At 40.9% G+C, this 144,179-nt stretch overlaps 1 protein-coding gene and 1 long non-coding RNA gene across 3 annotated transcripts; one reads left to right on the forward strand and one right to left on the reverse strand.

Moving 5' to 3' along the window:
* Window positions 1-11,981: 11,981 nt before the first annotated feature.
* On the reverse strand, window positions 11,982-62,234 carry LOC311528341. Its single transcript, XR_014713577.1, has 3 exons — window positions 61,928-62,234; window positions 14,991-15,183; window positions 11,982-12,454 (listed from the first exon to the last, which is right to left on the reverse strand). It is a non-coding gene; the product is annotated as an uncharacterized lncRNA (long non-coding RNA).
* On the forward strand, window positions 58,401-97,703 carry TANK (TRAF family member associated NFKB activator). Of its 2 annotated transcripts, none has more exons than XM_084643251.1 (9): window positions 58,401-58,528; window positions 71,176-71,322; window positions 74,657-74,765; window positions 75,956-76,086; window positions 84,191-84,370; window positions 85,802-85,878; window positions 88,359-88,477; window positions 90,779-91,359; window positions 96,096-97,703. In XM_084643251.1, exons 2-9 carry the CDS (start codon window positions 71,224-71,226, stop codon window positions 96,288-96,290), a joined length of 1,491 nt encoding a protein of 496 aa, XP_084499377.1. In that variant the 5' UTR covers window positions 58,401-58,528; window positions 71,176-71,223; the 3' UTR covers window positions 96,291-97,703. The 2 variants fall into 2 exon arrangements, with proteins under 2 accessions (XP_084499377.1, XP_084499376.1); XM_084643250.1 differs by lacking the exon at window positions 58,401-58,528 and adding an exon at window positions 61,780-61,912.
* The last annotated feature ends 46,476 nt before the right edge of the window (window positions 97,704-144,179 follow it).

Below are 144,179 nucleotides of genomic sequence, written 5' to 3' on the forward strand. Positions count from 1 at the left end.
CAGCCTGTTCAGGAACCAGCTCCTCCAGTGGTGAAATTGCCTGTAGAGCATGAATTCTCCCCTGGCTGTTTCTTGCCACTTTAAGTCCACTTTGTGTTGTAATCCGTTGTAATCTGCACAATCAGGGCCATTGTAAATAAACACCTGTTCTTACCCATTTTACCAACACCATCTTGTGTTATTAACACTAGAGAGGGTTTTAACATCCACTTTTACTTTTTACTCTTTATGGTAACTGTTGAACTTTTCTGTTGGTTTCAGGTTTTAGAAGAGTTTGATTTTGCAAAACCAAATCACTGGGGCAAATCTGACTTGACAGCATTCCCAGGAACCAGTGGTTTAGTCGTGTCTTTTTGTTTGTTTTAAAACAAGTTGTCCCTGTTAACCCTGGCTAGCAAAATCAGGTTAAAATAGTATTTAACTTGAAGCAATTCTTTAGTGAAATAAAGGTACGTGATCAGATTCTTGCTACATGTAGCAGTATTGTTATGCTGGACTGTATTGGTAGCTGCCAGCAAGCATGTCTTTCATCCATAGGCAATCACAGCTTTCACTGATGTTGATGGGCATGCTAGCTACTCATGGGTCTGGCTAAATGGAACAAACAATTAAGCTCCTTTATGGAGTAATATACCTGAAGCAACAAAAGCCACCACACAAATTCCTTGTCTCATGGAAGGTCCAAACTAGAACTAACTCATGTAGAATAAAAAGGATTTCCCTGGGAACCAATTGCCAAGGCAGGGGCTGGGACACTGACACACAATTATAATCCAGTCAAACAGAAAGCAGCCAAAAGAGCCAGGAGAAAGCCAAAGAAGCACGGGTAGCATGGCCTGGAGCGCAAACCGACACAGCATGAGAGAGAGCACTTCTTTTGGACAGAGTTCTTGTCTGGAAAAGCAGATTTGGAATTAGGAGATGGTTTCTTTCCTGATATTGTTTGTTTCTCTTCAGAGAAACCAGACTTTGTGTACATTATAAATAAACATTATTGCACCACAGAAATACTTGACTATCATCAATTTTTCCTTCTCCCAGCCAGGCCCCAAAAATTGTCTAACTGCTCAGGCTAAAAGGGGCAACCGTACTTTTAACTACTAAATATGTGCTGAGCAAGATTAGAGGACACAGTGACTAAAATGTTGGTAGCCACTGGTAGGGCTCAAAACACTGATAATAACAATGGACATGTTTCTGGCAACAGCCAATAGTGTAGACAGCCAATAAGTGTATCAGATCAAACTCTTTGTCCTTTATCCCTCCATTAGCACTCATCAACATTTGACACTTATCCAGCTGTATTTCAACGGCTTGATCCAAACCAATAGGAGTCATCCCATAGACTTCTGTGAGCTATAGCTCAGGCCCCAAGTACCTAATTCCCATTGTATCTATTGAATAGCTTCATTAGAACAGTCTAAACTTTGTTATTTTCCATTCTCATCCCTTTTTTTAAATGAAACAAACTAATTTCTTCAGCAAGTCTGCCTTCTCCCTCTTCCATATGTTCCTGCCTACATAAATACCTTTAGCCTCTTTATTAATTCTTTGATAAATGTGCTCACATCTTCTCTGTGCCTTATTTGCAACATTCAAGCTGATTTTTAGCAGTTTTTGCTCTTGCCTTATGCTGGGTAGGGCAAATTCAGACCCACTGGAAGCATGTACAACTACCCTGGCCTCAGTGCAGCTGCACTGCTTACCTGGATCTAAGCTTGACCCTCTGTTTCTCTAGCCCTGCAGTTCCCACTCTCTGTGTGGCTCTCCTTCCACCAAGACTTGAATAAGAAAATGTACTGCAAAGCAGTGGTATTCCTGAGACTTAACATTTGGGGTGGCAGATGGGGTGGTAAAGAAACTGTTTGTGGGGGTGGGGTATGGCCCCTATCACTCCACACCCACAGCATATATTTTTAGCATTAAAGATAATGTGGAAATTTGGTGCATTTTAGAGATATATTATATCAATATATTATCCCCTTAAGTATAGTGCTTTATCAAAAGAATCATAGGATTACAGGACTGAAAGGGACCTCAAGTGGTCATCTAGTCCAGTCCCCTGCAGTCATGGCAGGACTAAGTATTGTCTAGACCATGCCTGACAGGTGTTTGTCTAACCTGCTCTTAAAAATCTCCAATGATGGAGATTCCACAACCTCCCTAGGGCAATTTATTCCAGTGCTTAATTACCCTGACAGTTAGGAAGTTTTTCCTAATGTCAAACTTAGACCGCCCTTGCTGCAATATAAGTCCATTGCTTCTTGTCCTATCCTCAGAGATTAAGAACAACCATTTTTCTCCCTCCTCCTTGTAACAATTTTTTATGTACTTGAAAACTGTTATGTCCCTTTCTAGTCTTCTCTTTTCCAGACTAAATAAACCCAATTTTCTCAATCTTCCCTGGAAGGTCATGTTTTCTAGATCTTTAACAATTTTTGTTGCTCTTCTCTGGACTTTCTCCAATTTCTCCACATCTTTCCTGAAATGTGGTGCCCAGAACTGCACACAATACTCCAGTTGAGGCCTAATCAGCGCAGAGTAGAGAGGAAGAATTACTTCTCGTGTCTTGCTTACAACACTCCTGCTAATACATCCCAGAATGATTTTCGCTTTTTTCACAACAGTGTTACACTGTTGATGCATATTTAGCTTGTGGTCCACTATGACCCCCAGATCCCTTTCCGCAGTACTCCTTCCTAGGCAGTCATTTCCCATTTTGTATGTGTGCAACTGATTGTTCCTTCCTAAGTGGAGTACTTTGCATTTGTCCTATTGAATTTCATTCTATTTACTTCAGACTATTTCTCCAGTTTGTCCAGATCTTTCTGAATTATAATCCTATCCTCCAAAGCACTTGCAACCCCTCCCAGCTTGGTATCATCTGCAAACTTTATAAGTGTACTCTCTATGCTATTATCTAATGTGATGATGAAGATATTGAACAGAACCGATCCCCGCAGGACTCCACTCATTATGCCCTTCCAGCATGACTGTGAACCACTGATAACTACTCTCTGGGAACAGTTTTCCAACTAGTTTTGCACTCACCTTATAGTAGCTCCATTTAGGTTGTATTTCCCTAGTTTGTTTATGAGAAGGTCATGTGAGACTATCAAAAGCCTTACTAAAGTCAAGATATACCATATTTACTGCTTCCCCCCATCCACAAGGCTTGTTACCCTGTCAAAGAAAGCTATCAGGTTGTTTTGCTATCATTTGTTCTTGACAAATCCATGATGACTGTTACTTATCGCCTTATTATCTTCTAGATGTTTAGAAATTGATTGCTTTATTATTTGCTCTATTATCTTTCCGGATACAGAAGTTAAGCTATATCAGTAATGATAAACTCATCAAGCCCCTGCCATGGTAGGGTTAGCTGCAGAGGCATTTGGGCATAGCTATGCTGCAAAGAATATTTCTTTTGGGTTCACAATTTAATACAGCATGGGCCCTTTAATACACATATACAATGCCCATTACATCAGTGGGTTTCCATGCACCTCTGTGAGGGCAGAATTGGGCCCAGGGAACTTAGTGCTTCTTCTTAGCGTGTGTGCAATGTGTCTTAGGTGGCACATGACCAGGATTCATCATCAAATTTGGTCCACTGGATGGATCATTAACTTCCCCAGCTCAAGTAATGCTAATCCGTGCCCCCCACCTTAGTGCTCATGTGATATGATACAGACGAAGTGAAGCTTGTCAGAATTAGAATAATAGAATCAAGGAATCATAGACTATCAGGGTTGGAAGGGACCTCAGGAGGTCATCTAGTCCAACCCCCTGCTCAAAGCAGGACCAATCCCCAACTAAATCATCCCAGCCAGGGCTTTGTCAAGCCTGATCTTAAAAACCTCAAAGGAGGGAGATTCCACCACCTCCCTAGGTAACGCATTCCAGTGCTTCACCACCCTCCCAGTGAAAAGGTTTTTTCTAATATCCAACCTAAACCTCCCCCACTGCAACTTGAGACCATTACTCCTTGTTCTGTCATCTGCTACCACTGAGAACAGTCTAGATCCATCCTCTTTGGAACCCCCTTTCAGGTAGTTGAAAGCAGCTATCAAATCCCCCCTCATTCTTCTCTTTTGCAGACTAAACAATCCCAGTTCCCTCAGCCTCGCCTCATAAGTCATGTGTTCCAGTCCCCTAATAATTTTTGTTGCCCTCCGCTGGACATTTTCCAATTTTTTCACATCCGTCTTGTAGTGTGGGGCCGAAAACTGGACACAGTACTCCAGATGAGGCCTCACCAATGTTGAATAGAGGGGAACAATCACGTCCCTCGATCTGCTGGCAATGCACCTACTTATACGTCCCAAAATGCCATTGGCCTTCTTGGCAACAAGGGCACACTGTTGACTCATATCCAGCTTCTCGTCCACTGTAACCCCTAGGTCCTTTTCTGCAGAACTGCTTCTTAGCCAGCTGGTCCCCAGCCTGTAGCGGTGCATGGGATTCTTCCGTCCTAAGGTGCAGGACTCTGTACTTGTCCTTGTTGAACCTCATCGGATTTCTTTTGGCCCAATCCTCTAATTTGTCTAGGGCCCTCTGTATCCTATTCCTACCCTCCAGCATTTCTACCTCTCCTCCCAGTTTAGTGTCACCTGCAAACTTGCTGAGGGTGCAATCCACACCATCCTCCAGATCATTAATGAAGATATTGAACAAAACTGGCCCCAGGACTGCCCCTTGGGGCGCTCCGCTTGAAAGTGGCTGCCAACTAGACACGAAGCCATTGATCACTACCTGCTGAGCCCGACGATCTAGCCAGCTTTCTATCCACCTTATATCCATTCATCCAGCCCATACTTCTTTAACTTGCTGGCAAGAATACTGTGGGAGACGGTGTCAAAAGCTTGGTTAAAGTCAAGGAATAACACGTCCACTGCTTTCCCCTCATCCACAGATCCAGTTATCTCGTCATAAAAGGCAATTAGATTAGTCAGGCATGACTTGCCCTTGGTGAATCCATGCTGACTGTTCCTGATGACTTTCCTTTCCTCTAAGTGCTTCAGAATTGATTCCTTGAAGACCTGCTCCATGATTTTTCCAGGGACTGAGGTGAGGCTGAGTGGCCTGTAGTTCCCAGGATCTTCCTCCTTCCCCTTTTTAAAGATGGGCACTACATTAGTCAATGCTTACATTAAATACTGACTATGGGGCTGATTTTTTTAAAAAAAAGTTACATTTCTAAATGGAAAAATAACTAAACGATGCCCAGATTCTGCCCTCATTATTCACATTGGACCCAGGTCTCCATAGTTTGCATTTTGTGTGGTCATTCACAGAAGTTGGTGTGTGTGCAAAATACTACCATTCTGATTTGGTCGTGTTTTATCCCGAGTTTTTACTCTTTCTACACTAGCATATATGATAACACAAGGTACAAAGTAATGGAGACCAGCACCATTGTGTAGTTCCTTACCCTGCAGACAGTCTCTCTGAAATCAATGGGACTGCTTGCGCAGCAAGGTACTTCTCAATATGTGGAAAAGCAACAGAATCTGACTCTAAGTTAATAGCACTTTGAACAATACAAGGTTCTAGTTGCATGGAAAATCAGAATCCTGCTGCAGATGTGTTCATATCTACAACCCAATCCTACACCCTCTGAAGTCACTGATGAAATTCCCATATGGCTTCAGTGGATGGCAACATCGAGTATCTAGTGGTCTTTGTCAGACAACTTTTAGAAGAGCAGAAATGCTCAAATATTTCTATGGCTAACTAACTTAAGCCCTATTATAATCAGTTTCTTTTTTCATTTATAAATACTACCCTTTTAACTAGTGCTTAATTTGTAATGAAAGAGGTGCCAGGGCTCAAGTACTTTGTTTACTTTTATAACTGACATGGCAAGCCAGAGGTGCCAGGACTATGAATGGCTAGAGGTGCCAGGGCTCAGACTTGGTAAGCCCTGGCACAAATCAAGCACTGCCTTTAACTTTTTCTTCATGTAAGAGGAATAATCCCCTCCCTTACAAAAAGAAAAATCTTTGGAAACTAGAAGAGCTGCCCAATAACCAGCTTAATATTTCCATCTCTTTTACTTTTGGGAGGGAAAAATACTGAGGGGGAAAAAAAAAACATGTGAGATGTTTATTGTTACATTGTGTTGCATTGTACACTAGGTATCTGTTCGCTTAGTCACCAGTGAGTCAATGAGTTTATGCAGGTTATACCCTTAACAAAAATCTGTGTGGCTAATGTTTGTGTAAAGTGGGCATTTCTTATTTACCTGTTAGACCTACCAGATTTCTAATGCACAGAATGTCTTTGTTTGCACTGCTGCATGCAGTATACCCACAAGATGGATAGCCAGACATTCAGAGAGATTTTGAATGGCTAATGCACTTATGCACAAACACTTTTCATATATTAAGTAGCTATTTACTTTATTCTTGCCCCTATTGGGCTTTTTGGTGACTTATAAAAACTGAGATGAGCTTTGCTAGATTGTGCAAAATAAAATTCCTTTTGTTTTCATTCAAGATGGACAGCAGCAGTAAAGATACCCTGACATACACACACAAGGAAAACAGATTTGTTTTGACAGACTATTATACTACAGAAATATTTATGAATGTAAGCTGCAGCAAAGTGCATCAGTCTTAGAGAATGCAAACCCTGTATACCATGTTCACTAATTTAACAGCAAGACAGGGAGAACTGAACAAAGCCTACTTCATTTTTGCTTAAATAAATAGACTTAATAGTCTAGCAATTTACCATTGAAAAGACTTCTTAAATGTCATATTTTTCACAAAATAGGAATATTTCTTGCATACACTGTTAAGTGACCACCCTTTATTTTGCAATCAAAGATCAGAGCTGGCAGAACTGAAGTGGTTTGGCAGCTGCAGAGATGAAACTGAACTGAACAAACAGTTTCTTAAGTGATGCTTGGATAGAAGAATTTGGAAACTGTTCAGCTTTTTTTTGAATTCATTTAAATGTGTGAATCCTGCTTGTTAGACTCTTGGGAGTAATTTTTATATATGGCACTGTATTTTATGATGATGTTGGGAATGCAATAGAAGAAAAGTATTAAGAGAAATTTATTGTAGCGAAAGGTACAGCTTTATTTACATTGCTAATGTAGTCAAGAGGTTTCGTTGCAATTTACATAGATGACATTAATAATTCTTTATTTTTGTTGCCCACATCTAATAACTGAGTCCTGTTTTATAAAGTGGAATCTTCCTATAGACTACGGCTAACATATATCCACAGTATGTATTCAGTGAAGGCATTAAGGATTAGTGGAGAAACACTTGCTTTGGAAGTTTTAGGGAAGTGTTATCCATCAAGGTTCAGAAATGACAGCCTCATCAACGAATTTCTGTAGAGCCAACATCTCCAAATCATTTTGCTTGTCAAATACAGAGTCATTTCATATTACTTTCTGCAATGGGAAGTGCCTTCATAGTTTTCAGTCACAACAGCATCTCTTTCGGGACAAGCTTCTCCATTGTTGCACACTTGCAGAGTTGTTCTTCAGTGCTTTGGTTCCATCAGCTTCCACTCTTCAAGGTATGAAAATTCTTAATTTATCAGAAATTGATGAGACAGACGTTCCTCGTTGTCTAAACTATCTTCTCTGCTGGAGAATCCAAGGAAGAAAAGATGACAACTCGTGCAAAGAGTAGCTTCCTTTATCTAAGCAACAGCTTCTCATTCAGCATGAGGTCTTCATAGCTAATGAGGATTTTGGTTGTACTGGCATTTGGTCACACTAAACAGGGCAGCCAACTGGCTCTAGCTTCAATGTTTTGATGCTTCAGTGAGTTTTATCTTTTCACTAGATTCAGTACTTTCTATACAATGCAATGAGGACTCCACAGATGCGCTGCATTATTTTTCAGCAGCAGTGATATGGATTTTTGATAGGCACTTTAGTGCATTGGGGTTATGGGAATGGGTTTGGTTTGAAGGAACAGATTATGTACATTCAGTTATCCCAAAGGTATTGGTTATTACTCTGAGGTTAACATGCAGGAAATAATGGAAATTATTGGAAAATACTGGGTCTGAACCTACATTACTTGCTCACAGAAATCAACAGATTTTGGATGTGCGAGATATGTAGATGTGGTCCAGCAGAAGTACTTGTACAAGTGTTTTATGATCTACAGTGATAACTCTACAATGTTGATCCCTCACTGCTGCTGAATGCTGAGCTAACCCTGGACAATTTATTTGCCATCCTTTGTGTCCTTCCTCATTACAACTCATCTTGAAGCACATACCTGTCCTCTGCCACCAGCAAGTCCTATAATTTGTTGTTTGAATTACCGTAATGCACAGAAAACTCACTATCCAAGAGTTTTCTCTTTGTCTAGGCACTTATGGTCTACATTGGCAACATCTCTAATATATTTCAGGGTTTATCCTCACAACATCCTTGTTATATTGTATCATCACCTCCATTTTACAGAAGGGAAACTGAGGCACAGATTAACTGACTTGCCCAAGGTGACAGAATCAGGGATTGAATCCCAGATCTGCATCTGACTTTAACAACTTAACCATAAGACCATCCTTCCATCCCATGACAGGCATTTTGTCAGAGCATAGACTTCAGATAAAATTTTTAAATGCATATAGGTGACTTAGGTCCCTAGATACCAGTGATTTTCACTAAGCACTATGGAAGAGTCGAATTACTGCTTGAGCACCCCCTTGTGACTTGGCACATCATTGCAGGTTCTCTTCTCTCTGTCAGTGGTCACTCCAGGCCTGTGGTAGTCTGCCTCTCCTTGTGACTCAGCCCTCTGGCAAAGTCACATTGTAGTCTGACCCCTTCCAGGGTAACAAGAAGTCCAACAAACAACAGTCTAATGTCCTTACAAAAGGTTTTTGGCCCCAACTCTGGGCCAGTCCAGGGACCCTATGACCAGCAGCCAAGGTCTGTTCCTTCAGACTCCTTGTAGTTGCCTCCCTGGACTTCTTCCTGTCACAGTCTGTCAGCAGGCCTCTTCCAAAGAAATTCATCCTTCTTTCAGCGCTGGCTGGCTCTCAAGTCTCTCCTCTAGAATCCCCCAATAAAGCCTCAAACAAAAAGTACTACTTAACCCACCTTCTGCCCTCCACAGGCTTAATCTTTCATCCCAGCCATATATCTCTACATAGGAGAGGATCACAGGGCCAACTCTCCCCCTGGGATTCCTCCTTGACCCTCCTCATCTCACTAATCCCAGAGAATGATTACAAAGTTTCTCCTTGCAGCCTCTTTCTAATCTGTGCTTCTCTTCTTTATGGTCACCATTCAGCTCCTTCCCCATCTCACCTTCATCTTTAATTAAGCCTGAACCATCCTCCAGGTGCAGCTAAATGGGGTTAATTGGCCTCTCAGGCCCAAATCCACCCTTTCAGAGCCAAAATGTCATTTATACCCCGTCACAAGCACTTAAAAATTGTATGGCTTCAGAACTGGACACTAGTTTGGGGCGGGAGGGGTTAGCCTGCTGTGTGCCCCACAGTTCAACAGAGTTTCTGCCCTTTCCAGGATTGAACACTGCAAATCCTAAAATATTGTTTGATGGTGGTTGAACAAATCGTAAGGCATTGGCTAGTGCAGTAGTAATATTAATTTCCATTTAAAGGGGAAAAGGAATGTTGAAAAGCCCAGGCTACCTACATGTATTTTAAACTGGGATGGGTAAACCCATTTTGCCTAATCTCAAACCCACTCTGACACTTATTGAACGTGATCAGGTTTGTGTTTTGCTTAGAAGGGGCCTGTGGAAGAAAGAGGAACAGAGAAAGAAGAAAGCCAAATAAATATACTGTGTGCAGGCGTTGACCTGTATCAGCCAGGCTTCTTGGTTTTCTTCTGGACCCAAGACACAGTGGTCTTTTCTTAGTTTGTAAACATGTTTTTCAAAAGAATCTGCCTAGTAATAGGGGACATGGTTTAAATGGAAAACGGAATCCATAAACTAGTTTTGTGAACCCCTAAATATAGTTTGAGAGCTTTGCAAGCCTCTGAGTTTACTATCCCCAGTTTTAAGCGCGATGATGACTAAAAGGGTAACATTGTCCATTGACTTGTTTTTGCTAAAATTCTAAACACCAACAGGCCAAAATGTTATTGCTGCCTTCTGCTGGTGCTGAATTATAATAATAAAGAATTCTCTCTTTTCTAAAGCCACCGGGAAAAAAAATAGCTATATAAGGTTGGCCTCATCTGCTACTTTGCCAAGGAAGTGTTGGCTTTTTGTTCTCGCTTTTCCTCTCTTCAAATGAAATAAAATTATAAAGAAAATATACATTTTATTTTTCCACAAGTTAATTAGTTATTTACCTTCTTCAGATTTCTCCATTGCCTTGTATGTGTTGAAGGAAGGCAACATATTACTAGCAGGGACTGCTGGAAGCTACTTTAAATCTGCCTGCAGCTAAAATTTTTTATTAATGTAAATACTACTATTCTGTGTAATTTTTATAAACCTGGCTCTGCAAAAACTCTTGCTGCCACTGACTTGGATAAAGAATTATAGAAGAAATTATTTATTATGAGAGAATAATATATGTCATTGAGGACAGAATTGTAGACAATAATTAAAAGTGGTGATCTTTTTTCCATTGCGTATTCATGCAAGAATGATGAACATTTGCGTTTATGGAATGCTTGAGTTCTGACGTTACAGCTGCATGAAATCTGATGAAACGTCTCTTTCTCTTATTTTCTTACTTCCCTCATGAGGGCCCAAGTGTCAGTTGGTATTAATTTCAAGTTGTATAACTGGAGAGACTGCTTTTCTTTTGTAACAGGACTAGCGTGTGTTCTTTCTTAAGTTTGTTTACTATTCCAGTACTGTTCCCAAAGTAAAAGGTTATTATATTGTAAAACTGCAGATATGTGGTGTAACCGAACACCCCCAAAATATAATGTGCATCTCATTTCTTATTTAATGTAAACACAGAATCAGTGGTACACTTATAAAGAAGCAAAACACTGCAATATTTATAAACCTATAATTAAGTAGATTACAAATATACTTACAAAACAAGGTTAGCTTCTTACAGAGATAACATAGAGACAAATGAATTGGTGAAGTGGCATTTTAAATTTCTGAAACTGGGGTCAGTGTGACCGTCTATTTGCTTTCTTTGAGCTGTATGCCTTTTGCTTAATGCAGTAATGAATCATTAGACAGACACTTTCATTCTTGTCAGCTAAACACAAAACTTCAGGCAGTTTTTCAGTTTCACAAAGTCTTGCTGGCTGTGGTTTTGTTTTGCAAAATTGACACCAAGGTGGAATGTTTCAGGTTGTGGTTCCTAAGATCTGATGTGGGGAAATTTAAGTAGATGATAGTAGTTTAGGGCAATGATGATTAAGTAAAGGTAAGAGGGGGGGAAGCTGAGTTTGTTTTTGATCTTTCCAACTCTTGTAGTCCAGGTTTCTGCAAAATTAGACTCAGTAGTTATGAGCAGGGATCTATTTGATCTGAATCCTCACAGTTCAAGAGCTGGATGGGTGGGATTCAACTAAATAAACGGCCCATTTTGACTGCTAACAAAGACGAATTCCACACTTTTAATTTTAATAAGAACTGTTTATACATCCCAGGGATGGATGTGTCCATAAAAAGACAACAGCATTTTTCAAAACAATTCATTTGGGAAACAGTCACATGACCTTTTTACTGCCTTTAAGATAGCAATAAAACTAGCTCAGCCAGTTAGCCCTAATGAGGGAGAAAGAGAAAACATCATCCTCTTCCCTTTACTCCATCTAATTATAATCTGTGTCAACTGACTCCAAGATCAGCTGAATCCTAATTGACCTCATATATTGTACAGTGAAAGATAGTCAGAATTGCCAAACCAAATGGAAAAATAAACAAACTGTAATTAGTACTTAAACTCCTAATTTTCCATTTCATATTTCCCTGCTATTATTCATAATTGCAATATCTTCTTTAAAAGTTGTTTTTAAGGCTGAATTTTTAGAAGTTGGGCACCATGTAATGAATCTCTTGAAATACATAAGCGGCAAAGAGTCCTGTGGCACCTTATAGACTAACTGACGTGCAGGTGAATGTCAGACCTGTTCATGATGAAAACAGCACCTCCTTTATCAGCCTCTTTGATTATAATGTTTGGTCTACAACCCATCCTGGACAACGATCCCTCACTTTCACAGACCTTGGGAGGCAGGCCAGTCCTCGCCCACAAACAACCCGCCAACCTGAAGCATATTCTCACCAGCAATTACACACCGCACGATAGTAACTCTAACTCAGGAATCAATCCATGCAACAAACCTTGATGCCAATTCTGCCCACATATCTACACCAGCGACACCATCACAGGACCTAACCAGATCAGCCACGCCATCACCGGTTCATTCACCTGCACATTCACCAATGTAATATATGCCATCATGTGCCAGCAATGCCCCTCTGCTATGTACATCGGCCAAACTGGACAGTCCCTACGTAAAAGGATAAATGGACACAAATCAGATATTAGGAATGGTTATATAAAAAAACCTGTAGGAGAACACTTCAATATCCCTTAAGCACACAATAGCAGATTTATAGGTAGCCATCCTGCAGCAAAAAAACTTCAGGACCAGACTTCAAAGAGAAACTGCTGAGCTTCAGTTCATTTGCAAATTTGACACCATCAGCTCAGGATTAAACAAAGACTGTGAATGGCTAGCCAACTGCAAAAGCAGTTTCTCCTCCCTTGGTGTTCACACCTCAACTGCTAGAAGAGGGCCTCATTCTCCCTGATTGAGCTAACCTCGTTATCCCTAGCCTGATTCTTGCTTGCATATTTATACCTGCCTCTGGAAATTTCCACAACACGCATCCAGCGAAGTGGGTATTCACCCATGAAAGCTAATGCTCCAATATGTCTGTTAGTCTATAAGGTGCCACAGGACTCTTTGCCGCTTTTACAGATCCAGACTAACACGGCTACCCCTCTGATACTTGAAATATATATTATTTATTTCTGGAGGCAAGCAGTAAGTACCATAGAGACTTTCAATAGGAAATAAAATAGTGATGAATATTAAGTACATCATTCAAAGTTCCTTCCAGGGCTGCAGAATTCACTCTGTTTTGAAAGTGACACTTTCTTTCCTGTCCAGCTTATTTTAAACCAAAATTTCAAAGACTCCCTGAAAGACTTTGCTTAATTTTAGGAATGTGACTACATTGACTACAATGTGACTACGTGTATGCTTAAAGTCTTGTGTGTGGGTTTGGCAGTATTTGCAGGATCGGGGACTAAATTTGCACTTACAGTTTTACAGGCACAATCAGTTTGTGTGTTGCAATAATAGAATTTTAATTCACACACAGGATTTGCCCACAAAGAGAAGTTAGCTAGATCTGTTCATACCTGAATGGCACACACAAATTCTGTTTGCATAACCAAACCAAAGTGATGTTCCTTTGAAATCTTGCTGTATATTTACAGGTTTCAGAATAGCAGCCGTGTTAGTCTGTATTCGCAAAAAGAAAAGGAGTACTAGTGGCACCTTAGAGACTAATCAATTTATTTGAGCATAAGCTTTCGTGAGCTACAGCTCACTTCATCCGATGCATTCAGTGGAAAATACAGTGAGGAAATTTATATACACATAGAACGTGAAAAAATGAGTGTTATCATACACACTGTAAGGAGAGTGATCACTTAAGATGAGCTATTACCAATAGGAGAGCGGGGGGGGGAGAAAACCTTTTGTAGTGATAATCAAGGTGGGCCATTTCCAGCAGTTAACAGGAACCTCCAAGGAGCTTTGGGGGTTTGGGGGGGGGGGAATAAACATGGGGAAATAGTTTTTACTTTGTGTAATGAAATATATATATATATATTTTTGAAATCCCTAATCCTGGCTTCAAAGATTTTATTAGAATAACTGAATCCCTGTATTAATCTCACCCTGTATATTCTGACACTTATACAAGTAGTGTTAAAATCCCCTTTATTTTTGATATTCTTTTATGTGAACAAGAGAGTCATTAACTCCCCAATCCCAGAAAATGGTGCTTTTGCTCTGTTGCTTGTGTGGAGTATCCCAGTATAGGGAGCAGTTTCCTGCATTGCAAGATCCATTCAGAGCCTTCGCATTCACAAGTGAAATATTACATCTGTGGGAATTATCACCTATAACAGTGCTAACTTTTGACGCAGATGCTTTTTGTTTATAGCCCCAAATCTGAAAAGAGAGGCTCTTGCTGGTATTGTACATTAATTTACTAACCTTAGCAGTCTGAGGAGTAGGTTGCTGCAACTGTATAGGGTTTGCTGTCATAAACAATGACAAAAATATCTCTTGGATTCTGACTGTGACAACCCACTCCCCTTAGTCATAGCCCATGCCACTCAGTATCTCCTAATATTGCAACAGTGATTCCTAACTTCTGGTTATAAGAACTCCTCCAATAGTCTCATTTGCTGTATACTTCACAAACTATCTTAAGCTGTGCTACTGTGCTGACCTCTCCCCTCCCAGAGGTAACTGCCTTTCAGTAGTGCCTGGTGTGGTTCATGCATGTGCTTATTTTTAGATTTGTTCTTGTGGAAGTGCCCATCAAATGTACTGGACAGAGTACTAACATTTAAAAGATACTGCTTAATAGAGGGGGACAAAGAATAATATCCCATCAGCCATAGCAAACTCTCCCCAACTCACTCTCTACCCACTTGGAGAAGAGATCTGAGACACAGATCATCAGGGAGAATTCTGTCCATAGTTTGTATAAACCCTCTGTATACTTTACTGTGAAGTTGGTATATACATGTAAGATATTATTATCATTATTTAAAGTGATATTTATATAAAGAGACAATCCCGGCAATATTTCCAAAGCAGCTGCTTTATTGCCAAAGGGGAGTTGGAGAGCATAAACTCAGTGGGTGAAATAGGAACTTCAGTGGAACCAGGAATTTCACCTAGTGTCTTGCCTGAAATTTATCATTACAAACCGACAACTGACCCTGACATACTGTACCTTATTAGTGCAAAATATGCTCCTGCAGCAGTGATATTTACAGCTTTCTGGTTGCTCAGTTGTGCATGTTATGAACAGCATAAATGCCATTTTGGAGGAAATTGCAGGTACATAACGTAGCTGTGAGGATGATCCATGAAGCCTGCACTGCTGTAGCATGTTCTCTGCTCACTATTCTCCAGGACTTGGAAGTCTGCAGAGAGCGAGGATTCTGTTATTATTTAAGGAGAAAAATAGGGGGAAAAAATCATCATCGTAAGCTAACACCACCACAGTGTTTCCCAGTGTGATTCTTATCATCTGTGTATGTCATCACATGGTCCATATATTTGTTCCTAGCTCTGCCATTGACTTGCAGCATGACCTTGGTCAAGTCATTTATTTTTCTGTATCACAATTCCCCACCTTAATGTAAAGTGAAGATAATATTGCTTATGTAACTTTGAAACAGCTTTGAGATACATAGATTAAAAACACTAAGTGCTAAGTAGTATTATTTTAGTCTATGAAGATATAGGGTTATGAAACTGTCCTTACATGTTTTTCTTACAGTGCTGAGCATACTGTTCGTGTTTAGCAAGTAAATAACAATAGAAAGAAAGAAAAAGGACTGTGAAAAATGTTAGTTTTTTCCCTCCAAAATAAATAAATAGTTTTCAACAGTTTTGTAACTGAACAGGTTTTTTGAATGTTCATGTACAAAGATTGATCATTTTCTCTGTTGGACCAAGGGATTTAAGGGACAAGAAACATCTAGGAAGTGAAAACCCACATTAAATTTCAACAATTTGTTCTTCATGTACTAGGTTAGAGCAACTGGATCCCTTAGTTAAGATATGTCAGATTAAACTATATATAAAATAGCATTATAGATAGAATGTATCTAGTCATTTCTAAATAAATACTGGCAAATACGAGAGCAAAATCTGGGGATGGATACCTGCATTAGAGTCACTGAACAATTAACTAGGAATTTCATCTTTTATTTGACTAGAAAAACAGTCCATAAATCAAATCGCAAATTTTGCTATAGAACAATTCAAGTAAAAGCCTCAGTTATATTATCCCTTCTATACTTTTTCAAAGTAATATGGCTTATTCTTTAGGGGGATTATTTTTTTACCTTATTGTATACAAACTTATTTGAAACAGCATGAGCTGTCTTGTCAGGTACTAGATATCATACATCGCATGAGATTCTGTAATACAGAGATACCATTTCCAAACAATTAGGTATTTTGATTTTAGTCTAAAATCTTTTACAAATCAATATATTTTCCTTTTTAAAATAATTCTTCTGATGTGTTTCATGACAATGCAATAAGCACAATTGGAAATGAAGAAAAGTGGCACCTTGTTGTTCAATATGAGAGAGAATCAAAGCAAATATTTTTTCTGGCTTATATGATCCTTTAGTTCTTTAATGCAGAGTACAATTCCCAGGTAAAATCAGGTAAATCCAAGCTTTTAAACACTCACTGACAGCTTGGATGAATTTCTACATTCTTTTAGTAAGACTGTTCTTTTCAACAGGACATATAATAAAGGGATGACTATAAGGATTAAATACTAATGTGAGAAAGAAATGAATCTTAAGTTAACAACCACAAAGAATGACTATGGGTATGTGAAGCATTTGTTTTCAAGACATTATGATGTTTTAAGCACATACCTAGTACTTTCTACACATGCTGAGTAACCAGGCTAATTAAAAAAGCCCATATAGCTCTTGTTAAAATCTGTTCGAATTTTTGGAGCACCTGTTATAACAGAATGCCCACAGACTTGATAGTTTAGCGCCAAGACACCTGCTACCTTATGTCTCACAGTATGTTCAGTTTTATACTGATAGTAAAAGAAAAAAATCCACTTTTGGACATTTAACAATCTCATAAATGATAAGAAATAAGTCTGAAAATTTAGTGATTTAACCCTTCCAGCGTCACTTCTTATTGCTATACCTATAGTTTTCTGTGAGCAGGCAGAATATACAGACAATGTATAACCCTGGGACCATTTCGTTTCTTTGTTGCTGAAGCCATTATATCCAGTATTTACAATGCTGAGCAGGAGGCATAAACCACCCTGCATTTTATTCCAGAGATTTTACAACTGTAGCTAGTATAGTCAGTGGATATTTCATGCATAAGTGTAGTTTATCTGAAGAAAGGAATGGGCATTATATTTCTAGCTAGTTTCTACTTTGTATCCTTGATCTATTCCCATTTTTTGCTACAAAGCTATAAAAAGAAATAAAGCAACATGAGACAATTATCCTTTCTCCCTCCGCCCCTCAAAAAACTCCCCACGTTGTTCAACAAATTCTGTGATTTTGCAGCATACAGAGAAATGTCTCAGTGAATGTTTTTATTAATAGATGTGTATAAGTACTGTTCTCTTTGGAAGGAAGTAAACACCAGGAAGAGAATGAATTATTAAAGATGTTACTAGAGAGTATAAGCAGGTGTAATTAAAGGACAGAAAAATATTTAAGCTGAATATTATGAATAACTCACTGACAATGGCCCCAATCCTTCAATCACTTATGCATATAGATAAATTTACACATTTGGACCCATTGTGGACTAGGACCACTGGACTAGGACCACTGAGGGCTATTATAGATTCCCAGGGTGCAATCCGGTATATTACAGTAAATGGGAATTTTGCCATTGATTTAAATGAGGTCAGGATTTCCCCCTTAGATTTTAAGGCCAGAAAGGGCCATTATGATCATCTCCCCCAATCTCTTGCATAACACAGGCCATATACTGTAGTTCAACAGGGAGCAATCTTTTAGAAAGACATCTGATCCTGATATAGATTTCAAGTGATGGAAAATCCACCATATCCCTTAGTAAAATAATCTCCAATTAGCAGCAATGTACACGAGTGCTTTTTTCCCCCATCAGCATCTGGCCAAGAGGTTGAGACCTCTCCCCCTGATGTAAATCTCTTTGACAGACATCCATGGCTTTGCCATCTCTAGACTGGATTAAAGCAGTGCAATCTACAAGGGGCTTTTCTTAAAAAACAGTTTGCAACTTCAGCAAGGAGACTATATAACAACCTGAAAAATAAGAGCACTTTACATTAGTGGTCCATAAACTGTATTGGCATCCAATTTGTTCCTGAGTACAAGTAATGTTGTTGCTTTTACGCTTTATGATTTGGGTGTAATTTTGTGTCATACTATGCTTGCTCGGTTCAGATGAAGTGACTAAAAATGACAGACCCCTAGATTTGTTCATCTGGAATTGTAAACAGGGTATTCATAGCAGCTCTGAAATTCACTTCTCATGCTGCCAAAAGCCCAGATGTGATGGTTTTCAGGATAAGTTACTAAGCCCGTCTAGTTATCCAGACTTTAAATGTCCAGGTGTGGTTGAGTGGAGACACCTTCAGGTCCATCTTCAAACTTAGTGAAGTGGGGTTTGCTTGGTATTGGAGTTTGATTTATTTTTGAAAAGCGGTTCAATTATAAATGTATTCACGTACCTATAATTTAGTGATAGGTACACTCTAGAAATGGAACTGTAAGCCTTTTGAGGCAGCGACTGCATGTTCCTATGTGAGTGGATGGCGCCTAGCACATTTTAGGTGGTAGAGCACCTCTGCTGATCCACTGTGTTAGCTGATGTTAGGACCATGCAGAAAAATGCTACCTCACTGTGGGAAGGTCTGTGTACTCTGTTACTGTTACACATTTATATTGCTATACAAATACATAGTGAATGACAGTCCCTGCCTCAAAGAGCATACAATCTAAAAAGGCATGAGAGGTGAATGAGAAAAAAAACGTGGGTTGGGACGGGGAGCAGGGAAGACAAAGTATAAATATAGGATGTACACAATTTTTAGGATGTACACAATTAGTTGGGAGCAGGTGATTTAGCTCATTCGGACAGTAAAATAAATACACTGTGAGAATGAATATGAAAATAATAATCTAGGTGTTGGGGAGGGTTAAACAAAGATTTAAATTTTCTAAACATTTATTTGTATTTAAATTTTTTCTCATGAACAGACTTTATGTACTAGAAACTTTGGTGTTTAACACTTCTCATCTCCAAGTACAACTGTTGAAAATTTAACCTAGGAAAACTAATTGGTATCAGACACTAAAATTTCTTGCAAGTTATGGGAAGTGTTAGTTGTGGGAATAACATTTTTTCCATACTCTGCATATTGATTTGCCTTTGAGATAAAAAGCATCAAGAAAGCAGGTGATAAGCCTTTGTTAATGCCTCTGTGATGAAATGCTGCAGCTACAGGCTACTGTTGATAAACAGGTTTTGAATTAATTAGTTCTGCATAATTATCTGAGCTATCAAGTCTCTAAAGCCGAATGAGACTGGTTTTCATACTAGTTATACACCTCTTGACAGCCATGAAAAATGTTTTTTATTTTCAAAAAGATCATCACTTAAAAAAAACCTAGCTTTTACTAGAATAACAAAATATTATTCTACTGTAATGGTAGAAGAAATATTAATGACAATTACTCTTGTTGAATTACAGAGATGTAGCAGAACACTTTTGAGATTGCTGGTCAAATGGCTGGTAAAGGAAGAGATGGGCACTAGACTTGAATATATGTGGTAAAGTCCCTCTGCCTTTTGGGCTATGAATCCTTAGTGAGGAGGGGGCACATAGACCTCAAAAGGCATTGGAACCAGGGGAGGAGGCTGGAAAAGCTCTGCATGGATGTTTGTACCTGTTGAGTGCCATATCGTATAGCAATTAAATGTGAATATAATGCTTGTGAGTTGCTGCATGCATTAAGTTCATTTATAATATCCATACTCTATGTTATAAGGTAATATTTAAGTGTTTTATTCTGTAACTATAAAGGTGTTTGCTATGAAACTGGAAACCTCCACAGTCAGGGGAGAAGAATTACCGAGTCTGAAATATCAGTTTACCACAAGAGATGTCATCTCCTGCCCAACAAAACAAGGCCTCTAAACATCAGACAAGCTATTGCAGAACATCAGTGGATTGTTCCCTCTACAGCCATGAAGAGGAGATATGTACAAACACTCATCCCTTCAGCTTGAGCTCTGGGGAAAAGGAATAAAAATCCCTGTCAAGAAGAAATTGCTCTCACTATACTGCTTGCAATTTGGAGAGGGCGATATTTCTAAACATAAGCAAGGGATCCCTGAACAGCTTACCTTAAAGGTCATAAAGTATAGAGCTTGCACGTTACAGTAGCTTTTATTACTTTTTGGAACCTAACACCGCAACTCATTTGCATGTGTATGTTTACCAGCTTTAACCTTGTAAATAACTTCTTTCTTTTTCATAATTAATAAACCTTTAGTTAATTTAACAAACAATTGGCAACAAGTGTTTCACTGGTGAGAGATCTCAGGTACACTTGACTTGGGGTAAGTGACTGGTCCTTTGGGTGTGGGAGTGACCAGAATATTGTTGCGTTTTTTTGGTATAAGGGACCATCTATCACAAAGGCAGGCTTGTCTGGGTGGCAAGATAGACTGGAGTGCCCAAGAAGAGTGTCTGTGACTCCATGTTAAGGTTGGTATAGTGCTTCAGGAATTCACACTTGATCCTTGGTTGGTGAAATCTAATTATAGAACATACAACCAGTTTGAGGTTTGTGCCCTGGTTTATAACAGTCTGCGCTGAGGTTGGCATTCATGATCATGAGCCACTCTAGACAGTTTGACATAGGCATTTTTATATCATAAAAACAGCCACACTATCTAGCTCAGTACTTGTCTTCTGACAGTAGCCAATGAACAGAGGGAATGAACAGAACAGGTTATCATCAAGTGATCCATCCCCTGTCACCCGTTCCCAGCGTCAGGCAAATAAAGGCTGGGACACCATCCCTGCCCATCCTGGCTAATAACCATTGATGGACCCCTATCGTCCAGAAACTTATCTAGTTTTTTTTTTTAAACCGTGTTATAATCTTGGCCTTCACAACATCCTCTGGCAAAGAGTTCCACGGGTTGACTGTGTTGTGTGTGAAGAAATGTTTCCTTTTGTTTGTTTTAAACCTGTTTGTTATAAGCTTAGGAGCCCCAGCCCTGGACCAGGACCCCATTGTGCTAGATGCTGTACAAATGCTGAACGAAAAGACAGTACCTAAGAACATAAGAATGGCCACACTGGGTCAGACCAAAGGTCCAGCCAGCCCAGTATCCTGCCTACCGACAGTGGCCAATGCCAGATGCCCCAGAGGGAGTAAACCTAACAGGTAATAATCAAGTGATCTCTCTCCTGCCATCCATCTCCACCCTCTGACAAACAGAGGCTAGGGACACCATTCCTTAACCATCCTGGCTAATAGTCATTAATGGACTTAACCTCCATGAATTTATCCGGTTCTCTTTTAAACCCTGTTATAGTCCTAGCCTTCACAACCTGCTCCAAAGAACTTACAATATGAGTAGAAGAGAAGAGACAACAGGTAGATAGACAGACAGAGTGACATGGGCCTACAAGGAAACATTGAGACATGAGATTCTGGCATATATATAAACATGGAAAAGATTTTAAAATATTTTGGTTTTTTAATATATTTCTTTAACTTTGAAGCTAAAAGTATTCCACTAATGATTTAGGATCTTAAACGGATTTGTATTGTATTATAAGTCTGAACAGCATTTCAGTCCACCTTTACCTTGATACTCCAGCAAAGTAGCTCATCCTACTAACCCAGTCACCATGGAATTTTGTAGGGAATGAGCAATTTTAATAACCAGAAAAGAGAAAAAAACTTATATTAAATATTAGTCCACTTTGAATTTCTCCAATGGCTTAACAATTCACATGGCATTAATATTTGATGACCAGGACCTGATCCTGAAATTTACTGTATGTGGGTATAAAGCAGCACCTGCACAGAATCTCCTTGAAGTCAATGGTGCTCTGCTTACATAGAGTACTAATGCACATACTATAAATTGCAGGTTTAGAGCCAACCTGGTTCCCTAAGAAACTTGGATAGGGTGGATGCTCTGTCTTCATAAATCCCAACTGCTTAAGCATCAACAACTAATAAAGTCTGGTGTGTCCCAGCTCTATGTTAAAGTGATTGGCTTGGCTTTCAGTGATCAGTCTGGATGGACCAGTTTAGCCATAACAGTCTACTCTTTGAATAATGCATCTATAAATGCTTTTAAAGATCAGGAATAACAAAATAGGTCTTTCTTCTTTAAGATGTGCACTACCTAATAAATAAAGAAATAAAATAAAATAAAAACAGACTAACATAAGTTTCTCCATATCAGATTAGACCATTGGCCCATTACCCTTCCTCATTAAAGTTTCAAAAGAAAGTGAAAAACACTATGTAACATAGCCAGTGTGTAATATTGTGTATATTTGGGGGAGTGAGTGCAATGCTTCCTGACCTCTACAGTTTTTGAACCCTGAAGTATGAGATTTGTTTAAATTGAATATTACTGTTACAGCAAGCTTGCATAGCTACAAATGTTATTAGGGCTCATCAAAATAACCTGTTCTTTTTCAAATCCAGCCATAGTATTTTCCATTATCAATAAACATTATCTTCAAACCTAGATTTATATATTTAAAATTATTTTATATTACACACAGAGAAACTATGTTAAAAGGACATTATTAAGGCTGTAAAGTCAAACACTCAGAAGTTAGAAAATGTCAGAATTAAGGTTGCCCGTGCAACCTTGCCTCTGTCACTTGAGTGAATGGAGTAACTAATAGCAATAATATGTTGTAATCCTCTATGTGGATCAGAATCAGGGAGGAATGGGACACTTGGTCAATGGGTTCACAGATATTTGCTGACAGCAGAGGAATGGTGACACTCAGGAATCTGGGTTCCATTCAAAGCTCTGGAGAAGCATGTGCTCTAATGCGTATGGATTGATCTGCCCATTTCCCACAAGTCTGATTGCTTTCGCCCCATCCCCTCCAACCTGTCTCTCTCCCAGTCCCAATCTGGTCTCTTTCCCACCCCTGGCTCCTTGTCTCAGTTTCATTATCTATGCATAGCTCCTCTTCCCAATCCCAGCCTAGCCCATTCTAGCTCCTTGCCCAGCCAGTCTCAATTCCTCAGGCTTCTCATCCTAGTCCCAGTCTTCATCTCTCTCCCAGCTCCGCATCTGATCTTTCTGCCCCTTGTTCCCTCCACACTGGTTCCTAGTCCCAGTCTTTTTGTCAAGACACAGCCCCAGCCTCCTCCTCCTCCTCTAACTCTTCATCCAATCTCAGCATCTGCCCCAGCCAACTAGCTCCCACTTGCTCTGCTTCCCTCACCAGTTCCAGTGCCCCCCTTACTTCCAATCATAGTCTTCTCACCAAACAGTTCCAGCCTAACTTTCCCCCTGTACCAATCCCAGCCTATACCCCTCTAGCTCTTGGCCAGCCAGTTCCAAACTCCCAGTCTCACCAGACTTCTAGTGAGAGTCTACTCCTTTGCTTCTCCTCCAACCAAACTTTTGTGCCCTGTGCAGTCAAACCAGGAAGCTTCCTCCTTTATACTGCCTGGGTACCAGCAGGAGGGGTTATTGACAGCACAGGTGAAACAGGATCCCTGCTCTCCCTTCCAGTACCCAGCTCTACGCTGGCCTGGAGAAGCCATTAAAGTCCAGATCCCTTGTAGCCATGGCCTGGAAATGCTTAGTTGCTCTGTGGGGATGACACAGTTCAGTCACACATAGGAGCTGTGAATGGCTTGAATATGCTTAATGAGTACATAAGAATGAGAATCTTCAGCGATTTAAACTGCTAAAAATCAAAGAAATCTGAGCATGTGCAAGTGGTTTCTTTCCAGACTTACAATGTGGCCAACTTTGCATGGGTTTTCACAGGGATGGCTAAAGATACATCCCTGACACAAAGACCACTCCCTGGCCCATTTCAGGTGCCTGCTCCAAAGCATGGGGACACTAGAGCATTTCAAACAAAAGGTCAGCAGAATTTTTTAACATACGCAAAATGATATTTCCCCCTAGCCTTGGTCTCAGAAATGGTTGAACCTTTTTGGCTAAGATTAACAAAAACAAACAAGGAGACAGCACAGACAATTTCAGAAAGTTCAAAGCAATTAAAACAGTTTTATAATGGGAAGTAGTGGTCAGCCTTAATAATAGGAGGCAGTACCAATCCCACCTATAATAGATTTTTATAAGAATGGAATTAAACATGTGCACTGAAAATGAGTCAGACGCTCATAGCATCCTGTTGATGTGACGGGCCAGCTCTTCTATAAATCCAGGCTACAAAAATGTGCTTGATAAAGAAGCCTAATGTTTTTGGAAAAGATAAGCATTCTAGTTCAGTCGGACCTCACACAAACAGATCTCCCAATACTGTTAATGAGAGCTGTGACTGTAAAGACAGGGTGTGTAAGTAGGAGGGCATGGTCCTCAGAAAAATACCACACTTAGAAATACTGGCTGTTAAAACCTACCATATTTCTAATGGTTTCTTTTATTCAACTTCCTCAGTGAGTTTAGTCAAGCAACAGAGCCCTGAAGCAGTGCTCTATTTGAAAATAAGCCAACAAACTTGGCCCAGTTTTCCTCCTGAACTGACTATTCACAGTTTTCGCTTTCAAGACCTCCTGACCCCACCCTCTATTTTTTCAAGCAACTTTCAGCTTTTTATCTCTTCTGAGTGGGAACAAATGAGGTCTCATATGGTCTGATTTGCCTGGTCAATCAGCAGAATAGTTCTGTACTTCAGTGCAGCTGTTGATACTACTTAATCAGCGGGGGCAGGATATTGCATACTTGAGAGGTTTTACTCTTCTAGAATCTACATTCTGTCAAAGGGACTTCATTGTATAATCAATGACAGTCAGAAATATTCCATTAATGCAGAACTTATATGAGACATAAATGAAAACAATTTAACACCAGGTACAACACTGCACATATTTTTATATAATCATCCAGTTCAAATTTTCTAAAATGTAATTTGTTGCATGTGACATAGGCAAATTAGCATTTATAACAGCAAAAGGTAGATCATTGTTAGAAGGAAGGATGAGTTAGTTGAACATTTGATTAATTAAATGGTTCTTTTTACTCCCATGGAAAAATATACATCATCCTTTGAAATAAAATTCACTCCATCTTCACAAAGTTTGGGTCACAGTTTTAGAAGTGTTATTAGCTTGAAATGGCTAATATTTTGTCATGCTTTTTGAGGTGCCTAAAACAATTGTACTGTAATTATAATGTGACTTGAGAAGAAGGTCTTTAGAAAAATTATTCATTTGTCAGAATGAGTAGATATTTCATACACAAATCCTTGCCCCTTCCGAACATATTCCTTCTGTATGTTAGTATGTGAATATTAAAGCCTCTCAGAATTGATCTGGCCAGTACAGGTACTTCATTAGGTGAAACATTAGAATTAGTACTAGTTAAATTCCTAAATCCAAATCCTTGCACAGTGAGATGAGAATGGTTGTAATTAAGGGCCAGAACCTGCATCATTCTGTAGTGTGTATTGGCAATTGCCTGCTTGCACAGCACTTCCAGTGTAGAGGCAGACTATGCAGGATGACAATGGCTTCTCCATGTGACACATCGAGTTGCACAGCACCTGGGTACCTCCCTTCACACTGTCTGTGAATCAGAACCAATAAAGTGGTTATATGGAGCATTTTAGAAGTGGAAAGGGTGCATCGTAGCAATGCTTCAAACACAAAAGGTTCATTACAGTCATATAGACTATATTTGAAAATAGCTTAATTGCAAATATGCTATGTAGTTACATCTAATGGAGTAGACAGCATTTGGAATAGGGCTGTCAATTAATCGCAGTTAACTCACATGATTAACTCAAACAAATTAACCATGATTAAAAAAATTAATCACGATTAATCACAGTTTTAATCGCACTGTTAAACAATAGAATAACAATTGAAACTTATTAAATATTTTGGATGTTTTTCTACATTTTCAAATATATTTGTATTCTGTGTTGTAATTGAAATCAAGTGTACAGTGCTCACTTTATATTATTTTTACTACAAATATTTGCACTGTAAAAATGATAAACAAAAGAAATAGTATTTTTCAGTTCACCTCATACAAGTACCGTAATACAATCTCTTTATTGTGAAGGCACAACTTACAAATGTAGATTTTTTTTGTTACATAACTGCACTCAAAAACCAAACAATGTAAATCTTTAGAGCCTACAAGTCCACTCAGTCCTACTTCTTTCAGTCAATTGCTAAGACAAACAAGTTTGTTTATATTTACAGGAAATAATGCTGCCTGCTTCCTGTTTACAGTGTCACCTGACAGTGAGAACAGACATTCACATGGCTCTTTTGTAGCCAGCATTTCAAGGTATTTATGTGCCAGATAAGCTAGACATCCGTAGGCCCCTTCATGCTTTGGCTACCATTCCAGAGGACATGCTTCCATGCTGATGATGCTCGTTAAAAAGATAATGTGTTAATTAAACTTGTGACTGAACTCCTTGGGGGAGAATTGTATGTCTCCTACTCTGTGTTTTACCAGCATTCTGCCATTTATTTCATATTATAGCAGTCTCGGATGATGACCCAGCATGTTGTTCATTTTAAGAACACTTTCACTGCAGATCTGACAAAACGCAAAGAAGGCAGAAATGTGAGATTTCTAAAGATAGTTACAGGTGTGGAGCGTGCTTTCAGAACTCTTAAAAGAGCAACATTCCGATGCGGAAACTACAGAACCCGAACGATCAAAAAAGAAACTCAACCTTCTGCTGCTGGCATCTGACTCATGATGATGAAAACGAACATGTGTTGGTCTGCTCTGCTTTGGATTGTTAATGAGCAGAACCCATCATCAGCATGGACGCATGTCCTCTGGAATGGTGGTTGAAGCATGAAGGGACATATGAATCTTAGCTCATCTGGCACATAAATATCTTACGATGCCGGTTACAACAGTGCCATATGAACGCCTGTTCTCACTTTCAGGTGACATTGTAAACAAGAAGTGGGCAGCATTATCTCCTGCAAATGTAAACAAACTTACTTGTCTGAGTGATTGGCTGAACAAGGAGGAGGACTGAGTGGACTTGTAGACTCTAAAGTATTGCATTGTCTTATTTTTGAATGCAGGTTTTTTTTGTACATAATTCTACATTTGTAAGTTCAACTTTCATGATAAAGAGATTGCACTTCAGTACTTGTATTAAGTGAATTGAAAATACTATTTCTTTTATATTTACAGCTCAAATATTTGTAATAAAAATATAAAGTGAGCACTGTACACTTTGTATTCTGCATTGTAATTGAAATCAATCTATTTGAAAATGTGGCAAACAACCAAAAATATTTACATAAGTGGTATTCTATTATTGTTTAACAGCATGATTAATCGCAATTAATCTTTCAATCGTGCAATTAATCATGATTAATTTTTTTAATTGCTTGAGTGCCCTAATTTGGAACTGAAGCATTATAGCATATGAACATGTTGCTAAATCTGTGGCTCAGAAGATCCCAGTTTGTGTCAAAGTCAAGGGCATCTGCACCATGTGTTGGGTCTTATAGTTTAAAAAGGTATCATAAGGGGTTCGCCAATGTTCTCTTTGAAGGGGACACTGGATCTGCTTGTACTGGCCCTGGAGCCTCTTCTCACTGGCCCTCTTCCCCCAGAAAACTTAGACCCAATGCTTGAGGCCCTACCTTCACTAGAAGCTGCTCTGGCTATAGGTTTTGAAGCCTCTCTGAACTAGTCCAGTCACAGGGGATTTTTCATATTGTGCATGGAAAAGGAGTTGTAATTTTCCGTGGACCAGTCTGGCTTACCAGTCTGGGGACTGAGCCCTCTCCATTCAGAAAGCCTGATTGTAGATTTCCCCTTCTGAAAAAGTCAATCACCCTCCCTTTGTAGCTATCTTCAAGGCTTACTGCAAAGCCTTTGTAGTTGGGTCAGATCATTTCCTGTTCTGTTCTACATCTTCCTTTTAGGGCTGTTTTCTCCTTTTTTGTCTGCCTGCCTTTGAGAGTAGCTACATCTCTCTGTTTCATTTGTCCTAGATCCATTTAAGTAGATGATTTTTGCTTTTAACTTTGATACAGAAACCAGAAAAATGTTAATGGGTGCTATATAAATAAGTCTGCTGTTCACTGAGGAATTATGATAGTTATTTATTACTTAAGTCGTGCCACAGATGCACATGTACATTACAATACAGATAACAATAGTTACCCTGCCCTGAAAGATTATCCATCTAAATTAAGTTGAGAACAAAAGGAGAAAGATGATAGCATAAGGAAGGATAGGAGAAGGGGGAGGACAATATGATTATATGGCCATTTGCATAGCTAATTCTAGTGTCTAGATAATGGAGATTTTTCTCTTTAAAAATATTTTTCCATTTATCAGTGGCCCATGGGCCAACCCATCACCTTATACTGAATTGAAGCTCCCATCCCCAAATCCTTTGTGGTTGATTACAGAAATTTCCAACAAAAGCCTACTCTAGTATCCAAGCCAAGTTGCTTTTGTGTCCAGAAAAGAGAGAGTTGTTGAGAGAGCACAATAACAACACTGCCATTTTCACTTTGAAATGCATTGAAAGCATCTGAAACTTTTATGTTACCTCGCTAATGAGTGAAATTCATCCCAGTATGGAGGGGTGGCATGAGGCCGGTGATGCCACTTAAGTCCTACTTAATATTTCCTTGCAAGAGCTTAGTACAGAGGCCTTTGGTTAGCCCTTGGCACAGTGGTAAATTTCACCCTATAAATGAGTTCCACTGAGGTTAAACTACACATATAGGACCTGATTCTCATTTAATACACTACTGTATTCGGGCCAGCGGGGAATTTAAGCCACCTGCATGTTTCCCAGATCTGCTCGAACTTACACTTGGCTTTCCATGGACCACTGAACACTAGCCACCCCGATGAAATCCTCCTCCACCCCTCCCCGCCCCCCACCTCAGACCCTAAACTGGAGGCTGGCATCAGGGCCAGCATAGAGCCAGGCTGTACACTGACCACAGAGGCCCTCCACACAGGTGACGTTCTCAGGGGGCTGTCTATGCCCACTTTGAAGACCTTTTATGCCGTCAAAACAGCGTAAAGTGGCCTTAGCATAACTGAGAACCAGGTCTACTGTGAATGCAAGGTGTAATCCAATTCTCATGATGAAACTCACAGAGGAAATTCAGGTTACGGGCATGTCACATAGAATTTGTTAAAATATCAGCGCTTTCAGAACTGCCACTGTATTTCCACAAGCGTGTGTGGATGAAATTGCAACTTAGTTCAGAGCGCCAGCTACATGGAAAGGGTTTTTCAGGGTATGTTTACAAGTAAGCATGCCATATGCTATACTAAAGAAAAACATGCTAATTACTGAGTAAAGACACAGAACTGCTTCAGATCCACTGAACAAATGAGCTGTCTACTTTCTGTGCTATGGGAATAACTCTTCTTGGTCCAGAAACTAAAATCTCTTCAGATGCTTAAGCTCTAAACTCAAAAACAAACAAAGCAATAAATTAGGTTTTAAATAACTAACAATAAGGACAAGATCAGTAGATATCCCTGATAACTGAGTTCTATAGTTCTACAATGTTCTATATTTTTTAATTTGCTATTTATTAATGCCAAAGAATGTACTTGGTGCTGTACACAGCACAAAATAAAATAGTTCCTGCTCCCCAAAGAGTTTAGAATCTAATCAAAATAGGCAACAAATAATGTCCTACTAACTGGAACAGTAGGAAGTTCAGAGGCAGAACAAGATCGCGCTAAGCATCAGGGGGTTGAATCCTGAAGTCCTCAGTTAGGCAAAACTCACCTTGAAATCAGTGGGAGTTTTACCTATGTAAGGATTATAGACTCAGGCAGGGCCTTAGTCTTGCTGTTATGTTTGATTACTATTATTTCTATTGTGGGAGCATACATATGCCCCAGTCAGTTCCAGAGCTCATTGTGTCACATGCTGTATAAACACATAGGAAGACATGGTCACTGCAATTAACTTGAAATTTGCTATGAGAAAAGAGAAGGACAAGGATGTGTTTCTATAGGTTAGCTGTTTTACAACTTCATGGTTCCAAAGCTCTTGAATATTTTTTAAAGCAAATTATATAGATCACCTATCCCCAGCTGATGCTCAGCCTCACACTTATTGGTTGGTTGCTGGCTTGTAACCAACACAGAAGTGGGTTTTGAGGAAGGAATTTGAGGAGGAAGGAAAGACTTTAATGGATTAGTTTTCTCCTCTCTTCAGATAGCTGTTCAGTCACCCAATAGTCCCCCCACCCACTCAATTCCTATCTGATGCTTCTCTTTGGTAATTTATACAACTCACTTGCTGGTTGGAAAAGATTTTCAGCCTTTCACTCTCTTACATTTCCTAAACACCTAGGGAAACCCTGGCTCATTGAGGATTTCTTATTCAAGCATGTAGGTTACACATACCATAACAGGATTTCAGTGCTTGTGTGTATAAGGGCTGCAGAATCAGGCCTCCATTTTGGGGTGGTCATAACTTCCCTTGAAAATGTATTTCTGTTTCTGGCATTGTCTGTACAACCGACTTCTTGGGAAGGAAATATATAGAATTAGTTGACTGATGTTTTATGTAATTTTCTTTTTTTTTTTTTGCTTCAACTGTTATGTCTTAAGTATTATGACGAGATATTTAGTAGTTATGATTGTTCTCTGGGTACTGCATCTTTCCATTTCTAAATGTCTGTGGTGGAGTGCCAGGATAGCTGCCATTGGGTAGGAGAAAGTTAATGCAGCATGTTACAGAGGAGATGTGTGCTGGGGCTCTCTGAGAGATACTTTTGTTCTGTGTTTTACTTTAGATTTGTTATTTCTCTGAAAGTCATTCAGGCTGAAAGTTTATGGTTGCTGCCAGAAGTGTTTCTTTCCATCAATCATCATAGTAGCTCTCTTAACTGTTTATTACACAATCAGTTTAATAACCAGTCTGCTCCTCTTCTGCCACCAGAGTTTTTAGGCCTTCAGTTTTTTACCTTCCCCATTCCCCCATCCACTCTAGAAAATATGCTTTAAAATGTTATACTGATAATATTTTCTCTAACACCTCTCATCCTGGCTCCAAAAGCACTTTAGAAGCTATGTATATTCAGTACCCCTGGAAAGCAACTACTTCCAAAAAGGAGGACAATAACCTACTGCAGTACAGCATGAGAGCCATGGGAGCAGAAACCCTACCCTTACAAAAAGGGTAGAAACAGCATTTAAAAGAACAGTTCCACCTACCTTCTTGCCACTGTCCTAAGTTATGTTGATTTTATGTTGGAAGCCCAATGATGACATCATAATGAATCTGTCACTGCTGATAGACACCAATTTACAGTGACTCAGTTTTGTATTACCTTGCTAGATAACATAGGGCCACGCCATCCCGTGCCCAGGTTATTTCCATGTAGGAAATTCCATCTGCAGTGGTGGAATTTCTGATGCAGTCTTTCATTCAGGTTCAGGGGCTTCCCCTTCTTCCTGGGGAAGTGGCCGGAGGTTTCTCTCCCACAAATCAGCAGATTCTGGACGATTCATGACGCTAAAACCATCTGCATTGGTTACTCATCCCTCCACGTCCCTTTGTAGTCAGGGGCTCGTCTCCTGGTTGCCAAAGAAAGCTTTACAGTAAAGAGGAGGGACAGAGATTATGGTAGAATAAGCATTAACTTCCTCACAAAAGTCTGTAGGCTTGGAGGAGGCAATACTGTAGGCAAGTGGGGGAGGCAATACTGCTGAGAGTAACTGTTCCCTCTGGCTCTGTCCCAGCCCCTCCAAAACTGTAGAACCTGAACCCCACTGAACACACATGGATGGGCTCCAAGAAGTCTTCGGTACAATGCGATAGAAATAACACTCCCCTCCCCATACCTGACCATTCCTCACTCTTCTGGACAGATTCACCTATTTTTCATCATTTCTGCCTGCAGAGACAATATGTACCTGAGTGCTGGAGCTGTCCTTTTTAGTCCCTGATCCAATTTACTCCCTGACCCACAGAAGATTTGAAGTGAGGCTGATAATTCCCTGCAAATTCTGTTACTGCAGAACTGTGCAGGACATATCCATAAGAAATGCATGAGTTGTGGGAGTGGGTTTTAGCAGGAGAAAAATATTTCCATTTGTTTTGAAGAGGGAAGGGAAAAGAACATTTTGATGTAAGTTTTGTAAATGTGTTAAATGATAAATTACTAATCGAGGCCATGAGATCATTAAAAAACATTCTGAACTGCATGAATATAGAAAAGTAGGTGGGGGGGGCGAAGGGGGAAATTAGTTGCTACTGCCATCTGGCAAGTAAAATAAAGAGGTCAAGGACATCTGTGGACTGTAAAGATGTAAATGAACAAATCAAATAAGCAGACACTGCTATTTCAAAAGCTACTGTATTTCACTGACAAGTTACAGAAAAAAGTGTTATTGATTGTTGTATTATTGATCATTTCTTATAATTGTAAGCAAGACTAACAGGGAACCATCTAACATTCTGAAATTTAACAGTCTCTAAACAGGGAACATAACTAAGGATTTGAAATCTGATATTACATATTAGCTTCATGGTACTAAATATCACAGAGGTGAGCAGCTTCATGTCTGTAATAAATTTTATCCAGATTTCTGCAGTCTCGGGAGAATACGAATACTTTGGGAGAACTAATATTGTTCATTCTATAAGATACATATGTTCTGGAAAGAATAACAGGCTTCTAAACTACTTCTTGGTTGGTCATCAGTGGAAAGAGTCACAGGGAGGAACTACGTTAACAAGAACTAACAGAAAAGTGACTGGAAACGTGTTGATTAATGGCCTTTGGAGCCCTTGTATAAATAATTACTGTAACTTTCACTCCCCTATTCCTCCCACTCTGCAAGGGCACCCAGCTTTCCTATCCATCTACTGACCACAATCACTATTGGGGAGCGTTTATATGGGAGTTGCCTCAGATGATTGCTATGGGTCAGGTATTGTGTTCAGCTGCCTCTCACAAGAGATCTTCTCCTCTTCAGGGATGCACTGAAGGGATTTTACCTCAAAACAATCTAAGACTCAGATGGTCTCAAAACAATATTTGTTAAGGAGAGAGAAAAACCTGGATTAAAAAGAAAGGGATATTCATAGCATGCCTAGTATGAAATTCTGCAAAAGCTATTCTAGACAGGTCCCCTTCATGCCATTACATGAGAACAAGCAATATGTTACAGCCGAGTAGAGCATGTATTCTTTATTCCCTACCACTCTCTTTGTCAGGCAGCATCTCTCTCTCTCTCTCTCTCCACATACACACCAGTCTCTTCTGGTGTCTTAGATCATCTTCCACTCTTAGGAGTCTGGTCCCCTTCCACTGCAGTTACAGACGATGATCCTTTTGATGCTCAAGATGTTAGCCTGTATTCCTAGTCCCAGCATGTGAGCTAAAGTATTTATATACATGCCCTTTCTGAGGGAATAGGAAGTTTCTTATGAAAATCCACTGTATATTTTTAAGTTACTCCCTATTTTAATTAATCAATCTTTGGATGAAGACATTTGGGTTCCTGTTTTTCTTTCTGTTACACACACTGATTTCTCCAAATGTTCCTTTGAAGGTGTATCCACACAACCACTGACTCTCAGCCCACAGTTGTATTCATCTACCTTCCAGGTAACTGGCGCTGAAAAAGGTCCTTTTGAGATGCTAATTAAACATCCGTTCAGATGTTTACTGGCATGGACCCAAGGTTTTAATCTTGAAAATAACTCATTGTCTGCCTGATATTTGATTTGATGTTTGATATCTTTCCTTACCCGTGTTTCTACTCTGTATCAGACATGAATTATTGACAAATAAAGTCAGTCTGTCACATTTACTAAATTCAGATCTGCAACCACTGCCTCTAAAAACCCCCAGTGCTTTCAGTCTTATGACCAATAAAAATAAATCGCCCATTAATCATTTAGATCAGAGTTTCCCAAACTGTGATCTGTCGTGAGCAGGTTGGTCACGTGGTGCTGCTTCTCTTTATTTCCAGCTGTCAAATCCACATGAGAAGCTAGCTAAAATAAATTCATCACTTCTCTAATATTTCTTTTTCACGTGAAAGACTGCTGTCATTACTGCCAGGATGTACAATCAGAAACAGGAGGAGATTTATATGAGCTGAACAACTGCTAATGAGTGTGGTGGTCTCTACTAAGATGTGACCTAGACTAAACCCCCTGATTCAGATCATGCAAATGTAGTTGTAAATCATCTCCTGCTGATATTATAGTATATGCCCCCCCCAACCCTCGCCAAAAATCCAATTCACTGAAACTGAGGAAAAAATATACAAAATTTAGAAAGTTACAAGCAGAATATGGCAAATGCCAGGCGAGGTGTGAGAGAATGCCATATGTTGTGTGTTCCACACGCTTTTCTCTGCTAGCTTTTTATTACAGGAATATACATGTATGTATTGCTCACAGCTTTTTAAATGTTAGATCTTTTCTCCAATAGGACTCTCGCAGGAGTACGAATGACTCCCTTGAATAAAGCTCACAGGATACAGCCCTTTAGTACATCTGGCCCTCTTCATATCTTCATTAATGCCACCACCCATGTCTTTTTTCAATTACTAGTCTCGCTAAAAGAGTACATTGCAGCAACATCCGAGGTGATATAATGAATACTCATTAAACAGTCCTTCTTACAACCTGTTTGGAAAGGTATTCTCTGATACTGAAGAAAGTAAGAAGAAAAGCCTCTCGAACATCTAAATCAAATTTTATATGCTCACATTCCTGTTATGCCTGCTATCCAAGGATTTCAAATTGTTTCTCAAACACTAATGTTTGCAATAACTTTGAGATAAGTTTTACTATCCTCATTTAACACAGGAGGAGTCTGTGGGTGGGCAGGGACACTGGAACAATTTTTATAGTGAGGGCGCAGAAAGCCATTGGAAAAACTGTAAACCCTATCTATGATGGAAGCCATACATTCATTGATATTTGTACTCCAAGCCAGGGGTGCTGATGCACTCACAGCATCCCTACTCCCAGCAATCCTAAAAGTGAGGAACAACAAGGGTTGACTGCATAAGGGATTTTTCCCCCCAGAAACTCCCAACCTTGCTATCAGCTGTCCTGGTGTGAGGACACACCTCTTTTAACTTTGGCAGCTGTTTTCACCATCCTGCCGATTAGACTTGTTCTGACCGAGTTTCACTGACACAATGCTGAAAATAGCTGCCAAAGCAAGGCTGCACTCATCCTCCCAATATTGCTAACGATGATGCAGCTCAACTGGTGAGAGCAATGATGGGAGTTTATGGTAAAAACTCCCTAGTTTAGACAAGGCTGGAAGGGCAATAGCAAAGCTGGGAATAGAAGTGAAATTTCCTGAGTTCCTATTTTGAGGCTGAACCGTAGAAAATCCTTCCTCCCTCTCAACTCTATCCAGACAATATTTAAAACAATTATTTATTAAATGCATCACATTACAGAATATTTGGCAGCAGCAAGAAAAGCAAAGCAAAGCAAACACTGGGATACATAGCAGGATATAGTACAAAGCGGAGATTATTAGGACCATGTCTGAAGAGGGAATCCAGAAGGATTGTAACTGTGCAGTTTGGCCTTGCATTACAAAAATACTAAGATTAGGAAAAGATACAGAGGGGAAGAAAAAAGGATGAGACAGTGTTTGTGTTAATTATGGGGAGAAGTGAGGAAAAATTGAGTTTTAATGCACTATAAAAGATCAGGATATTGTTATATTGGAAGGTGTTAGTGGCTGCCATCAGGAGTGTATTTGATCTATGGGAAATCACAGACCTTAGAGCAGATGGGCATGCTAGCCACCCTTCATTCAGGCTAAAAGGAAGAAGCAATTAAGTTCCTTTATGGAGTAAAATAGCTGGAGAGAAAGAGAGCCACCACCCAAGGCACTCGTCTGTATGCAGAGCCAAGAGGTTTCCCTGGTGACTAATTGTAAATGCAGGAGCTAGGGCAGCATTTTCTCAAATGTGGCCACCGTGGCCCATGTGGCCACCAGGGGCTTTTCTTGCAGCCACAGTCTCCTGGGTGGTGATTTGGGGGGCAAAGCAGTGGCCCCTCCCCCAGGACCACCACCAGGAGTTGGGCCCTACCCTCCTCTGGAGACACAAATGCTGGAGGAGCAGGCAGTCACTGAATTCCCCACCTTCCCAGAGGCAGTGGGAATCAGGCTTCAGTCCTGGGATGGCGGGCAGCAGGTCTCCATCCTCCAGGTGCAGGGCACTGGACTCTGTCCCCTGGGCTAACCTCCCCGCCATCATCCCTGGCCCCCACTGCCTCACTACCCACCTCCCCATCCAGGGCTTAATTTGTCCCCAGGCTTGCTAGGGATGAATAAATCTGCTGTGAAAAGTGATATTTGTATGTTTGTTAATATCACTTTTCAAACTTAGTAGTTAGTTGGGAGGCTGTGAAAAGTGATATCAACATACAAGTATCACTTTTCACAGCAGCAGACTTACTAACTAGCAAATCTAAAAAAAAAAAAAAATCAACCAAAAACCTCAGAAGATACAATAACAAAAAAAGACAAGAACGTGTAAAGCACCTTATCTTTGTTTCTATTCTGTCTAGGTCCAGTAAAGAATAAAGACAACTGTACATTATTTTTATTACTGAGTCAGCAATAAACCCTACATAAATGAATTACAATGATTTGGACATGTGTATGTGAATATTTATTGTTTTTCCTAAAGTTAATAAGTATTTTATGAAAAATTGTCAGAGTGGCCACAAGCAAGAGTTGGTGGCTGCACTCTGAGGTCACTGAAAAATTTGTTGTGAGAACCCCTGGGCTAGGGCATTGGCTGATTGGAACTATGTGTGTCAGAGGCAGAAAGTCAGAACATAAGAACGGCTATACTGGGTCAGACCAAAGGTTCATCTAGCCCAATATCCTGTCTTCTGACAGTGGCCAATCCAGCTGCCCCAAGGGAATGAACAGAACAGGCAATCATCAAGTGATCCAGCCCCTGTCGCCTATTCCCAGCGCCTGGTAAACAGAGGCTAGGGACACCATCTCTGCCCATCCTGGCTAATAGACCTCGATGCAGTCAGGGAAGCAGTCATAAGTGGGACCCTGTGAGGTAGCAGAGATAGAGCTCTGTGGGGCACAGGACTGACTAGAAAGGCAGCTTGGAAATTCTGAGCAAGGAAACTGCCTGCTGTTGTTTGTTCTTACTGTGTTCAGGGAAACAGAAGTTTGTGCACATTCTTTGTAAATAAACAGAATTGCACAACAAAATACCTGACTCAGATCAATTTCTCCTCCTAACAGTACAACCAGGCAAGGCTCCAACGAGCAACAATATTATTGATATGTGTGTCATTCTGAGGGGTATCAGGACGGTAGAAATCACAAATGTACTTGAGAGGAAATCAAGCTAAAAATAAAAATATGGATGGCCTCACTTGGAAGTATGACTCCCATCTCAACTGCCCCAGGCTGCTTTGGGGCTGCAGGAGGACCACACAAAGAACTGCCATAAAAAGAAGAACCAAACTGAAGCTCCCGCTTCTATTTCACTTACTATCTGTGACTGGCTAGGTGAGGGGAAGAAGGACCCAGGAAAAGGTGATAGGGAAGCAGAGTGCCATTGCTACATGGAAGGGAAAGGAACTAATTGTCAGTTACTTTGAACTCTAGTATCCTCTAACGCCTTCACTCCTGCTTCCACCGTGGCCCCTTATGGAGCCAGCCATGGAAGCAACACATCTGAGAACACACATGCTCTCTCTCCCCACAGTGAAACAGCTATGGGGCAGGGCCACTCACCTAGGCATGCTCGTCAGCTCCACTAAGCCATTAGAAAAGTTAAGTGGAGCTTTCAAAGGGAACAGCCACTAAGGAAAGAAGAGAAGAGTGGCGGTGGAGGAGATGGAAGCCAATGGAAAAAAGAGAGACAGGATGGTGGCAGGTGTAATAGGAAGCAGCCACCAAGGGAAGGGGCGAGTTTTGGTGGTGGTAAAAGAGGAGGAGGCAGAGGAAGAGGTAGCTGTCAGGGAAAAGGGGCTATGTTTGTGGGTTTTGTCGGAGTGAGGAGAGGAGCATGAGAAATGAGTCACAAAAGCTTTTTAGGGGAACACCACTTTGAATTTGTGCCTGGGACTTATTCACATTTGCTCTGTCCTGGGGCAGGCCAAACTGTCTCTGGCAAATACAACATGCCTGGGACCAAGTGGTAAAGGGATTGTTGTGAACCCTGTGACCAAAGACTGAAGATTGTGTGGACCTAGAGAGAGAGCTGTAGCTTATGGGAGGATCCAATCAAGGGATGAAGGAGTGGTTTTGGTTCTGTTGGACTTTCCTTATCACAGAGGGAAAGCAAAAACAATGAGGTGTACTTGTGGCACCTTAGAGACTAACAAATTTATTTGGGCATAAGCTTTTGTTGGCTAAAACCTATTTCATCAGATGCATGGAGTGGAAAATACAGTAGGAAGATATATATAACAGTACATGAAAAGATGGGAGTTCCCTTACCAAGTGGGGGGTCGAGACAAGTCAATTAAAGTGGGCTATTATCAACAGGACGAAAAATCACTTCTGTATTGGTAATAAGGGTGGCTCATTTCGAACAGTTGACAAGAAGGTGTGAGTAACAGTAGCGGGAAATTAGAATGGGGAAATTAGTTTTTAGTTCTTGTAGTGACCCATCCACTCCCAGTCTTTATTCAGGCCTAATTTGATGGTGTCCAGTTTGCAAATTAATTCCAGTTCTGCAGTTTCTTGTTGGAGTCTGTTTTTGAAGTTTTTTTGCTGAAGAATTGCCACTTTTAAGTCTGTTATTGAGTGACTAGGGAGGTTAAAGTGTTCTCTGACTGGTTTTTGAATGTTATAATTCTTGACGTCTGATTTGTGTCCATTTATTCTTTTGCGTAGCGACTGTTCGGTTTGATCAATGTACGTGGCAGAGGGGCATTGCTGGCACATGATGGCATATATCACATTGGTAGATGTGCAGGTGAATGAGCCCCTGATGATGTGGCTGATGTGATTAGGCCCTATGATGTTGTCCCCTGAATAGATATGTGGACACAGTTGGCAACGGCTTTGTTGCAGGGATAGGTTCCTGGGTTAGTGGTTCTGTTGGGTGGTGTGTGGTTGTTGGTGAGTATTTGCTTCAGGTTGGGGGGCTGTCTGTAAGCAAGGACTAGCCTGTCTCCCAAGGTCTGTGAGAGTGAGGGATTGTCCTTCAGGATATGTTGTAGATCCTTGATGATGTGCTGGAGAGGTTTTAGTTGGGGACTGAAGGTGACGGTTAGTGGCATTCTGTTACTTTCTTTGTTGGGCCTGTCCTATAGTAGGTGACCTCTGGGTACCCTTCTGGCTCTGTCAATCTGTTTCTTCACTTCAGAAGGTGGGTACTGTAGTTTTAACACTTCATAGAAACTCTGAAAGGCACAGGGAGGCTGCCAACTGGTGGGGAAAATGAGGCAAAGCTATACCATGACCATGAGGAGTAAGTGGTGCCTTTGTCAAAGTGCTCAAATTTGTAAATTTTTATCACAGCTTTTCAAGTCATATGCAAATAATGCACATGCATTAAACTCCATGACTTTTTACCTACCTTGACAAAACACTGAGTAAACAATATCAATACATTTTAATTTCAAAAACTCAAGTTTAGAGTTGTGTGAATAATTTTTTTTTTTTTTGGTTAAGTGGCTGAACCAAAAAAAACCCAACCAAATAAAAAAAAAATGGGGGAGGGAAGGGCGAAATTGAATATGACCTGAACTGAAAGTTTCATTTAGTTTTCAGGTTATTTTTAACCTTTTTTTTTTTTGTAAAGAATCAATAAAATTCAAAATGAAAGCTTGTTTCAGATCAAAACCTTTCATTTTCAAAAAAAGTTGAAATGAAACATTTCAATTTTTTCAGATTTTTTTTCCCCGTTTTTTTTATTGGCACAATTTGACAAAATTGGCCTAAATTTGCTAATTGTTTTGGTTGACCTGTTCTGTTAAAAAAAAAGTTTTGCACAAAAAATTTTGCTTGGCTCCACTCAAGTTATATCAAACCTGATGCTTAGCTAACAGTCCTTAATCTGTGGTCATAGGCAATGAGTGATTTGTTGAGAAGACTTGGCTGGTCATATGGGGCTAACTCTTTTCCTTTTTTCCAGATGCTAAATCACTTTTTTTTTAAAAAAAATGAATATACATGAATATTAAACATCCATGTAAGCAAGTAGTTGCCACAGGGATGTTATGTGATTGTGAATGGGAAGGGTGGTACTTTACATGAGTGTGAATGGAGGGGGAGGTATCCATGAAACAATTGCTGTATTAAGATGGGATCTAAGCTATGAAAGCTGAAAATGCTTGCACTAGCCTTCTGTATATCATATATATGGCTTAACTAGGGTGACCAGATTTCCCGATTTTATAGGGACAGTCTCGATTTTTGGGTCTTTTTCTTATATAGGCTCCTATTACCTCCCACCCCCGTCCCGATTTTTCACATTTGGTGTCTGGTCACCCTAGGCTTAACAACAAATAGGTCTTTAAATAATCCTGAGTTTGTTCTGCTCACCTGTAAGTCCATATATGATCAAAACTCAGTTATACAGTTCTGCAATCCTTCAGGCTATTTTGGAGAATTATCAGGGAACTACAGCCTAAACCTGAAATTTTATGAGCAATCAGGGAACACCATCTGTAATGTTCTGCTCAAAGTGTACCATTAAAAAAAATGCTGAGAAGGAAGTTCTCTATTCTGACTTCCAGTATTCAAAAATATACAGTAAACGCAGATGCCAAAATATGTATTTAATGAATCATGCAATTTTATTGCCCACATATAAAAAAGGAATATGAAATTGAAGGATATGAGAAGCCAGCATTTTGAACAGATGTCCTAAAATATCTTTTGTATTTGACAGCACTTCAAATCTTCCCAGTGCTTTTTTTACTCTCCAGTAACTTATTTTTCTTCTTTGTATTATTTAAGCTATTACCATCTGAGATATGCTAACTAGCAAATATACACATTCTCATCTTCTCAAGTGTTAACAATAGAAAAGGAAACGTTAATAATGGGGAGGGGTTGGTACGTGCAGCATGGATGGTCTTGAAAAGCTAAAGTAAGAATCTCATTTAATTAAAAAAAATGTTGAAGTCAGTTCTTGTTTTCTCATCCTCAGCCAAGTCATCTTCATTTTGCCTAATGCCAAACTCACACAAATGCCAAAAAGGAGCAGTGGGGAAAGAGAAAAAAAAAAGTCTGATGAAAGAAACAAGTCCACTAATGTGTGTGTATATATGGTCTCCACTCTGCCAACCTGGTGTTTTGAGGATGTTCTTGTATCACAAGCATGTAGCTAGAAAAATGTTAGTTTTTAATTTGGTTGCCTTTGAAAAGACATGGGTTTAAATAACAAGAACAACAAGCCCCATTTAATACATTCTCTGATGGCTAAGTGGATTTATGAATAAGGGTCCCAAAGGCAAATTAACTGAAGGACCCAATGTGATATTTGGGGAGGGGATGAGCTGGCGTGGTTGAATAGGCAGATGGGAATATGTGGGATGGGGAAATAGAATCCTGAGGTTTCTCGAGAGGTAAGTAGGACTAGCGCAGATTAGAACCACTGCTGTCCTCCCTTCTACTCCTCCTATCTGTCATAGAGATTGCTTTACCAGTCTTCCCTCTTCACTTTCCAAAGACCAGTGTCTTTAGCTATGTTTCTTATACACTATGATAAAACCTGTATTTTCCACCTGAATTACTTTTAATTTTAAAAAAGGAGTACTTGTGGCACCTTAGAGACTAACCAATTTATTTGAGCATAAGCTTTCGTGAGCTACAGATAAAGTGAGCTGTAGCTCATAAAAGTTTATGCTCAAATAACTTGGTTAATGAGCTACAGCTCACTTTATCTGTAGCTCACGAAAGCTTATGCTCAAATAAATTGGTTAGTCTCTAAGGTGCCACAAGTACTCCTTTTTCTGAGAATACAGACTAACACGGCTGCTACTCTGAAACCTTTTAATTTTAAATTAAGGAAAACAAGAAAGAACAAAAGTAAAGTCTGCACAAGCAGCAGCTGACATGAACTACCACAGAGCACGCCCCTCACCCCCACTGAACCAGGGCCTAGCAAAACTCCTTCCATTTAAAGCTGTACTACACAGAAAATTAGATTAATCCTGTCACAGTTTCAGGGTATCTGCACTTTCATTCCCCCTCCATGGTTCAAGGGTGCACTGTTAAAGATTTCTGGCACACAGCTAACACCTCTGTTAGGTAAAGACCTCACTCCTCTCCCTAACCAGGGGTTTTAAGGCCGGAAAGCCCCCTTATTGTGATATACCCAGCAAGCCAGACTGCCTAAACAGGCCAGTGCTTATGCTATTTTTTCTCTCTGAAGGCTATGACCAGTGTATTGCCTGCAGTTACAAGTCACCACACAGCTCCTCCTAAGCAAGCACATTTATTCTTCAGTTAGAAGCATTACAGAAAGCAAAAAAGTTCCTATGCACATGCTAAAAGTTTACCAGAGGTCACCCACAAATCTTGTATGGCCCTAGTAGGTCAAACCTTTCCAAACTTCAGCCAGGGTTGGGGCCTCCCCTTGGACAGAAGGTCCTGTCAATATCCTGGATCAGAAAGAAGGGCCTGAGTCAGTTTAAACTCAGGCTATTTAACCAATCCTTTCTTTGTCTGGCCTCTGGAGAATCCAGTTTGAACTAGTCTATGTGAGCTTCCCCAGGAAGTGGTACCTCTTGCAAGTGAAGGGGATTACAACTTGGCTGATTTGACTTCATCAGCACCCACTGCTTTTAGTTTCTGGAGGAGCAGTGGTAACCCTTCCCCATGGAGTAGAACACAATCTTTCATAAACCATTCATTTAAAACAATGGATCCAAGGTCAATAACTGTTGCACATCCATCTACTTAAGTCTTCAAGTGACATAAGTACATGCATCACGCTTCAGGATGATCTCATTGTGCATCTGTGCTTCCCTCTCCTCAGGAATGTCTCCCACGCCCTATGCCTGAACCTATTGTCCTCCCTTCCTTCTGGACACCTCCTTAACTGCATAAATCCCCCTTCTCTCTGTCTGTGACCATAGGCAGTGGGTATAAGATGCCAGGATGCAGCAGCACCTCCATCTGGAGGTATGCCAGCCCACTGCCTTTGGGGTGCCGCCACCAAAAGGGTGCCCAGGCCATAGCCCCACCCGCACTCCATCCCAAAGCCTTGCTCCCACTTTTGCCCTGTGGCCCCCCCCTGCACTGCTCCTCTTTCTGTCCCCACTCCACCTATTCCCCTGAGGTCTTGCCCTTGCTCCACCTCTTTCCCCCAGGATCACCCCACCCGCCATTCGTGCCTCTCCGCCCGTTCCCCTGAGCCCCCCCACCACCGTCTGCCGATGAGTGGCCGGGGGGCGGGAGGGAGGGCGGGCTCAGGGAAAGTGGTGAAGAGGCATGAGCGGTGGCAGGGGAGGGCCTTGGGGGAGGGGACCAAGTGGGGGCAAGGCCTTGGGCAGAGAAGGGGGCGGGGCTGTGGTCCAGGCACTGGTGGTCCCTCCCACTTCTAGGGAGCTTCCGGCACTCACGCCTAGCCTCCCCAATGCAGGAGTCACACGCCGCCCGGGACTATGACTGCCTCACATTTCCCTACTGAAATGTTGGTGCAGGTAAAAGAGAAATCTTCTCCCCTTCTCACCTGAAGTATTGTGAGAGGTTTTGCTATACTGCCAGCCTGTTGTGCATAGTGCTGATGAGGTGTTTATAAAGTACACATCCAACTGGGATACATATCTTACACAAGGCAGCATGAGGAGACAGGTTTGCTGGGGAGGGAGAGACTAGGGATGGGAGGTGTTGGAGATCAGAGGCTGGTGATGGGAACTCTGGTGAGTGGGAGGCAAAGACTGAGGAAGAACAGGTGAGTGGGAAAGAGATGGTAGGTCTGAGCAAAGGCAGCTGAGACTGGGGACTTTGGGGAAGAATGCAGATACAAAGACAGAGGGAACTGGAAAGACAGTATAGGATTCTGGGAGAAGCAGCGCACACAGGAAAGACAATTTAACCTGAAAGACAGAAACAGAGAATGTCTGGGTGAAAGGAGGGAAGATTTGCTTCTGGGAGCCTCATGAAGTGACCCTCAACTTTCTGGGCAAAAATCACTCAACTACATATCATCACGCCTGAGAAATTTCATGTACTACAGTTGGTTTGGAAAAGATAGGAGGAGGGGTCAAAACTGGACTTACTTCATCCATAACAGTGGTGGTATCTTGGCTCTCTCCGTAAGTAACCTTTTTTATTATACTGAACACCCCTCAATATTTTGTTAACCAGTGTTTTCCTTTCCGCAACGCTGAGGATGGTGCTCTCATTTCTTTTATATTAAAGGGGCCATGTGATTTATTATCACTGTTTATGCTCATTATTCCTATGAGCCACTGAGATACTGCCTAAGGCAATTTACTGTATGTATGTTACAACCTGTAAATAGGGATTTGATACATGCACCTGTTTAGACATTGAGTGAACCCAGCAAAGTTGTGCTTAATGAGTCTTATGTTGTTCTGTCAGAAGAAGTTACTTATTATTAATGAGATGTGCCATGTTATTCAAAATGCCCAAATAAGAGTATATTTTCCAGGCATGCATGCCCTAGGCCACCAGTCTGACAAAGATTTGAAGAGGCAACATGCTATCCAAAGTGACAGTGATGAACAGAGACTAGCTACATGCATTGATCTATTCACACTATTGCTCCCATGTACTAAAATATTGGTCATGCTGTACTCATGTATCAGGAATGGATCTGGTTCTAAGTCTGAAAGAACAGTCACAATGTTATGTAAGCGAGATTGCTGCAGGACACTGCCGAATGAAGCCCCACAGATCTCAACCTATGGATTTAAGTGCTGGCTTCTCTGTAAGGCCACAATGCTAGAAGCAAAGTTTTGCTCTTTTACCACTATGCTACAGCTCCCCAAGTGGCACCTGGCACTTCTGACTCCTCCAGTGGGGGTTAAAGTGAAGAAGGTGAGTTAATGCTGAACCTGTCATGACATTTTGCATGTAGATTGTCTGTTCCCTAGTTCCAATTCCTTTTCTGCTAGGCTATGTTTTTGAATTAACACAGAATTCTGTTCACACATTATTGACACAGAGGACTCCCCAGAAGCTACATAGCAAGGGAGGGAGCATAGCGGCCTTTGCTCTCTACATATCTCCCAATGCCATAGCCTAAATCTGTCTGTTAAAGAGAGTGAGTGGTATCTTATTCAGGCAGTTGGTCTCAGGGCTTCAATGAGATTGCATGGGGAGCGAAGTAACACTCCTTACAAGTAAATGTGGCAGAATCGGCCTTTTTGTGATTAACAGGAATTTGCTCCCTTCTACTCCACACAACTTGTTTACTTCAGTGTGCTTATTTTGATATTAGAGCATTTACATAGTCTTAAAATAGTTTGTACCACTATACCTGTACATATTTATACACTTAGCAATGTTTCATTATATTGTATTTTATTTTAAAGTTCTTCCTTATAAAAGAGTCCTATAGAATTTAGGAGAACTACATCTCTGCTATAAAATACTACAGGACAGCTAAAAAATATTCTTGACGAATGGAAATGATCTCTATTCATTTCTATAAATCTCTAGAGTAATTTCTCATTGAATCTATTCTTATTTATTAAATGTGACTTTCTCAATCAAGTTGTCTGACTGCTTAAAAACCAGTGGAATATGTCTCCATATGATTGCTATATTATGATCATATTATTATAAAATTAATAAAGAATTAATTTTACATTTAAAAAGACATCATTATGGTAGTATGTGACTGTCTTAAGTTTTCTTTCTTCACCATATCAATAAATAAAGTTAAGGCATTCAGTGATCTGAAATGGTTGTCATTCCACTTGGTGTAAGTGTTAGACAGAAGCAAAATAATGACATTTTTGTAATACAACTGATACATTCAACATAAGGCTTACAATTTAATAGCCAATATTTTGTCTTTAAGTAGCTTTATAATGGTAAAAACATGCTTAAGGCTCAAGAAAGGGAAATATAATGATGCTGTAACTACCTTAGTATTCCCCAGACACAAGAAGGAGCTCTTTTTTGGAATGCAAGGAGAGAAAGCAGTCTGGTGTTGCTGGGCAGAGGATAAATACTAGAGAGAAAAGGAGTGAGGAACAGGTTGTGCCTGTTTGTTGCTTCTTTTTCTTGTTCCCAAATAAATGACTGTTAATTGAGAAGGAGTGTGGCTACATATTTTATGATACTTTGGGTACATGCTCTGAAGTCTCATGAGGACTGTTTTAAATTCAAGCTAATGTTAAACTATACTTAATTAGTGTTGTTGTAGTTAATTTCACTTTTTCCTGTTAAAGAAGAATGTTACAGTTTTGCTGTTTTAAAATGTTAAAATATATGATGGAGGTGAAGAAATGATTTGGTAGCTGACTGACTTCCCGGCAGGAGAGAATCTAACAGGATGGCATTTTACTAATTAAGAAGAGTGATGGACTAGCCAGATGGGAAGAATACATACTGGAATTTAAAAAACAAAACAAAAAAACAATGTAGAAAAATCCTGTCAAGGATGGTGAAGAGCATGTAGCCACTTGAGAGACACTGGTAAAAAAAGGCAATTTGCTAGAATAAAAGAAACCTATGGATGCTGGATAGTAACCAAATAAAACTGCTGGTGTCACATGGTAAATAAGAGAAACCATAGACCAGTGGTGTGAAAACAGAATTGAGAGCTAGAAACTCCTGTGCTCCAATTCCAGCTCTACCAAGACTTGCAGTGGGGCCTTTGGCAAATTACTTAGCCTCTCTGTGCTTCAATTTCCTATTTGTAAAGTGGGAATACTTACCTTGGTCAGGTATTCTGAGAATGAACTAATGTCTGTGAAGTGCTATATAAGTGCTACAAATTATTATTAATCGGTACTTAGATCAGGGGTCTGCAACCTTTCAGAAGTGGTGTGCCAAATCTTCATTTATTCACTCTAATTTAAGGTTTTGCGTGCCAGTAATAAGAATCCATGTGATTCACACTGAGCTGAGCCCCTTCTTGGCCCTGTCTGCACCCCTCAATGCCTCAGGCTGGGGCCAGAGGGCCACAGCTGGGGCGGCTGCAGAGCCCTGGGTTGAGGACAGGAGCAGAGCCCCGAGCCAGCAGTCGGGACCCCAGGCCGTCAGCAGAGCCCCCCGGACCGGTGGCCGGGACCCGCAGCTGGCAGCAGGTTGAGCGGGGCCAGCAGACGGAACCACAGGCCAGCAGCGGAGCCTCCCGGACCGGTGGCTGGGACCTGGGCCCAGCAGCGGGCTGAGGGGGCCGGCGAACGGAACCCCGGCTGGCAGTGGGCCAGTGGCTAGTACCCCAGGCCAGCAGCGGAGCCCCTGGGACCGGTGGCTGTGACCCGGGGCTGGCAGCAGGTTGAGCAGGGCCGGTGGTCAGAACCCTGGCCGGCAGCAGAGCCCCAGGGACTGGTGGCCAGGACCTGGGCAGTGTGAGTGCCACTGAAAATCAGCTCGCGTGCCGCCTTTGGCATGGTTGCCATAGGCTGCCTACCCCTGACTTAGATGATAGTACCTCTTTTATGACTGACTGTAGCAGACTAGTGTTGGTAGCAGGCAACAATCAGGCAAATTGTTTCCTTTCCTGAAAAGTGTCTAGTCATTGATTGCAACTAACCATTGGTCTGTTCCTTATAATGCTGATATGCTACAGAAGCTTTGTCAGTGTGGCTCCACTGCAAGGTGTGTGTGTGAAATGGGAGCAGACCTGAAACCCAGAGTTTCCATGCAGATAGTCCCACCCTCCCACTGATCCTGCAGGATGTGTGTAGGTTCTAGGGGATCTACCAGATCTTACAAGCAAGGCCCACAGCCATGTGTGTAAATTCCTGGCTTCCAATGGAAAGAATGAGAATTTCTCAATGAGAGGAACCAACTGGTGGTTTCCTCCTCTTTAGTCTCTTCTTTGGATTTTTCTACAGTAGGATATGATCAGGCACAAAGTCATGACTTGCTACTCTCCTCTCGTCCTATCCCACAGCACCTTTCACCTCATAGTCATCCTGTGCTTTCTACTAGGCATCATCACTCTACTTCCTTACTGCTATTCTTTCGGTCTTTCCTGCCATTATCCCTACTCTGATATATCGCTTTCATCTAGGCGCCTATGACCTGCTCTTCCACCTGCTACATAGACTGCAATTCAGTAAGTCTCTGTTGCTGGGCTCTACCTCTACAGCTCTGCCTGCACTTCTCAGACCAACTGACTTGATGGAGATGGAGTTTATAACTGCTGTGTATGTAGAGAGCTATTGGGAAGTGTGCAGCAATACTGGCAAACCAGAGTAAACTGGACTGTATTTTCTAATGGTCTCAGCATGTTATCACTAGAATAAATGTAAGAGAGCATGTCAGTCAGCACATATAATACTGCTCACACATTGAATGAGCTATAGCTGTGGACACAACTAAAGGGAATCAGCAGTTAATATGGCCACAGCCCCATTAAATAGCTCTATCATGACAGATCTGTGATGCAAGTCAAAATGCTCTTACATCTCTTGCTTACAGAGAGCCAACAATAAATGGGTACAATACTGAAGGAACAGGTGTGTTTTCACTTGGAGAAAGCAGCAAGGGATATGAAAATTATTTAGCAGCTGGTGAATAAGAAGATTGAAGTTGTGCCAGACGAAGCATGTGCATGTTTTTTGTGCTTGTTCCCCCCACCCCAACTAATTATGCAAAATCTCTAATTCCATTGATCATATTGTTCTCTTCCTTCTTCATCTAAAGAATAAATACAAGTTGTATGACAACTCTTTCAGGAAGTTAAAATTTTTTATCAATTACTTGTTGTGTGAATAAGAGCTGGGAAACCAGCCTGATGAATAATTTTGCCATTCTTTTTAACACTTGCGAGTACAGCTATGGAAAGACAGTGGCTTTGGTTTGCAAGGGGGTTAGTCTGTATTGTTTCATCTGGCTTAGTTCTTACAGAAGTTTGGATTCAAATGAACACAAAATGTCAAAGCAAAATCACCAACTAGCGTATAGCTTCAAACACAATCGATAATTGTCTGTACCTCGGGGGAGGAAGAAGATCGGCCCCAAATTCATCCCATATTTGTTCAAAATTCAGCTTCTTTCACCTGAAACTTCTTTTGAAAGTACATGGACCTCAGCAAACATTAAGGCAAACCTGGCAACGGTACAGGCTTTTGCTGAAAACAAGTGAATTTCACCTGGCTGTGAGCTTTGTTACAGAAGTTTCATGAAGCTCTGCATGTGTGTCTAGGTAAGCTTAATTAATCAATACTTTGCCCCTCTACAGTGTCTTTTATCTGAGCATCTCATTTCACTTTACAGCTAAGCCTTCTCAATATTCACTGAGGTTGGTAAATATTACCTCCATTTTACAGATAGATGAAATTGAGGCATGAAAAAGTAAAGGCCCAGATTCCCAAAAAGTACTTAGGCACCTAAACCCCAGACTTAGGCACTTAAGCTCCAGTTCTAAGCCCACTGTGATCCACAAAACTCCTGCTTGGCTGTGGTCTACCGCTGTAGGTGCCTCTAATTTTTCCACCATAAAAGTTCCCTACGTGCCTAAGTTTCTACCTCTGTGGTGATGAGCACTGCAGCTTCACTCTAGGCTCCCAGACACAATCTGTCACTCTAGGGGATGTTCACTGGGGATGAGAATGAGGGAACCCCCATGTCAGACTATCCTACAGCTCAGTGATTAAAGCACCTTCCTGAGAGGTAGGGTTTGCACAGAGGTCTCCTTTCTCTTCCTGAGGCAGTGGGGGAAATTGAACCTGGGTCTCCCACCTCCTAGGTAATTGTGCTAGCCACTAGGTTAATAGCTGTAAGGTGGCTACCTCCTCCTCCAGCCATTTTGTGTGGAGTGAGGCGGGTGCCTAACTCATTCTCACAAGAAACGACTTCGGCACCTAAGCCACCTGACTGTACGAGAGGTGATTCCCAGCTGTAGACTGCAAGCAGAGATAGATGCCTCCCTGCATACCGGGCTTAGGTGCCTAACTCCATGACAGGGTCAGGGCTTAGGATGCACCCTTCTTGTTGGCATCTCCCAGTGGCTATATTAGGTGGCTGCCTGTCTAGTGTGCTTGCTTTTTGGGTCCCTTTCTTAGGTACCTGTCTTGCCACATTTGTTGTATAGGGAACCCAGGTGCCATACTCAGGGTTTGTGAATCCCATTATTGTCCCAGTGATTTTCTAAGCTCATAAAAGTTAGGCACTGTAATGCTCAGCATTGCAAGACTTATGTCTCTTTGTGCATCCAGGCCAAAGTGACTTGCCCAAGCTTGCACAGCGTGTGTATGGAAGAGTCAAGAACAGAGCTCAGTTCTCCCAACTTCCAGTTCGTGCTTGAGCCACAAAGCCACTTTTCCTATTCTAAAAACAGTAAGAATTTTAAAACAGGAAGATGGAGCAATTAGATCAGCAAGGAACAATAATAAAAACACTTGGATGGTGTGGAGGTGTCATTCAGATCATCCTTCCCTTATAAGTAATGGCACATGGAAAAGTGCAATGAACGATGTGGCAAAGAGGTGAAATTTGTAAGATATATCCTAGGTTACTGCTGCAGTTTTACATGGGTTGCAAGATTAGCTTAATTTTACTCATTTTAAACTGACCTGTTGTCCCATTATCATGACAGAACTGTCATGATTATGGAACACAATAATGGGACATGACATGATTATTGTACTGCGGAGAGTACAATAATTAGGAACACAGGACAGGATTAGACATGTTTTGTTTATGACTAGCTAACTTCCCAAATAATTGCTCCCCCTTGTGGCACCCCTTTATGTTATCATTCACCTCTAACGTACATCATTAGTGCTACAATCTAGACTTAACTTCATCTGGTAGATGAGGGGGAAGAGATGAAGTGAACTAACTAATAGTTAATTAAAAACCCACATGATTTGTCATTAAACCTGGCCTTCTACTCAGATTTGGCTCCCATTCAGGAAAGTCAGTGCTGTCAATTGGCCTTGTGTTGACATAGGATTTGAGTTCAGAAGATTCCTTTTGACTTTTGTAGCCACTGGTTGTAAACTGATATTACATGTGCCTCAATAATGTCTGAAATTACTGGCATGAGCAATAGTACTGTCCGAATGATGTTCCCATGTCTCTGTGTTTCCCTGTTAAATGTCGAGCACTGAACAGTCTTAGATATGTTGGGCCTGATTCCCAGCTACTCCACTCCTTTGTCTGAGGTAGGGAAGGGAGGCCTAAGGTAGCTTTAAGTGACCTTTATTCTCCCTATATTCTGGGGCCTTGCAGGGCCTTACCTAGTTCTCTGGATAATTTAGAGCAGCCTCAGGCCTGCTGTAATTCACTCTGCTTCTAATGGTCCTGGGAAGCAGAGAATAGCTATACTGCAGTCTACTCTAGCAACACCCCAAATCCATTGCCTATGCCAGTGATGACAGAAGAGGGTTGATGTAGAGCTCTAATAATTAGTTTTACAGAGGGGGGCTATTTCCATCCATGTTACCCTGTCAGAATAGTATAAAAGGGCCTTAATATTCATGAACTGGCCCATTGACTTGTTTGGTAACATTGAATTGAAAGTGTTTTAAATAAATGCTAAAATAAGAATATAAAGGCTTTATAGCAGTTACAGCCAAGACAGAACATGTTTTCGCTTTTTGAATTCGGTATACAAAGGAATCTGTCCATACAATTAGCAATTTGTCAGTTATAGAGTTTTCCCTGTATTAATTAAAATGTAGCCAAAGGGTCTGTCACACATATGTAACTCCATTGGCTGTTGCATGTATTCAGCATACAGGCCAAATTCTGATCTTACTGCCGACAGTATCGATAGATACTGGGGTAAATTCTGCTCACCCTCCTTGGGCTAAGGGACCCCTGGATGCAGTTGAGACAGTATGGTTTCCCTGCATAGGGGCTGGGGGCAGGATTTCTGGAACCCATCAATTTTCTGGGAGCCATGAGGTGTTTTCTATTGGGCCTTCCTATGCTCTAATGAGAAGGGAGGAGACGCTAGAGTTAGCAGGCTGAGGTCAGGAGGAACTATGCAGATTACTGCAATTGTCATAAATATAAAGGGAAGGGTAAACCCCTTTGAAATCCCTCCTGGCCAGGGGAAAGCTCCTCTCACCTGTAAAGGGTTAAGAAGCTAAAGGTAACCTCGCTGGCACCTGACCAAAATGACCAATGAGGAGACAAGATACTTTCAAAAGCTGGGAGGAGGGAGAGAAACAAAGGGTCTGGGTCTGTCTGTATGCTGCGCTTGCCAGGGACAGAACAGGAATGGAGTCTTAGAACTTTTAGTAAGTAATCTAGCTAGGTATGTGTTAGATTATGATTTCTTTAAATGGCTGAGAAAAGAATTGTGCTGAATAGAATAACTATTTCTGTCTGTGTATCTTTTTTGTAACTTAAGGTTTTGCCTAGAGGGGTTCTCTATGTTTTTGAATCTAATTACCCTGTAAGATATATACCATCCTGATTTTACAGGGGGAATTTCTTTATTTCTATTTACTTCTATTTTTTTATTAAAAGTCTTCTTGTAAAACACTGAATGCTTTTTCATTGTTCTCAGATCCAAGGGTTTGGGTTTGTGGTCACCTATGCAAATTGGTGAGGCTTTTTATCCAACATTTCCCAGGAAAGGGGGGGTGCAAGTGTTGGGAGGATTGTTCATTGTTCTTAAGATCCAAGGGTCTGGGTCTGTAGTCACCTAGACAAATTGGTGAGGCTTTTTACCAAACCTTGTCCAGGAAGTGGGGTGCAAGGTTTTGGGAAGTATTTTGGGGGGAAGGACGCGTCCAAACAGCTCTTCCCCAGTAACCAGTATTAGTTTGGTGGTGGTAGCGGCCAGTCTAAGGATAACGGGGGTAATATTTTGTACCTTGGGGAAGTTTTGACCTAAGCTGGTAAAGATAAGCTTAGGAGGTTTTTCATGCAGGTCCCCACATCTGTACCCTAGAGTTCAGAGTGGGGGAGGAACCTTGACAGCAATCAATGGGAAGAATTTCTTCCCTTGCAGACCCTACAGCTGAAAAAGTGAGTCTACTGCAGCTGACAAACATTCAGTAAGAGGGAGCCATTGCTTCTCCTGCCTACAGAGGGAGGCTGTGTGAGAGCCACTCACCCAAATCAGCTGGAGTCAGAGAAAGTCCATAGCACTAAAAAGCCTAGTACTGTACTACAATATTCAGAAAGAAAGTTCGAGTGCCCTTAAAATGGGACAACTGAGTGAAATTAAATGAAAATCATAAAAGTGGCAAAAGTACTTTGTAGGGGAACTTCCCCTCTCCTTAGACTCCTTAGAGAAGATAATAAGAACTAAAGCCAAACACTTGAGTCTTAAAAAAGGTTGTATAAGAGACGAACCATATACAGAGGCCAATTGCTTTTATAAATACTATCATCAGCTAAGGAGCCATGAAAGTTATTTTCACCAATACAAGCCTTACAGAGGACAGCTGAGGATGGATATCACCAGTCCTTCGAGAACAATCCTGAAAAGCCCTATGCTGTGACTCAAGTTTCCAGACCCCTACATTTTCAAAGTAGTACAGATTTCTTTTTGACCATCTGCCAACATAAACAATTGCCAGTAAGCTTGATGGCTTGGTTGCAGTCAAATAATACAGAAAAAAAAGCAGTAAGCACTCAGATTCTAAAGAAATAGATTTTTCATGTTAAGGCAGTTTTAAAAAGGACAGAGGAAATGAATGATTCAAAAGAAGAGATACTAGCACTCAGTATGTAGAGAAGTAGCATTATCTGACTTTCAGATATCACTATAAATGTTTAGTCTAATTAGCCCCAGGAAAGTATATCCAAACCAATGAAATCAGGAAGAATATATACTAGGGTTGTCAAACGATTAAAACAATTAATCGCACAATTAAAAAATTAATGGTGACTAATCATGCGATGAATCACACTGTTAAACGATAATAGAATACCATTTATTTAAATATTTTTGGATGTTTTCTGCATTTTCAAGTATCTTGATTTCAATTACAACACAGAATACGAAGTGTACAGTGCTCACTTTATTTTTGATTACAAATATTTGCACTGTAAAAAACAAAAGAAATAGTATTTTCAACTCACCTAATATAAGTACTGCAGTGCAATCTCTTTATCATGAAAATTGAACTTACAAATGTCGAATTATGTACAAAAAATAATTCAATGTATTCAAAAATAAAACAGTGTAAAACTTTAGCGCCTACAAGTCCACTCAGTCCTCCTTCTTGTTCAGCCAATCACTCAGACAAAAAAGTTTGTTTAAATATGCAGGAGATAATGCTGCCCGCTTCTTGTTTACAATGTCACCTGAAAGTGAGAACAGGCGTTCGCATGGCACTATTGTAACCGGCATTGTAAGATACTTAGCCAGTTGCACTAAAGATTCATATGTCCCTTCATGCTTCAACCACCATTCCAGAGGATATGCATCCATGCTGCTGATGGGTTCTGCTCGATAACGATCCAAAGCAGAGCGGACCGATGCATGTTCGTTTTCATTATCTGAGTCAGATGCCACCAGCAGAAGGTTGATTTTCTTTTTTGGTGGTTCGGGTTCTGTAGTTTCCGCATCTCAGTTTTGCTCTTTTAGGACTTCTGAAAGCATGCTTCACACCTTGTCCCGCTCAGATTTTGGATGGCACTACAGATTCTTAAACCTTGGGTGGAGAGCGGTAACTATTTTTAGAAATCTCACATTGGTACCTTCTTTGCATTTTGTCAAATCTGCCGTGACAGTATTTGTAAATCAAACAACATGTGCTGGGTCATCATCCAAGACTGCTATATCATCAAATATATGGCAGAATGCGGGTAAAACAGAGCAGGGGACATACAATTATCCCCCAAGGCGTTCAGTCACAAATTTAATTAATGCACTATTTTTTTAACAAACATCATCAGCATGGAAGCATGTTCTCCGGAATGATGGCTAAAGCATGAAGGGGCATACGAATGTTTAACATATCTGGCATGTACATACCTTGCAACCTCAGCTACAAAAGTGCCATGCTCTCACTTTCAGGTGATATTCTAAATAAAAAGCAGGCAACAGTATCTCCCGTAAATGTAAACAAACTTGTCTGTCTTAGCGTCTGGCTGAACAAAGAAGTAGGACTGAGTGGACTTGTAGGCTCTAAAGTTTTACTTTGTTCTGTTTTTGAGTGCAGTCATGTAACAAAAAAAAATCTACATTTGTAAGTTACACTTTCATGATAGAGATTGCACGATAGTACTTGTATGAGTTGAATTGAAAAATACTATTTCTTTTATCATTTTTACAGTACAAATATTTGAAATAAAAATAATATAAAGTGAGCACTGTACACTTTGTATTCTGTGTTGTAATAGAAATCAATATATTTGAAAATGGAGAAAAACATCCTAAAATGTTTAATAAATTTCAATTGGTATTCTATTGTTTAACAGTGCAATTAATTGCAATTAATTTTTTTAATTGCTGTTAATTTTTTTTACTTAATTGCATGAGTTAACCACGATTAATCAACAGCCCTAGTATGTACAAATATTTTCAGCTGATTTTTCTCTTGGCATGCTCTAACAAAGAATGTTTAGAGAAAGGGGAGACAGTATTTGTTTTTTCTTTTTAAATTCTCCTCTGAATCAAATGGCTGAAGGGTTTTTTTGTTTGTTTTTTGTTGTTGTTTTTTTAAAGTTTTCCCAAATAATTTAGCTTTGGGAAGAAAACAACCCTGGAAAACGACAGCATTTTTCATACAGTCACAAGCATATGAAAAAACATGGGTGACAATGGAAAATGGTTTGGATTCCTAACTGAAGCAATTTAAAGTGCTACTAGGATGATATTCACCTCCTGGCAGCAGGCCACTCCAAAGCCTTTGCACCAGGTAAATTCCATTTAATCTGCTGTGTTTGGTTTTATCAGTCAAGGAATGGAAATAAAACTCCTGCCCCTTCACTATTGCAATGCCTTTTCCTCAAGGCTTGATTATTATCCACCAAACAATCACAAAAGCAAATCAAGTGAAAAACACAAGACAATAATTTCCCCAGAGACCTCCCCCTTTCCCTTTGATTCACCCTAGTAGCCAGGTATCCAGCTGAAATTTGGTAATCCTTTACAGACTGCAGTATCTTTACCTTCTCACACCCAATTGTGAAGTTTTAAATGGTAAATAGGCCTTGTGCAGGCCCTTTGCATGGGGTGAATTTCACCCCCACAATTGATTTATTGTAACCCACTTTTTTAGCCTCGTCTACACTATTGAATGTACCTGTTGTTGACAATGGGTTCTGAAGCGTGACATAAACATGAAGAGTCATCCTTCAAGCAGTAATTAGAGAACTTCCTGACTGAGAAGTTCCTACATTTATTAAACTCTCCTATGCTGCTAGCAGGTAAGTCACATTGCTGTTTCTCTGTGGGTTCTTGCATTGTCACTTTTGCTAGCAAGAGATCTAAGTCTAACTGAAGCTGTGCTGATAAATTGGTGTCTCTTATGCCAACAGGAGCCAACAAAATGTGCAGCTGAGTCAGTGCTGACCATAGTGTAATGAAGTGAGCTGTAGATCACGAAAGCTTATGCTCTAATAAATTGGTTAGCCTCTAAGGTGCCACAAGTACTCCTTTTCTTAAAGGACAAACTGTTCAGCATTATTTCAGAAACCATGGTTACAACCTTCCAATCTCCCTCCATTAATTGGGCAGAAAGTTTGTTTTTCTAAACTCATGGATATCCTAAGGAGTTGAGACTGCATTGCTACCTGCTCCTCCAGCATCATATAGGATGCTTCCACAGGAGGTTATCATATGTAGGGAAATTCCTGGAAGTCTGCATCAGTGTGACATCACTAAGAGTACCCTGCAACAGAAGGGTGTGCTGCTGCTCCTCGAGGTGGGAAGAAGGGGAATTTTTCCCAGACAGATGCTCTCCTCCATATTCTAATAGCAAAACTCAGTTTGTAAATTTCACTATACATTTTTTTGGTGGGGGAAAAGAATTTTCACTAGAGATAAAATTCACCCAAGCCCAAGGTCTGTAGCACTTAAGTCCCTTTAAAGCAGTGGTTCCCTAACTTTAACAACCCGTGAACCCCTTTCATTAAAATGTCAAGTCTCGCAAACCCCCTCCTAAAAATGAATATTTCTGGGGATTTTCTCCTTTACCTGAGTATAAATTATAAAAGCAGTGATTTTGGAAATATAAAATTTGTTTTTATAACATGCTTATTACACACTATTTATTATTAATTATTATTTATCATTACCGTATTTTTATTACATTATGAAAACGGTAACACTCTTCCAAGATCTCACTTTTGTAGCTTGTATCACTTTGAATAAGCCTGTTATAAGACAAGGCTCCTATGTTTCATCAAAGAGTATCAGATGTGAAACAGCATGAAGGTATTTAAGAAGCCAACTCAAAGAGTTCCTCCTACACAAGCATTCAGGTCTTGAGCAGTCCAGGCAAACAACACACGTTACAACAAAGCTTAAACTTGTTCTTCATAATAATTTTAAAAACAATACTAGCTGCCTGTTTAATTTTAAAAACAGCGAAAAATATCCACCTCCCTCTCCATTTCTTGTAAGGAGTCTTGAAGTTTAAATCTCTTCACGGTGATAGATATGCTTGCTTTGATCTGCTTAGCCCTTGGAAGTCCAGGGGCTCCGGGCTGCTGGCCCCGTGATGCCCGGGGTCCCTAAGGACAGCTCTGTCCACCATTAGGGAATATTTTCCCGAGAACCCCCTGTAACATTTCACAAACCCCCAGAGGTTCACAACCCCAGTTTGGGAACTACTGCTTTAGAGCTTAAATGAGACTTAAGTGGTGCCTAGGTTTTGCTCAGGCTCTCTGCAGAGTGATGAATTACACCCTGTACTTACGTACCATATACATCTAATCTCTATATATTTTATCAAGGTATATACAAAGTTGTCGCTTTTTACTATCAGCATTGTCAGTGACACAGACTTCATGTGAATTTTGGGACCAAGGTTTAGCAACATATTAGATATTTTCCCCCCATCAAGACAAAAAAAACTAGTTGCAAATGGAATAGTTACATTAGCTCTGAAGAAGCAGCCATTTAAATTAATAGGGCCTGATTCTGCAACCCTTACTCACACAGAGTAGCATTTACTCATGTGAGTGGTACCATGAAAATAATTGGAACTACGCAGAGTAAGGACTGCAGGATCAGGCCCATAGCTGGTTTACAGATTGTCTTCTGCTAAAAGGCTCTGTTGCGGGCAATATCTCATAATGATTGGTTGTTTGCAGCTGCATATAAGGAAGTTCTTAAGTGGGGGATTTCTCAGTGGAAGTTCCCAGCTATTGTCAGTCATAATCAATATAGGAGACTGACTGAGCTGCATTTCAAAATCCTGTTGATAAAGCTTCCAGACTACATAAAAATTGCCTATCTTGTTATTGAAGAAAGTGACCGGAGAAAAATATTCTTAAAGAGATTACTTACAAGGTAATCAAAAACTTTAGCTGCTATAGCTTATAGGCAAAAGACTGCATGCAGTCAAACTGAAATAATTAAACAATGTCAGATTATGATTTTCTCCTATCTTTATTGTCTTACTGTATTGCTATCGTAAGGTTGCAAGGGGAGATGTAAATACTGTAATTGTACTCATATTTGCCTTATTATTATGGATTACACCAAGGTTGTTTTTTTTTTAAACTGCATTTAAAGATAACTGTTGTTTAGCTAGTCTCTGGAACTCAAGCCTTCTGTGCATTTGTGTCTGCTATGAAAATATTCCATGCAAAACCAAAACCAAATTTATGTTACATATAGCTAAAGTTTACAGATTACTACTTTCTCAGAAAAAAAGTTAGTCTCCTCTATCTTATAACAGTTCTACAGATTCATTTAAATTGCTCCACAACTCTTTCTCTTTCTCCAACCCAGAGGTGATACTTTCCATCTGCACCAACGTACTGTAGATCCTCTCTTTAATTCTGACATGTTAATTCTGTGACCAAACTTTAGATTTGGTCTCCTCTCTTAGTCTGATAATTACCCTTCTGTGAATATCCAGAGTAACGCCAACTTCTCAATTCATACAATGCCAAAAGCTGTGTCTGCGCCTCACAATGTACTATGCTTTCCCTATAAAAGTTAATAGTCCTGGGGAAAAACATTAAACATCTGACGTGGGCCACCTAGTGTTTGAAAATGTGGATACATAAAGAAGCTTGGAGAAACATTTTAACCTTTCAGCTTCTGAAAGTTGATTTGTAGAGGCCAATTCATATATGAGCAATAAAACCTCATGAAGGATCATCCTTAAACTAATAGTTAAATTTAATCCTCCTGAAGCTATATTGCATTGCAAACATATGTGTAGTAAGTTCTACCCCACAATTTATTGCTACTTGATTTACAATGGCAGTAGCCTGACTGATGTTATCTACAATAATATATTTTGTATGTTGACCCCAGAGTGAAGTATTTGTATCTTTTGTTAAACTGTCCTTTATGGCAGGGGTGTCAAACACCCAGCCTGAGGCCAGCTGCAGCCCACTTGAAGTAGTTATGTGGCCTGTCTGACCTATTCAGTTTGTGCAGAATGTGAGCCACAAAGAACAACTTCCAAACATAGACCAAGTATAACAAATAAGACTGCAGGCAGCCTGGAACAACACTTCAGAAATGTGAACTCCTCCACCCACAGCATGTACCACCTTATATATCAAATCATACTTGGGGAAAGAGAAAAATGATGCTAAATATGGATCAAGGAGGAAAGACTAGCTTTCCTTGTGGCGTATCACAAAATATTACTGACAAGGTGCTAAATAGAAGAATAATGTACATGTATTTGGTGTCCCTCGCCTCTGTTTGCTAGAAGCTGGGAATGGGCAACAGGGGATGGATGATTACCTGTTCTGTTCATTCCCTGTGGGGCACCTGGCATTGCCCACTGTCAGAAGATCGGATACTGTGCTAGATGGACCTTTGGTCTGACCCAGTATGGCCGTTCTTATGAATTGAAAAAAATTCTAAATGGTTGTCACTTTTTGCTCTGGCAGCTTTAATAAATTAACATGAAACTTGTACTGAGTGTATTAGAGTTTGAGCAGAGAACTTCTGTTTCTTGTAAAACCAACAGCACATACCCTGAGGAAGCTGTTCATCTGGTATACATTGTCATAGTTCCACTGACATCTATAGTGCTATGACAATTTACACCAGCTGAATACATACTGGATTATCTTCACTGTTGTCAGATAACATTATTTGATTTATGACACACTTAGCCTGTTTTTAATGTGGCTTAAATTGTACTAAATTTAGCACAGCTTGAATTGAATACAGCAGCTCCAGAGTTCTGTTATGTCAGCTACTTATTGGGGTCATTTTCATGAGCAGACAAATTGGAGCTGAAGAACAGAATGCTGAAGTACAGACATAGGTGGCAGGACTGAATCGGTACAAAAAAAATCTTGTGTTTTTACTTTTACAAACAAAAAACCATAAAAAGCTTGATATACCCCCCCACCCCCAAATTAAATTGCTTGAGAATTTGAGCCTTCTATGTCTGGTGATGGTTAAAGCTCCGATGGAGGAAATTGAGGGCCTACTTCCCCCTTTCTTGTAGATGTCCAGGGGTCTGTAACGGGAGAGAACCTTTAGCAAGCTTTAGGCGGCTTGTGAGGGCCTCACCTGAGGAGGGCTCAAAGACTAATTAGGTTCCTTGTTGCTGTCTTCATAGCCATAGTAGAACTAAATGGGCCAAAACAGAGTTGTCAGCCTCTTATCAGTAAAAATTGTTTTATCATGGACCAACTAACCTTGTGGGAGACTGAGGGTAGGCCTCCATGAGCCTCCCAAGGCTCAGAGGGGCAGGGGATGGTGTGGGTCAGAGTGGCCCTTGATTCACTTCCTAAGGTCACTGGGTAGCTTCCCAAGAGGAATACGTATGGGACCCAATGACTTTCCTGAGGCTTACCGGGGTGGGGGGGGGAAGGGTATCCTCCCCTCCTGCTGACATCAGGAAGGCCAGAGGAAGGAGATTGGGGGATGACCCAGATCTTCTCCCAGGTCTAGTCTCCTTCCCTCCCCCGAGGTCCTAAAAGAGATCTACAGGAGCTGGAGAGAGCAGTATATGGGACAGAGGCAATTCAAGGTTATAATGAGAACTTAGTTGCAACCTTGGCTCTGGAGTGATTACTGTTCATCCATAATTAACATGTGCATGAAATGAATGATTGGCTTATTTTCTAATGTTATTTTCAAAAAGCGACAGTGCAGTGCAACTTAGAGAAACAGAATTATTTGCCTAAATTAATTGTGTGGAAAAGTTTTTAGTGTCATCCTGAACCAATACACAGGATCAAAAGATGCTTTCAAATCCTTGGATGAAAGGTGCTCTCTGGAACTGTAATGTATTATAATCTCCATTGGGCATGAAAGTGCAGCCACTTTGGTAGGGAGTAGGGGGTAACAAACAGGCAGAAAATTGGCACATAATACTACACAAAAGTGAATGGAGGAGAGATGGCCAAAGGCACTGAAACAGTCTTTCTCCTGTTCTTAAGGAAAGTGCTACTGGGGATCTTGTAACGTCCACGTTGCAGTACAAAGTGTGCGTTTGCTACAGTTACTAACATTTAAAGTTATGTCTGGTTTAACCACCCAGCAGCTGGTAACCCCTGACCTGGGGGGAAAGGGCAGAGCTGTGATGCTCGCCCGTACGCTGTCACATGGGCTGGGGCCGGTGTGGGACACCACAGGAAGTAAATGCTGGTTCCTGGGTTAAAGAGAGTGAGGCTGGCGAAGAGCAGTCTGCTCCTGCACAGCTCCAGGGAGAGGTGCCGCCGCCGCCGCCTGAGCCCCGAGGAGTTCGTAAGTTTAACTCACTTTTCAGCCGTTGTCTTTGCCCTGCTGGGCAGAGCGGCCGGGGCCTGAGCGGCCTGAGCGGCCTTCGCGTCGCAGCTGCGGCTCGGCTCTGAGCGGGCCAGCCGCACGCCCCCGAAGCCGCTCGGCGAGCTGCTCCGCAGCCGCTCGCTCCTCTTCGTTTCATTCTCGCATTTACAGCCGGCTTGCGTCTCCTTCAGCCCTTCGCCCGCTCGCCCTCCCCCCCCGGTTTGGGGGCAACTCGTGCCCCTCTCCCCCTCTGCTCTGAAGCTCGCACGCAGGTAACCAGGGCAGCCTGCCGGGGGGAGCTCTGCAGTCGCCCTGCAGATCCTGACAGAAAGACGGAAGTGAAGCGCCTGCCTGGGGAGGAGGAAAGGGGGGATGGGGACTCGAGGTGCTCGTGAGTTCCGCCAGGGCCCTGTTTTGGGTTTGCCGGGGCAGGGAGACGTGCGGGCTGCTTGGCTTGTCTGGGGCGGGCGAGGGAGGAGTTGTTCTGTAGGGGCTGACAGGCGGGGGCTGTGTTCAGAAGCGGCTGCAGAGGTCCCAGGGCGGGGAGGGTTTGTTCACTGCTCTGTGAGCCAGTCATGGGACAAAACGATCCCCTCCTCCCCCCGCTCCGGTAGCTTCCACAGGTGGCTTATTCTGCAGGGGCTGAGCACAGGTGGCTGGGACAGGGGGAATGAATGGGAGATTTTTCAGATCATGAGGGGAAAATTCTGTTGCAAGAAATATGGGGGGAGGGAATTTCATCACACGACTCTTTTTCTGGACCTGAACTGGGGGCCTGCCTTGTGATGTCTTTGCTCAATTAATTTTTTTAAAGGAACCTACCATAACATTAATCAACAGTAACAATAATCTGTATTTATAAGACCTAAGAACAGAGGTCCTCAGCATTGTTCACAGCAAGGCAAAGTCAGGGCACTAGAGGCTTTGGGTATGATTCCGCTCTCGCTAGCAGTGGTGTAAAATCAGGCATTTTGGAGAAAAGAGCCCATCTACAGTGACAACCCCTCAACTTTTTTTGAATGATGACTTCAGCTGCTTCACCAGTTCTCAGTGGTGGTCTGGTTGTGGCAAAGTAATTTTAAAAAAATATTCCCATGGAAGAAAACTACATAGAAAAGTAGATGAAATGTAGAGAAGTGTTTGTTGCTGGAACGGCACCAATATTCTGATGTGAACTTTTTAGCATTAAGGGGGTGTGTATACATTCAATTTGATAAATTTGTTTTTAAACATTTTAAGAAGGCTTTTGAGAAGTTGCTGGCAAGGACACTCATGGTGTACATCTTCATTATCAGTATGCTAGAATATGAAGTAATACATATATAAATAGTAACAAATTAAGTTGTTGTTTCTACTTCTTTATAATATGCTGAATGGCTGTCAGTGTAGTGGTACTATGAATGGAACAGCATAGCACAGCATTAAGGAACATGCTGCTTTCAACAACCGAAATCAGTTGGAGTCTCATGTGTGCAGATGGCCATAGGCTCTTGTATCTTTTGTTTCCTCTCTCATAATGTCTGGTGTTGTGCCTGTCACCGTGGTATCTGAGCACTTTCCAGTGTTTTGTTAAAACTATAACTTACTAGTCCTGGTACATGTAGCCATTTCTTATTGTAATATATTTTGCATGATATTGTACCATCCTGTAGCAGAGCAGTGTCATCAGACCTACACAATCATGTTTATGTAATTAAACAGGAAATACTTACCGAGGCCCAACTGGGACTCCATGTAGGTGCAGCAGTTCACTGGCGAAGATTGGGCCTTATGGATGTCACATAGACCTTAACTCCCCCCTCTTCAGCATATGCATTTCAATAAATATTTAATTACATGATCACAGAGTTTGTACAGGGATGTAAAAGTGCTACTTAACACTGTTAGATGATACTGTTTGGCAAATGCAATACAACAGATGCATATGGTGTATGTAGCATTTTGTATTGCTCCCTCTGTGCTGTGATTATATTATAATTAAGGGAGGGGGCATAAACTCAAAGTTTGGAGGATCAGACAAGTATCCAGAACTGTGCATGCTTGCTCTAAATCTTTGAGGGCCCTGTTTATGACTTGTCCTCCTTGTGTCATCTCCTCTGACACCTCCCATTAACACTATTTGGGGGGAAGATTGATAGTAAAAGTGGTCAGTTTCAACAAATTGGCATTTTTTCAACAAAAAAATTGTCAAATTCCAGACCAATATCCTGACTCAAGCTTTTTGAAATGCATCAATGTTGTCAAAATGTCTTGTTTTGACACTTTCAGAATTAAAGTTTCCAGTTTTCCAGTTCAAAACAGCTCTTTATTTAAGAAATAAATTTAAGTCTGTTAGACTGAAAGGCTTTTTTTAAGGAAAATGAGAGTGATGTTTTGTTAAGATTCAGGATGAGAAATCTTCTCTCAAAAATATGGATTGGACACAAACTGTTTCCTGCCTAGCTCTACTTGATAGCCTTTCCCTTCATGCTTTGAGACCAGAATGAGTCTTCAAGGGAGATTTCTCAGTCCTCCCCCAGTAGCAGGTATCAGTGTTTGTAGAGTGATGCCTCAAAAGGCCAAGATTTCTGAGGTGATTTTTTTTCTAGGGTTCATTAAGTGCTGTCTAGTCTTCTGACTTGAGTGATTAGTTAAATATTAAACAGTACATAAGGAGACTAATCTCAGCTGGTGTAAATCACTGTAGTTGTCTTGACTTCAATGGTGTTACATTGGTTTACACCGGTGGCTGACCTGGCCCCCTACCTTCAATACTTTGTCCTGAATGGTAAGTCTCAATACTTAACATCTCTAGTCATTGTGTTACTGCCTCAGAGAATTAGATGAACTATGCTGCGCAAGAGACTAGGCTAAAGGTATTTTGGAAACAATCAATCTAAAGGATCTTCATTTTTGTACAGAATGTGAGTCATCTAAAGCTAAAAACCATATCTTCCTGTACTTAGATTTCTTCTGTTCACAATTCTTTCAAACTCCATTAAAACCAGTTGTCTATTATTATTATTTTTTAGTACAAGACATAACTCACAACAGTTTGCCTAACAACCTGTTGGGTGACTTGAGGGAAGTTACAAAAAGGTATAAAAACAGTTTCATTGTCCTGTGCCAGCCTTTCAGGAACATAAGAGCACACTTTCAGTAATTCTGATTTTTAACAATGCTTTTCCTTTTTGACTTCCTGTAAGTGATGCAGCTAATTGCCTGCCCATCTATAGACTACAGTGAAAACTATTCCATTTAGAGGAAGACTGCTAATCTTTGGGAAGGGGAAGAAATAGTGTACATTACACAAGATGCCTTGGGGCAGTATGCATTGCCCTTATGTTGCATTGGTGGAGGACAATGATGCCCATCATAGCCCACAATCACTGCTAGCTACTTGTATTATTATAATCTTACATCCACATGATGCCTTTTATTCCTAAATATCCGCAAGTACTTCAGAACCTAGTATATAGAAATAGCTTCACCGGCTACAAAAGTGCAGTCACTTCTGAGTGCTGTTGAACTGGATGAATTTCAACCCAGAAGTACTCCACAACAGTGAGAGAAGTGTTACATTATTCAACTTCATGTACAGTGGGAAGTTTATGTAGGCAGAATGTAATTGTACACACACACAGAGCACGGTCACTGCTGTTGTCACCCTTCATTCTTGAGAAAGATACTTGTGAGATTTAATGATCAGATACTGTTTTTCTTCCAATACCTTTTACAGACACAATAATCTAATCTATATTTTATATCTAGAGAACAAGAGTGAGGTCCCAGCAAGGGAGCACCCAGTGAGTCTCTCCTCTTTGGTATGCATCTGATCACAAAATAGATACAGCCTCTACAGCAGAGAAGAGATCTTCTCTCCATTTAAAAGAACAGTTCAAATAAAACCAATTAGAACAGATACAAGATACATAACCAACAGTTAAGGTTTCTGGTTCACACTTCAGCTGAAAGATGACCCTTGAAGCAGTTTGAGGGCTTATCTACACACACACATTGTACTGCTTTCACTGTACCAGTTATACACCCCCCCCCAATATGGACACAACTATATCGGTGTAAAAGTATTTTATTCCCCATATGGGAAGGGGAAAGAGCTATACTAGTATAAGGAACCTTTATACTTGTATCCCTATGTCAACAGGAGGGATTGCACTGAGAACTATTTCAGTAAACGATCACACCCCTGAATTAAGAAATTAGATCAATACAAAAATTGTGTAACATCTGACTACTATGCTGGGGGAATGGTTAATTTACTGACTCAGAGGCAGTAGTGCCACCTTCTGAATTACCAACACCATTTCCTGCAGCACCTGGGTTTTTCCTATCTTCTATGTAAGTACTGACCTACCTTGACCTTATTTAGCTATGGTAGCTGAAGCAACCACAACCGTAGGTGATATTGTAACTTGAAGAGAGAGCTACCATAAATGCTATGTAATGTGTATTTCCTTTCTCTGATACAAAACACAATGTGTGTGTTTGTACCTGTTAGCATATTTGTAATGAAATGTTATTTATATTCAGTGTTGGAGTGACTCTCAGAGCTGATAGGACACAAATATAACAGTCTTAAAAATACTGAGCCAAGTTCTTTGGCTGGTGTAAAACACTGTGGTTCTTTAACTTAATGGAGCTATGCCAGTTTACACCAGCTGAGGACTTAGCCAATATGGCCAGAATTTTCAGAAGGGCTCAACACCCACAATTGTGACAGTCTTAAAGCATTCAAAACCCAGCACCTCTTATTAAGAACAAGGAGAGCAGCTGATTGCTTTTGAAAGTTTGCCTACTTTATTTAGTTGTCTAACTGGGAGCGGAGATTTTTTTTTTGTGTGCGCTGAGCCCTGTTGGAAAATTTGGTCCCACATCTACTTGTACTTAATTCCTTTCCTGATAAGACTACTAGCATTCCCCCATAAAGGACTGCAGCACTAATTAAACTGTCCACTTTGTTGCTGGTTGCTCACCAAGGAATAATCACAGAATTGTGATTCTACTTATCACAGTCGCATGCATCCATGCATGTTCTATCCTCCCTTTTCAGGTCTTTTATATATTCTTGTGTATATAAACACAGGAATATAGATGGCCAAAGCATATGTCACCTTTTCAGCCTGCTAACTTGTACAGTTCTAAACTAGTATCCCATTCAATTTATATAAATGTACTGTTTTCTTTCCATGGTAGCATAGCTTAGATGGTCATATGTTACTAAAAATTCCCATACTGATGTCTTCCTCTTGTCATCTTACTAGTTTCACATCTGTAAAGCCAGACTGTTTTCTATTCTTCTATTAGGAAGATAAGGAACTTTATGATTTTTCCCTAATAAAAGCCTTATATAAAGCATAAATTGTTTGTTTGAAACATTTCTAGTATGAAAGATTACCTTGGGTATTCTGCCTTATCTCCCCCTGAGTTTCCTTGCTTTGAAGCTTACCAGGAGCAGAATTGCTTTGATGTAGCAGGGATTGTGTTCTACAATAATACTTCCGCTTCTGTGTTACTGAACTGAAGTTTCATTTAAAGTTTGCCTAAGCTCACTCTTTAACATCTAAAAAGAATGTTAGAAAAGTGCTACAGTAGCAGAAATGCTGTTAAGTCATGGTCATGCTGAATGTGGGTGTTCTGATTATAAACTGTATTTAGATAGAAACAATAAACAGTGACTCAGGTGCATCTTCTGATTTCCAATTCATTTGAAATTAAGTTTTAATTTTCAATTTTTAATTAGCAATAGCTGTCATTCCAGCCACCTCATTAACATGAATTTAGTGGAAGACAACTGGCCTAACCCTCAAAACCATAGGATCTGATTTTCTTCCCCAAGCCAGGGCATCGGTGTAGAGGCCTGCTGCACTGCTCAAATGGAGTCTCGCAGCAAAGACCCACCACTGTCTCTAAAACAACCACCCCCTTATTGAGGTTCTACTGCATGGAGGGCATGCCACAAAAGAACCCCCCCCCCAAAAAAAACACTAACCACTTCAAAGTGCAGTTTTTGGTGGATTTCCCACCAAAGGTTCAGTGGTGGGAAGATGCACATCCCTGTTCCCCTTTTCCTGGCTCACCCTCTCTAGGACTACATCCAGATTCCTCCACAAGCTTCAGGAACGTAAGTTTTCCTTTAATAAAAATAATTATTAATAAATGTCAAAGCAAAAGTTTTATGGCATTATGTTTCATTCTGTCTGAAATAGAAATCTGCCCTAGTTGTGTCCTGGAAACTGTTGTGTTTGGGGGAGGAGGGGTCACTGATTTTCAGCTCTAAGAATTGGTATTGGAGCTGTTCATTACATACAATAGACATCCTGTAACAGAATTGGCTGCCTCCAGAGAACCCCCTTGTGGCCAGAGGTCACTCTGTAGTACCCTGCCTCTGTTTCTCCCCTCTTCAGGGTCCATTACACAGAAGAAGTGTATGTTCAAAATACTCCTCCTGGGGGTCTGGGTTTATTCACAGAAGATTAACTCAAACTCTACCAAACACATTTCTGTTACCCCTCCCAGGCCTTTCCTGCTTTGGCAGGCCACTATGAAGCCCTACCTGGCTGGAGTCTTAGTCCCAATCTACTGTTTGCACCTGCTCACTCCTAGCAGTCTCTCATTCCTGAACAAACTACATCTTATCATTGCAGCTGCCAGTTACTGTTTGTAGGGGAAATCACTTGATTCCTCTCAGGTGTGCCTCTTTAAAGTAATCAGAGTTGTCTAACCCCTGACCCTCCAGCCCCTACAGTTACACATCCCAATATATGGAGAAAGGTCTGTTGTGACAATTGGTCTATAACTTTTGCCTGCTTTTTTTGAATTTACCATGGAAAGTAGATTGTTATTTTCAATAAAGAATGTTGATTAAAAATAGGTGCAAGAAAACCAACAGAAACTAGATTAGTGCAAACAACAAAGCTTAATAATATGTCAGACTGTTAAACATGTCAGATTTTGTAAACAAGGAAATACAAGTCTGGAAATTAATAAGCCAAAACTGCTGTGTCATATTAGACCTAAGTGGTTGACATATAATGAGGAGATGGGCTATTCCACCCATCACACCCTTATTAAGCCCTTAAATAAAATGGGGCAGGAAACAAATAGAGGCTACTGGAACAAGTTTCCCCATCGTGGCAGCTGCTGCTCCCTTCTGTTCTCCCCACCCCCATCACCTGGGACCCCAGACCGTCTTGATCTTAATCCTGAGGGATGTCATGACCAGCTCAGGCCTGCGCGAGGGCTCCAGATGATATTGCCACGTCTACCAGCTCCAACTGAATCCCAAACACCACCTAAAATGAAACGGGATTGGATTTTAGCAGCAACAGCTCCAGCTTATGCCAACTAACTTCTCTCTTACCCAAAGAGACAATTATTACAATCTTTAATACCTTCTAAAAGACTGTCAACCAGAGACTCTTTTCTTCTAAGGCTCTCCAGCTAAAGGGAACAAGAATGTTGTTAAAAATAAAAGCCTTACTTAATATTTTACACTTCAAATGCTTTAACTGTTTTTACTACTTTTCTGTATCTTTAATAAATGGTTTAGAAAATGTCAATGGCGTATTTGTCATGGCATTCAGCAGACTGAAATCTCTGTACACCAAAAACCCCGGACCTTGTTTAACACCTTTGAATGTTAACACCTCTGACCCACTTATTCCATCTAAATTAATACAGCAGGTCCGAGGTTTTTTTGCTAGATTTCACTGCTTGGTATTGTTAACCTGTTGATAAAAGGTGTTCTGAAATTCATTGTAGTGTTAGATATGACAGGAAAGGGATGTGTCCATGTGCTATTGTTTACGTGGTGGTTTTTATTTATTTATTTTTTCTGTTCCATAATGGAAAACTCTCTGGTGGTTGGACAGTTGAATAATCATTAAAATCCTCAACGCTTTTGTGTGTTGTTGAAATCAGAAAGTTGATGATATACAGTCACTCAGTCTTGCAAACACTTAAACATGAATAACACAGTGGCACTACGCATGTGCATATATAGCTTGAACCAAAGCCAAACTGACTTCATTAAGCCTTGATTCAGGCCCACACTTACACCCTAAATGTTTGCATGGGCAGAACCATACATAGTTCATAACACTGGGTGATTTTGATAATTTGTCCCATGTACTTGATTGATGCAAAGTTGTTACGTGACATGATAAAATAACAAATTTACCTTTTGTATGCAGTGTTAGTCCCAGGATATTAGAGAGAGAAGGTGAGTGGAGTAATAACTTTTATTGCACCAACTTCTGTGGATGAGAGAGACAAGATTTCAAGCTACACAGAGCTCAACAGGGAAGAAGAACGGTACTGTGAATGTCTCAGTTTAATAATACAAGGTGGAACAGATTGATTAGTATAAGTAGTTTGGCCACTCTCCACCTTGAATATGTGCTGTTAACACCTGTGCAGTGATGGGACAAAAAGGGGAAGGAGAGGTTAGTTGGTTACAGATTAGTCTAATAAGCCATAAATCCAGTGTCTTTGTTAGTACCTAGCAGAATTAGGAATTTAAGCTCCAAGGCGTATCTTCTGAAAGTGTTCTGCAGGTTTCCTTTGGGGATGAGGACTGATAGGTCAGAGAGAGTGATGGCTTTGTGAAAAGTGTTCACCCACAGGTGATGGGATGTTTTTGTCTTTTTTTCATTTTTCCGTGTGAGTTCATTCGAGAGCGTAGTGATTGTCACACAGGAAAACCATAAAAGACACAAACATCCCATCACCTGTGGGTGAACACTTTTTTCACAAAGAAGTCTGATATAAAGTGATCTGTCAGTCCTCATCTTCAAACCTGCACAACACTTTCAAAAGATGAGCCTGGGAGTTTAAATTCATAACTCTGCTAGGCACTAAAAATCATGGACTGAACAAAGACACTGGATTTATGGTTTATTACAGCAATCTGTAACCCACTAACCACACACACACCCTTTTTTTTTTTTTTTTTTGGGGGTCCTATCACTGCAGAGGTGTTAACGGGTCACTCTACTTTGCATGGTCCCTTTTTTTGGAATATGTGCTAACTACTTATGTTAAACAATCTATTCCACCTTGTATTTAGCTGTGACACTCAGAGTACCTTCCCTAATCCTGAAAAAGAGTTCTGTGTAGCCCGACAGCTTGTCTCTTTCACCAACAGAAGTTGATCCAATAAAAGATATTACCCTCACTCACCTTGTCTCTCAAATTTACCTTTGTTAATTAACTATCCTTCTTTTTTTCTGATCACTTTTCAGGTCTGTTAATTTGTCCATCTTGTCAGTGATGAGACAGTGCTGGGAAGTATGGATAAAAATATTGGAGAGCAGCTTAATAAAGCTTATGAAGCCTTTCGACAGGCATGCATGGATAAAGACCATGCTGTGACAGAACTGCAGCAAAAAGTATGTGTTGGTTTTGTTTTTAAAGCTATCCATTCTGTTGAGAATCAAAGTAAATGTGGAGACTTCAGTTTTGCTTTACTTCAGCAACTGAAATTTCAGTGCATCTTGTTAAAGATGGAAATTGCAATTAAAAAAACCAAACCACTAAATCAAAGAATAGCACATTATGGTGTGGGGAAGAAACTCCCAATATGTGTGTGTATCATCTGGCATGTCTTTAATCTTTTATTTGTAATTTTGAGGTGGTTTTAGGTGTGGGAAAGGTGTCTCCGGAAGATAATCAGGGAGCTCTTTAAAAATGTAAATGTATCTTTGTAGACAGCATCTTTCATGGAAAATATTAAATCTAATTTATCTTACTCTTATTTTACAACAAATTGATAGGGAAATCTGAAGGTCTTTCAGACAGTTATTTATATTGTTACTTACCTGACACACAGATGTGCCTTATAAGTTATTAATAATTGAGATATTGGGGTCTTTGGTCACTGTACTAGATGCTGTACAAGCACATAGAAAGATAGTTTCTGTCATAAGTATTTTTAATTAACTTACAAGTTGTTTTAATATTACCACTTTTTAAAATACAGGAATCAAACTGTATACTTATATCCTTTTATCCAACAATGAAGCAGTGAAGAGGGAGGTTCAAGGAAGATTCTGAACAGTTTATAGCATTTTGGGTTTTTCAGGATTTTGGAATGATGTGAACAAGCATTTACAAGGATATATTTCAACCATCATGTTGGACCCAACAACATTTCCATGAGTTGTCTGGAGCTGCTAGCCGCACATGCAGTCCAATACTCTGCAAAAGCAGCAGTTTGTGGCTTTGTGATACTGCCTAGCACACAGGGGTTTCTAGAGCATTTCAAATCCTGCTCTTGAATGAGAGACTCCATTGTTCATCAGTTCACACACAGTTCAATGGAGGTGCTATGGTGCAGGCCTGTCTGGAGCAACATGGGTCCTAAATTAACTTACAGTTCAGAGAGAGGAAGTAATGGAGTTAGGGGTAAGAGAGTGTTTGCCAGAGAGCACACTTTTTATTCTGAAATCCAGTAACCCTCCCTACCGCCTCCCCAGAAATAGTCCTACCGCAGAATAGTCTGGTGCTCAGAGCACTTATTTGGATGTGGGAGACCTCAGTTCAAGTGCATTCTCTGCCTGAGTCAAAGACCAGATGCTTGAACCCTGGGTCACCCACATGTTAGCTGAGTGCCTTACCCGCAAGCTATTTGCTGTTCTGGACTGGGGCTCTCGCTCTCTTAACACAACTGAGAAGCTCCTAAACTCTAACTCTGCGTTCTTTGAAATTAATTGCTAAATTATAAACTTAATTTTGTCCTCTTTGGATACATATGCTGCATTCAAAACAAGAAAATAAATACATGCTTATGGAACAGCCTTTCTAAAGCTCAGTGGAAAATTGGAACATAAGGAACAAATGGGTGAGACTGTGAGTATTCTACAGTGATGGAAACAAATTTCTATGGGATTTTGTTGTGCATTTCTCTTTTGCTTAGACAAGCAATACACAGACCTTCCATAAAGTGTTCATAATAACTTGTCTTTGCCCTAATCAACCTTCAGCAATCAGATTCTCTGACTGCAGAAAAGAACCATTAAAGGTAAAAGTATTTCCTAAGGGAAGTCAACCTATAGAAACTACAGGTTTTTACCAAACATGAGTTTTTGTTTGTTTGTTTATTTTGGATGACCTACATATGTTGCTTGCTCTAATGTTTCCTTCCTCTTTCTCTGTTCACTCCATAGCCTTAGCACTTTGTTGGCTTGTCCATCATTTTGTTGTTAACAGTTTACTGAAGTTACTGGTAGGCCACTTGTTTTACCAGTCTCTAGAGTTGGGAGCCATGTCAAACACACAGAAGCCAGAGTCTCCTTGGCCAGATGGTGTTTGGTACAGATGGATAGTTGGTTGTCATGCAGATCTTCTAGTTGGTAACTTGTTGCTGCCATCTGACTCAAAGAATAATTTGTGCACACTGGCTGTCAAAAGCATCTTCTCTTCTGTCTGTTTTAGCTGTCATGTCTGTGCTCTGTACAGAAGTGTTGACAAGACATTGCTGTTGTACATTTTCAATTTGGTTTTCAGTGATTTTTCTGCTTCCTGAGGTCTTTTATAGTTGCTGGAGTGTACTGCTCTATGATCTCTTTTTTTTTTTTTTTTTTTTTTAACGCTCTCACTGCAACAATTACTTGGCCTTTCAGAGTAACCTTTAGTCAGATTGTAGGTTTATTCTTGATGTATGGACAAGTGCGACTTTTCAGTAAGTCCTCTTAACTCTGTGAGGCTTCCAATACAGAAGTACAATAACAGTGAAGTAACTCATTAAACAAATCTTGCCCCCACTCTTTGTAGAGTAATGTGTATCATTTTTTCAGTAAAAATTCAAATAATCCTCCTAAAACTTTCTTCTTAGAATTTCACAAGTTTTCTCCCATAACTTCAGCACTATTAGTGTTGTGCCATCAAGAATGGGCTAGTGTCATCATGTATATATTTTAATATTCTTGTTGTTCAGCTACCTGAATGGTAGCTGATTGTTGTTCAGTTAACTGGCTGGCCAATATTCCTCTACCTGGAGTAGCTCCGTGGCCTTCTAGGTTCTAACAGGGCAGGTCAAGCTAGGGGAAAAGATCAGGCAAAGTTGGATGAAGAATAACACTGAGCAGCTATTCTTTTCTTTGCTAGTTGGGCCTTCTCCCCATCCCTCTTCCAGGAGCCTTGGAAGGCAAAGTTAGCAAAGACACGCAGTTTGATGTATTAAATATAGACATGTATATTTATTCCTGGTTTGTTTGTTTTTTTTAGTTAAACAGCAAACATCAGGTATGGGGAGTGGAACTATAATACTGTTTCAAATTAAGTTTGAAAAAACTAATATCTTTACTTAGACATTTAGATTTATTTCCTGAAAAGTTAAATTGATAGAGTCCTATATAGATATAACTGGGGTAACTAACAGATTCTGTGAAAGAATAAATAAATATCCAAATCCTAATTTTAAAACCCATTTTAATTTATGGTTATGACTGAAAATTGCCTCCCGTATAAACGTTATCCTGACATTTACTACCATCACTGTTAACCAAGAGTTACAGCAATCTTGTTTTATCTAGTAGTTTACCTTTTTCCAATCAGTACAGACTTAAAATTAGACGTGTCACAGGTGAAAACTGTCACGTTTCTGTGCACAAATTGCAGCCGCAGGCATCCCAAAAAGAAAGCTGATAAACTGTATCTGCTAAAATTGAAGCCTTTAATCAAAACAAAATAAGACTAATGCTAATTAAATTATTGTATTTTCAGATAGATAGCTATAAGCAGCAAATATCTGAACAGCAGGAACAGATAGCGTTTCAGAAAAGTACGATTACAAAACTTAAATCACAGTTGGCTCCTGTGAATGCTAACAAAGGTACGTACTCTAATTTGTGTGCTTTATATGTCTTTCCTTTAATCATGTATTGTACTGCAGAATAGTTTTGACTTGTGTATTGCTTCAGATTCTACAATATGTATCCACAAAAGGACTCTGCGGTAATGCTATGCTTAAGGGAAATAACTACTTCTGTTCACACAGAAAAGGAGTACTTGTGGCACCTTAGAGACTAACCAATTTATTTGAGCATGAGCTTTCGTGAGCTACAGCTCACTTCATCGGATGCATACCGTGGAAACTGCAGTAGACATTATATACACACAGAGACCATGAAACAATACCCTCTCCCACCCCACTGTCCTGCTGGTAATAGCTTATCTAAAGTGATCATCAAGTTCACACGGAAATAGTCTTAACATACTTTTGCATTTTCAAATCTTGTTTATAAAATGAAAAATCTTTGGAAAGCTTTTTGTTTGTTCTTCGAGAAGAAACTGAAGATTTTTTTTTTTTTAAAAATGTACAGCTTGTTCACATTGAAGCCAATGGACTTTAGGTGAGTAGAGTTGTTAATTGTAGTAACAAATTATCTGCAAACAGGATATGATTTATTTTTATGAATATTTATTACAATTGTTTGAATAATTTGTGTGAACAAGTTTTAGCCTATAGTTTTTTCTAGAACTGGGTACAATAGGTGTTCACTTTTTATGTTGTGTGACGGGTCAGCTAAGTTACATGGCACTCTTTTGTTAACTTATTGGGTTACTTAAGCTTTATAAACAGGAGTTTCTCTTTCTGTTCAAATGGTCAGTGAACATTCTTAATTCTCTGAATCAATTCTACACATGATGGAAATAAAGTTTGCAAAATGGCCATTAAAACTCTTTCAGTAAAAGCACTCTTGTGAATATTTTATTTATTCACACTAGTCTAATGCTTTTCCTTTTCACAAATGCCAGCAAAGCTGATGGCTTTATTTTCAAGAATATGTGTTTATTGTTGGATTTGCTCATCCGTCTGAGATTTGAGGGCAGAATTGGGCCTCTGTTGGATTAATACTAGGTCCAATAAAGGAAACTAAAATCAACTTAATATGTATCTGCAGTGATACTTGGCCCAGTGAAAATACCAAATTCATATGATGCATTTAAAAAAAAAAATCCTAACGTGGTTGGTGGGTGGAAAAAAATAGTGTTGCTCAGAGAGCTGTTTTTATTTTACAGGTAGCGCACATGGCCGCATTCTAGTGTCTGAAGATAGTGAAGCATGGAGAAATGACACCTCCCCTAATCTAACTTTTGATCAGCTCCATGAAAAACTCAAACTAGCAATGCAAAGAGAGAAACTTTTAAAGGTACACTAGCCTGATTGTCTTTAACGGGATTATTATATTTATGCTTTTAAGCTCTAATGGAGAAATGAGCTTTCAGAGATGCCCAGAACTGCTCCCTTTCCAGGGTCTTATGGACTTGATCCTCAGCTGATGTCAATTATCATAGCTCTACCAAAGTTGGTTGAGCTGTGCTGATTTCCACCAGTTGAGGATAAGGCTTCACTTTTCCCAGCTCTGTTGCTGTTTGGCAGGGTCGATCATGGGAATAATGTTGACTCGGGGGAAAAATAAGGGGTGGGGGAACATGTCTGCTCACTTATTTCTTCACCTCACGTATGTGACAGTCAAGAAGGAGCTCCCCTTTTCTGTAATGAGAATCTGTCACAATGCAGTCATCGGGGTGAGGATGGGGACTTGGCAAGTCTGCGCGGCAGCAAGTGATTGGGGTGAGAAGTGACTTGCTGCGAAAACTGGCTGGATATATTCCTTTCCCCTACCCGCTGCTGGCTGAAGCCACACAAGGGTTTTCATCACAGACCTACTGAGGTTGGCAGGGATGAGAATAGAACAGCAGCATTCAGGAGGGAGGAAGTGATTTACATGAGGCTCCCACACCCAGAGCAGACCTTGTGCATCAAGCTGATCCTTTCCTTGCTGCGTTTTCTGGGGCTTGCACATCCCATAAGGCTGAATTATCAGTCTGAGCATGACCCCACAGTGTTGTCTTAATAAACCTTGTAAAACCAAAAGCTCAGACTAAAAAAGTTTAATTTGGGGATTTGTTTGCTAAATCTGAGCTATGGGCAAAGTGATCCTGCATTTTGGTGAACTAAGCACATTTTAATCAGAGGTGTTGTTTTGAAAATCATTTTATCGGATTAGTGACAGTTGCTAATTATCTTGTAGGAATCTAATTTTAAGATTTTATTTATTTATTTTTTTAAATAAGCATTTTCAGTTTATTGTTACTAGGACATTTTAGAATGAAAGGAGCATACAAGAATCTCCTCCTCATATGGTCTCCGCCTCTGGGTTAGCACTTGTAACCCCACAATATAATTTCCTTGGTAGTTCTTTGTATTTAATTAGAAAATGAGAGTAGAATTTAGTTGGAGAGTTAACTCCTTGTCAAAACATCTTTGCAGGTCTTTCCATTTTTCTGTATTGAATTTCATTATTATTATGTGTATTCTGGTAGAGCCTAGAGGTCCAACCATGATTGAAGTCTCATTGTAATCTATATTGTACAAATATTAAGAGACAGCCCCTACCTCGAGGATCTTACAATCTATCTAAATAAGACCGAAAAGGAGTGGGAGAAAGGAAGCTGAATTATCCCAATTTCTCAGATAAGGACCTGAGACACCGAGATTATATGATGTACTTACACTGTCATGGGAAGTCTATGGCAGAGCTGGGAAATGATCTTCTGATCTTTGATCTTCTGAATTCTAGTCCAGTGTCTTAACCACAAGACTGTCTTTCTTTTTGAGGCACAAACTACCTATCGGTACCTGCTCCTAGACTATTCAGGTATCTCTCTGATTTACAGAAAAATGTGCATGAGTAAGAGGTGTATCCGTTGTAAATTTAATCGCTTACTTAATGTGGATCTTTGGTATATATCGAACAAAACTGATCCTCCTAGTATTGCATTTTTCACCCTGCCCAATCTAAATTGCTTTCTCTTGTAAACGCTGTCTTCAGTAGAAGAACCGATTTTTCATCAACCCAAGTATGGTAGTTCACTTCAGTTTTTTGTTTTTTTTTGTTTTTTTTAAATGTCCTATCAAATTTTTTCCCCAAAAACCAGGTAAACTATATCCACAGCCATTGTCCTCCACCACATGAACTCCTTTCTGCTACATCCCTAGCAAAACGGTCTCATTCACTAGCTGTATAAATTCAGTATGGGTAAATCCATGGTGGTGGCATTTAAATTAAAAATAGTTTGTGTCCCCTCATTCTGTCTCTAGTTAGTGTTTAGATTTATCGTGGATCTGAAACAGTGGGTCACAATCCTGTTTTAATGAGGTCGCCAGGGCTGGCTTAGACTTGCTGGGGCCTAGGGCCAAAGCCCAAGCCCTAAAGCTTCAGCCCTGGGCGGTAGGGCTCAGGTTACAGGCCCCCTGCCTGGGGCTGAGGTCTTGGGCTTTGGTCTCCTGGCCTGGGGAGGTGGGGCTTGGCTTTGCCACCGCTTTTTCCCCCAGGGTGACGGGGCTTAGGCAGGCTCAGGCTTTGGTCCTCCACTCCTGCAGTCCTAGCATAATTTTTGTTGTCAGAAAGGGGTCACAGTGCAATGAAGTTTGAGAACCCCTGTTTTAGAACATTCCCCAGTTATGTAATTACCCGGGTCTTCCCTAGAACTTCACTTAAATACGCAAATTGTCTTCACCTGGGTCTACTGGAATCTTTCTCTTGGCTCAATCCTGTACCCACTGAAGTTGATGGAAATGTTGTTGTTGACTTTAATGGGTACAGGATCAATCCCTGATTTCTAGCGGTTCAAAATGTTTGCTTAAATGTTCAGAGATAGACAGTTGCACTATCCAGGGCTAGTAGTGATTCTCAACCTTTCCAGATTACTGTATCCCTTTCAGGAGTCTGATCTTTGTCTCATGCCTTCAAATCAGCCTTCAAGTGAGGTGTGTTTGCTTACACAATCAGACATACAAATAAAAAGTGTCACAGCACACTGTTGTTGAAAAATTGCTTGCTTTCTCACTTTTACCATATAATTATAAAATAAATCCATTGGAATATAAATATTGTACTTACATTTCAGTGTATAGTATTTAGAGCAGTATAAAGCTATCTGTATGAAATTTTAATTAGTACGGACTTCGCTAGTGCTTTTTATGTAGCCTGTTATAAAACTAGTCCAATATCTAAATGAATTAATGTACCCCCTGGAAGACCTCTGTGTACCCCTGGGGTACTTGTACCCCTTGTTGAGAACACGGCTCTTTCATCTGCAATCTGTTGACATTGTAACCCAAACAGATTTCCCAGATTGGCATTCTTATACATTGATCAAGAGGGGTGACAGAATAATTCCTATACAACCATACCTGAGTGTGCCCTTGGGACATATGAGCATTGCTCAACATATCCCTCTGGATCCTCTTGCAGAGGAAAAACCATAGCCTCTCAAGAGAAACGTTGTCTTCTCTGTTGGAATCTGCAGATGTGTGAGCTATACCTCATAGTCAGCCTTTCACCATTAAGTACTTGTATTTTTAGTTCCTAGGTCTGAAAGAACGATCGTTGATATGATCTTCATACATCCCAGAAGGGGACTGACCAAAGAGACTAGTGCAGTCTCTCTATACCATACCCAAGCTAAAACCAAAATGAAGTCATGGAAATCTGTGGACTCCTTTATATCCAGAACTGCCTCGCCACAGCCTTCTCAACAATCTTCCCTCAGAAAAGGAGATTAGAGAGGGTAATAACTGGCATAATTATGAGGACCCAGAGACAGTAAAGAATGATCAAAGGGACTAGGAGTTATTTGTCAATGCTTCCCTTCAGGAGACCAAGGGGTCAACATCCCATTCCATTCCAGAATGGTCTTGAGTATTTCCCAGTTAGATCTTATCAACTAGGAAGGACATGGGTCCACTTTTCATGTCATAGCCCAAACCTCCCCAGGATAGCCATGACCTTTGTAGGCAAAACTACATGAAACCCAAGCAAAGAAGACCTTGCATTTCTCTCCCCTAAACACAGCTCTCCCCACAAAGGCAAACAGTGCCATGTGAATCAGAGTAAATTTATCTGTGAAGCATGAATACTTGACTCCACAACCAAGACAAAACATCCATATTTACCATACTCTTCACGTTCCTCCCAGAAATATTCCAAGACTTTAGATGCTATAGCAGAGGGGAAGAAATGCTTCTACACCTGAGGCACTGCCAGGGCATCAATCTCAAAAATAATTTTATCCTGCAATAAGTTACTTTGTGGTCTAGGTTCTGAGCTGTTCAGAGCATAAGCAGAGTGGTAAGGATTGTGCTATAAGTCACCATTCTGTGCCCCTGATCCTGGGGCTGAAATGCCCCTCTCCCTCACCCCATGTAACTTAAAGCAGCCTGAGAGGCTACTCTAAGAAATGCTAGCTGGGGCAGTCCTGTGGAGTGCTGTGTGTTCCAGCCTCCCACCCCATTATACCTCCTCCATTCCACCTACCTCTGAGATGAGGGAGCAGCTAATGGATAGCTGATATGCTGGGTTTATACCAGCTGCAGACTCTCCTGCACCTGCCTGTCTGAGACAGCTTTAAGCCTCCTTTTGTGCACCACTGGAGTGATGAAAAGCAGAATTAGTCAGGTGACCTCTGAAGCTGAATGGGACACTTATTGGTAAACTTATCAATAGTCAGACAAAAGATGGTTAATGTTCCATAAGGTCATTGATAGCAGTTTGTCAGCTGACCAGCATTCTTCCTTAGAGCCATCTGAAATTTTACCTGTTCCATTAGCTTCCTAGGACAGACCATTAAAATAGGTTGCCATGCCCTGACAGGAAAGATGTGTCATAATGGAGAGCTCCATGACAAAGGTATAATTTCTATCCCTGTTGCTAATCCCAGTACATAAGATCCAGAACATGGCCAGATATGTTAATTGAGCTAGGTACCATCTAGACAGTCCCATAGCTGTCATGGGATCATGAGATATAAGATATATGAAATATATCATGAGTTCATAAACTAATCTGGGAGAGTTATCGTATTGATGTTGAAGCCACCCAGACCCAATCAGTCTTGGTGACTCTAGTTCTTAAAGGTTGAATTGCCACTGTTATAGTGTCTGTAAGATATGGAAAAGGCAATATAACGACTTGGATGGATAACCAAATAGTCAGAGACCCAAAACGTATCCTGCTGTAATGTCATGACCGCGCACCGTGATGCCGACTTTCATCAGTATGTGATGAAATAGCTTCTTCACAACAACATGATGCTCGTTTTAGTACACAGACAGGCTGTTGTGCTGGTATGTAGTGACTCTCCCACTGAATTTCTCTTCTCTCTGCCTTCCTTATGCCCCATTGCCTTTGTCCTCGGTCTAGAGGAAGACCATAGCAACTCCCACACTGCTTCTGGTCTTTGCCCTGTGTTTCAGGGGGCTCTCCTGTAATCTGTGCTCCTCTTGCTTTGCCTGACTTTTGGCCAGAGTAAAAAGAGCACAATCCTATTTAGACTCTGCAAGAGCTGTGTGCAGGGACTGAAGGAGCCATGAGCTAAGTGGTGGTGTACATTTGCCTGTTTCTAATGTATGTACTTAATACATTTCATGCTTAACCTTGCTTTACAATTGTTACATTTTTATTCTTAACTTTACTGTGTAATGTTTTTCAGACCTCCTTATGCTTTATAACCTTTACTCTTACAGCCCTTTCCTCACTCTCTAAGTACTTCAACCTTATGCAACTCCTGGCTCCACCATAACTTCCTTCAACTTCAGCACATTCAAAACTGGTAAGAATATCTTAATCCAAAAACACCACCACCTCACCCAAATGGTCAGGAACCTGTGTCTTAAACTTCAGCAAAGTTTTTACTTGCTTCCCAACTCACTAAATGTTTATCCCCTCCTAACCTGATCCACATCAAATATTACCTTGACTACAGAAACTTTTTGTGCCTTCTACTCCTCTCACTTTTGTGATTATTTCCTTTTGCTTTCCCTAAGTCCCTCCTAAGTCAAATTAAGATTTAGCTGTCATATTTTGAACAATCTCATCCCTCTCTGGAAGTTGGGAACACATGACCTTGAGTCTGAAATCTTCAGACTTCCTATCCATTTCAGAACTGAGTACAAAAATCTCTTCCTTCCTAGTATTCATGTCCCGTCAAGACTAACCCTTCTCTTGCTGCATCTTTTCTCTTCATCCCATTCCTTGGACTCCTTGGATACTAGACCTCTTTCTACTCCCTGTAATGGGGTATATAGATCCTAATCTGGACAAGGACAGAAAGGGGTTAATGGCCTGTCCTGGAAACAGGTACTAAAATCTGTCCCACAGTACCTGGCAGAAGCATCAAACCTGAAAGTAGGGTCCTCCAGCTGTAGGAAATAATCGGGAAGGTAACAGCATATATAGATATATGAGGATGGCTTTAGAAATGGGTTGTCCTGCCAACTGAGAGGAACTGGGTTTGCTAGGACTTCAGCCAGCCAGGGAGATGAGGGGTTTCCCTCCGGTGGAGAGAACCCATTTTAAAGACTGTTTTGACCACTCAGTGAGTGGAAGAAGCTGACTGTGTGGCTCCTTGAGGCAAGGGAAGGCCAACTATGGACTAGGTAATTTGCGGGGCGGGATGAGCTGACCTGGAGCACTGACTCTTGGTTAACTGGCTTAAATTGTGAAATTTAAATATAGAAACATGTCTTCTTTAAATTTCATCCCAGAATGTGTCTATATTTTTGACTCTTACGGCAGCCTCTTTGGGATTCTGCTAATGGATTATCTGAATACACTCCCCTCCTTGTATCACCACACCTGGGGCTGGCTCCTTCTCCATTGCCTCCATCTGCCCCCATCCCATGTATACATTATACTTTGAGTTCATTGTATTTGCATGTACAGGCTTCATAAAACATGGTGGGGGAAGGGAGGAGTTGGTTTTTTTGTTTATTTTGTTTTGGTGAACTGGGTATACCTTGGGCCTAATTCTTTACTCGGTGACTTAAGTTTTATCCTGTTGGAGGCAGGTACCTGGCTTAATATGGCTCATCCCTTGAGCATTCTTTATCTGCCTTCCCACTGACCTTGTTTTTAAAATAATTATTTTTCCAGATGGTGTGACTTGCATTTTGGCACATTATTTATCTTGACATTGCATGTGACTTTTCCAGCCCTGCGTCTAAGTCACAGTGTTTCTATTTAACTATTTTGATCAGTTAGATCAATACACTTATAAACAAACAAACATTTAATTTTAGTGGGAAAATAAGTCTCGGGAATGAAACACCTGAATTACTTTGTTATTTGGATAACTTGCAAAGCAATTTGAAATTTGTTTCAGAGAAAGACTTTTGTATCCAATTTCAAAATGATAAGAGCAGAATATTTGTGGTGTATTTGGTTGCTTTTGGACAAATATAATTTTGAACCAAGTGAATGTCTGTCTCCTGTTTGCATTGTGGCATTTTAAAAATACAGTTCAGTCATCCATATTCAAATAGTTCTCTTCCATAATTTGCCTTTTCTTATTTGACTGCCACAGTGCTGCCTGAATCCCTCCAAAAATAACTGCCCAAATTCCCTCTTACTCCCCCTTTTTAAATGTGTTTATTCATGTAACTGGATAATGGTCATTAGTGCTTCTATTGTCCTCTTCAAAGTTTCTAGAAATCCCGTGCTTCCATTAGTATAGAAACTTTGGGTATAGACATTTCCACCACTTTCAAGGAAAGACAGCTTTTTAGCTGTTGTAACTGCATCTCTGTGTCGCTAGCCATATATTCTTTTACTGAGAAATAATTCAAGGATTGCCTACTTACACATTTAAAAAAAAAAAAAACAACCTAAGTCTTCCCTTTTGGTGTCCTGATAGATTTTTCTCTGTACATATTTAATTTCTACAAAATTCTGGTTGAATATTTGGGATAGGGCCTACACTTAAAATGTCTAATTCCTTATCTTTTCAGCATTGCATGCAGCTTGGGTCTTTTGGAAATCTAAATCACCTAAGTGATAGAGCTACATTTCTAACTGCTCCAGAAATTAACTCTGAAGACTTTGTCACCTTCTTTAAAATTGCTGTAACTCAATGTTTAGCATGCTATGAAACTAAATGTTACTGCACACAGTGTGTATAAATGAAGTAAGACCATGTCTTCCACTTTTCTTAAAACACTAATGTGAAATCTGCTGGCTTGGCTTTTATAAGCTCAAAACAGCACACAATTGTTCTGAGTAATTGTCCATGATCAGACATATCTGTATATAGCACTAAATGGTCTTTAATTATTTCAACGCAAATTGACATTAGTGAGTAGATAAGACTCATTTCATTTAGGTTGCCAAGACTTAATGTAGTATATCCCAGGCTGTTGCATAATGATATTCTTCCTATTCTGGAAATATTAACCAATTGTGCTATTTTTAGGAACAATTGGAAACAGAGGGCATTAAATTGAAGCAAACTGAGGAAGAAAACACTCTAAAGGAAAATAAACTTGTATCTATTATTGCCATTAAAGAAGAAGAAATAAGGTTTCTAAAAAACAGATTAAAAGAAAAAAGTGAAGCACAGGATTGCATAAATATGCCAATATATGAAATGGAGGTAAGTAAATAAAATGAGACACCACACCTTTGCAAATAATTATGCTTATTTAAGATTTTGTTTATACCAATTACTCTGGTTAACAGATTTTAGATTACAACTGTATGTAAGTTGCTAAGAAAATTGTTAAAATATATACAGTAACACTAGCTGTAATGTTCCTTCAGTTAAGCCATAAAATACTTGAATCTTATTTTGTGTACCTTAATTATTCTTCATATTTTTATTTTAAATGGTTATACAATTAAATATTATTATATTGCTGGAGAAAAATTACATAGCTGTATTGTAGTTGGTCTTTACCGTTCAGACTCAAATTGCATATTATATCTAGCTTCAGTCTTCCATTTTTATCCCACTCTTTTTTGGTCAGATTTGGAGTTTCACTTACCAGGAAAAACATCCAGGGTAGAGCAGTGGTTTTCAACCTGTGATCCACAGACCCCTGCTGGACTGTAGACTATGTCTAAGATTTCCAAAAGAGTCTGCACTTCCATTCGCAATATTTTAGGGGTCCACAACTGAGAAAAGGTTGAAAACCACTGGGGTAGCCAATATTTAGTGAACAATTTACAGTCCATGTAATACTAGTGTAATCCACAAGGTGGTAGTCAAAGGTAACAACTTGTTTAAAAGCATGATAGATAATTTATCAGCCTTTAATCTGCTTGTTGAAAATTTTAGAGACAATTGATTTTTGGAATTTAAAATACATCAGTTCCTTAGAAATGAGCCTATGATCTGATACATGATTAAAACTGAATTGTAATACAATACAACTTCTGTGCATTAGCTTCCCTACCTATAAAGAGGAGGATAATGCTTACCCACATATTAAAGTCCTATGAGAGCCTCAAACATAGGCGCTGACTTCCGCTCTTTTCTGCGGGTACTTGACCCCCCCGCCCCTATTCCAACCCCTTGCCCAAATCCTGGCTTCGGCCCTGCCTCCTCCCCCCAGCCTGGAGTTTGCTAACACCGCCAAACAGCTGTTTGGCAGCTGGGCAGGAAACACTGGGAGGTAGGTGGAGGAGCAGCGATGGGGCATGCTCCGGGGGAAAGGAGGAGGGGAGCTTGGCTGCCGGTGGGTGCAGAGCATCCTCTAATTTTTCCCCGTGGGTGCTCCAGCCCTGAGCACCCACAGAGTCGGCACCTGTGGTCTCATATGAAAACCTCTGTATAAGGGCAAAATAGTGGCATTACCAAATTTGTACTAGAAGGGATTTTAAAATCAAAGAATGAAACATGAGATTTCTTGTACATTTGTTTTCTAAATGGCTTCTTGGGATACACGTAAGATTAGTTGGTTCTGCTGATTGTTGAAGAATGTTGAGACATTTGTTAATCTACCTTTGTGTTAAATCCATGTAAATGTAAGAATCGAAATTCGTACACCAAAACAAGATCCCTAATCCCATGTTTTACTTTAAGATTAAACATACGAAGATTGCTCCAGCTAGACAGGATTTATCTCCAGGGATCCCTGGTATTTTAACTGTGCATGAAAGGTAAATAATTTTGCAGCATTTTTGTAAACAATGTTCACATTTGCTAAAAAGTAATAAGGTCAGCTGCTTCCCTCCCTTTTCACAATACAGAAAGAACCGAAAAGGGCCCAGAAGCAGCGTAGGGAGGGGAGCAGAGCCTGTGTGGCATGTGGATGCATAGCTGGTGTTCTGTGGATATTCAGGGATATATCAGGAGGAAGAAAAAACAACCACGTGATGCAGCAGGAGTTTAAGCTCCATGGGAAATAGCTATGGATGTTAATGCTGGTTATTGTATCAGCCTTAACTCCTTTTGAGGCGATCGTGCAGCCATGCTGGAATAACTAGTGCAGCATAGGAGGGCAGTGCTGCCAGGAGAGGGCTCAACAGATTGCACAAGGGACTAATCCTTCAACTTTATGTTTCCAAATCTGAGTGTTTGGGGCCAGGTTTAGCTATGGAGTCACTGCCCACAATGCAAAGGAGGCCTTGTGATCCCTGAATAATCAAATGTAGGACATCATAGAGGTGTATGACACTGAACCTTGCTGTATTTAATGAGTGAGTATTGCCCTTCTGCATGTTTTATGGTGAAGGGGGTTGACCAGAGCCTTAGTAATATTCTCCTGTGAAAAGTGCAGACCCTAAGGCAGGTTTTTACCAACTTTTGCTGAAGGATCATTTAGAAGGAGATTCTTAAAGGTGTCACATGGGGTGAAAAAAATGGCATTGTGCTTTTTGCTACTTTATTTTTTTTTCTAGATCTTATTTGAAGTGTCTAGTTTTTTTGTTTTTTTTAAATTATTCCCCCTTTTCTCCCCCTCCCACCTGAGCACATGTTCTTTACATTAAAATTCAGCTCTCGTATGCCCAGTTCTTCTTCTCTCCAGGCTATGCATGACTGAAGAATTTGCAGGATTATGACATGGCATCAGAGAGAAGCAAGTGAAATCTGACTGACTGAATAAAATATCTGTGGTATCAGACTATTTAAAGCTTTGAGTGGAGTTTGGGGTGTTTAACTACTAACGAACTGAAACACCTGAGAAACAGTTGGAATGAATACTAAAACCACTCACCAGCTGTCCTCATTCTTCTGAGTGAGTTCCTAATCCACATCTCTGTGTCCTCCAAGGGACACCTCCAGCAAAATAAGGAAGGCAGCACTTAATAGTCCAAACTGCAACAGGGTGAATAAAAACTCACAAAGAAAAACCTTTTGATAAAAGCAACAAAAAAACCCTGCGGCATAAAGAAGCAAAATAAAACACTAACCCTCTGTGTCTCTCCTCTACTCCACCTCAAATCTTCAGTTCACCTTTAACTAAAAGTCCTTTTTGCAAGATCTAGGAACTTATGCTTCATTAGTCTGCGTGGTCTCATGTGCCTCAATTCAAGTATTTGTGATGCATAAGTAAGCAGAATAATGTAATATGCCATGTTTTTCAAGAAGCCAAAAACTGCCCTTGTATGAAGAGCTATGTTTTCCGTTCTTAGCGTGATTTTACTAAGTATTTGACAGCCATTTAGGAACCTGTGAAAGGCCCTGAGGGGGAAAAAAAGCAAGAGAAAAAAGCTAGGATGTGGGTTGTGCAGAAGGGAATGGCAACAGACACCATGTCTACACTACACAACTTTAGTGGCATGGCTGTGTTGCTACAGCCATGCCGCTAAAAGTCGTGCTGTGTAGCCGCTGTTTGTTGGTTCTCCTGCTGACAAACTTCCACCCGCAATGAGCAGCGTTAGCATTGTCCGCAGGAGAGTGCTCCTGCCGACAAAGCGTTGTTCACACTGGCGCTTGTCACCCACAAAACTTTTTTGTCTTTCAAGGGTGTGTGGTTTTTTGTTTTGTTTTTAAACACCTCTGAAAGACACAAGTTTTGTCGTTCAATTGCCAATGTAGACGTGGCCTAAGTGAGGAGTTCTCCAGCCCGCTGCAAAAATGTCACATAAGCAAGGAGAGGAGGGAGCCAGGGAGCAGCTGCTCAGTCCATGCAAGAAAGGAAATATGCTATGCAAAAAGTCCACAGCAAAAATGGGAAATAATGTATGTTCACAACAGCATTAGCTAATTTCTCTGGACTGGCCCTCGCATGAACACAGAAGCACTATAATTGCCAAGGATGTGTTGTACTGCCAATGCTGGAGGGAACTCAGTGAAACATGAAAGGTCTGTGGCTCACCTTTCCTTTGAATCCCTGGCCTATAAAGGTTTTTTTCTCCATTCCATCACTTCCATGCAGGGGGCCTATGCATGTGATATGACCAAACAGCTACATATTTCATCATGTTTGACTACTTTCTTCCCTTCCATTTGCTTTTGCAAAGGAGTGTGTGTGTGCGCACACACACCTTAAGGAGAAGACTACCAGCTAAATGGTTCTGGTGGTCAACACTATCTCTGGCTTACAGTTGTGGAATATATATTTTTTTTTTTAATTCAAGGTCATGAAAGAGCTGAACCCACTGACACTTTTTGATTTAAAATATTGAACTTTTAGGGAAGATCTAGAGATGGTTTTCCAGGAGATGAAGGAAGAATGTCATCGAATATGCACACTAGCAAGAAAGCAAACAGACCAACTCAGTAAACTTAACATAAAGAGAGAACCTGTAAATGGTAACATCTTCCTTTAGCTCTTATTGTGATTCAACTGTTTGAAAGCTTTGCTTTATATTTGAAAATACTGTAAATTACACATACATTGAAAGTACTTCCACTATTTACCATCTGCTTCTTTCAAGTCTGCTCACATGGTGCTCTGCAGTTCACTAAGAAAATGCACCATGAGTTTTGGAATTGTATGAGGAACATTCCAAATTACATGTGTAAGAGGCAGTCACCATGTAAGAGACTTCTTTTTTTGTCCCTTGAAGTAGATCATTGGCTCTCACTCAGTCTGATGCCCCAGCATGCTCTGAGTGACGGCACTTTTTGTTTTTTATTTAGCTCTGTTTATAAAAATGCCTGTTATGAATATTTCTAGCCTCACGTTTGTCAAAGAAGGCTGCTGGCATGTGGAGAGGTAGAGGACTTTAAGACAAAGTGCCTTGTGCAGACTTGAAACGCCCTTTTTTTTTTTTTCTTTTTTAATTTATTTAGTTAGTTATTTATTATACAGACTAAAGGTCCAACTCTCACCAAAATCAGTGGAAAAACTGACTTCAGCGAGAACTGGACTAGGTCCTATGAGCCTGATCCTGCTAACACTTATACTGGACACAGTACATAATACTTGAAGTAGTTTCATTAGCTTTTGCATACTATAAGACAGCAGGATCAGGTCCCGATAGGGTTTTATAGACTGCTTTTCAAGCCCTCACAAAAAAAAAATTTACTTTACTCTTCCAGCTCCCTGCAGATGTCTCCAATACATATTGACAAACTAGATGTTACAACTTCATATGAAATAAGAGCTAGTGGTCCATGACTTCAAGGGGGAGAAAGGGTACATGAAAGTTGATCTTTTATTTATGTGCCAAATGTGCCCCTCTTATGTCTGATTTGGGGCACTCAGCAAGTTATTCCAAAGTTGATGTTTTGTCTTTTCTTGAGGCAAGTACAATGAAGTGCTGATCAAGACTGTGAGATATATTTATTAATAACGTGACTTCCAGTCCTAATAAGTAGTACACTGGACTCCCTTAAAACTTGTATTCACTGTCTAACTGTTAAACGGTAACCATACTTGTGATAATTTCTCATAGATAACAATTAAAAAGATAAAATTTTAATGGTACCCACTTATTGCTCTACTCAGCTGAAATCAATATGTACAAGTATCTACTTCAGCTAAACCTGGACATCAAATGCTGAAAAAAATACTGAAAGAGTCTAAAGTTATGCTCCTAAATCCATATTTTAAAACGTAAATAAGGGACCTGATATTCCAAAGTTCTGGGTATCTGTCAAGCTGCTTCCAGTTAATTAATAGATGCCTGTGAAATTGATTTCTGAGGGGTTTTTTGACAGTACATTATTATTGTGTATTGTTTATTCTATATAAACAATACTGTGTCCCCTTTTTGCATTAAGATTCTCTGCCTCATTCAGGAAGAGACAAGTTGGGTGAGGTAATATCTTTTAATGGCCCAACTTCTGTTGGTGAGAGAGATGAACTTTTGACCACACTGAGCTCTTCCCCAGACCTGAAGATGAGCTGTGGGTCTGAAAAGCAGAAGTTGGCCCAATAGAAAGATATTACCTCACCAAACTTGTGTCTCTCATATCCTGGGACCAACATGACTATACGTAGTTTTAGAAGGGGCAAATTTACCCTATAATTTTAAAAAATATATATCTGCAGCATAGAAAGCAGTAGACTTACCATGCCGGTTTCTGCCTGTGAATTTATATGGCGTCTATCACCATAGATTGGAGCGATTTCAGGAGGACTTTGCATACATGAAATATATAGTAAAACTATTCCCCAACTTGATTAGAAGTAATATGTAGATTATTATTTGTAGTTCTCGAATGCACTGAGAGCTCTCAAACACAGAGGAAGACCATCCCTACTGTGAAGGTCTATTCACTTCAAATACTTTGGGACTACAGTGCCTAGCACACTGTTGGCACTCCGTAAAACAATATCTTGAGTTGCAACAGCTGCCAGAACACTGTAGTAAATGTACGTGAGTGTGTGTTGAGAATATGGGGCAATCTAAGAGGGATAGAATTGTTAGAATAAATTAATCAAGCTCTTATTTCACGTTCTGGTTTTTTTGCCCTGAGGCTATCCTTCTTTAATGGGATGATAGGGGGAGCATCCCTCAAATTATTGGCTTCAGGAAAATATTCTAAAAAAATCAAGAAAGAGAATCAAGAAAAATAACTGATCCACACATCTGTGCTTTAACAATTACTTTGAAATATTTCCATAGATGGCGTCTGACAATTTCCTTTTTCCCCCCTTTACAGAAATTCCGTTTTCCATGCCTATTCAGTGTACTGATAAAACTGATGAACAAGCAGAAGAACTTTTTAAACCTCAGGTTAAACCAGATATAAATAGAGGTGTATCATGCACAACATCTATCACACCAAGAGGAGTGGGCCAAGATGAGGAAGACAACTCTGTAGAATCACTTTCTAAATTGAATGTCAAGTTTCCACCTACAGACAATGACTCTACTTTCTTACAGAGCACTCCAGATAAACCAACAGTTCCTTGTACTGCAATAGCTGAAAATATACTTCAAGATCATCATTTTAACATGAAGCATGAAGACCATACTATGAACTGGAGTAAATTGGAATGTAACCCATTTGAAACTCATGGAGTTGACCCCATAACTATGCAAAACCTAACTACACTTGACAAAACAAAACCCCCAAGCCATACAACCATGCTCAAACAGAATACTCAGGACAAAACACCATGTTTGAAAACAGCAGACATTGGTACGAAACTTGTATATCCGTACACAAATCAAGATGCCATTGAATTAAATTTTCCCTCTTCAGAGGCCACTGGGAGGGCTGTCAGAGGACCTCAGCAGGTATCTTTATATTGATATTGTATATTTTAAAAGTTAATATTTCATTTAAACAAGTGCCGTGCAAAGGTCTTTCAGGCAGGAATGAAACCTATATGAATCACACCATTTTTATGGTGAACATTTGACTTTTATGTAGATCTGCTTTCTGACACTAAATTTGTGTACATTAACTACATTTTCAGTGAAATAATGGAGGGATTTAAATTAGATTTAAGAATATAGATGTTTGCACAAACTTCACTTCAGGAAGATATTAAGTAACTGTTTCTGTATCCATTGCAAAATTGATTTTAATCACAACTATCCAAAAATTCTCTTTACCCAGATATTTATTCCATAGAATCAAATAGTGTGCATCTCTATACTTTTTAAAAATGTACAACTGAACATTTGGGCATGTGCTATTTTTAAAAAAATACCAGATAGATGATATTTTTTTTTCCCCAGAAGGAATTATCTTTAGATCTAATGAGGGACAAACACAGAACAACTTAAAAGGGATAAAATACTTTAGAAGTACTTGTAGAATAGGAAAATATGTATTTCCACAAATAGTCATAAATGGAAACCTAAGGAAATACAGGCAAATGTATATCTACTTTTTAAGTAGACGCTTGAGGTGTGATTTTTTTTTTTTTCAGAAGTATGAATGTCCAGAACTCCAGATGAATTCAGCGTGAGCTGTAGATGCTCGGTGTCCCTGAAAATAAGGCCCTTTGGCCAAATTCAGCAAAACAATTGTGTGTGTGTGAGTCCCATTGAGTGCTCTGCTTAATCAGAGCCTTTGGATGACATCCTGGTTCCATTGAAGTCAGTGGCAAAACTTCCATTGACTTTAATAGGGCCAGGATTTCACTTTTTGTCTCTTTCTCGTAGGAGGGAGCATTACCCAAAGGCTAGAGCAGATATTGATATTTAGAATTTTTGCACTTTCTTCTCAGCTCTTCCAGTTATTCCCTTTGACCTTGGGCAAATTGCCTTAACTGCTCTGTGCCTCAACTTTGCCTTTAAAATAAGGAAAAGAGGAGCTGTGAGGCTAAAATAACATTTACCTTGCTCTAGAGATCCTCAGATGCTGTAGATGTATTATTAAAACTGACCCAGCCTCGTTCTACTGTCTACCATAGTCTTAAATTTAATTTCTGAAAATTTTTGGCAGCGAATCCGAGATTTGTAGTGCTGATTTACATAATTTTATTTTTTTAATTGCCATAGATTCATTGTTCAAAGTGTATGATTATATTTTCAATATATTGTTTGTGCTGTGGTAGATTTTAATTTTATCCTGAATTATTAATTACATACTCCTTTTTATTGTACTTTATTTTCCTCCAAATTCTCAGTTATAGTTGGGACTGAGTACAAGACATTAAACAACTTTTTATTGCAAGTAGAATTCCTGTGGATCTATGAAGCGTCCATTCTACTACTTGTTTTTTCCCCCTTTTTCTCCATTATCTCTCCTGCTTGTTCTTTTACTAGCTAGTCTGTGAATTCATTTTTCAATAGATGGCACCCTGCATTGTATATTACAGTAAGTGAAACAGCTGGTGTGTGATTAAAAGTTGATAGGGAAGTATGCAGCTTTAAAAGTGCAGGAGAGTTGGTGGACAAGAGAGCATAGGGTTAGATAATTGGTATTTGTGAAAAATAAGGAAATTACTTTAGTTTGAGGGTATCATTTTAGAATGTGAATGACCAATACTACAGCTCTATGGGGAGATTTTAATATCGAATGTTACATTTCAAAAGAAAACTGGCAATACAAAATAGTTTCAATATTTAGAAGTCATATCCATGTAGCAAAGTAGAACATAAGGACATTGATTAAAATGTTGCATCTTATCCAGAAGTTTATTTGACAGAAGCCAATATTACTTTAGAATCCATTAAATATACATGTGTGTATATTTAAATAAAGGTGATGTATATTTACTTAACTGCTTCCAAAACGTTTTCATGCATTTTGTTTTGGGTGAATTGAATTGATCTGTTGTCTTTTTACTGATTATAGGGTTAGAGATTTGCTCTTAGCTGAGTTCAAGTGCTGAAGTATTATCCAGTTAGATTAATACAACTTTGGCAAAACTTGGGGGTGTAATTCTCTTCACTGGTGTAGCTGCAGCAGTTGTGCTCTAGTTTAGACAGTGCCCAGATCTTTTTTACCACCTTGTCGTAGAGGGACTAGTAATAAACATCCAAGCCCTGTCGATACCTATGCTGAGTACTGGGAAGCCTGCCTGTGCCCTGTCTATAGTTGCTACTGGTGAAGCTCCAACAGTGGTGAATTACATGCTGGATTTTTTTTGCCCCTAGTATAGACTAGGACTTTGTCATAGTTACTATATATGTTAACTTATAAGATGGAACAACCCCTTAAAATACAATATATTTGGCAACAATGAACCTCTGGAGCTGTTGCTCTCAGTTTATATGGTAAATTTAGCTTTCTTGTTTTTATGGATATTAAATGGAAAACTCAGTGCTGTTTCCTTAGGGTACAGGGCTGCACAGAGATTTTGGAGGCCTGGGACAAAATCTGAAGCAGTCTCCCCTTCCCTTCCCTTCCCTCCCCTCCCCCCCCCCCCAAAAAAAAAAAAGGTGCAGAAACGCTGAGGGGAGGCTGTAGGGGTTGGGTATGGAGAGTGAGCCTACCCCACACTTACTGTGTAGCAGTGGCTCTTGTCCTGTGGGGCTGGCTACCCACCCTGGGCATTGTGAGCTGTTACACAGGGTCACAGTGCCAAATCTGAGTGGCACTGCAACCCCATGCGCCCGGTCACAATGCCACTCAGTTTAGGGGGCCCCCTGCAAACAGTCCCTTTTCCTCTCCTCCTCCCTTTTCTCCATCTGGGTGGCCCTGTTAGGATATAGTACCTCTTTGAAAACAATGTGATTGAAACATGTGGCAGATTACAATAAACATGCATCTTACTGGACCTAAGACTTTACAGATTTATAGTTAACTGTGTTTGTACATATATGCATACCTTTACAACTTAAGGTCTGATTCCTCAAATATTAATTACTGATGCAGTGCTTTATTTAGTGGGACTGCCAACCCTAGCGAGGCCACAATTCAGAAAACCATTAAAAATGCATAACTTTAAGCACATGAATAGTCCATTGACTGTAATGGGACTGCTATTGCTTGAAGACAGTTAAATAGATGCTTAAGGTCCCAATTCAGCATAATGCTTAAGCATCTCCTTAAATCTGTCCCTATTCAGAGAAACACTTAAGCACATGCTTAAGTCCCCAAGAAGTCTGTGGTATTAAGTTTTTTTCTGGCTTGGTACCTAAGCCTGGTAGTTCCAGATTGTAAGAGTAGAACCTTATTTAGTCCCCAATACATTTCAGCAAATTTTACGAGAATCTTTTTGGCCACTTTAAATATCATGCCTCTTTATATGGTTATTAAAAATGCCAGTTTATTCAAGGTGGTGTTGCAAGTAACCACAAACACACTCCTATAGGAATATTTAAAAGTATGTTAGTGTCTAGACAAATTTCATATGCAACTTACATCAACTACCCATGATATACAATCCATAGATTGTATTGCAGAAGAAACTGATGTAATTTCTAATGAACAACAGCCCCCTGAAATGCTAAACCTTGTTTAGGAAGGGAATTAACTCCTAAAAGAAACTGCATCTGGTTTAGAAATAAGAACCTAACCACTGTGAAAGCCAGGTTGGTAGCACAGTTTGTTGCCACTGGAGGATTAAGCACCTGCTTTTTAGCCTGGCAAAGTTTGGGAACATGAAAATTGAAGCTCTTTTATGGGGATGGACAGCAAGAGACTTAACTTCAAGGGAAACTGCTTGCCTTTCTACTGCCAAAATACTCTTTCCCTTCTGTGCATACATGAGGTTATAGCAAAAAGACTGTAGCAATCTCTCCTGGGTTGTGCCCCCTCCTGCCACTTACTTGCTGCCATTCAGTTTGAGTGCACTTTGGCTTATAACTTGATGCCAAGTAGGAAGAAGAAGCAGAGACTCAGACACTTCAGGCCACACAGTCTTTGTGATGAAGAAATGAGGATTGCAAAGGGAGGTTAAGGATTAATTTAATTTCATTATTGTAATATTAGCAACAGATAAGAGGTAAAATATAAATTACCCTACATTGCCAGGGAGATTGCTTTCTGATTAAATTGAAAACTAGATATGTTCCAATAGGGGGAATGTAAAATAAAATCTGCCTCATGTTAAACTCTTATATAGTAAACCTATGCTGTACTCTAATGTAAAATGTATATTGCTTTTTTTTCTAAAAAGGGCAATATTATCTGTACAGGAATGTTTATACAGTATCTCAGTACAGAGACTACAGATGCCATGGTTTAGTTTCCTACAGTGAAATATTTGAAGAGTCCATAAAAAGCCTTAGTATTTATTACACTGACATTGTTGATAAAGGAAGCTTTAATTGATTCTCATGAGTGTTTTTTAAAATCTTACTTCTATTCTTGTATTTGACACAGTGTTTGCAGATGTAAATGTATAAATGCTTAGTTTCCTTCTGATTCTTTTACTTTGCCAAAATGTGAAGTCTTTTCTTGATTTTAATGTAATGAGAACCAGAGATGCCATTTTTGTTGTTAAAATATATCGCGTATGTACAAAATCTAACTAGTGGAAAACAAATGCTGGTAACTTTTATATTTAGAACTGTATTCATTTAAAACACAAATAAATAACTTTTTTGCCTTTTTTTTTTTTTTTCTCCAGCCCTTCTGGAAGCCATATCACACTCAAGATAATAACTTACTGGCACAAGGTTATACAGACTCAGAACTGAAGCAGTCTGGAATATGTGAATTCTGTCAAAAAGTTTTCCCACCATCTACTACATCCAGGGGGGATTTTCTCAGGCATCTTAATTCACACTTTAAAGAACAATCAATGTATCCGGAAGCAAGCTGAATAAGACTTTGTAGAGATACTGGGTTGCACTTTTGTATATTTTTAATTCATGTGTGTATGTTAACTTCAGAATTAAGACTATGTTCATAATGTCGCTGAAACTGTTTTTTAGTTAAGTTCATTTCATTTTTTTAAAATTACATTTAACGTTTGTAATTTTACATATTTAAGTTAGCCCATAGAAAACTGTAATTCAGTTTCACTTCAGTATGTCATGTTGCAATATGATCTTTGGGCCTGATCCTACAAACCTTTTCTTACGCAAGTTATCTTCACCTGAGTAGTCCCACAATAATTAATGACTACTTATGTAAGGAAGGACTACTTGCATGAGTACATGTTTGCAGAACTTGGCCTTTAATTTGGGGAGATAGTGTGAGCAGTCCTATCCATTTTCCTCAGTGCCCTCGGGCCTGATCCTACTCCTATTGTAGTAAATAGAAGCAGGAACAGGCCCCAAGAACATCTGAAGGGCAAGGGCGGAATGTCTAAATTTGACTTAAGACAGGTTCAGTGTTGTATTTTTATTGCAGATAAGGTTCTTATAAAATCACTAGAGCAGCCAAGTAACAGGTATGTCATACTTAAGATACATTTGTCTTTTGTTTACACCGATCTCTGCCAATGATGTAATAAACAGATTTGTCTCAGATACAAAACAATACTCGCTCTCTGGCTAAAATGAAGATAGCAATGGTATGTATCTTTGGCAGAGGTGCACTATTAAATAATGTATATTGTTAGCTTCCATAGCTCATGGAAAATACCTGTTCCTCTGTGGGAGCTGACGCATGCTTTTACATAGAGAGAAGATGAGATGAACCAGGTTACGCTTTCCCCTAAAACTACAAGTTGAAAAGATAATTTAGCATTTCTTGTGGTTCTCTACTGGCTGTTACTCAACCACAAGGGAATTTTTTAAAAAATTGAACAAAAGTCTTCACTTCAAAATACTCTCTTAAACTAGAAATCACTTTTAAACTATAATTTAAATTTTGATGGCTGTGTGTGTATTTTATGAATGCTAGATCAGCTAGCTTGCGTTTTGTTTTTAAACAGTTGACTTGCAAGGATCTCTTCTAAGAGAGCTGTCTGCACTTAAGTCTGGACTGGAACTGTTCAGTCAAAGTGGTTGTTAGCATTAATATATTTTCTATAGCTACAGGTAAGCAAGGCCCTAACTTCTCTCTTTTCAAAGATTTATGGGGTGAGGGTCACCATTTTACAAAGCTAAAGGGAAATATAAATCTTGCATGGTTTTTAGAAGTGGATTTTTAAGTCACTGGAGAATGATCCTACACTAAACGTTTTTCTACAACTATTTACTGTAGTTTTAAGTGCCTGCTGTGTATGTGACTAGCTGTTGGCTGCTGATGTACTGTAATAAAGTACAGGGTACAGTGCTTGTCTGTTCGTGTGACCTGGAGAGTGCTTTTGTTACCATAATAGGGTTAAAACACCTTTTCCTACGTAGCTCCATGGATGGAAGGGTTTGAGGCAGGCATGTCTTTGGGCGCAGTGGGGCAGGTGAAGTTCCCCTCCAGTTATTGCTGGGAGGTGAGTGCTGCTGGGGGTGGTACTTAGTGTGGGGGAGAGGGGGGGAGGGAATCGCTCTCCAAAATAGGCTGACACCCAACTGCCTTGTCCTCTGGCCCATAAAAAGCAAGACTCACATTACCTTTTAATCCCTGCCACCTTTTTTGCACCTTTTTTGCGCGTGCCTGCGTTTTCCCTCTCCTGCTCCGAGCCGAAGAGGTGTCCGCCCAGGGGCCAGAGCTCTCCTCTGTGCACAGCAGGGCTGGCAGGCCTAGCAACGCCCCTTCCCTCTCCTGGAGGAAGAAGCCAAAGAGGGGGAGTCCTAATCCACCTTGCCTATCAGCCTCGGGGGCCTGACTCCGACAAGAGTTAAATCTGCATTTCAAACACTCCTGCCTGAGGGGCGCCACGTCCAGGGCAGCGAGCGGTGCCCGGACCACAGCAAGGGGCTGCAAGCATCCATTTAAAACCCCACCACCCCCAAAGCACACCCTGGCCAGCTGCGAGCCGCTTGGAGCAGCGGGAGGTGAGGGCGCCGCTCTCGCGCTGCGCTCCTGGGGGAGGGGGCGGCGGCTCACGGACATCGGCTTTACTACGCCCCGCACCAGAGCAGGTTCCGTTGCAGCGATTGCTCCTCTCCCCCGTTTAACGCAGCAGCGGAGGCTGAGGCCGCAGGGGAAGTGCATTAAGAACCCATCACGGGTGGGAGGAAGGAAGCAGAATGAGGGCAGGAGCAGCAGGTTGGTGCCAAGGTGCTGCTTTCCTCCCTCTCTCTACTTCCTGCCGGGCTAGAGGCGTGAGCCGAGTCCCCGCCAGCCCTGGCGCTGCAGAGGCTTACAAGCCTCCACTGCTGGCTCGCTTGCAGTCCTCTGCCCCGCAGGGAGGGCGGTAGGTGGCAGCGAACGCACGTGTTCAGAGCCAGCAGCCCGTGAAGGTCTTAGTGGGTCTGACCTCCACCCAGGCAGCGTGTTTCCCCGGCCTCTGCCGAGAGGTCTCCCCTGGGGGTAGCGTTGGTGCAGGGGGTGCCTGGTGCTGGCGGCCCGGCAGAACACGTGTAGCTCCTCTGTCTCGCGGCTACCGCGACAGCTGCGTGTAGCTCCAGTCATTCGCCTGTCATGGCAGTGCTCGGTAGAGGAGAGGAAAACACGCCTGTGACAGATCCTCCGAGTCCTCCCCTGTGTGATTGCTGAGAGAGATTCGGGACATTAATTGAGGTCTCTTAGCTCTGGAATCAGTCCCCTCTGCCACGCTCCAGTGGGAGCTGTCCCCCCCGTCCCCCCCACAGATGTCAGCTCATTCGAGGAGCCTCAGATGAAGCTAAACTCTTTCTCCCTCCGTGCAGAAGAGAGTCTCCAAATGGCCACTGGACTTTCAAACTCCCCTCCCCATGCCACAAAAGTAACTAAACTGAGGCAATGCTACTGCCCCCCCATTAATTGAGCCGGTGTGCCATTCAAAGTATCCTCTCCCCCCCACACACACACTCTCTCTCCACGGTGAATTCAGAGGCGACTCGGGAGAAGCTGGTCCCTCAGTAGAAAAGGGCACTAGAGGCTCAAACGAAGCTATTCCTCTCTCCCACCCATGGTGAGCTCAGCAGCTGGGGCTCAGAGGAAGCTCTGTCTCTTTCCCTCCCTGCCGAACATCCTCCTTTCCCCCGCAACCCGACAAGGTTAACTCAGCAGAGGAGTTTCAATCCAAATGGCAACTGGGATTGCATTAAAAAAAAAAACTGGAATAAGGGGGAGAGAAAAAAATCAGAAATAGGGAAAGAAAAGAGAAAAAGCAGCAGGCTGATTACGAGGTGTCAAAACTGCCAGGAGCAAGAAGGTGATAGCAATCAGGGGTGAGAAGAGTGCGCCATTCGTGCGGGGCAGCTAATTATCCGTCTCATTTGAGAAGAGCAGCATTCGAGGCAGCAGCGTTCGCCTGCTGAACGGTGACAGATTGGCGCGGAGGAGAGGGGAGGTGTTAAAACAATGGAGCCGGGCTTGCGAGCGCTTCTGCATGCTAATCAGCCCGGCCTCCTTCCTCCCTCCGCCCGCCCGCCTGCCGCGATCCCTCCTTCCCGCCCGCCGCATGGCAAGCCCAGGGCCCTCCGCAACCACACCACGCGCGCGCCGTGCCTATCGCCTGCAAGCCGGCCCGACCCCCCGGGGGCACCCAGCTCCCGCTGGCCCGGCCTTCCTCACACAGGCCGGCGTGTGGGGCAGTCCCCTGGCAGTGCCCGCTCCCCTCCCGGCCCCGGGATAGGCTGGACCCGTTAGTTCCTGGCAGTGTAGCGGGCCGAGGAGTCAGAGAAGAGGTGCCCAGGCGGGAGAAGCGCACGGCCGCGCTCTGTTACTGGGGCTCCAGCCTCTGCCGCTCCCGACCCGGGGGATCCCTGCTGTCTTTGTGTCTCGCTGGTCGGCTCCGGCAGATCAGCAGCCTGCCCCGGCTCTCCTTGAGCCCAGCCTCGTGCCTTGCAGACCGCTCGGCCTTGCAAGCCTGAAGCGCGGCACATGCCGGTCCCGCTCGCTGGCTGCGAGGAGGCACAAAGGGAGGTGGCCTTCGAGTGGGGTACAAGGTGCTCAGGTCTACATTGCTTTACATGCGCGCACCGCGTCCCTGCGCGGAAAGCCGCCCACCCCGCTCCAGGCGGGGGGAAGACGCTGTCTGCCCAGGCCCTGCTCGGCCTTGCTCACTGCTCCCCACTTCCAGCACCCCGGGACTTCACCAAGGCAGCTCCGAGAGCGGTAGCATCTGCACCACTGATACAGCTAAATGCGCCATATTCCTAGTGTGAGGCAGAAGAATGAGCGTTGGATTGTTTACTGTCAAATGTTTCTCAGTTTCTATTCCATCCTGCCCCTAAAGATTTTGATTACTATACACTTCTCCTTAACATTAAAATATTATTTATTACAGATTTACACAAACTGGATGTTTTTATGTTAAGGGAATAACATATTGATGCTGTATTACTTGCAGGAGTGTATATGAACGATGTAATTTCTGCATTAAGAGGGAGAAGGTGGTTCCTAATAATACACACCCCTTGTTCTCTGGCACAGACAGGAGAAATACGTACAGGAGGATTTTGTTCAGAATACTAGCTAATCCCAAAGTCAGCCCACCACCCGGTTCCTGAGCCTGTCGTGGTTTACCGAAATCCACTAGCCACACGTCTCGGTTTAGTTTAAAACCTCTCGTTTACAAGAGATATTTAAAACCATTTTGGTGTGCCTTACCAGGGGATTTGAAGGTTAAGCAAACAAAGAAAAGTGCTAGTTTTAGGCCTGTGATGAAGACCGTGCTAATCCAGGTTGAACACTACTTTCGATAGCTTTTTAATTGTTTTCAAATATGTATATAGCTAGTTATTGTTGTTGTTTTTTTAAATGATGCTACGCCTTTATTTGAGACTATTTGATGAGACTTTCCATGAGCATACAGATGGTGAGACTTTCATGCGTCTGTGGCTTTCTGACATCCCAGGCTGCAAAATCAATTCTCCAGATCGCTACAATACGCAGGATGCGGAGAAGTCTAGTACCTCGCGATGCTCAGCATTAGATTTCTTTACATTTTTAGAACTGTTAAAAACGCTAGGTGCACAGTTTTGTATATGTAAATAATACCGACCTCCTGGATACACAAATAGGGGGAGACATTCATGTTAACCTTTGTGCCCTTTGCTAAGTAGGAGATTGTTCATCTTTGCTTCTGAATCTAGCGATGGGGGATGAAATCTCGGCTCTCTTTATAGTTTATCTACATGGAATTTTTGTAAAAAATATTTGCACACAAGGAGACAAAGATGAACTGATATTTGATCCCTAATGGAAACCGGTTAAGTTCCCTGAACATATGGCTTATTGGGCTGTTGCTTCCTTTGACATAATTTTCCAAGATTGTTTAACATATACATCATCATATGATACACATATTGGCCGGAAAGAGGAATGCTGAGACTGTGGGTTCCACCCTGGCTATCATATTAATCACTTCTTTCATGCCTAAGAACGTTCAGTGGGGACTAACCTTACCTACAGAAGTGCATTGCATTTCTCCAGCTATTTCACTGGGAAAGAAAATCAACAAGCAGTGATTACACTTGTTTGGTTACTATCTGCCCAGAAAATAAAGGCGAAGAGTGCTCTGATTTAGAAGGGATTCTGAAAACTGGCCGAATTACAGATTTATGTAACAGGGTGACATGGTGAAAGTGAACTAAAACGGAAACATTTTGCAGAGACAAGTATATACGTTCAAAAAGGTTATAAATGTTCAGTTGGTGAAGAGAACCACGTACTTGTAAAAACGTGTGTGTTTCCGTTATGCTTAATTTGCCAATCCGAACAAGTTTTTCTTAATAAGCTCTATTGTTTCTTTCTGTTTTGTGAAATTTAATATGTGTGAGACAGAAGGCAGACGCGGAATGCGAATGAAGTCTTTTTGTTTGTTTTACCACTTTCTTTATAAAGATCTATAGGTAAAGGGGATGTATAGAAGAAAAGTGGCGTGACATTTCTGAGGTCACGAGCTGAAAACGTTAAATGTGAATCTTACCTGCTAGCTTTTTCTCTGTATCTGATTGCAATACAAAATCTCGCTAAGCAAAACAGTCGCTGGCTAGCAATTAGACTTTACTCTTAGCAGGGACACGGAGGCTTTGTTAGGGTTTCATTGTTTGAATGTAGTTCATTAAAATACTTTAATAGGAGTCTCGTTGTTTTAAAATCCCCGCACTATCACCCACATACAAACATCTATATTATTCCATCCTGCCGTGTCAAAAGTACAGTCTCTTAGGGCAAAAGGTTATGGAACCTTCATAAAGATTCACACTTGTTATCTGGTCATCCTAGTCAGCAAACACCACCCCAAGCTCTCCAGGTGCTGTGAAAGTGATTTTCTCCCGTCCACTCCAGCCCAAGATGCCATCCTCTTAATTACAAGCACTAGAGATCAAGAACGCGATTGTGTTTCTTGAGGATTCACAGAAGATACGCAAAAAGACTCTCTTCTCCTGCTAACTCCCTTTGCCTGCCAGCTGGGACACGATTCGGTACCTGCCCACAAACTGGAAGAGACGGATGCACCAGGGCAGCCTGTGCAGCTGCGTTGCTACCCTTCGGACAGCACTAAAAATGCACTGTCATTACAAGCATCTTTTTCATACTTCAGCGTGAACATTGGTGCGACCGATAATGTAGCTATTTTCTAACGGACCAAATGCCCTTGTCGCCACCACTAGGCGCACGCACATCGGCTATTAAAAACAATTACTAATTGGAGAGTGGAATTAAACAAGACATTGAGATCCTGGACTTAGAAGCTGTCTGTAAAATGTGTTGTGTTTACAGCAGGTGCCTTGAAAAAACATTTAAAGCTATTTCTAGGGTCAATACATGTGCAACAGGAATGCGCATGCAGATTGCGTGTGTGAAGGCGCGTCTGTGAGTGACAATACAGTGCCTCCATAGCATAAACTGAACCGTAGGTAGGATGGGAATCCAATCCAGAAATTTAGTGCATTAGCACTTGTCCCAGAAGTGTCATCTAGTTGAAAGGGCATCCGAACCACCAACTTGTGAACAGCAGGTTATTTGTGGTGGATTAAAGGAAACTGCAATATCCACGACTTCCTTTGGGCATTACCCTAGTCGGAGGAGGTATATAATGATAAAGGAGAAGAAAAATATAATCCCAGTTTTATGCATATCAACCAGTACAGCACTAGATCAGTCGAACTATCTGCTTGGAGAGCTACGTTCCAGAGCACAAATAGATCTGGTGTGAATGCGCCCCAAGAGCCTTTGTTAGCCTTGTCAGCCTCAGCAGTGTAGACTACATTTTCAGTATGTGGAAATACAGTACACATAACTGTGGACATAAGGGTGGGGGCGTAAAAAGCCAAGTCCAAGCTCAATAGGAGCAGTGGAAAGAAACCTCGGGCTCCATGCCATTCAAGATGTGAAAGCCCACGGAGACTCAGCAGCCAAAACCACAGAAACTGAATTTCTAATAAAGTTCTCAACCATGTGTCCATTTAACTGCAGTTTGTATAGAGTCTACCAAGCACACTTGTTACGCATAGATTCGCAATTGCTTCAAGTGACAACAGAGACTGTGGCAAAAGGAATGTCATCCCTAATTTACTTGCTCATGGAATATCGTGCCCATAGGCATCCAAGAAATGGTAAATATTCTTTGAACATTAGTTCTTGACAGCGTCGTCTGCCAGGTCTAGTCATCTTTCAACACCGGGAATAGGCACGGCAAATTTTCCTAGTAATCAAAGTGGCTTTGCATTCCTTTGTGCAAATCTGACCCAACACACTAATATCAACATGTTTTCCGAGGGGGTTCCGATTAATGTTTTACTAATATTCTTTCAGTCCAAAGTAATGTAAAAAGAAAACGTGATTGGAAAGTAATATGAAAATTGCTTCTAATTTGGCCTGAAATGTCCTGCAATAATATGTTAAGATTTTAAGGCTAGAGCATTTTATTGGAACTTGTTTGATTACAACTTTAAAAATTTTACAAACGTTAGGTATTATAATTTCATTGCAATTGTTTGAAATAATTTATTTCTTAATCCTAGAAACTCATTTATGTAATCACTGCCCCAACCAAGAGCAGTGTGGGCGGAAGTCAATCAATGGTGACATTTCTTTTAAAGGTAAAGCGATTCCACTTGGACTGTAGAAACATAATTGTTTTACTCTTTAAATATGTATATACCTTTTCTAGAGAGCCTGGGCAAAACTCCCCTTGACCTCATGGAAGTTACCTGGCCACTAAGCATGTAGGGGGGCATACACATTACACACACACACACATACACAGGGCCACGTGTATATATGCTCACCTGGTGCCATTCTGCATCCCTTGTGTACCCATCATGACCACTGGAATGAATGGCCTCCATCCTGTTTATTATCCCTGGGAGCTGGAGGTGCATAAAGTGGTGTTCTTCAGCTGATACTTCAAAAGAGCCTGCAGCCCTTTCTCAAGCTCACAGGCCCACAGCAGGCCAAAGGCAAGTCAACGGGTTTGAGTGTAGTAGGCATTTATTCATTATTCTCATTATTTATTTTATTTGTATCACAGTAGGGTCTAGAGGCAGCAACCAGGATGGCACGCCATTGGGCCCGGCCCTCTGCAAACACACAATAAGAACCCATCCTTTCAGCTTTTCTTTGCAGATCTAGAAGAGTAAAGGCCCGCGGACACATGTGCAGTTTTCTCAAAACTCCCACTGGCCTCATCGAAGTCATGTGGCCGCCATCCAGGCAGGGGGACATCCTGTTTTTAGCAGAAGCATACAAACTTTGGACAAATGTTTCTTTAACTTGTTTTTAGGCTGTCTGTTAGGAGAGAAGAGATTGCTGGTGGCATGGTAGAATAGCAATCCCCCAGCTCTTTACCTGAGTGTAACAGGACCAGAAGGCTGTTAAGACTTCCACAACATTTCAAAGAGGTCCATATTTCCCTCTGTGCCTCCTTGGCTTTCCCATGTAAAGTTTAGGAAATGTTAGGAACCAAGAGGCTGGCTACATCCTTCCTCTAATGGGTTAGCAGCCAATACAGCAGACACGTGGTTGACTTACTGGGTCATTGACCTTGAAAATGGTTCACTTTCTGTTTTATTTTTCCAAACTTTTCGACTTTTCCCCAAAGGAAGTTAATCGGTTGTTGGCTTCCTTTAAAAAGTGGAGGACATTTGTTCCACTTTAAATAATCACGTGGAAAGTGGAGATTGATTCTGTGACTTGGGAGTCCTAATTAAAGAGTAAGGAACGGCCTTTGTATTTTTGCTGAAGACGTGGCAGGATGTTTGGATCTGGTCTCTCACACATGTAAATATAGTGGTTATGATTATTCGTAGAAGGCCCCAAAATTCGGACCAGCTGCTTTCAGATCACAGTCTATATAAATCTCCCATGCCAGGAAGGATTTCAAAACGCTTTTGAAAGAATAAACTCATTTCGCCTTTTAGATCCAGAGTTGCAGTTTCGTATTGGACCACCATTATAAGTGGGTGGGAAAGGCAGGCTAGTTTACTTTCTGAAAGTTTCAGCATAACAGCCGTGCTAGTCTGTATTCGCAAAAAGAAAAGGAGTACTTGTGGCACTTAGAGACTAACCAATTTATTTGAGAATAAGCTTTCGTGAGCTACAGCATCCGATGAAGTGAGCTGTAGCTCACGAAAGCTTATGCTCAAATAAATTGGTTAGTCTCTAAGGTGCCACAAGTACTCCTTTTCTTTTTTTCTGAAAGTTGACTTCGGTGGCGTTTTCTTAGCTTAATTGTGTTCCCTATGATGAGATGCTGTGAGCAATATTGCAATTCTCAGGGGAACTTGTCCCTCAGAGAGCTGGTCGTTACCTTAGCTGCCATCCCTGGTTTATCAGCGGCTGGGATGTACAGTGGACTGACTTGACTATCTTATTTAAATGTGGTGATTTTCTCATTTGTTACATTGTTTGTATTAATAAGAATATCTTGTTCTGTTTGTTTTGTCTCCTGGGAGCCAATAAAGCTGTGAAGTTTTTCTTTACACCAAATGCAGCTCTACGGGCGATCAATCAATGGGTCGTTTTTGGATAATCTGTGAGAGTGAGAAATCCAATAAAGCAAGCAACTAAAAAAGGAAAACAGAGTCTATTTTCTGTTAGGTTAGCTACGTCAGGCCTCGTGCTTTCCAGTGGGCATTTCAATATTTAAAAAAAAAACATATTTAAGTATCTGAAACATTTAAGGATCTTGCTGAATTCATTGCCTTGCATAAAAAGGAAAGTTTAGACTGTGACCTCAGAAGCAATGCGGGTGACTTAGTATTACAATTAAATTTGCTTTGACACTTCCATTTCCCCCCTCTCCTTCTCACAGTTGATTTTCAAAGGAAGCCAACAGGAAATAGGGACCAATCATAAAGTGAGAGAAAAAATAAGTGAGTTTTTAAAATTACTATTCCTCTGACACATACCAAACCTTATCTTTTTTAAAAAACTGGTCACCCAAAGGTAGACACTGCTGGCTGGTAGGTTCTAGCAGAGTCTAAGGATCCTGACTATTAATTTCAAAGCAGCAGTTCTCTTACCATAGCAAAATGATTTATAAACAGATCAAAATAACAATCTGAATGATCTAACATTAGCAGCTGAACCGAAGAGCCCCAGATTAGTCGATGAATTATTAAATTGCAGTAGCATTGTTTTGGAATTGCTAATTAAAAATAAGTAAACCCCCATGACTCTGGATATGACAACTGAAAATACCCACAAATTATTTAATAAATGAAGCGTCTAACAACTATAACACTTCCTGGTCGCCTTGTTAATAAATGTAATTTGAGGTAGATTTTAAAAATCTCCCATCTAAACAGTGAATTCATTACGCGGCGTTCAGATCTCCAGATGCCTATGGACTCCTCCGAATTAGGTGTTAAATAGACAAAAGTGAACCAAACTGCCTTTAAAAGCACAGCATGACCATGTAATTCTTTTTCCAGTTTGTGGTAAAAAATGATGAAACTTCTTTCCAAGTAGCTATCACCCAGATTTAGTGTGAAAAGTAGTGTAATTGTAATTCACGCCATCAGGGTCTATCACTGATAGACTATCAGCTGTTCTGTAGTTAGGAAGGCTTTCTTTTCAAATAGGAAAGCTGCCAAGTGCTCTGTGATACCTCCAGCAAGCTTATCGGATGGGAGATCGGAGCCAAAACAGCAGCTGCACACATATGCAAATTGGCAATTAATAGTATAACATTCTGCTAAAAAAAAAAGATTTTTGAAAAAAGAAAAATAGAGCGGAGCTACCTGCACATTAGCCTTAACAGTGACAGGGGGCTTCTAGTCTGAATGGTCAGGAATTAATTACCCTCTGGAGAGGACTTTCACTCTATTACCTTCCCTTCTCACACAAAGATCAGACCTTTGTTGTCCTGCCGAGTTTGCCTGTATCGTGAAAGATAACAATAGGATACCCCAGGGGAAAAATACCCAAGGCGCCTCGCTTCCAGCGAGTAGGGGAATCGCTTCTACCGGTGATCCTGTCCTTTGTTTTTTCGGAAATAACTGCTTACCATCTTTCTAAACAAAGCAGATGAAATGCTTGGGCTTGTGCCGTGCGAGCCTTCGGACCAGCTCCTTAGGGCGACTTTGCCAATGCTAAAGCAATAGACAAGGGTATGGTTTACAAATTTCACCCAGCCTGCCTCAGCAATCCTGGCGAAATTCACTTCGCCAAGCGTAATTGGCTCCCAGTTGATGAAGCCTGATTGTTTTATTTCTCAGCGTTTCATTTCTCCGCATTCTCACTTGATCCTTTCCTTGTGCTAGGGGGATGAATTTGGAAAGCCCATGGCAGGACTACTGCATTTCACACCAGACTGTCCCCAGTGCTTTCCCAACGTCTCTCTCTTCCAGCACGGGGATGGGGTGATTAGGTAATGTTTTCCATAATCTGTGAATTCGTAACAGTCATATCTTCACGTCTAAAGCGCTCAGCGTCTCTGGAATTGGGAGGAAAAGGCAGATTATAAAATGCTGCAGCGTGAATGCAGCTCAGAAAATCGCCATTTCTGCTTTCTTTTCTCTGTGCCATCTACGCTCCCACACTTATTAATTGCCATTGCATTGCTAATTAACTATGTCTTTAGTTGAAAACCCTTCCTGTTCTTACACCCCAAGGATACCTGACTCGCAAGTTGAGACAATTTGGGAACGTGATGCAGATGAGATGTCACCATAAAGAAGTCTATTTAATCTATCACCAACGTACATGCTGATCTGTAAAGAGAAACTTCATGACCAATAAAGGGAAGGCTTTACAAACTATCCATGCTTTCTAATAACAACGTCAAATCGCCCTCCAACGCTCACCCAGGCGCCCAAAGTAACGTCCCACTTGTCTTCAAAACAAGAGCTTCAGAGCTTCAGACTTCCAGACAGCTCTTTAACTAGACTCAGAGAAGAAAAATAAAGTTAAAAATAAAGGAATAACTATCCATTGCTGCATACTTTTTTTAAGAGTCCTTTTCCCACTAGCCCCCAAAGGATAGGTGGATGTCCCGTTACACCAAGTAAAGAAAATATTTAATGTAAAGAAGTGAGTCATACATTTCGATTTTCATTTGGAATATGCACTCATTTGGCTTCCGCTCATCAGCTCCTTAAAACAATAAGTTATTTGGGGAATTGTAACAATTAAGGAAACATTTGAGCTTCCAGAGTTCAAATTGTGGAATCCTTAACTAAACGGAAAATACCAGTTTGGTCTCACTTCTTTAAATATTAATTTAACCAGGGACACATTCAGAAATCCATACACCGAAAATTCAATAAACAATAATTCCACACAGATGAGTTTGTCACCTCCATGCCTGCCTGTTTATTGACAATGCTTGCCAATTCTCCATAAAGTCTTACTGGGGTGTTCCTCCAATGTACATACACACACACACAAGGTGGATTTAATGGCTTTGTCTCCTACATGAAAAATCTATTATTAAACACTGCCTTGTTAGTGCCACTACAGTTAATAGTCTTCTGACTGCATTTCCATTACAAACCTAATTCTCCAAGTGTGCGCGTACCACCTCTTAGCCCAAATAATTTTTAAAGCCTGTATTACAAAGTTTCCACCTCAATATTTTTGTACATTTTTTGTAAAAAGTTATTTAAGAGTCTGATTAAGAAGTGAAAAAATAAAACTGTAAATAAGTGAAATAGTTTAGGCTGCATTTTTGTATTCTACAGCAACGGTTCTCAAACTTGGGTCATCAGGGCTGGCTTGGACTTGCTAGGGCCCAGGGCCCAAGCCCGAGCCCCACCACCCAAGGCCAAAGCCTGAGAGTTTCAGCCCTGTGTGTTGGGACTCAGGTTACAGGATTCCCTGCCTGGGGCTCAAGCCCTTGGGCTTTGGCTTTGCGTTCCCCCCGGGTCAGTGGGGTTCGGGTGGGCTCAGGCTTTGGTCTGCCCTCCTGGGGTTTCAGAGTGGTAGGTGTGTTAGTCCGTATCAGCAAAGACAATGAGGAGTCCTTGTGGCACCTTAGAGACTAACAAATTTATTTGGGCATAAGTTTTGTGGGCTAAAACCCACTTCATCAGATGCATGGAGTGAAAAATACAGTAAGCAGTATATATATTTTACAGCACATGAAAAGATGGGAGTTGCCTTAGGAGGTGGGGGTGGGGGTGGGGATCAATGCTAACAAGGCCGATTCAGTTAAGGTGGATGTTTCTCCTGGGGTTGTGTAGTAATGAAGGGGGTTGCAGTGCTATGAAGTCTGAGAACCCCTGCTCTATATAAGGAATATAAGGGACATTACATAAAAACGTTAGAAAGGCTAAAATTACTAACGTGTGAAGAATAGTCTGTTTTTGTCCATATTAAAACCCTAATAGTTTTATAGTCTGTAAGTGCTCTTAAGGATTCATAACTATTAAAGGCCTCGATAACTTTCCAATTGAAGGTTTTGTCATTGGCTTCTGTTGGATGGAGCAGGACTGTACCTACCTAATAAATATATACCTTATGTATTTCAATTCATATTAATACCAGACAGTAAGATCAAAGGAGCCATTTCAGTCTCTTTAGTCAACACAATTCCAGAAAAGTATGTTAATAATACTATTTTTTTTAAAAAACCCTAACTCTACAAAAAATAAGCTTGAAGAATTTTTAGGATTCATCTTTAACCAACCAAAGAAATTAAGTGTGAAGTTATGGGACCAAATGCCTGATTAAGGGGAGCAGAATTTGGTCCTCTGTCATTAATTCACTCCAGTATGTGATGATTTTGCAGAACATATTACATGTTCTGTAACAGGGCATGCCTTCCTTCCTCTCTTCTTGCCCCACAGAAATTGCACAGATTACTCATTGTTAAGGCTGTGAGAGTGTTGTGGAGGTCATGGAAGTCATGGATTTTGTGACTTTCTGGGACCTCCGTGACTTCTGCAGCCTGCAGGTGTGCCTGACCCCAGGGCCACCCGAGCATCTGGCTGCGGCAGTCCTGGGCCGGCCCCCACCAGCAGTGGCCACGGCAGTCCCAGCAGGCCCCCACCAACGGCGGTGCTCCCTAATGGCCCCTGTCAGCAGTGGCAGTCCCAGGTCATCCCCCCACTCCCGAGCACCCCAGATCACACCGCCAGCACCTTCCCCCAGCACCAGTGAGTGCCCCGAAGCCCCCATGAGCACCAGTGGGCACCCTGGAACATCCCCCCTCCCCAACACAAGCAGCCCCAGTGGCCTCCCCAGCACCAGCAGTGCCCACAGAGACCCCCAGAACACCCAAGATTTAGTCAGGGGTATATAGTACAAGTCATGGACAGGTCACGGGGCTGTGAATTTTTATCACCCATGACCTGTCCATGACTTTTACTAAAAATACCTGTGACTAAAATGTAGCCTTACTCATTGTGTATTCACAGCACCATTCGGTTGAGTTCCCTCCACCAACACTACAGTCCCCATGCAACCATCTCTTTACAATACTGTCTGTGCTCTCAGCCCTCTCCTCAGGAATTGAACAGAGCAGAGGTTGCCTTTCCCTGAAGCCTCTATGAGTATGTCTACACAGCAATTAGACAGCCATAGCTGGCTCATGCCCTGAATCTGTCTGGCAGGGCTCAGGCTAAACCGCTGTTTAATTGCAATGTAGATGTTCACAGGGTCTTAGAACTCAGGTTTCAGTGGAAGCCCACGTCTACACTGCAAGTAAACAGCCCTTAAGCCCAAGCCCCATGAGCCCAAGTCACCTGGCACAGGCAAGCCACAGGTTTTTAATTGCAGTATGGACATACGGTATGAGACTGGGCCCAGCTAGCCCTAGCTCTGATCTCCCCAGCACTTCCTTTCTGTGTCTCTTTATCCTTCCGTGCTGATGGGCTAATTGGCTCTTTATCTTACCCAGCCTGCCAGCCTCCCTTAGGGATGTCCTATTTTCCTCCTGGCTTGTGTCTTTAGGTCTCGGGTTTTCTGATATTTCTATGTCAAGCTCCTTTGCCCTGTTTCTGATTAGCCCTGCTTCCTGTCACAGGGGACTCCAGACTTCCATTTTTCTCTTCTAAGGGAAGGGTTTCCAGTCTGTGAGCAGTTTATCTCCCACCCCCACCAGCTTCCACTTAAATGCCCCCTTGACCTCTAGGGATATCTCTGAATTAGACAGAATCTCCTCTCACCTAAAATGTATGCATTATAGTTTTAAGCTCTCACTTGGCAGCATCCAATGGGGCTTCAATAAATCTCTCTGGACCAGTGAACATCCTGAAACAGTCTCCACCAGTCCCCTCTGATACCTCCTCCCCATCTTTACAGGGATGCTACGAGTTTTTCTTTTCTGCCTGTCTCTGCTAGCCACAGTCCACCCACAAAACTCTGTGAGCCCACATTCCATAACCACTTTATATGCCCTGGGCATCCACATTGGTAGCAAACCATGCCCCACTTCCCTGAATGAGGTCTCCTCATCACCTCCTTTTTCTTCTTGATTGTCATTGGTGTTGAAAAATTGCCCCCCTTCTTCCTTGAGTTCGGTCCCTGAAACAGCTGTAATTCCTTCTTGGGAAAGTCCATGTCCACAAACTCTTTTGCAAGCTTCACTGCTTCCTCTGTGGCTGTTGGCTGCTGCCTCCAGACCCAGAGGCAAGCGCTTTCAGGGAGGCTCTGGAAAAATTCCTCCAATATTAGTGTCTTTCCCCTTCACTTTGGGTGTCTGGCCTTAGCCCGTGAGTTGCCCAGTCTGTTAATTTTTATGCAAATACCCTGGGTTGCACACCTCCAGTCCATCTAGCAGCCTGAAATTTCTGTCTGGATTTTTCAATGGAGAGGCCTACTTTGTCCAGGATGGCCTCCATTAGTCCATAGTAGTCCCAGGCCTGTTCTTTACTCAGGGTCATATAAGCCGCCTGTGCTTCCCCTGACAAATAGGATGCCACTCGGAGAGCCCATGATCTCTTATCCCACCCGGCTTCCATCGCTACCCCCTCAAAAGTGGATAAAAATGCATCAAGGTCAAGCGCTGAGCCCATCTTACACAGGATAACCCTGTGTCTTACTGCTTTTCTCCATTGTGGGACTCACCACACTCCGGATCCATTGCTGTTGCACCTGCACTGATTCCTTCATGAACTCTTGCAGGCTCATCTGCTGCTTAGTCTGCCAGGCAAGGAGGGACTGCTGTTCCATCCAGTGGGACTGCTGGAACAAATGCATGATGTTGTGCATCTTTTATTATTGTTCCATCAACCATTGTAGAGTCTGTTCCATTGCCCGAACACCAACTCCTCCCACCAGCTTCCCACTTCTGGTCCTCTGTTACCACACATGGGGAAAATCATGATCCTGGACAGTACACCACATCTAGTCTTTTTTTCTTGCCTCACAGAAACTGCACAGACTCTATAGGAGGTGCATTCACAGTGCCATTTATTTGAGTTCCCTCCATCAAGCCCACTACAGTCCCCATTTAACAGTCTGTTTATAATATCCCTAGTGTTCCATGTTTTCAGTTTTTACTTGTAAAACAATCTGGGAATTTTTCAGTGTTTATTTTCCAGACATTAAAACTGGGATGAATTCGGGTTAAAAATTAAAAAACCAGGGCAAAAGAAAAAACAAAACAAAAAACCTTTTCTAATATACACACTTTAATATAATATAATTGCAACTTTTTAAATGTACAAAGGTATATTTTGTCTCTCTCAGACCCAGTAGTTTTTCCAGAAATCCTGGTGTGTGTATGCTCTCATAATTTTCTTCAAAGAATCCTCACTTATGTTGAATCTCTTGCTGTCTTGGAGGTAGTCCAACTTTGAAAATATGCAATCCGCATCAATAGACCTAGGGGGTACACTCAAAGCTCACCGTACCACTTTGCTGAAGTTGGGAAATGTGTCTTGAATGTTCCAAAAAGCCAAGACATCTAGTTTCACATTGTCAGGGTTAGGCAAGTTCATGTAAGTAGTAAATTCCCCTTTCAGATTTGAAATTTCATCTTTAGTGGCAAATGGTTGAAACACTCTGGCATAACAGTCATAGTCTGCTGTAAAATTCACCTTGACGAAGGGCTGCATAACCTGGATGACATTTCAAAAAGAACATTTTGGGGTTCAGATTATGGGCAATGGTCATCTCCCATTTCTTGCTGAGCGTTGTGTTGAAGGTTTTGAATGTTTTTTGGTTCTCTCGTGTTCTGGGGTGAGAAGGATTTCCATAATCAGCTGGGGGTTTTGGCTGTATGTTTCTCCTGCAGCTTTTGTGCTCAGTTCAGCTGAGATTTTCCTTGTCAGGATGTGGTAAACATCTGTATTGGCAAATGTGTTGGCAGTAGTTGGAGAAAACTCCAGTATTTTCTGAGTGTCACACAGAGATTCCAAGTTTTCAACAATGAACATTACCTAACTGCACAGAATCTGGTGGTCATTTAGGTTATTTGCCAGTCTCTTCAGAGTTTCTCCTTTAGAACCAACAAGCTGAGGATGATCAAGAGACACATTAGAACAGTCCGCTCATTACTTACAGCGAAATACAAGCTCATCTACCTAAGTGGCACAACAGAGGTAGGTAATCAGCAGTTGGCCCTGCACTTGTCTTGCACTGTGTAAAACAAAGCCTTCAACTTGTTTGCATGCTTGAAAATGGCCACCGAAGCCAGTGATGCAAGAATTCATGTCTTTCATTTTTTCTGTAGCAGTAGCTTCTGACAGCGCAACGTTAATCAGATGAGCAGGACAGATAATACATAGCAGCTCCAGTTTCTGATGGAGTTTAATCTCCTGCGTAAATTTAGCAATATAGGAAACAGAATCTGTGTTAGTTGTGGCCACATTTTCCCAAGTTAGTTGGTACATCTCAAACATGTCAGTTATTACTGCGTTGACAAAACGGCTGTCAGCAGAGGAGATGAACGTCACATCAGCACAAAACAATGTGGGTTTATTAAGGCCAAGAATCAGATGGTCCAAAGCATCATAAGGCTCATCAAAAATCAGATTAGACCTCATATTTTCATCAATTTGTTCCATCAGTTAGAGACTAAAGCACTGTCATTTTCTTTCAGATACTTACGAGTGAGGTGGTCTGCATTCGGAAGGGGTTTTTGCTGCTGGACAGTACTGTCGCACAGTCACCAGTAGGCCTTTCTACTATTAATAGTGTTTGTCTGGCAAAACAAAAAAGCATGATGCACAAATTCATTGACAGAATTGTGCTGGGTCCTCTCTTCCATTTAAGTCCTGGTGAAAGTTCCTGATATTGACTGTTTATCTCAAAACTCACTTTCTCCTTTAAGCTTTTTGTGTCACTTGCTTTCGACATGCTCCTTTATTCCGTCAGCGGAGGCACTCACCTCACTGCTGCAGTACTTGCAGCGCAAGGCATCATCTTCACTCCTGTCTTCACTTTTCTTGAAAATTTCGAAGCACTGATTTTCTTGCTGGTATTCAGGCACAGATTTGTATTTTTGCCCCGTGTTTACTTTTTACCTTATCTATATGTAACCCCAAGGAATTTACCTAGGTTCCTGGGGCTCTGTGTGCTGGTAGTTCAGGGAGGAGAAGCACACTGTCCCTGGTAGGAAGCGGGAGCCAAGGGCTGACAGTCTGCTAGGCAACCCAGAGAGAGAGAGAGGGGAGAGACACTGTGTAGAACAACAGGGGCCCACTGGTTTTGGGAAGAATTGCAGGCGTGTCTGCTCAGAGGGAGGGGCAGAGTCAAATGATCACAAGGGAAAGCCCAGGAAGAAGAGCTAGCCTGAGCAATAGGGAGTGAGATTCCCTCTCCTATGAGCCCTGGAAGAGGGAGAAGCCATTTTGGGGGGTGGTCTGGAGCTAGCCACAGAAAGGGAAGGACTGACTGTGTGGGGATCCAGAAGAACCCAGGCCAGTCCATCCAAATCTGTAAGGAGACTGGCACTAAAGGAAGTAACCAGGTGGATAAGTGGCATTACATATATTAATCTGTGGAGGACTGATTGCTTAAATTCAGTGCCACACTACATGGATACAAAGAAATAGCAGGAAGCATCTCCTTATAAGCCAATCATAGCGAGATATTAACGTTTCTGATTTTCTGACCTCCACGGTGTGTGTGTTCTGTGTTTTGCACTGTGGAACAGCTTCAATCTTGGAGGTGCAGGACAAACAATCACGTAAAGCTTTAGTGTTTAACAAAATTAAGTACCTGACAAAATACTGAGTGGATTGATAAACAGGTGTAAATCAGTAAAAACTGAACTCATTTAATAGAAAACCCTGGTAATTTATCAGTAAAATGGGTAAAAACTGAAAATGTGGAACAGTAAATATCCCCTATACTTTAGGCCTTCTCCTCAGGACCTGAGGTCTCCCTTCTCTGAGGCCTCTGTGAGTCTGGGCTCAGATAGCTAGCTGGCTGGGCTTCCCATCTTTTCTTGTCTTTTCCCTCTCTCCCTTCCTCCACTGGCATTTCCTTCCTGTGTATCTTTATCCTTCTGGGATGATGGGCTAATTGGCTCTTTATCTCACCCAGCCAGCCAGCCTGATTATCTGATTACCACAATCAGCTCTGGGGGTAGGGGGAGGAAGTGAAGGAAATGGGAACTAATGGATCTTGGAGTGATCAGAGTGCAAGCTCACCTGTTCACTCCCTGCACTCTGTCTCATGACTCATTGCATTCATTGTTTGGAGAGTACTGAAGTACCTAGGGACCAAGGACAGAATGTGCTTGTGATCTTTAGCTGTAGATTTCTTCTAATTGTGATATATGCAGTGATGTACATATGTTTGAATGTACTTTTGCCAATGGTATAAATATCCCATTTTAAAAAATGCTAGATGATATAATCTAACCAAAGACATTTTAAATCAATTTTGCAAAATACATTTTGCTTCTAAGGAACAGGAGTGATAATTTTTTGATCTTTTTTGACTTTTGGGTCCCCTGATGCTGGACTATTTATTTTACATGTTTGTCAAAGTATCATAGAAACATAGGACTAGAAGGGACCTCGAGAGGTCATCTTGTCCAGTCCCCTGCACTCATGGCAGGACTAAGTATTATCTGGACCATCCTTGACAGGTGTTTGTCTAATCTGCTCTTAAAAATCTCTAATGATGGAGATTCCACAACCTCCCTAGGCAATTTATTCCAGTGCTTAACCACCCTGACAGTTAGGAAGTTTTTCCTAATGTCCACCCTAAATCTCCCTGGCTGCAATTTAAGCCCATTACTTCTTGTCCTATCCGCAGAGGTAAAGAAGAACAATTTTTCTCCCTCCTCGTAATTGGCCATCAGCTAAGAACTAAAGTGGTCAGAGGGAAATTATGGTTTTTACCCATCAAGCAAGGAATCCTTCCAATTTCTATCTCAATACATTTGGGGCAGACAAGTTAGAAAGTAGAATTCACTGTTAGAATCATTATCCCCATTCTCCTAGCTTGTAAGAAAAATGTATTTGTAATCTGTAAGGTTGGGGAAGACAAGGAATACTAAGTCACAGTTAAATAGCATAGTAACTAGAGAAAAGTCCTGGTCTATGAACACCATAACTGAAAAGCTTATTTCCATCCCCTTCCATTTTGAGGAAAAGGAAAAGAGAATAAAAACAGACTTTTCCTCTTCGTCCTTTCACCATCTGCAGGGTATTTCATAATTTTTGTGGGTGAGAGTATAGTGTTGATGTTCTTATCCACCTGCCATGGATTGGGGTTTTAATCCATATTGTCCATTCTACTATGAGGCCATTCAGACATCAGGAGATTTGAGTACACTCCATTCTGTGGGCCAGATTGTGCCCTCTTAGGTTCCCTATCGCAGGTACTGCAACAAGTGGGGCTAAGTCCACACAAAACTAAAGACTCATCCCCTCAATTAAGGGGGGAGGAGCCACTGAACCCTGTTAGCAACTGACTAACAACAAATGAACAAACCGGGACAGGAGTAAGGGTATAGGGCCAAAACAAGGTATCCAGAGGGGAAGTACACATTGAGGATGAATTAACTTTTTCAGGGAAGGTCTGCAGGGCCAGAGGATGTACAAATGTGCATCTCCTCTGCCCCTGGCTCACCCAATCTTCCTCCTGTTCGTCCATTGTGAACACCAGACTGCATGGAGAGGGTGTTGTTGGGGTAGGGTGGAGGGAACTAATGGTGTCACAAAAGTGGTTTAGCCACCACTTCCACACCAAAGGTGGAGAGATCACCTATGGCAGAACCTTCTATGTCTGAATCTTGGAGGAAACAATGAGGCCATATGTACTGATTAGTGCTATCCAAATACTGCTACAAAAACTTCCCTTGATATTAATTTGGAATTTTAAATTAATTTGCTCTAGCTCTGTTCACACTCCTTTGGGGTTAGCTTGAAGGAATATTCACTGATGCAGCAAATTTTAAGCAAATATTGCAGAATATTCACTGAAAGAGAATTCTGAATGTGTAGTCATGAGTATTCACACTGGCAACCTGATACATACTATCAAGGAATAGAAAATTAACACATGGTCTTTTTGTCTGTGGGAATGTGCCATCTCCTCAGGGATAACAAAAGGAAAATGAGGGGAAAACATAACAGGAGTTCGCAGTATTTACCAGCTGAAATAGAGGGAGAGGCAGCAGCCAGCTGCAAAAGAACCATTTTAGCATTACAACTGGCTGTCTCTGCCAGATTTAAAGGGCCAACTCCCAGGATGGCATGCTGGGAAGATAGTCCTTATAAGGAACTACTTAGGGGGAGTTGGTCATCATCAAGGAAGAAGCTTGTGCGGATGAGAGAACTACTGTGTTGTGTGTATCATTATTGTATCTCTGTGTCCGGTTAAGACAGAACACCTTTGAATAACAGATATTCACAGTATACTGTTCATAAACAAACTGGCCAATAATTATTCACAGTAAACAGTAAATGAATCAATTTGAGAAAATCACATTCTGTTCACAAACAGTTCCTGAAAAGAAAGAGGTGAATTAATCATGATCAATTATTTGACCAGCTCTAACAATGGGATTGCAAACCCACCTTCTTACAGATAGACAGATTCATTTGTACCATGGTCCCAAGTAAGTCCCTAACCATACCAAGGAATCCTTGTTGGAGGACCCTTACACCTATGCAGAGTCCCACTGACCTCAATTAATAATTCTGAGAAACAGGTCTTCATTTTGAACCTTCCTTGAGCACGTTAAGATGATGTGAACACTGTTAATATATTTAACGTAAGATGAGTTTGTTTTGTTTTTGTAAATAATTTTGCAATAAACCTTAGTTATTATATTCCCAAATGTATTGTCCGCTATTTCTGAAATGTTAGAGATCTTGAACTCTAACATGAATGAATACTCTAGCAAGGTCTACTTGCCTTGAGGAGAACCTGATATACTTTATGACCTAAATCTCTAAAATCTGCTAAAGTCTACTTAAATTCTGCATAGAGAGTTGAGTGATCAATCTCTGATAAAGTGCTGGCATGTGAGACTCCTGAGAAATTAGAGAATGTGTCTAATCCTGCTTCTTTTCATGGACTTCAGTGGGAAAATGAGCAGGGCCCTAAGTTTCATATTATAATGATATTTAATAATTAATAATAGCTTTTTTTCTTACTAATGTCTAACTTATTACGATCTGTTCTAGTGTCCCATCCTACAACAATACTCAGATTAGTTACTTAACCCATTACAATAGTATTTGTTTTTAAACACACATTGATATCACTTTATTTTACAAATCACATGTATCAAGCTGACATTATTTTAAATTACAAAAACTTGTTCTAACTGAAGAGCACAAAGTAACACAAGTTCACTGCCTAGGATTCACTGTAAATAAGACCTAACTCTGAAGGAAAAATAGGCACAAAACCAAGAGGAACCAAACAAATCAATTATAGTCATTACAAGGTCACTAATAGTAATGTATTTCACCAAACATGTCTGTAGCCACTTGACATACTATAAGTGTAAGGGTGGGTCTTTTCATTGACTTCAATGGGGGTTAGATTGGGTCCTAAATCAGGATAAGATGTGGAACATAAAATCTTGCATTTGGAAAAAGGTTTTAAAATCTAATTGTAAATGTAATGGTTTGCATTTTAAAAGGTGCTCATCTGTTGCTTCAACACTTACAAACACCACATCAGAGTTTTGCTAATGTAGAAATAACCCCTACTGCCAACACCACCCCTGAGGTGGCAGCCTACCCACCTTAGGCTGGATGGCCTGACTGTTTGCTGTCTGCTCCAGCCAGAGAGCTGGGCTATAGACTGCCAATTGCCCTGCCCTGACCTAAGGGGCCAGGGTCCTAGCCTCTTTGCTTACATTTACTGCGCTAATCCCCTATCTATTGGCTATCAGATGCTAGGTGGTGTAACAAGATGGAGCGTCCTCCTTTTGAGGCTGACAGGGCGGAACCAGTCTAAACCACTACAATGGATAATAGTCTATTTAGAAAGGATTTCACCACACTATCTAATATTTTCTGATTTTTGGCTTTTTATTAGTAAGGACATTCCCATAAAACTGCGATCTGTGCTTTTTATGGATTGATCTGCTTTTACTGTTTATTCTTAGCCTGAAGTCATAATCCTCTGTGTGATATCACAATCATGTCCACAGCGGTGATGTCACGAAACAGAGGTTTATGGCTTCCGGTGGATAACAGAAGAACTCACGGAAATATCAAATAATAAAACAACACAGCATCACCACCACTACTGCTAATAATAATATGGAAATGGGAGAAATATAACCAGAACTCACGCTCTGTTGTGAAGCTAGAGGCTGTTGAGTAGTTCTCCACTCTCTCCCAGCGCCCGTTAGCTGCTTTTCTGACTGGATCAGGGAGGATTGTTGAGTAGGTCTCAGTTCCTCCTCTTCCCCACAGCCTTCCTTGACTAGAAGTGAGGGGTTTTTGGGTGGCTGTCTGCTGCCTTTCTATCACTCCCCCTCTTCAGAAGTTGTCTTATCTCTGGAGTTAGGGAATTCCCTCAGTTTCTCCCACTCCTTTTGCCCCTTGGTGGGTTTCTTTTTCTCTACCCTGGAACATGAACAGGGAGTACTGAATGAGAAGGAGAGGCCCACAAAGCCAGGCAGCAGGCCTAGAAAGAGCAGGTCTCTGCATCCTACCCCCACTGAGGGACCTTGTGCTGCTCACCACAGTGGAAGAAGAGGGGAGCTTAGGCACAGAGAGGACTGAGGAAAGAGGCAGGACACAAACCAAAGACTGGCACCCACAACTACTGATTGGAATGAGAATTGGAAATGGGATTTTCATGCCAACACACCCCACTGGAATTCTTGCATGTCGAGCTTTTAGCAGTGTTGCCAACTCTCATGATTTTACTGAGAATCCCACAACATTGATTTGTTCTTAAAGCCCCTGCTCTTGGAGTGATGGGATTGCATGAGAAACTCAGCTTTCATTTTTTTAAAAAATAAGTTTTTGGCTGCATGTTTGAAGAGAAAAGCTTTAAAATATGACCTAAAGGCTTAAAACCCAGAAAGCAAAGAGCCCCATAAGTTTCATTATTTTAAAAATCCCATGACTTTTAAGTTAATTTAATGATTATGGGGGCCTAACTCATTACATTTGAATGCTTGGTTTGGCAATACTGTCTCAGATTTACTTACAGAATTAGATTATTTTGAACTCTATTACAATTCCAGAACTGATAATAAGAATAAATAATAGTATGTGGCACTTACAATACATAGTACCTTTACCCAGTAATCCCAAAGAAACATTAATGTATTAAGCTTCACAACTCCTGTGAGACAGGTAAATATTAAACTCCTAAAAATGAGTATACAGATGTACAGAATGTTATATGACTTGCTCTAGGCCACACAGAGTTCATGACATAGATTCTGGCATTCCTCTTCTTGACATACATCTTTATTCTTGTTTTTTAGGGCCCTCAGCCTATTTCTGCATCATATTGCTGCTCTCTCTGAAAGGAGGAATAGGTCACCGGCAATATTCTACTTTTGAGAAGCAAAGGGAAATAGACCACCAATGGCCTCTGCATGAGATCCTGTCATCTTGAAATGGTGGGAAAATGGGCTTTGTTGTGCAGGATCAGTTCTGTGTGCAAATCAGTGGAATAAATGATTTTTACAGAGGCTGTCAAATTTTTGCTTTCTCTAGATAAAATTTAGCCCTGTGCAGTACATGCATCATCCTCTGTTAATCTCTTTTTAAAATGTATTTAATATACACTTAAAATAACAGTATTTCATGTGTGAATAAGATAACTTTTTGTTTTACTTTCATTTCAGAATTCAGGGTTTGAGTAATGTTGACATGTACTGCTCCTTTTTTTTAGCAGAAATTACTACTTATAGAATTTGGGAAAACACTAGCACGGAAAGGAGTCCTTAGATATCCGCACAAATAAGTAGCTCTTCTGAGAGCATTTCAACGGCTTGGGCTATGTCTACACTGGAGAGCTTACAGCGGCACCGCTGTACTGATGCAGTGGCACAGCTGTAAGATCTCCCATGTAGCCGCACTGTGCTGATGGGAAAGAGCTCTCCCATCAACATAATTAAACCACCCCCAACAAGTGGCAGGAGCTATGTCGGTGGAAGAAGCTCTCCTGCTGACATAGCGCTGTGCACATTACCACTTATGACAGCAAAATCTATGTTGCTCAGGACTGTGTCCCTGAACTGTTTTCTCAGTCCCTGGAAAAATCATGGAGCAGGTCCTCAAAGAATCAATCCTGAAGCACTTGCATGAGAGGAAAGTGATCAGGAACAGCCAGCATGGATTCACCAAGGGAAGGTCATGCCTGACTAATCTAATCGCCTTTTATGATGAGATTACTGGTTCTGTGGATGAAGGGAAAGCAGTGGATGTATTGTTTCTTGACTTTAGCAAAGCTTTTGACACGGTCTCCCATAGTATTCTTGTCAGCAAGTTAAGGAAGTATGGGCTGGATGAATGCACTATAAGGTGGGTAGAAAGCTGGCTAAATTGTCGGGCTCAACGGGTAGTGATCAATGGCTCCATGTCTAGTTGGCAGCCGGTATCAAGTGGAGTGCCCCAAGGGTCGGTCCTGGGGCCGGTTTTATTCAATATCTTCATAAATGATCTGGAGGATGGTGTGGATTGCACTCTCAGCAAATTTGCGGATGATACTAAACTGGGAGGAGTGGTAGATACGCTGGAGGGGAGGGATAGGATACAGAAGGACCTAGACCAATTGGAAGATTGGGCCAAAAGGAATCTGATGAGGTTCAATAAGGATAAGTGCAGGGTCCTGCACTTAGGACGGAAGAACCCAATGCACAGCTACAGACTAGGGACCGAATGGCTAGGCAGCAGTTCTGCAGAAAAGGACCTAGGGGTGACAGTGGACGAGAAGCTGGATATGAGTCAGCAGTGTGCCCTTGTTGCCAAAAAGGCCAATGGCATTTTGGGATGTATAAGTAGGGGCATAGCAAGCAGATCGAGGGACGTGATCGTTCCCCTCTATTCGACATTGGTGAGGCCTCATCTGGAGTACTGTGTCCAGTTTTGGGCCCCACACTTCAAGAAGGATGTGGATAAATTGGAGAGAGTCCAGCGAAGGGCAACAAAAATGATTAGGGAACTGGAACACATGAGTTATGAGGAGAGGCTGAGGGAGCTGGGATTGTTTAGCCTGCAGAAGAGAAGAATGAGGGGGGATTTGATAGCTGCTTTCAACTACCTGAAAGGGGGTTCCAAAGAGGATGGCTCTAGACTGTTCTCAATGGTAGCAGATGACAGAACGAGGAGTAATGGTCTCAAGTTGCAGTGGGGGAGGTTTAGATTGGATATTAGGAAAAACTTTTTCACTAAGAGGGTGGTGAAACACTGGAATGCGTTACCTAGGGAGGTGGTAGAATCTCCTTCCTTAGAGGTTTTTAAGGTCAGGCTTGACAAAGCCCTGGCTGGGATGATTTAACTGGGAATTGGTCCTGCTTTGAGCAGGGGGTTGGACTAGATGACCTTCTGGGGTCCCTTCCAACCCTGATATTCTATGATTCTATTCTATGATTCTACGTGTCATTTCACACCCCTGAGTGACGTAAGTTTTGCTGACATAAGTGGTAGTGTAGACATGGCCTTAGTTGTACTATATGGTAGAGGAGAGACAATGAGATTTATACATATACTCTCCATACACCATTGTGAAAATATAGCCCCAATGGGTCCTTAGATCTAAACCTACAGTTTTTATATTACAGCATTTTGTTTTCATGTACCGATATATAAGATGTATGCATTGCTGCAGTGACATATATTTAGCTCATCTATAGGAAACATTACCATTACTCATGATTTTGCTACTCCTTAATTGTCCTTCTCATTAGTAGGTTAAAGTATGCCTGATCACTTCTGGGTGAATAATGCTATTCTATTACAATATTAATTAAATGGAGGGGAAAAAACCATTAGAAATCCTCTTACACATGCCTGGGTAATGCAGCTATAGTTAAAAATTTCTCAGCTCTTCAGTTTACCAATCAAGAGGTTTATAGTTTGATAGTTTACATTTGCATACAAACCTTAGCCTAGATTTAAATAGTTTTCTCAGAGTTTTAAACATGACCATCCCTTTCTCCAAAATCATAATTTTTAATGCTTTTTATTATATTTCACTTAATTTTGAACAATCACATTTGTCAGGCCGTTGGTCTATCATAGAAGCTAGAAATGGAAAAGACCTGTGAGGACATCCAGTCCATCCCTCTCCCAGTGCAGAGTAGTTCCCCATAGTATATTTTATATTACTTTGTGAAAGGCTACCTTTCAATATTTTAACTGGTAAGGCTTCCATCAATTTTCTTGGAAGTCTAGATCTCCAATCTAACATGTAATCTAGGCCCTATTGCTTTAAAGCAGATTAATATTTCAGTTTGAAAAGCAGCTACTGCGTAAGCAGCCTGACTCAAATGTAAAAAGCAAGGAAATTCTGAAACCATAATTCACCTTCCACCCTCTGACCCTACCAACCGCCATATTAGTGTGCTCCCACCAAAATACCAGCTTGTGTTTACAGTTTCATTTCTCCTGATGGCGTATGGACGCGTGCACATGAGCACTTGCTCTACGTGCACTCAAAAGGTTCATGATCTGGAGAGCTGAAAATATAAACACAAGCTGGTATTATGGTGTGACTAGCGGTTTGTGGTTCTTTGTTTGAATACTTCAAAAATGGGCACACTGGCCAGAACAAAAGGCAAAAAACAGTGCTGCTGCTTTCAGTATGGAACTTTAGTGGCTCCTGTAATTCCCACACATACACTTCAGGAGTCACCCTATCCAACTGAGACCTGCCCTTCAACCATTTAGTTTTACTTAGTTCACTTTAATGCAAGTTTTGTTTTCAGGTATAGAACATGAATACTTTGCTTTTCGTTTCACATGTTTGCAAGCACCATGCTCATGTAGGCCCACATCCAGAAATCACTTAAGCAGAAGAATAGTAAGTCTGTTGGGACTTTACTCATGTGAATATAATTGTTCATGTGTTTAAGTGTTTGCAGGATTAAACCACTAGTTAGGGTGATCAGACAGCAAATGTGAAAAATCGGGACAGGGGGTTGGGAGTAATAGGACCCTATATAAGAAAAAGACCCAAAAATTGGGACTGTCCCTATAAAATCGGTCATCTGGTCACCCTACCACTAGTGAGAATTCATTGTCTTCATAACACGTATTTAACCTATTGTTTCATGGAACTGGCTCTTCTGCTTGCTTTGGATTCTCTTTTATGCTCTCTTGAATCAACTCCTGCCTAGACAGAGCCAGACTGAGCAAAGCTCCAAAGTGGCATGAGCCTGCCTATGGGGATACAATTGAATGATTGTGAAATTAAACTGGTGCATGTTTTAGACCAAGTTTTTCCTCTCTTTTTTTTACTAGAGATGGCTCCACTTTTCTGAACACTGTTGGAGAGAAAAAGTAAAAGAATTAAATTGAAATACAGTGTACTATGTGCAGGATCACATCAGGTTATGTTGTCATATTACATATAAGAAACAAACTTTTTTTCACAAGCAGGTCTACTGCTGAAATACAATAACAGTGTTCAAAGTAAAAGTGGGCATTATTGTTTGTCAAATCAAGCTGTTGTTTTTTCAACAGACATTACAAATTGGTTCTACCTTCTATTGAAGCTCCAGTCACCCCTGAAAACTTAATTTAGGCAATAGTTGCCTTTAGAATCTAAAGAAACAGCTGACAAAAACAAAGTGATCTTCTCAAAACAGCAACAACCCCAGCTAATCTAAAGATACTAACACAACCACTTGACACATTCAAGAGATATGGAGAGTTCTACTATTACCGACAATTCTTACTGTAGAGAACAGTTGTGCTATAATTATTGTAATAACCCCCTGATCATGAAAAGAGCAGGTGGTTTACAAATATTATCAGTCACTTTTGATTGAAGGGAATCCATCCTAGAAACAGAAACGAATTTTTTTCTTACAACATTGAATATCTTACACAAAAATATATATCACACAATAACAAAATTCTCTCTTTCAGGTCAAAAACTTTCCTTATGTATTTGAGACACGTTTGATCACTTTATACAAACTGCACAACTGCAACTCTCATCATAAGGTAGAACATCTTGCTTCGTTTTAATACATTATTCTATATAAGAATCCTCACAAAGACAGCTTGTGAGCATTTCACAAATTATAATAATGGAACCACCTACATGTATATCAGTGCTGACAGATCTGGATCATCTTATTTTCACCTGCAGTAAGTTCACTCAGCTGAAAACTAAATTATACAATGAACAGCTTTGTTGTAGGAATATGCATGGCCTTATTTTCCACCACCATGTTCAGAACAAATGCATGCAACTTGCACAGATATTTAATATCAATAGTAATAAATGATAATGATCTTTTAACTGTAAAGGGCTTTTCATCCAGATGGATTCCAAAGAGCAGAGCTTTATATGCTTTGCAAACTCTACTAATAATACAGATTATATGGGATCATTTTGACTACCATTGAAGTGCAACTATTCAACAGCCACTCCACACAATAGTTTAGCACAGGAGAAGGAGAAGTATACTGTATCCCATTGAAACTAGCGACCTGATTCTTCTCCCATTGAAATTAGTAGCAAAAAACTCCCATTGACTTCTATGGTGCAAAATCAGGACCTAGATGGGGAATGTAGGTAGACAGAGTTTGGCCAAGATATTGGGGCTAGCATTCCTACTTTTAGAGTGTTGTGGGAATTTTGATGACCATGTCAAACCAGAACCTCTGCTTTAATGTCTTACCTTAAAAACAAACATATTGGGTGAATGGTTCTGTGCAAAAGAAAGAGAGCTGATGCGGCAGTGTCTCTTTGGAACTCTTGGGCTTATTCACTTAAAGCACCAGTTTGCACTAACTCCTTTGTGCATTTTGGCAAGATCACAATTTATTATGAGATGGCCTCAAGCTTATAAAAATAAGCTATATTGCCCATTCTTCATTACAATGAAAGGACAATATCACTTATGCCATTAATTTGCTCTTGAAGACTTGTCTTGGCCATAAACATGAAGATAATTAATGTATACACAATGACAAATTAAATACATTTGTATGCAATACCAGTGCTGATAATGCATGACTTCCCTTTTTTCTGGCATCAATCAATGTAAAAACAAATTAAAAACAGCATTCTCCAATGAGCCTTTTGAATACTCTTGTACCTAGTGGGATCCTTAGCATTCATACAAAGAACTGCTTGTTACACTGGTTAAAATGTCCGAGACTTCCAAATATGAGAGTTTTTGCATGCCTAACATCAAATAGTGAGACTTCTTTACTCTTATTTCTTCATTCAAAATACATAAAGATTGCCTGGTCTCTTGGTCAAATCAAAGGCTTTGTCTTATTCAGATTTTCTTCTCATGGTGTAGCAGTTCACAAAGGTAGAATCAAAGAACAAATTATACATATACATTATTATTCTAACAAAGTATAAACAAGTAAAAACCTATTCTACTTCATTTTCAGAAGTAATATTACATCTGAAGTGTTATCTTAACTAATTTGAAAGTAGCCATAGAAGTATCAAAGCTAGGTAAACTCTTCAGTAGTTTGAATAAAATGTAACAAATGATCCTCAAATGAATATAAGGAGGAATTGAAATAAATGATAAATGAAAATGAAAAGGTCTAAACAGTGTCAAGTTTACTACCTAGATAAACAGCCGATACATTAGAAATCTAAATTCTATCCAAGGAACTTTCAAAATAATCAGAATACTGTGTATATCAAATAATAAGCAATGTGTTCTGTGTTGCAAGACAAAAATTGTTTCGCTTTATATTTTCAAAGAGACGTCAATCTTACTTCTAAAATTGGTCCTCCTATCTTTCAAGGCAGTTTTTGTGTGTATAAGGTAGTAATTTTTGAGTCATGTAGTGCAAAAGGAAGAAGTATAGATGCAAGTTGGCTACCATTTGAATTTTACTCCAGATGCAGCACCCTGCTTAGTTGAAATAACTTTTACTAAAGTACAAAATTTTAGTAAAGTAGAAAACTTGATTTTTCTAGGCATTGTGGTCCAGTGGAGAGAGCACAGGACTGGGAATCTGGAAACCTGGATTCTATTCCCAGCTGTGCCACTGACTTGCCAAAGATATTTGCTACTAGGGTAACTGGATGTCCCGATTTTTAGGGACAGTCCCAATTTTTTGGGTCTTTTTCTTTTATAGGTTCCTATTACCCCCACCCCATCCCAATTTTTCACAGTTGCTGTCTGGTCACTCTATTTGCTACTCCACATATGACTACAGCTATTAGGAATATTCCTTCTTCCACGCTTGCTTAGTTTAAAACTAACAATGCACTACCATGACTGAGGACAATTTAAATAGACTGGCTTTGATGTTTCTACAGTGACTACTTTGCTAGATGGGGATATTGAAAATTATTCCTTTTGTAAGCATTTGTAGTTATCCTACAAAAAGAAAAGGAGTACTTGTGGCACCTTAGAGACTAACCAATTTATTTGAGCATAAGCTTTCGTGAGCTACAGCTCACTTAATCGGATGCATACTGTGGAAAGTTTAGAAGATCTTATTATATACACACAAAGCATGAAAAAAATACCTCCTCCCACCCCACTCTCCTGCTGGTAATAGCTTATCTAAAGCGATCACTCTCCACCAGTCCTTGCCTACAGACAGCCCCCAAACCTGAAGCAAATACTCACCAGCAACCACATACCACACAACAGAACCACTAACCCAGGAACCTATCCTTGCAACAAAACCCGTTGCCAACTGTGCCCACATATCTATTCAGGGGACACCATCAAAGGGCCTAATAACATCAGCCACACTATCAGAGGCTCGTTCACCTGCACATCCACCAATGTGATATATGCCATCATGTGCCAGCAATGCCCCTCTGCCATGTACATTGGTCAAACTGGACAGTCTCTATGTAAAAGAGTAAATGGACACAAATCAGATGTCAAGAATTATAACATTCATAAACCAGTTGGAGAACATTTCAATCTCTCTGGTCACGCGATTACAGACATGAAAGTCGCTATTTTACAACAAAAAAACTTCAAATCCAGACTCCAGCGAGAAACTGCTGAATTGGAATTCATTTGCAAATTGGATACAATTAACTAAGGCTTGAATAGAGACTGGGAGTGGCTTAGTCATTATGCAAGGTAGCCTATTTCCCCTTGTTTTTTCCTACCCCCACCCCCAGACATTCTTGTTAAACCCTGGATTTGTGCTGGAAATGGCCCATCTTGATTATCATACACAATGTAAGGAGAGTGGTCACTTTGGATAAGCTATTACCAGCAGGAGAGTGAGTTTGTGTGTGTGGGGGGGGGGGGGGTGAGAAAACCTGGATTTGTGTTGGAAATGGCCCACCTTGATTATCATACACATTGTAAGGAGAGTGATCACTTTAGATAAGCTATTACCAGCAGGAGAGTGGGGTGGGAGGAGGTATTTTTTTCATGCTTTGTGTGTATATAATAAGATCTTCTAAACTTTCCACAGTATGCATCCGATGAAGTGAGCTGTAGCTCACGAAAGCTTATGCTCAAGTAAATTGGTTAGTCTCTAAGGTGCCACAAGTACTCCTTTTCTTTTTGCGAATACAGACTAACACGGCTGTTACTCTGAAAGTTATCCTACAATTCACTGTATTTCACAAAGCTAACCCAAACCACATAGCTAGTTTAGTGAACACTCATTTGTCTAATATTATTTTCATATTGCTATCACTTCAAAAACATAGATCCATTACTGAGTGCAAATAAAGTAAATGGGTGCAGCTGAGCCCAGAATTTGACCTTTAAAAACATTCGTAAAGTTTTCATGTTTTTACAGAAACAGCCATAATAGAAGCAATTTTGCTGAGTGGATAATGAATTCAGACAGTGAACATTTGACCTGGATTTTTGAAAATAATTAGCATCTTAAGTTACCTGAAAGATGTAGGTAAAGTGAGCAAGTAGTTCTACATCAGCACATTTACAATTAACAATAACATTATTTAAAACCAGGCATTAAGAATCATAAGCATCTGTAGCAACAAAGAAACATGCAATAAAGGACTGCAGAACTGGTTAGGGACTACCTGCAATTGGTCAAAACAATAATTAGAAAATATTGAATACAAAATGTAATTGTTAGGCAAGGTTAGCAATCTTGGTCACACATAATTTTCAAATAAATTGTAAATATGAAAAATAATCTACTACTGTATTCAATTCTTGTGGACAAGAAGGCTGCACAAGAAATTTTTTTCCAATCAATGAATATATAACAAAAATGCAAATGGCCAAGAAAATATATTAGCTTAGTAGGATAAGTGATGATAAAAAGGATATTTAAAAAAAGGTTGAATTTTGAAGAAAAAGAAAAGGAAGATTGTTATGGAAAATTTAACATACTAATTACATACCCAGTAAAATAGACAGAAGATAAATAGAAGCTTAACTGTATGGGGATCATTATTCAATATTCAGCCTAAGAGCACTCACCTGCAAGAACACAAGCATACCTGTCCAATTTTTTTGAATATTAACATTTGATAGTTTGCTTTGTTAAATGTATAATCTGAGATGTCACTCAACTTAATAATTACGAGAATAGACATGTCATGGAATAGTGTAAAGACACTCTTTTATATGGCAGCACCTTGTTAAGTAGAGAGATCTGATGATTAAATTACTGCATAACGTTTCTCCAAACAAAAGCTCACTCTTGTCACGATTATTGTTTTGTCTCTGATATACACATAGCAAGATTTTGTAAACCTGTTAAAACTGACTAAACAATTTCTTTAAACAGGGCAAGAGTATAGGGAAGTTTTTAAAGATATAAAGATAAATGAATACAAGGTCACTGAAAAAGAGAAGAGTGCTGCTACAAGGCTCTGATGGCCTAAGGCAATCCCTCGTGAGTGTACTCATGGAAAGAAAGAGATCCTGGCAATGAACAACTAAGTACAGTAGTTCTGGTTCTATAGTACCCAGCCTCTTTGTTTTTCATAGATTTTTAAGGCCAGAAGGGACCACTGTGATCAGCTACTCTGACCTCCTGCATAACACAGGGCACAAGACTACCCTGAATAAATTCTTAACTCGAGTCCAATAGCTGTGCTTCAACTAGAGCATATCTTTTGGCAAAACATCCAATCTTGATTTTAAAATTTCCAGTGATGGAGAATTCACTACAATCCTTGATAATTTGTTCTAATGATTAATTACCCTCACTTTTAAAAATGTGCACTTTGTTTCTAGTCTGAATTTGTCTAGCTTCAACTTCCAGCCCTGGGTTCTTGTTAATTTTTTGCTCTCTATCAAATTTCTGTTCCCCAAGCAGGTACTTATAGACTGTGATCAAATCACCCCTTAACCTACTCTTTACTATGCTGAATAGGTTGAGTTCCTCGAATCTGTCACTGTAAGGCATGTTATCCAATTCTTTAATCAATCCTATGGCTTTTCAGTGAACCCCCTCCAATTTGTCAACAGCCTTTTTGAAGTGGGACCACCAGAACCTGACACAGTATTTCAGTAGCAGACACATCATTGACTAGAATATAGAAGTAATCTAACCTCTCTATTCCTACTCAGTAGTCCCCTGTTTATACATCCAAGGATCACATTTTAGCCCTTTTGGGAAGGGACATTGAGAAGTCATGAAGTGCAGCACCTTCGCTGAGGCAGGACTAGGTAAACCTAAACCATTGCTGACAGGGGTTTGTCCAGCCCGCTTGTAAAAACCTCCAATGATGGGGATTCCATGAACTCTCTTGGAAACCTGTTCTAGTGCTTAACTGCCGTGATAGTGAGACGTTGAGCTACAGCAAATCTACCAACTTGTCATGGGTGTCTGCCCCTTTAATCTTTATCCACTTTTTTCAAATAATCTACCATTTTATGCATCTATTACCAGTGATATAACTTATCAACCATCTTGAGGTTTCTGAGTTTGAGGCAATATGACTGTTGTAATTTTAAACCTTTAAAATATCATACCTCATAGCTTCATTTACATCCATATTAAACACTTGCAAAGCTCTGCCAGAGTGTCTGGAGAGCAAAACAGTCATTCTCCAGTCATCAGGATATTATGTATGCTACAGATTATTTCAAAGGTGGTTAAGTATTCATTAGTACAATCTTTCTCCCTGTAAGTAAGGTACAGTTTGTCCCAGCTCTGGGATCTCTGGAGAGAATTGCTTGCTGTCTGAGGGTTCTGTAGCCATATCTCCAGCATCTTGTGCCCAGGATCTCTTGCCTCATGCTTCCACTCCTTCAGTTCCTTGGCTCACTGATGTGCAGCTTGTGCCAGCTGCAGTGCTCTCTGCTGTGCCTCTATTTCCACTGCCTGTTTCTTCTTCTCTGCTTCCCGCTTTTGCTTCTCAGCTTCCATTTCCAGCCTTTTGGTCTGCTCTGCTATTTCCATCTTTTGGACCTCATCCAGTTTGGTTTTCCTGGCTGCCTCACTGAGAATTGGGTCAGGTTGGTCTTCTAAGCCTGCTCCACCACTGCACTCAGTCCCCTTTGATGGATCAGTCTGATCTCTTTGCTGTTGATCCTGCTTACTCATACTTTCCTTTGTTTCATCACCTTTACCCAAAACAAACAAACAGAAAATAACAAATGAATATTTTCTTGATTGGTTTCCAGTCTTTTTACCTTTGAGTCTCTCAGTTTTTGGTTAATAAGTACAGGGAGCATGATTTTTGGTTAGCTAGCAAGTGGGGTACCAATCCTACCAACTGCACCACTGTGTCACTTCTCAGGACACCCTGGGCTGTGAGTCACCTTGTTGCCACCTGCCTCCAAAGCGCGGGAGTCTTGCCTGTACCTGCTAGGTGCTATCTCCCTAACACTACCAGCCTGTCTTCCACTCAAGCACTCTACTGGGATCATCAGCCTTGTCTTTGGTTAATAACAGGTTAATAACAGATTCTCCCCAACCTATGAGTCCCTTCAAAGTGTCCCCCTGTGGTATCTAGCCCCTGATCACTGGATGCTCATGGAAATCCCAATTCCTCTGTTTCCAAACAGGAACAGTATACCGCAATTTACTTGTTTTACCTTAGGCCTCTAGTCCTGTAACATGCACAACACTTGGGTTCAGTTATAAAACAAAATAAAATTTATGTAAAAAAGAACAGAGATTCAAATAAAAACCAGTGTGAGAGATAAGTATAAATGATTACATATAAAATAACATCATAACACACATTCTAAAGCCTAAACTTAACTAACAAGTTATCCTCAAGGTTTTCTTCAGCATTATTCAACCAAGTCTGCTTGAGAACTTTTTTTCAGGAAGCAAACTCACTCTCTGTTTACTTCCTAGGTGAAGGATACCAAGGTGTCTCTTTGTTTCCCTAATTATACCAAATTAGACCATTGAGGTGCACCTCAAGGTAGAGTTCTCCCTCCCCACCACTGATTATCTATTCCTGTTAGTTTCCTTCTCAAGTCTCCACCAGCTCTTCATTAGTATTTGACTTAGAATTACAATAGACTCCAATTATATAACACAATAATACACAATAGTCCCTCTGGTGATAAGTGTCTCCAACCCCTTGTCTGGAGGAGTTTGTCTTAAGACATGCTACCTTTGAGTGACCGATTTTTAGCTACAAACCTAGAGAACATGATTTTGTGTGTGTGTGTGTATTAAAAATTACTCTCCCCACACGTTCTCCATACATACATCTCACAATGGTTATGATGACGAATGTGATACAGGTTTTCATTAGAGACCTCACCTGTACCCCTATATTCCACAGCATCCTCTGCCAGTTGGCATCCAGAGGTTCTTGGGTCACAGTTTAGAAAATTGTCATTTATAATTTTTAGAAATTCCAAGAATATTTTACTACTGGCAGCATGAGACCTTCAGTATATATCACATGATTGAAACTCCCCATGATAACACATCTTTTTTTCTCTACACATTATCGTTGGGTGTTTGAGGAGCTGGTCATCCTGTTCTATAGTGTATTTTATAATCTGTAGCATACACCAACTAGTACCCCATCTCACACTTTATCTTTTAGAAATTAATCCATAAGCAATTAAGTTCCTTTGCTTCAGAGTTGTTAGTGATGAGGGGCTTGTCTACACTTACAGAGTTGCATCGTTGCAGCTGTACCACTATAGCACTTAGTGAAGACACTACCTGTGCCAACAGGAGATCTTCTCTCATTGGTGTAGGTACACTATCTCCCTGAGAGGTGGACGCTATGTTTAAGGGAGCAGCCCTCCTATCAACATAGCACTGTCTACTCTGGGAGTTTGGTCAGTATAACTGCATTGCTCAGAGGTATGGAAAAATCAATGTAGTTATACGGACATAAATTTGTAGTGTAGACCAGGATTCAGAAACAGGTACAGTAGAACCTCAGAGTTATGAACACCAGAGTTATGAACTGATCAGTCAACCCCCAACCTCATCTGGAACCGGAAGTACACAATCAGGCAGCAGCAGACACACACACACACACAAAGCAAATGCAGTACAGTACAGTACAGTACTGTGTTAAACGTAAACTACTAAAAAAATAAAGGGAAAGCAGCATTTTTCTTCTGCATAGTAAAGTTTCAAAGCTGTATTAAGCCAATGTTCAGTTGTAAACTTTTGAAAGAACAACCATAAGATTTTGTTCAGATTTATGAACATTTCAGAGTTACAAACAACCTCCATTCCCAAGGTGTTCGTAACTCTGAGGTTCTACTATAATGCCATTTTTGACAGAGTGCCATTTCCCCTTCCCCATTTGCCCACTTGATTCTTCCTAAATAGGATATAACTAGTGATTTTAACATTCCAATCATGTGAATCATCCCTTCAGGATTCAGTAGTGTCAACTACGTTCAATTTATGCTAATAAATGAGCAATACCAATGCCTCTTGTTTATTGCCCACGGTCCTAGCATTGGTGTATAGACAGTTAAATAATTTATTCTCTTCAGGTCTGTGACAGGGTGTACCAGCCCCGCAGTGGTTCAGAAGGGGTTAATCATACTCTGTGGGCTGAGGAGGCCATGCCCCCTCATCTCTGCTAAGCATGCTCCAGCTGGAACCCGGATATAAAAGGGAGCAATTCAGATCAGTAGGGGCTGACTGTCAAAGGAAATGGAGGTGCGCAACAGGGTCCTGTGGGGGGAACTGCCGACACTCCAGGACGTGGAGGCTAGCCAGACTGCGATGACCAACAGCTCCCAGGCATCCAATGCCACAGAGGGAGGAGAGGTCATGGGACCCCCAAGATGACTAGCTGTGGAGGAACTGGTAGGAAGTATCCCAAGGGGACTCAACAGGGAACCAGTCATAGAACCGGGGCTTAGCTCAACATGTTTCAGCAGGATCCCCGCTGAGCAGGTGGTGGGCAACCTGTGATTGCCAGAGCCCTGGGTTGTGACCCAGTGGTGTAGGGAGGGCCCAGGCCCTATACCCTGGCCACCACTCGCCCTGAGGCAATAGCCCACCTCTCCAGCCATCAGGCCATGCTGCCCTACCGCTCAAGTGTAGCCATGTTGACTCTGGCTATTGGGCCACACAGCCCCACGAGAGAGGGAAGCCCTATGGACTCTGGTCACTAGACTGCACTGCCCTGCTGCTCAAGGGTGGCCCTACTGACTCTGGCCATTGGGCCAGGCGCCCTGTGAGGGAAAGCACCCTATTGACCCTGACCGTTAGACTGTACTGCCTAGAAGTTAAGGGCGGTCTTCCAGACTCAGCCATGGGGTTATAACACCCTTCCCCCTTCCCAAAAGGGTGATGGGGTGTACCAGCTCTGCAACAAGGTCCCTTAGTGCCTTGATTAATCTTTTATTCTTGACATCTTAATTTTGTTTTAAATGGATGCTCCTGTTTCCCTTTTTCTCCCTCTCCTTTTGTTGTTAATGTAATACCCTCTTGACTAGTCTAGCCAGTCTGTCCTTGAGAAGATGGAGGCCATCCAAATTGTGCAACCCCCTCTCCACAGAAGGTTAACCAGTGTTCTATAAAACCAAAACCATTTACCCTGAACCGCTTACCTAATCAGTGGTCCACATCCAGAATCTTTACCTTCTGTCTTCCTTCATTCATGGGACAGGAAGAATCTCCAGGAATGTTACTAGGACATTTCTGTCCTTCAGCATCCTTCTGAAATCTCTGAAGTCATCCATAACCTGTCATCTGTGGCTGGGGGACAGGTGGATTTTGGGTATTTGGAGGACAACCAGGCCTTATTTCCTACAGACAGGGTTGGTGTGGCTTGGTGTTTTCAGTTGCCATGACATTTGTATTTCTCCTTGGAAGCTTCAGTTTATTTGGTAAACTCTTGTTGAAACCATTGAATGTGGGCAACTAGATCTGCTGCATCAGGGACTTGGGAGTCTGGAGGTGCAGCTGAATGAAGTCAAGGGTGGAAACCGTAGTTTACGGAGAATGGGCTGTCTGGTAAATGCCTGGATGGAGTTGTATGCAAACTCTGCATATGGCAGAAGGATGACCCAGTCATCTTGATGATAATTGAGAAAGTAACACAGGTATTGCTTAAGGACCTGGTTCATTTGTGATGAGATGATCTGTTGCTAGTTAAGGTTATGAGCAGTTCAAAGATACTCCAGATTCTTATGGTCAGTATGGACCTGGACTGGGACCTGAGCCAGGGCAATGAAAAGTCCCTAAAAGTGGGGGGTCACCAGCACCCAAACTGTGGCCCCACCCCTGTGCTGCCCCATTCCTTCCAAGTCCCCACCCTCACACCGCACCTTCCCCCAAGGCCCTACCTCCACACCTCCTCTTCCCCCAAGGCCCTGCCTCCCGGTTGCTCCTCTCCATCCCCTCCCCAAGTCACTCACCCTTACAGCTAGTAAAATGTGGGAGGGATTTTTAAAGTGATGGGGCCACATGGCCCCCTGGTCCCCGCTGTTCTGGTGTCCCTGACCTGAGCTCCTTCTAGGTGTCACCATCCTTGAAAAGCTGTCTTTATCACAAGTATCTCTTTGTCCCAGATATAATAATTCTTCTCAGTGGGGGGTTAGTTTTTATGAATAAAAGGCACAGGGTTGGAGTTGGTTATGAGAGCCAGTATGTTGTAACAGAACAGCTCTAATGACAAAGTTCAAAGCATCTGCCTCTATGGTGAAGGGCTTGGCAGGATCCAGAAGCATGAGAATGGGACCTGAGGTAAAGGATCTTTTGACCTGATCAAATGCGAACTATGTCTCTAGTGACCAGACGAAATGGACTCCCTTTCAAAGAAGCACAGTTATGGGAGCAAGTAGGGGAGAGAATCCTTTGATAACATGCCTGTAGAAATTGGCAAACCCGAGAAACTGCTGTTTGCCTCTTATGTCCTTCAGACATTCCACCCAGAGATGGCAGATACCTTCCATGGGTCCATTGTTAGCCCTTTGGGGGAGGAGCGTAATTGTGTCTGTATAAACTTACATAACTTCAGTTTGGTGTAAAGATGGTTTTGGCAGAGTCTGTTGAGCATGTGGCACACATGTTGCTCATGCAGTGCCTGATTTTAAGAAAAACCAAGAACAACATCAAAAAACAAACCAACCCACAAGCTAGTTCAATATGTTCTGGAAGATATCATTGACAAAATGCTGAAACATCACTGGCCAGTTACATCACCCAAAATGCATAACCAAATATTCAAAATATCCATATTGGGTGTGAAACTGTCTTCCATTCATCACCTTCCCTAATTTGGGCAATGTTATAAGCCCTGTGAAGATCCAACATAGTAAAAATCTCAGCTGAGTGGAGCCTCTCAAAGAGTTCATTAATAAGTGGCAGAGAGTAAGGGTTTCAGACCATCAATTTGTTCAGAACTCGACAGTCAACACAAGGGCGAAAGGAGCCATCTTTCTTTGCCACAAAGAAGATTGAAGCCCCTGTCAGAGAAGTGGATGGGGCAAATAAACTCCTTCTCTAGGTTCTCGCAGAGGTACTCCTGGAGCATTTGGAATTCAGGTTCCAAGAGGGACTACTGTGGCCAAAGGGGAACTCGGCTCCAGATTGCAGGTGAACTGGACAATCATAAGTGTGATGGGTGACTAAGTAGCTGCCTTCTTTTTATTGAAAACATCAAGGTAATCTCAATATTACACTGGGACTCCTGAAGTTATCAAGGGGATCACAGGAATGGGGGAAGTCATCTTCAGTGTACCTCCTTTGGTTTCTGAATTCTCAAGTAGGTGGCAAAGATCGCACCAGAACATGATTTTGGGAGGCAAAATTGATGGCAGAGTCTTGATGTGAAGTGTACTGTGCCTGGCCTCCAGCAGATGGGTGATGAGAAAGGGAATGCCAAGGATGACAGGGGAGTGAGGATCATGCATGGATCATATCAAACTGTTGATCCTCCCAGTGACCTTGGAGAGTGCTAAGCATCAAGGGTACCATTTGGTGAGTAACTGATATGGAGGAGAGGAGGGATCTGTCAATAGACTCCATCCAACCAGGGATGCTCCTTGGCTAAATTGGAATGTTATGACTCCAGGCAAAGACTAAATCCATGAAATTGTCAGAGGCCCATGAGTGCCCTCAGCTTGACCTCTGATATGGAGGGAATGTTGTAGTCAGAGGGAGAGTTGGACAGTGCTGGCACAGTGTCCATTCATAGCTAAGGTGCCGGTTGACAAGGAGAGGTGAAAGGTCCTGGAGTGAAGTGGGGACACAGGCTCAGCCTAGACACCTTTTTTTGGGCTGAGACGAGGCGTCTTTCTGGTCAAGACACAGCTTGATTCTTAGCAGGGCATCCCACACTGTAGTCACTACAGCGTAGTGTCCAAATTCCCCATAATACAGCAGAGGCCCAAAACATGACACCCGCCCTTTTCTGCATCAGAGAGACAAGGCTGAACTTGGCTGATCTGTGTAGGCCCTTGTGATGAGAATGTGGATGGGACTGGGAACTCAACTCTCTCTCCAGGCAGCGTTCAGTCAGGATGATCATCAACATTGATATACAACTTGACCAAGACGCCAAGGTCAGGTGGCAGCTCCACCCATGCCAGCTTGTTCTTGATTTCCTCGCTTAGGGCATGCTGGAAATGGTAGTGCTGCACCACCTCATTCTATTTAGTGTCTGCTGCCAGATGCCAGAACTCTGTGGCAAACTTGGCGACCAACCTGTTTCCCTGATGCAGCTCCTGAAGCGTGTTCTTGGCAGACTGTGTGCAATTCGGATCAAATACAATGGCCATAGCTTGTACAAACTCTTTGAACTGCCCCCAAGAAGGGGCTAGAAGTCTCCAGATGGGGAGTTTCCCAGGCGAAATCCTTCCAAATTAGCAGATTAATAATAAGTCCTACTTGACTCTGGTCAGTGGAGAACAAGTAGGTGCTGAAGCATGAACAGGAGCCGGGATGGGGTCATGAAACCATGGAACTTGTTACCATCCCCATCAAACTCATCAGGCGTTTGACTCTCCGGCTCCCTAGAAGCTGGGCTAGCAGCTATGCGTGGGATGGCTTGAGCCTATGGGGCTGCAGTTTGTGCCTGCAAGGCCATAACCTGGGCCTATAGAGTCTGCAGGATTCCCACAGTGTCTGGCAGGGGCATGGCTGCCTCTGCAGAATCCATCTGAAGGGCAGTCCAGCCACTTACCCATGCTTGGTCAATCTTTTTGGCTGCTCTAACTGTCAGCAACCAAGCTGTGGGTGGTCTGGCCTAGTGGTTGAAGCAAGAGTCCGGCCTACTGGTTAGCATTGAATCCATATGGGGCACGTCAAGGAGTGAAGCCAAGAGTCAGAGACCATAGCCTAAGATAAAGGATTAGCTGGAGTCGCAGTGAGAAGGCTAGCAGAGGATCAGAGGAGGGAATCAGAGGTCACAAAGGAGCTGGGGGCTGGAGCAGGGACAGGCGGGGCAGGGCTAGAGACAGCAGAGGCAGGGGTAGGACCAAGAACAGCGGCAGGCTAGGAATGCATTGAGCCACCACTGGACTGCTGCTGCTGCTGAGCCTAATCATCAGCCTGGAGACTCCCGCAGGCAGCCAATCAGGTGGTACAGTCAATCAGAGAGCTTCTGTCAAGGCCAGCTGTACTCACTGGATTGCCAGGGGACTGGCTCTGCTGCAGGCTGGTCTCTGACAAAAGGCACTAGGAGTCTGCAAATCAAAATTTCTCCAAGGCCCTGTCTAGATAGCAAAAAAAGGTGCTTTCTTCAGTCAAGTTAGCTTAATCATGTGAGCTAACATTATTGGAAAAACCCCTTAAACATCCGTGTAGACACAATTGAACATCTTTGCAATCATGTTAGCTGGTTTTGTTGTAACCTAGATTGTAAAGGTGTTTTGTTTATTAGGTTTATCACACGCTCAAATTAGGCACCAGCAATATGACTATAAACCTAATTCATATCCATTTAAAATTACCTGGTTTCAGCATTTTCATTTGAGGCTGAGAAAGCTTTTTACGTTTACTTTCAATTAAGTAAATGATACTTAACTCATCTGGATTTAGCCCTCATTTTTGTAAATGGGACCAGGTTCTGAATAATACTTTAGAAGATGCTGTGACTACTCACTAATCTTCAATATGTTTCATTTATGCAAAACGACTAAACAAGGGAGCCCATTTTTTCTCCGTTGGTCAGTATAATTGAATATGTAACAACAATAAAATAAAATGTACTTTTAACACAAATTATGCAAGAAATAGAGTAATGGTACTTAAACTATATGACACTGAAAGTTATATTATCACATCATGAGGCTCCCCATAAGCAAACTAAGTTTGCAAATCTTTTATCAAAAATAAATGTACACAACCGTAATATTTGCATCTACATTCCTGGAAAATTAATAAACATGTTTTGTTATTTGATTATCCTAGCAATAAAAATCTGTAGCTGATCAAATTTTTGACAGCCTGCAGTTACGGAGAAAGAGTGGCCTTCCTGAGCCAAAGCTCGGAGCCCATGGAAGAGTGACCATAAAGTAATGTACTTAGACAGTAACACAAACAACAAAAAGAGAGCTCCTTAAATGCAGAGAGAAATCTGGAGGCATATCAATTTATAAAATTGGTTGAAATTCGAAATCAAGCTAATGTTAAGAGGGTTTCTTTAGATCTTTCATACAATGGAGCTTCAAACTGGCACCACATGGTCCCAAATATTTAGGTCTCCAAATACCAACTGTTACTACATATAATTAAAATCCGTTTGCAAGCATTAATCAACCAAATCAAGCTAACTCGTGAGATGGGATAAATTGCTGCTGTCTTTATTTATGGCAGATAGCCAATATTATTAAAATACCTCACTTGACCAGTACATTCTACCTACACGTCCAATATTTCCCATTAACATTCATACGTTAATTATTTGTATGGTGAGGACCCACTCCTGAAGCACCAAAATTATATTTTAAGAAAGTTTTTATGAGAAAAATCTTGTGGGTGTAATCAAGAAAATGAAATAATTGTGTTTTAAACATTTACTACAGCTTTTATTGTGATCAACATGGAAAAATGAAACCAAATATGTCATACAACAATTATACAAACTGGTATAGATATAGGTAAGTAAAATGTGTCTCATTAAGAAACACACATTTTTTTTATTCACAGGCAGGCACATTTTACTTGCATATTTCTTCTAGGAGTCTCAGTTCACAACTGACTGTATTAAAGTACAAAGTATTTGCCAGTGCCTTTCTGTACTATCCTCAAGTATCATTCTGAGTGGAGCATTGAATTGTGAAAAATTTTAGGGATTCATTTGTTTAGATATGTTAACATGCTCATGAATCTGTGTAAGCCTTTGCAGTCTTTTGCGTTGTACAATTGCTTTTTGCCATTCTTGGGTCCACCAAAACTCCTTTGTCACTGATTATATATACTACATAAGCAATCTCATTCAGCCAGATCTGGCAGAATTGTTTCTGTTCCATTTAGAGTTGTTTTGTGTCTACACTAGAGAGCTTACAGAGGCACAGCTGTACTGATCTTTCATGTAGCTGTTCTATGCCGATGGGAAAGAGTTCTCCCATTGACATAATTAAACCACCCCCAACAAGTGGCAGTAGCTATGTCGGCAGGAGAAGCTCTCTCGCCAACATAGTGTTGTCCACATTGGCACTTATGTTGGTGTAACTTATGTTGCTCCGGGGTTTGTTTTTTCATACCCTTGAGTGTCATAAGTTTTGCCTACATATGTGGTAGTGTAGACATAGCCTCAGATACACTGCAGAATATTAATCAGTCTCTCATTGTGTTGTTGATAATTTTTACTCCAAATCAGCAAATCATCAATTTCTATTCCATCTAGATCCTCAAAGATCCTCAAATGATCTGATGTATTGTTACACATCAAGTGCTGAGGCCAGACTGAAGTTGATTAAACATATTATTTGAATCAAATCAGAATTGACATAACCCTTGTCAAAACTGAAAATAGTTTTGGAGTATACACATATACTCCTTAACTATTCTCATGGGGTAGTGCAACTCTACTGTGATATCTGTGCTTACGCAGATATGCCACTGTGGCTTTGCCCATTAGTTTCATTTCGTGCTCGCTACATGAAACAACCTTAGCTTTTGGTTTAAACATTAGGCAACCATTAACTTTTTTATAAGCTGATTGTAAATTTTGTTGCACTTTAGCTCTATTTTGAAATGGAATGTTGATTCATTTATTTCTGAAGTCACAACTAATCTGTTGTAGAACCTTATTTTGTGAATTTATTATGAGACTCTGCAAGAACCTCTCTCTCTGCATCATTTTGTCATCTTCATCATCATTGCTTTGTCTTTCAGTATGTTCATGAATATATTATGCTTTTGTATATCTTTTCAATTTGTGCTGAAAACAGAACCAACACACTTCTGCGGAATGGTTGCTTTTATTGTGCACATAACATTGCGCCCCTTGAGTTGGACCTTTTTGCCATGGGTGACTGCATCTATGATTACTGAAAACAAATCTAGTCTCTGCCATTTGTTTACTCTTGTATTTTATCTTTATGCCTTAGAATGCATTTTTAATTAGATAGACTTCAGTTCTTTCACTGCTTACTAACACTTTCAGTTGCGAAGCAGTTTTCATTAGTTCTGCAAATATTCACTGTTCTTTTCTCACCATAACCTTGTTTTGACTTGGTTATCACTTATACCTCAAATAATTTGTCCATCTGTTAACTGATCAAATTCACATGACTTGGCTTTATTTCTGAAGATCTGTAACAATGGTCAATGGTCTCCTCTGGCAGCTGGTTTATTGTAAAAATGTGCCTTTCCCACAAGTGACATTCTTTTGTGGATCAAAATAGTCTTAAAAGTTTTGAATGGCTTCATCTAGCAGTTTGTAGTCTTTCTCATGGAATGTATGTATATCTCCAATGCCCTTTGTCCTGCAGTGTGGAGGACTTCATCCTCTCCAATTCCACTTTCCTCTCCAGTTTTTGGATAGGTCCCTTTCCAGATTCATTCAGTTGGCTTCATGGGCTCAATTTTTGCTATTTACAGACCCTAAGTAAAAAAAAGCTAATAACAAACAGAATGCTGGTAACGATCCAGTCAGGTCTTTATTTCCTGGTCCCCGTCAAATGACATGGGTAAGGAGTACAAAAAATTATACCCAGTGACCTAGCAGGAGACTGTATTCAGTGATTCCAGGAAACAATGACCAGCACTTGTTTGTCATCCCTTTAGTACAGGCAACACCCAGCTCTCTTCAATTAGAAGATGAGTTACTGTAAAGAAGGGTCTGAAAGAGCTGGGGATGGTTAAGCCTGGAGGAAAACTAGGGAATCTAGCAGGCCCCTCCAGAAAAGTTTATATAATCAACCACATTGTACAATGTACAGACAACCTGCTGATTAACGTTTCTTCAGAGGTAAAATTCA

Source organism: Lepidochelys olivacea (assembly GCF_965140295.1).
Source record: "Lepidochelys olivacea isolate rLepOli2 genome assembly, chromosome: 11".
Classification (NCBI taxonomy): Eukaryota; Metazoa; Chordata; order Testudines; family Cheloniidae; genus Lepidochelys; species Lepidochelys olivacea.

Excerpts from the sequence above, each read along its gene's own strand:
- TANK (XM_084643251.1), top strand. The coding sequence starts at position 71,224 with ATGGATAAAAATATTGGAGAGCAGCTTAATAAAGCTTATGAAGCCTTT. Across the intron at positions 71,323-74,656 it reads TGACAGAACTGCAGCAAAAA|ATAGATAGCTATAAGCAGCA; the intron begins GTATGTGTTGGT and ends TTGTATTTTCAG. Across the intron at positions 88,478-90,778 it reads AAAGAGAGAACCTGTAAATG|AAATTCCGTTTTCCATGCCT; the intron begins GTAACATCTTCC and ends CCCCCTTTACAG.